General features: G+C 37.0%; 7 protein-coding genes and 2 long non-coding RNA genes across 13 annotated transcripts; 5 read left to right on the top strand and 4 right to left on the bottom strand.

The window, feature by feature from the left end:
* Positions 1-18,241: 18,241 nt before the first annotated feature.
* On the top strand, positions 18,242-18,670 carry LOC111903906 (uncharacterized). Its single transcript, XM_023899680.1, has one exon. It carries the CDS (start codon positions 18,242-18,244, stop codon positions 18,668-18,670), a length of 429 nt encoding a protein of 142 aa, XP_023755448.1.
* Positions 18,671-19,535: 865 nt separating this feature from the next.
* LOC111903887 (serine/threonine-protein phosphatase PP1 isozyme 3) lies at positions 19,536-22,537 on the top strand. The gene is made up of 4 exons (XM_023899661.3): positions 19,536-19,895; positions 20,875-21,434; positions 21,928-22,164; positions 22,237-22,537. The coding sequence occupies exons 1-4, from the start codon at positions 19,721-19,723 to the stop codon at positions 22,258-22,260; spliced, it is 996 nt and encodes a 331-aa protein (XP_023755429.1). The 5' UTR covers positions 19,536-19,720; the 3' UTR covers positions 22,261-22,537.
* On the bottom strand, positions 21,992-25,604 carry LOC111903886 (uncharacterized). Its single transcript, XR_002854340.3, has 3 exons — positions 25,450-25,604; positions 24,986-25,362; positions 21,992-24,887 (listed from the first exon to the last, which is right to left on the bottom strand). It is a non-coding gene; the product is annotated as an uncharacterized LOC111903886 (long non-coding RNA).
* Positions 25,605-34,145: 8,541 nt separating this feature from the next.
* On the bottom strand, positions 34,146-35,516 carry LOC111903885 (phosphoenolpyruvate carboxylase kinase 2). The gene is made up of 2 exons (XM_023899659.3): positions 34,596-35,516; positions 34,146-34,490 (listed from the first exon to the last, which is right to left on the bottom strand). Exons 1-2 carry the CDS (start codon positions 35,383-35,385, stop codon positions 34,444-34,446), a joined length of 837 nt encoding a protein of 278 aa, XP_023755427.1. The 5' UTR covers positions 35,386-35,516; the 3' UTR covers positions 34,146-34,443.
* A 43,646-nt stretch (positions 35,517-79,162) lies between these two features.
* Positions 79,163-81,556, top strand: LOC111903905 (cucurbitadienol 11-hydroxylase). The gene is made up of 9 exons (XM_023899679.2): positions 79,163-79,362; positions 79,441-79,750; positions 79,869-80,018; positions 80,116-80,361; positions 80,459-80,548; positions 80,627-80,705; positions 80,921-81,027; positions 81,256-81,383; positions 81,466-81,556. The coding sequence occupies exons 1-9, from the start codon at positions 79,163-79,165 to the stop codon at positions 81,554-81,556; spliced, it is 1,401 nt and encodes a 466-aa protein (XP_023755447.1).
* LOC111903884 (ABC transporter F family member 4) lies at positions 81,474-84,283 on the bottom strand. 2 transcript variants are annotated; one of them, XM_023899657.3, is made up of 2 exons: positions 84,087-84,283; positions 81,474-83,802 (listed from the first exon to the last, which is right to left on the bottom strand). In XM_023899657.3, exon 2 carries the CDS (start codon positions 83,788-83,790, stop codon positions 81,655-81,657), a length of 2,136 nt encoding a protein of 711 aa, XP_023755425.1. In that variant the 5' UTR covers positions 83,791-83,802; positions 84,087-84,283; the 3' UTR covers positions 81,474-81,654. The 2 variants fall into 2 exon arrangements, with proteins under 2 accessions (XP_023755425.1, XP_023755426.1); XM_023899658.3 differs by lacking the exon at positions 84,087-84,283 and adding an exon at positions 83,947-84,076.
* A 1,785-nt stretch (positions 84,284-86,068) lies between these two features.
* LOC111903882 (tubulin-folding cofactor B) lies at positions 86,069-87,991 on the top strand. Of its 2 annotated transcripts, none has more exons than XM_023899656.3 (9): positions 86,069-86,226; positions 86,495-86,619; positions 86,705-86,856; positions 86,931-87,049; positions 87,119-87,177; positions 87,305-87,346; positions 87,421-87,554; positions 87,663-87,732; positions 87,836-87,991. In XM_023899656.3, the coding sequence occupies exons 2-9, from the start codon at positions 86,518-86,520 to the stop codon at positions 87,884-87,886; spliced, it is 729 nt and encodes a 242-aa protein (XP_023755424.1). In that variant the 5' UTR covers positions 86,069-86,226; positions 86,495-86,517; the 3' UTR covers positions 87,887-87,991. The 2 variants fall into 2 exon arrangements, with proteins under 2 accessions (XP_023755424.1, XP_023755423.1); XM_023899655.3 differs by having other exon boundaries at positions 86,073-86,226; positions 86,484-86,619.
* A 9,909-nt stretch (positions 87,992-97,900) lies between these two features.
* LOC111903881 (uncharacterized) lies at positions 97,901-99,781 on the top strand. Its single transcript, XR_002854339.3, has 2 exons — positions 97,901-98,311; positions 99,549-99,781. It is a non-coding gene; the product is annotated as an uncharacterized LOC111903881 (long non-coding RNA).
* A 4,834-nt stretch (positions 99,782-104,615) lies between these two features.
* LOC111903880 (putative lysine-specific demethylase JMJ16) lies at positions 104,616-111,065 on the bottom strand. Of its 3 annotated transcripts, none has more exons than XM_023899648.3 (13): positions 110,662-111,065; positions 110,142-110,207; positions 109,303-109,624; positions 109,158-109,220; positions 109,006-109,083; positions 108,073-108,561; positions 107,232-107,453; positions 106,969-107,130; positions 106,522-106,890; positions 105,760-106,441; positions 105,581-105,684; positions 105,292-105,489; positions 104,616-105,152 (listed from the first exon to the last, which is right to left on the bottom strand). In XM_023899648.3, exons 3-13 carry the CDS (start codon positions 109,585-109,587, stop codon positions 104,862-104,864), a joined length of 2,943 nt encoding a protein of 980 aa, XP_023755416.1. In that variant the 5' UTR covers positions 109,588-109,624; positions 110,142-110,207; positions 110,662-111,065; the 3' UTR covers positions 104,616-104,861. The 3 variants fall into 3 exon arrangements, with proteins under 3 accessions (XP_023755416.1, XP_023755419.1, XP_023755418.1); XM_023899651.3 differs by having other exon boundaries at positions 109,303-109,567; XM_023899650.3 differs by lacking the exon at positions 110,662-111,065 and adding an exon at positions 110,562-110,615.
* Positions 111,066-144,179: the final 33,114 nt, after the last annotated feature.

The following is a 144,179-nucleotide window of genomic DNA, read 5'->3' as shown; positions in this document are numbered from 1 at the left end:
TTTTCTTTCAAACTCATAAAGACGTTTGGAAGCATATATAATGGAACGACATTTTTTATAGATTTTTTTACAACCTTTCTAGAACATGAATGTAAATTATCGTTTATCGCTCTTATTCCCATGGTCAATGATCTGTTTTTGCTTTTTGATTATCATCCCATTAATCTGATTAACATCTATAAAACAATATCTAATAGAATTAAACTGGTGATTAGGTTTGTGGTTGGTAATTTTCAATCTACGTTCATTGTGGGTATGAACATTCTTGATGGACCAGTAATTATTAATGAGATATGACATGGCTAGTACACTATATTGTCAAGGCATCCCTTGAATTTACATATTTGAGCCTTCTCCTTGGGCCAATATATGAAACATGCTTAAAAATGTGGTCCCAATTCAAAAACAAGTTTATTTGTAAAAAAAAATATAACGAAGTAGAGTTAATTAACATCATTACATAATCAAAGTAAACCCATACAATTCATGGCCTTTAAAAGGGGTTGGCTAAAAAGACACCCCTTTTTACCATATGGATACCCTAATCAATTTTTAAAATGTTTTTATTGGTTGAAATTGCATTGTTTTCCGAAAAAATTAATTATAACTAGTTGATTATAGGTTGACTTTTTATAAAAGTGATAATAGGGTGTCTAAGGGGTATCTTATTCACCCCCTTCAAAAATATTATCGCCATCTTCTAGTCAACTCACTTTAAAGTCTCTAATCTAAACACATGTCAAAGAACAACCCTCGGCTTATGTTCATTCTACAAATCTAGGCATAGTGAACCATCATAATAACCACATAAGGAGAAGCTAACCACACCTGTAGACCTTAGAGCTTTCTAAAATCCTGCCACGACCCCTTAGTTGTGTATCTATAAAATATAAGATCCTAAGTCATGTGGTCACTCATGTCACCCTAAATCCTAAAGTGTATGCACAAATAGAATACTCCAAAACTCTTTTCAAAACTATGCATAGACTTTTATCAAAATAATAAATATTCAAAAAGGATTTACATGAATGAAAACAAGTACCATTGGTACATATATAGCAATCAAGTCATATGATATTAATAATGGAGATTAGTACCCATAGTCATAATAAACTCATTGATATTACTATAAATAGCAGTGTCATTTTGGGTTACATGCAAAAACAAAATAAAGCATATCTAAAAAATACAATTATTTGAGAGACTTATTTTGTCAATTAATTAATTAATGGTATATAAAGGAATATAGAATATTCCAGAATGTTTTGAATTACATAGATAATTACAATTACTTTTGGTAATTATCTTTAGGGTTTCAAATCACCTCCATATAAATAAAGAGTTACAAATTCAGATTTAACACATGAGAAATATACCTTTCAGCCATTAAATCCTGGAAGCCTAAAATACGTTGAATCGCAGGAAACCAGTTTCCACGACGTGGACATTGATTTTCCACGACATGGTGAAACACATATTTGTGTTCTTCAAATCTATTTGTTGCTGGATTTCAAGGCTTTGTAAGATCTATTATAGTTTTACTTCTTGGGTGCGATTACATAAGATGAATTCTACATTGGGTTCTCTAGTCCAATTAACTGGCCTGTCAAAAGAACAAACCTAGAAATAATTCAAAGGTATGTTTTTCCTACTCGGTGTATCCTATCAAAGTTGCAAATATTAGTTGAGTTAGATTACATGGTTTTAAGTCTTCGATCAGAATTGTTTATTGTTTCTGCTGCCTAATTGCTAATCTTTGAGAGGTTCAAAAACTCATCAGTGGTATCAAAGCCAGGTTCACTCAAGTATATTGCACTTAGACTTTGTCTTGACAAGTATGTTAGGGTTTGTATGTGTAGGATTTCTGTTTTAAATTGTTTTAAAAGTGTAGAAATTTTCCTTGGTTAAAATTAAATTTGTTTATGCTTGAAAAACAATGTTTTTTTTCATTCTGCCTCTTTATCACACTGTGGCTACGTTGTGGTATCATTTTGCCCACGTCGTGGCAAGATACTAAGAATTAAAATAATAATTTAATTAACATCGCATGTTTTTTGTGTGCCACGACGTTTCTATTCGTTCCCCACGTCGTGGAACCTGAAGTTCTAGAATTTTATAATTTTTTTTTTATTTTGGTTGCTCGTCTTTTTCGATTTTAAACACATATTAACTAGTCTTTATACTAAAATATAAAAAATATTTGATTTAATTATAATATTAATTAAAAGACAAAAGATAAGGACACCTATAATTTAATTGTTAACTTTTATTCAATTGAATAAAAGATATAAATTTAAATGTGTGTGTGTGTATATATATATATATATATATATATATATATATATATATATATATTGTAAAAATTGTATTGATATGCATCACATTATCTACAACCATTGCGGCCTCACATGTTTCTTAAATGTGCATTGTTAGTCTACCTCGACTAGGCTCATCCACCTTGATTGCTTTAAATAAGGTTTAAGGTAAGTATCTTTGATTCCTAATGAGGATGGATTTTAAGTGCCATTTATTGCTCGCCACCCTCACCGCTATCTTGCTATTAAAGTGGAGTTGGCGAAAGGGTTTGATAGGACAATTGTGTTAAGTCAAAACTCAAAAGTATTAACTCCGTAAGTAATAAAATAAAATCTCATTTTATATTAACAATGTGAATCTTATGCTTCCCATGGAAATTACACCTTGTGGTATGTTCTTTTTTATCTAAGCATGTATGGTATACCGGCGCTTCAAAAGAATAACGTAGTCACATAAAGGTATATGCTGATCGCAATTCTCAAGCGTTACTTGAGCTGAATCTCATTATATCTTTTAATGGTTGATTCACCATTTGGATTCATGATCCTCGGCTAATCCAATCATGATTTTCAAATGAGAATTAAAAGAGATTAACATGCTATTGACATAGGTCAATAAATCTTGTCTTCTAGGAATCTCATAGAGATTGAGATCTACTATAGTTTGTCCACCTAAATAACTTCATTTTGTAATTTTCAACTAATCCAATTACATTATGAAGCCACGTATGGATCCTAGCCTTTTTTATTAATAACTTGTGTTGGGTAATTATAATAAAAGGATATTTCTTGATCAAAGTAATTGTGTTCTCTTTTCTTAAATGGATGGATAATGGTGCTACTCTTCCTCCTCTTCCACCTGCACTAACAACTTCATCAAACTTCTCTCTACTTTCTCTCCTCTCGTGGGATAAGCTCACTGTTGCTAACTACCTTGATTAGATTCGTAACATGATGATTATTGTGAGGTACAAAAAGATGGAGTATGTGTTGGACGAGTATCATGAAGATGAACTTCTTGATGATGTTACTGAAGAATAAGCAAACAAACACAAAAACATCACTATTACTCTATCGAGGTCTCATGTTTGATGTTGGCAACCATGTCTTCTGAACTCCAAAAGATTTGTAAGAACCTTGGGGCATACGACATGAATGAGCAGCTCAAGGACATGTTTTGAGATCAAGCTCAAACTGAGAGATTCAAGTTGATGCAATCAATTCTAGGTTGCAAGAAACCAGAGGGTAGTTTTGTGAGTATCCACGTTCTAAAGCTAAAGGGGTACTTTGATAGAATTCAATGTCTTAGCTTCCCATTCACTCAAGAGTTTGTTTTTGATGTCATTCTCAACTCTTTCACTAGTGCATACAAGCAGTTCACTATGAACAATTTATAGAAGAGTATCATGGAGCTACATGGGATGCTCAAGAAAACTAATGAAAACATTGTTCCACCTAGGAACACAAGTTCAGCCACTCATGTATTAACTATTAGGGAAGGTGGTATCAAGAAAATGAGATCCTCTCATCTTAATGTCAAGGGAAAAAGGAAATGAAAGATGGGTGCTCCCAATTCCATCACTAAAAAGGAAATTTCTGACATACCACCAGTAAATGACCCTAAGGAAGCCATTTGCTACTACTGCTAAGAGAAGGGCCATTAGAAATGTAGTTGCCCAAAATATCTGGAGGATCTTAAGAAGAACAAGGCCAAGGGAGTTGGCAATTTAGGTATATTTACAATTGAATTACATTCGACCTCTACTTCTAATAGTTGAATGCTTGACATAGGAAGCTAAGGCATGTAGAGCTTGACTTGATCATGGGGAACAAGAGCAGAGTAGTTGTTACCAAGATTGTGATGGGTTTTAGCCATAAGAACTTTCCTATGTGCGCATGCAAAACCCTAATGCTTGGATCTAGGCTTTCTAATTAAACATGCATTGAATCCAAGACTTCTAATGACTATTTAGGAATAAGAACAATGTTAAAACAGATCTAGAATCATACCTTTGAATTCCTTGATGATCTTGTTGTCTTGGAGCTTCTAGAGTCACAATTGTCACTCCTCTAATGGCTTACAAACACCAAATAGCAAGGAGGATGATTTGGGAGAAAGGAGAAGAGAGGAATTCGGCCAGGGCTTCTCTACTTTAGGTGAAGTGTCGAATTACTTATGCCATAGGGTCTATTTATACTTGTAGACTCCTTAAGGGTTACAACCTAAACCCTAATTGGATAATCTTCTCTTAAGGCTATCCAAATCCATTCCTTAGATAACTCTTTGGACGATTTGAAGCTATCCTAGCTTCTAGAATCCATCCAATCCATATCTATATGGATTTACAGTCTAAAGTTTAACTATCAAACAATTGACAGTTTATACCCACTTATTTAATTAATCTCTTTAAGTCACCAAATTAATTCCAATTAATTCTATGACTTATATTAATCAAATAACAATATTATTATTCTTTATATTATTCTCATAATATACTAATAATATTTACTCTATCTTAAATCATCCTATCAAGTTGCTATAGTGAAGGCAATCCAAAAGAACCATGCACAACCGGGTCAAATACTTGCCTAATATAGTTGTAGCCTTAGACACTATTCCAACAGTCTCCCACTTGGATAAGTCTAGTAACTATATGCACAAGTACAATTCGGTTTGCAATCGTAGCTCTCAAAGACGCTGTCAAACTCTAATCTAATCAATCTTGTCCTTTAGATAATGGATCGTACAGTCCTCTGTTAGATATCATGCTGACAATCCTATGGAATGGTTAGTCAAGCATTTAGGTTTCTCGATCTCTGATTTATTTGACATAGAACTTAATCGAACACATCAATTCAGTTCTGACCGGGCCCGGCACATAAGTCAAATCAAATCATCGAGCGGCCGAGATATCGCTTTTACCTTCTTAGATAAAAGTTACAGATAAACTTCGACTTATATGCATTTACTTATTCATTAACCAACTATACACAACAATGCGTTTTATAACACCGAGTTACTGATGCGTTTTCGCATTATCAATATACAATCAATTAACAAATAACAAACCATATATCTAGGTTTTAAGACTATATGATATTATCGTCTTGCGATCACCCTTTTATATCATATTCCATAAGGTGATTCCAGCAAGCGCGGGTATGTTCCAATGCTCAAAACTAGTTCATAAGAACTCATGAATGTTGCTGCAACCCTTTGCTATGTCTAACACCATTTAGACAATCTACACACCAATTCATGACAATCTTCATTCATATCTACTTCCAACATATGAACGATTGTGGACAATTTGAACAATTCGATTATTCCTAATAAACTCAATTATTCTGGAAGTCAAAACATGCAAAGTGAAACAATAGTTAAACAATTAACATAAGATAATAACATTACTCATAAATAAAACTCCTTTATTTAATCATCAAATGTTAATTACATTTATCTATTACACGTTTCTAATACTATCTAATCTATGCTAATATCATCCTTCAGCCCAATACTCCTAGCATGCTGCAAGTGCTTAACCCTACTCAGTCCCTTCGTAAGCGGATCTGCTGGGTTATCTTCTGATGATATCCTCTTTACTACGAGTTGTCCTTCTTCTACACGATGTCTAATGAAGTGATATTTTCTGTCGATATGTCTTGATCTACCATGATCCCTCGGTTCCTTGGTCAAGGCAACCGCTCCTTCGTTATCACAGAAAATTTCCATTGGCTCCTTTATGGCGGGTACAACTCCAAGATCACCGATGAAGTTTTTCAGCCATATTGCCTCCTTCGACGCTTCGCTCGCTGCAATGTACTCTGATTCGCACGTTGAATCAGCTACAGTTTCCTGCTTGGAACTCTTCCAAGTCACCGCTCCTCCATTTAGGGTAAAGACCCAGCCCGACTGTGAACGATAGTTGTCCCTGTCGGTCTGAAAACCGGCGTCACTATACCCTCGCACCTTCAAGTCATCACTCCCTCCGAGGACTAAGAACCATTCCTTCGTCCTCCAAAGGTACTTAAGGATATTCTTCACCGCAATCCAATGTGCTCTGCCAGGATTCCCTTGATATCTGCTAACCATGCTCAAAGCGAAGGCTACATCAGGGCGAGTACAAGTCATAGCGTACATGATTGAGCCAACTGCGGAAGCGTATGGTACTTGGCTCATTTCTGCTATCTCAGCTTCGGTACTCGGACTTTGAGTCTTACTCAACTTGGCATTACTTTGTATCGGTAATTCTCCTTTCTTCGAGTTTTTCATACTAAAACGTTTTAGTACCTTCTCTAAGTAAGTATTCTGACTAAGTCCAATTAGTCTCTTACTTCTTTCTCTTACTATCCTTATTCCCAAAATGTAAGAAGCCTCTCCGAGGTCCTTCATAGCGAAGCACTTCCCGAGCCAGGACTTAACCTCCTGCAGAGTCGGGATGTCGTTTCCTATGAATAATATGTCATCGACATATAGAACGAGGAAGCTTACTATACTCCCACTGGCTTTGACATATACACATGATTCGTCTTCACTTCGTACAAATCCAAACTCTTTGACTTTCTCATCGAAGCAAAGATTCCATCTGTGAGATGCTTGCTTAAGTCCATAAATGGACTTCTCAAGCTTACACACTTTATTCGGATGCTTCGGATCCATAAACCCCTCTGGCTGAGCCATGTAAACATCCTTAGCCAACTTTCTGTTAAGGAAAGCGGTCTTGACATCCATTTGCCAAATCTCATAATCATGAAATGCGACAATAGCTAGCATCACTCTAATAGATTTTATCTTCGCAACTGGTGAGAAGGTCTCATCATAGTCAACTCTGGGAGTTTGAGTAAAGCCCTTCGCAACCAATCGCGCTTTATATGTGTGTACGTTTCCATCCACGTCGGTCATCTTCTTGAAGATCCATTTGCACCCAACGGTCTTACGTCCGGGCACATAATCAACCAAATTCCAAACTTGGTTATCACACATGGATTGGATCTCGCTATCCATTGCCTCTTTCCATTTTGCAGACTCCGGGCCTGCCATGGCTTCCTTATAGCTATTAGGTTCATCAAGATTTACTAGTGTACCATCACTAATATATGTGTCCCCTTCGGTAGTAATATGAAAACCATAAAACTGGGGATGAACTCTAACTCTATCGGAACGTCTAAGAGGTAAGGACTCGTCAATCGGTTCAACCGTAGTTTCCTCCTCGGGTTGAGTGCCAGCGGTAGAGGTTCCTTCATCTATCGACTCTTGAATCTCTTCAAGCTCGATTTGACTCCCACTGTCTCCTTGGCTTATGAGTTCTCGCTCTCGGAAAACTCCTCTCCTCGCAACAAAGACAACATTGTCCTTCGGTCTATAGAAGAGATATCCAAAGGATGTTTGTTGGTAGCCGATGAAAATACATCGCTCACTTCGAGGTTCGAGCTTGTCGTGAGTATCTCGTCTTACGAAAGCCTCGCAACCCTAAACCTTGATATGTGCCAACGAGGGAGCTTTCCCTGTCCACATCTCGTGAGGTGTTTTAGCAACCTTCTTAGTAGGGACTCGGTTAAGGATATGGGCGGCAGTCTCTAAGGCATACCCCCAAAAAGAGATAAGTAGTGAAGCACGACTCATCATAGAGCGAACCATATCTAATAAGGTTCGATTACGCCTTTCTGCCACACCATTCAACTGCGGTGTCCTAGGAGGCGTCAATTGTGAAACTATTCCACACTCCTTGAGATAATCGTGGAATTCAAGACTTAGGTACTCTCCTCCTCGATCGGATCGAAGCATCTTGATTTTCCTGCCCAATTGATTCTCCACTTCATTCTTGAACTCTTTGAACTTTTCAAAGGTTTCTGAATTTTGCTTGATTAAATAGATATACCCATATCTACTATAATCATCGGTAAAAGTCACGTAGAAGCGGTTCCCATCCTTCGTGGTTGATCTAAACGGTCCACATACATTGGTATGTATTAGGTCCAATAGACTCTCACCCCTTTCACACGTACTCGTGAAGGGTGATTTAGTCATCTTTCCAAGTAAACAAGACTCGCATGTGTCATCTTCCCTAATGTCGAATGACTCCAACACTCCATCCTTTTGGAGTTGGGCTATGCGTTTCTTGTTGACATGTCCAAGACGGCAATGCCACAAGGATGCTTTATCCATACTAGTGGAAGAATCTATATTCAAAACATCATTTCCTAAGTTATCAACAATCATAACAATTTCATAAATTCCATTACATGGTATAGCTTCAAAGTAAAAGACACCATTTAGATAAGCCAAAATAGAGCCATTCTCATTATTAAAAGAAAATCTAAATCCTTGTCTATATAAACCATGAAATGAAATGATGTTTCTAGCCATTTCTGGCGAATAGCAACAATTGTTCAAATCTAAACATAAATTATTCCTAAGCATTAAAAAATACACTCCAATCTTGGTCACAGGCGACGATCTTCTGTTCCCCATGATTAGATTGATCCTTCCTTGCTCCACATCCCTACTTCTTCTTAGTCCCTACACATTAGAACAAATGTGATAACCACAACCGGTATCAAGAACCCAAGAAATAGCATGATTAGAATCATTAGATTTAATTGTGTATGTACCTGCGAAAGATGGCTTGATCTTTCCTTCCTTGATGGCTTGCAGGTACTCTGGGCAGCTTCTCTTCCAATGTCCTATCTTGTGGCAGTGGTGGCACTCTGCCTCCTTAGGGTTAGGGCAGGGCTTAGCGGGATCAACTTTGGTCCCACTAGAAGAGGCACCATCTCGGGCTTTAACCTTGCGATAGTTCTTAGACGAAGCCTTCCTCTTCTTTCCCTTTCCTTGACCAATAGCCAAGACAGGAGCAGCGAGTGGATTGGGAGTTGGTGCAACAGACTTGTCTTTGAAGTTGCTCTCAGCGACCCTCAAGAGACCTTGGAGTTTGCTTAGGGAGACATCCTCTTTGTTCATGTGGTAGGTCATCCTAAATTGATTGTACATCGGAGGCAAAAAGTGAAGCACCATGTCGATCGCCAAGTCTTCCCCAAAGTCAACATTTAACTTGTGAAGGCGGTCGACATACCTTTGCATCTTTTGCAGGTGCACGGCAAGAGATTCTCCATGACCCATCTTAGCGGAAATCATGTTAGTGAAAATCTCATAACGCTCTTGTCTCGCATTTTGGTGGTATCTCTCCAATAAGTCTTGATGCATCTCGTACAGGTACATGTCCTCGTAGGACTTTTGGAATTCGGAGTTCATGGTGGCTATCATGATGCAATGTACCTTCATTGCATCTCGCTCATGAGTTTCAAAAGCGGTAATTTCAGTCAGAGTAGCGATTTCAGGGTTGATCTTCTCGAGCTTCTCATCGAGGACATACTCCTTATCCTCATAGCGAGCAATGGTGCGAATGTATCTTATCCATTCGCTAAATTTCGTTCCATCGAAGGTGACCTTTTGGCAAAGGCTCATCAACGTGAAAGAACTAGCAGCAACGTTGTTTGCGTTCGACATCTACAAAAGGAAGAAAGGACAAAGATAGATTAGAATAAGAATCCCTAATTTTCACCCAATAAGAAAAATTAGGGCTAGGATCCAACAATAATATTTACATATTAGAAAAGGGATGCCGTAATCCAACATGCAAATAAATTGAAGGTAAGTGAATGACGATTCACTAATTCTCCATTTCAAAAACTTAACTATTAGTCGTAAATGTATTGAGAATTCCTAGGTTCGGATGAGATTCATTGAAACTATTCAATGGCATGTTTAAATCTCGATATGCCCCTCTTGTTTGTGACTGGGATACCGAGGATCACAAAGCGGGTGTGAATTACCATGCAAATTCACATGGTGCCTTCATTGTAACGATCACCTATTCGATGTGTTGGTAAACCACACACGCTCCATCGAACTATGATAAACAATGAATCACCATTTGCCACCTTTGCTTAGAACCAATTAGTGTGCCGGTAAACCACACACGCTCCACTAACTTCTTAGCAAGGGTGCAAAGTGTAATTTCATGGGATGGCATCAATTCACTTTTCCTAAAGTAACTAAGATTGGGAAATTTTAAAAAAATATGTAGTTACTTTGTATTACTTATTATACTTTTAATGAGAGGATGAGGTTGCCCTATCCTACCCGTTCGGCTAACGACCCTCCACCGATCAAACAAGCGGTGGGTGTGAGTGTACACCCATTAAGCGCCATTTTATAGGCCGCAACCTTATACCCACCTTATAGATCGGCTTCGTGAATGAGGCCTACTAACGGTAAGACTAGCATTTTAGTTATACATACATATATATATATATATATATATATATATATATATATATATATTATTCTTGTAATATTATATTAGTATAGGGTTGTATTTTAAACCTTTTAAAATCTAGGGTTTGAAATTTAAGTTGTCTAAATTAAAACTTTTAATCACAAAATATAAATTTCAAAACTTGAGGACAAGTTTTAAACATTTAAAACATGGAGGATCAAATAACAAATAATTTCAATTAACAATTAATTTCCTAATCATCTATATTTGATTTATTCAAGATTTCTTTCAAGATAATTACCAAAATAATCAAAATAATTAATTAATTATCATATAAGGAAATTAAATATTTTATTAGTTGATAAATATCTTTAATTAGATCAAGATTATAGTCATATATATCAAAAAATCAGATTAGGGTTGATCTAATATGATTAAGGTAAGTTTCCATAAGATAACCATGAAGAAATCCCGAATTTGGCCATTCCTGACGCTTGGACTCGCCGAGTGCACAAAGGGACTCGCCGAGTCAGGCCAACTCGCCGAGTCCACTTTGGAACTCGCCGAGTCCATGACTTAGAAACACAAAAATCGAATTTTGCAGTTTAGTTTCAGACAATTAAGCAACAATTTAATGAAAACCAAGCTAGGCTCTGATACCACTGATGGGTTTTAGCCATAAGAACTTTCCTATGTGCGCATGCAAAACCCTAATGCTTGGATCTAGGCTTTCTAATTAAACATGCATTGAATCCAAGACTTCTAATGACTATTTAGGAATAAGAACAATGTTAAAACAGATCTAGAATCATACCTTTGAATTCCTTGATGATCTTGTTGTCTTGGAGCTTCTAGAGTCACAATTGTCACTTCTCTAATGGCTTACAAACACCAAATAGCAAGGAGGATGATTTGGGAGAGAGGAGAGGGGAGGAATTCGGCCAAGGCTTCTCTACTTTAGGTGAAGTGTTGAATTCCTTATGCCATAGTGTCTATTTATACTTGTAGACTCCTTAAGGGTTACAACCTAAACCCTAATTGGATAATCTTCTCTTAAGGCTATCCAAATCCATTCCTTAGATAACTCTTTGGACGATTTGAAGCTATCCTAGCTTCTAGAATCCATCCAATCCATATCTATATGGATTTACAGTCTAAAGTTTAACTATCAAACAATTGACAGTTTATACCCTCTTATTTAATTAATCTCTTTAAGTCACCAAATTAATTCCAATTAATTCTATGACTTATATTAATCAAATAACAATATTATTATTCTTTATATTATTCTCATAATATACTAATAATATTTACTCTCTCTTAAATCATCCTATCAAGTTGCTATGGTGAAGGCAACCCAAAAGGACCATGCACAACCGGGTCAAATACTTGCCTAATATAGTTGTAGCCTTAGACACTATTCCAACAGATTGGAGATTACGATCTTTCTTTACCTTTTAGTTTTTTAGTTGTTTTAAAAGATTGTTAGTATTCAAATTAGATGGAAAGAAACATTATTTCTTTTTATGCATTGTGGTGTGATGGTTTTACATTTAAATTTGATAATAATAATGCTAGTATTTTGGTTTACAGAGATAATGCTCTTTATTTTAAAGCAAATCCTTAGAATGACATATATGAATCTGTGATTGGTGTAACTAAAAGTGATAACTTAATCTAAAATGTTGGTTCATCCATTTTGGATAAATCATGTCTATGACATTGTCTTCTTGGTCATACCAACAATAAGAGAATAGCCAAGATTCAATTAGATGGAATCTTGGAACCATTTAACATAGAGTTGAAGAGAGATTGTGAATCTTGTTTAGTTAGGAAGATGACTAAGTATCCTTTCATAGGCAACTTTAAGAGAGAAACAAATATATTGGACATCATTCACTCTGATGTATATGGTCTGTTAGACACATCACAAGACATGGTGAAAGATATTTTGTCACATTTACTGATGATTTCAGTAGATATGGATATGTTGATCTGATCAAACATAAGTTTGATATATTTGTTGTATTCAAGAAATTCCATAGTGAAGTAGAGAATCAACTAGGAAAGAAAATCAAGATACTTCGTCCTGATAAGGGTTGAGATTATCTTAGTGATGAATTATATGATCATCTTAGAAATTGTGGGATAGTCTAAAAATTAACTCCACCAAAAACACCATAACACAATGGTGTGTCTGAGAGAAGAAATCAAACCTTTCTTGACATGGTTCATTCTATGATGACTCGTGCTTAAAGGTGGCAAAAATTGACACGACACGAAACCCGACACGAAATAAACGGGTTTGGGTTAGATATTTCAACCCGTTTAAATAAATGGGTTGAGACGACACGACACAAAAGTTAAATGGGTAAGGTTAGGGTTGAGAATTTCAACTCGAATATGACTCGAAAATGACCCCTTTATTTATATACATGTTTTTTGAATTATTTAAATAATCTAGAAAGATACAAAACCAAAACCATAAGAAAAATAAAACCTTTGAATTGAATTGTTTTGTAATGTTGAAATGACTTAGCTGTCTAGATCAAGACATCATTTCAGTTTTTCTATTCTCTCCCGAACTACCCAGTCTCTTCCACCACTCTCACATCCTCATAACCTTATCATCCGCCTCCCCAACTCCCACTTTTTAATTTTGTTATCTGAACTTACTATGACTTCATCTATTTTGCCTCCAAAGTATTAGTTTTTCCTTTCCGCCTACCCAACTCCTACTTTTTCAACATGCAATCTTTTAACCTCACATAAAACGACATATTACAATGTATAGCCCTAACCCGAAACCCGACACGAAAATAAACGGGTTGACACGACACGACACGTTAATTAAATGGGTCGGGTTAGGGTCGAGCACTTTCAACCCGTTTAGTGTTTCGACACGACACGAACCCGACACGACACGACACGATTGCCACCTCCACTCGTGCTACACTTCCAAAAAGTTTTTAGGCTTATGGCCTAAAAACAGTCGCTTATATTCTAAACCTTGTACCAATTAAGAAGGTTGAGAAAAAACCATTCAAAATATGGAAAGGGACTCGCCCTCTATTGCACGAATCAAGGTTTGGGATTTTCAGGCTTTCGTTCATCGAGAAGCACTCAAAAAACCTAGACCCATATCAAAAAGTTGTTACTTCATTGGTTATCCCAAAGATTCCTTTGAATACTTGTTCTACAAGCCTACTGAGAACGAGATTTTTGTTGCTCGTAGGGTAGTATTTCATGAGAGAGCTGATATCTCAAGAAACTAGTAGGAGCTCAACCGATCTTAATAAGATTCGAAAGGGATATTTATGGTCACGAGTGACACTGAGAGTCTTGTTTGAGAAATTTAACACCATTATATAGTATTTGGGTTTTATTGTCGATAATTATGACTCCAGATTGTTCATTAAAACGACTTCCTCGAGTAATTTTTTCTTATCTTCTATGTGGATGACATGATTATGATTATTACAGGTAGTAGTGATCATCGTATTGTTGATCTAAAGCATTCACTTAATTCTTATTTTCATATAAAGGATATGGGTTTACTTCACTACTTTCTTGGTCTTGAAGTACTTCAGCTTGAACTTGTATCTATTTATCTCTATCTGCAAAATATGAATCTGATCTTCTTTCACGTGCTCACATTGCTGATTGTAGTTATTATTATACCGTTAAATTCTAGGGTTTTTCTCGCATTGGATGACGGTTCTCTCTATTTGTGAGCAAAAACTGACTGCAAACCAAAAAGAAACCAGAAACACCAAAATCTAACATATAACCGATGAGTGTAGTTCTTTATTTTGTAACAACCGAGTATTTGCAATGTGGTTTGGTTTTACATTATATACTCTACTGAAAAAATTGTGATGCACCATCTGTAAAAGCTAGATACCAAAAACCACAATATAAACTACGTCACATGATATATTAAATATTTAAATAATTTATATATTATCGATTCAATATTTATAAAATATATTACTATTTTATGTTTTTTTCAATTGTGTCTCACTAAAATAGGCAAAAAAGGGGATTTCATTTTCGGCCCTAAGAATTTGGTGTTGTTTGTATTTTCAAAGAGAAAATTATGAGGTCTGCACACCACCTCTACAACCCTCTGCAAAAGAAGATGTGAGACCAAACGGATGCAACCTAAGATAAGAAACTTGTTTGTTTTTTAATATTTGCACACCGATGTAATAAGGTGAAATTTAAATAAACTGATTTTACAAATTGAAAATACTTCACAACACCAAAATTTTAATAACTCTTGTTTTAAAACATTGAAAGAATACTAAAAAGAACATGTAAAAAACAAAAATATAAAATTTCTAGAAAATGAATCTAAAAAAATAAAAGAAGCTATCATTTTTTTTAGAAAAAACTAATTTTAAAGAACATAAAAAAATTAAGAAAACAATGTTTAGAAAATTCGTAAAAGAATCACACATGTTAAAAAAAATGCAATCCAAACTAAAAATATTATTAAAAGAAATGGTAAAAAAATCAAGATATGAAAAGTTGTTGAAACTATAAAAAAAATTGTACAAATCTATAAATCAAAGTTAAAAAAAAAATAAATAAATAAAATTATACCAAATTTCTAAAAATAATCACATGGAAAAAATGAAAGTTGAAAAGGCAAGTCAAGTGTTGTATCGCGCATAACTCGTGCAGATGTTTTGTAGTATGAAGTCTTCTAAAAAACAAACTATTACGAGAAGGTAAGTTTTGCATGTATGCTGTGTCGCGCAACAAAAAATGATAACAAACAACTTCTAAGTCGCCGTAAAGTAGCTTTACAGTTGTTTTGGTCTTGATTTTTTTATTATAAGTGGTCTCAATTTTGGCGACGGTTTCTAGGATTTTAGTTACTAACTCGCTACAAAACCATTTTATATTTGTGTTCGACTTATTATAAGCCCAAATAAATACTATTATAGTCAATCAGTTTTGTGGTTTTAAAATTATCCCAAAGGAAGAACCGCATCATATATATTGTGGATTTTTTTTTAACTAAAACGAACCACATAGAAACCGGACTGCAATTAAAATCACACCAAGCATAAAAAATGAACCGTGCCGTTCTAACAAGCTGAAAACTGATTTGTGTGATTTTCAGTGCGGTTTTAGCCAAAATCGCACCACACTCACCCATAATTTTCGTCTATCGATCATACCATTTAACAATAGCTCGTCAGTTCACTTTTCTACTTAATTGTTACTTGTCCCAATATTTCCTTTTTTTCGTTCATATCTTTAGCCACTTCATGGCTTCTCTCCGAACAACTATTATATTGAAATTTTGCATGTCTTACAATATAATAAAGGTATCATATTTTTTTGGTCTTTACTCACCTCGTCCCTAGATCTTTCGTGCCTTCCCCGGAATGGGATGGGGATATCACAGATCTTCGTTCTACCAAAAGTTTTTGTTTCTTCCTTGGGGATTTGCTAATTTTATGGCATATATATTAAGAAACAACTATTAACTACTAAACTACATGGTCTAGCACTGGAATTGAATATTGTGTTTTTTTACACCACTCATGAGCTTGTATGGCTGCACCGGCTTCTACAAGATATGAGTATTTCTATCCCTTCATCGACCATCATATGGTATGATAATAAAATTGTCATTCAAATTGCTCACATTGACATGTTCCATGAACACACCAAGCATATTAATATATGTAGTCATTTTGTTAGGCAATATTTCTCTCGTAACACTCTTACTTTAACTCCTATCTTATATACTAATCAATGTGTTTGTATCTTCGCTAAAGCTCATCTTCACTACTCTTCTTTCCAAACTCAATTTGGTCGCTCATCATTAAAGGACTTATTTTTCATTTATCTATAGTTTAATAAGAGTATTGATTCTTTGTAATTCCATCTTTCACTTTTACTAACTTTAAAAAAGAAATACAAAAATATTCTTTCACTTTTAGCTTTTTCTTGCGGTGACTAAAATCCATTGGTGTTGCATGTAGAATATTTCATCTTAAAGACTTGTGTGTTAGCCGACTATCACATTGTATTTTATATATTTGTATATTGTTTATATTTGGGATAATGATTTAAAAGAGTACTATATTTTTTGATTTGTATACATTTCTTATTTTTGTTTATATTTTACCATTTAACTTGTTTTTTGCACACATTTAGTCCTTATAACCGGCTACTACAGGTTATGCAAAAAAAAAAAAAAAAAAAGAGTTAATAGAGTAATATAATTTTCAGTTTGTACACACTTAGTCCTTAATGTTTTAGTATACATTTAGTCCTTATAACCGATATCTTCATATTTTGTTCATGACATCCTACGTGCGACAATCATTAATGAGGTATTCTCATACATGATTCGTCCTCCACTTATATAGCAACCTAATTCACGAATCGATCAAATAATTGTAGTGCCCTAGTTTTCTCCAAGCATAAGATGTCTTCGAATTTAGTTTCATCCACCTCCATAGGAGGCTACAAGATTCTTTGTCTTGGAAGTGCAAATTCGAGTTGGGAGGAAGCAATCACAAAGAATTTCGTTGTCTGCTATGGAGATAGATGATGAAACTTTATGATATAGTGTTTTTGTTTTGAAAGTGAAAATTCTTTTAGTGTCTTCCTTAATTTTTTGCCTTGAAAGTGCAAATTCGAGCTGGAAGGAAATAATTACAAAGAATCTCATTGTCTATGGAGGTAGATGAAATTGAAGCCGAAGACATCTTCTGGAGAAAACTAAGGCGCCAACACTATTTGACTAATTCGTGAATTAGGTTACTGATATAAGTGAAGGACGAGCTACATATGAGAACGCATCATTAATGATTGTCCCACATAGGATTTTGTGAGCAAAATATGAAGAAACCGTCATAAGGACATAATGTGTACAAAAACATTAAGAACTATATGTGTATAAATTGAAAAAATATATTACCATATTAAAATCATTTTTTGGCTTAACCTATAGTAGTTAGTTATAAGGATTGAATGTGGACAAAAAATAAGTTAAATGATCAAATATGGACAAAAAAATAAACTCAGTGATCAAATGTGTACAAATCAAAAAGCATATTACCATTTTAAGTCATTATCCATTTATATTTAGCCCATGTAGTCTTTGTATGTATCGGTTCATGGCTCATGGCTCATGCTTTGTCATTGTGTGTGTATATGTATGCGCGCGCGCGTGTGTGTGTGTGTGTATATATATATATATATATATATATATACTTTTATCTAATGTTATTTAAAGATTATGAGAAATATACATTGTCACATGGTATCAGAGAATTATTTTCAACCCTAAACAACCGCCTTAACCTCTCTCTTTTTTCTTCTATTGTTTACTTATTTCTTCATCAGTAAGCTTTTTTCCCTCCTCTTTTTCTTCAACATTCTTCCATGGTTTCTCCTATCAAATAACTATACGGTATTAATAATATTAAATCGGATGTTCCGATAACTATTGATCTCGACTAATTGAAATAATGCTTAACGTGAGTTATTCAACACTCGTTGCATTGGAACGGTCTATCCGGTCATCTTTTTATTGCTAATGACAAACGTACAGATGAAGAATAGACCAGACTCAACTCTTGGATGTATGCAACCCTATCTCAACCCCTCCTAAAAATGATTTTGAAGAGGAAACAAACTACAAGCTACATTTGGAAGACTCTTGAAGATCTTTTCTTGGACAAAAAGGATGCTAAAGTGATTGAATTTGACAATGAACTTCATAACATTGTCATGGATTATTCATTCGCCACTAAATATTGCTCTCATATCAAGACCATCATCGGCCTTCTCGACAACATTGAGACCACAGTTCCGGAGAAAAACATTGCCACTTATTTGATCAATGGACTCTCACCAAAATTCGACCTCGTGGCAATCATGATCCGCCACAAAACTCCACTTCCTTCATTCTTAAAGACTAAGTTGATTATATTATTTGAAGAACAACGTATGGAACACAACAATTGTCGCTCCGGTCTTTCTTCTCGTAATGATCATGCATCCTCTCCTACTATTTTAAATGTAAGTCGGTGGTCACATTAGGGGTCATCATGTCGCGACAGTTGCAATAAAGGTGGGGAAATACCGTCTGACAATCTCGAGAGGGAAGAAACGATGACAAAAAAACACAGTACAGGCAGGGGCGGAGCTTGAAGTTTCGATTAGGGGGGGGGGGGGGGGGCGAAAATAAAATATGTATAAAAATTGAAGAACAGGGGGGGGGGCAAAGTAAAATTTTAGAGATTTGGGCATAATATGTAACTTTTTTAATACATAAAGGCTATATATATATAAAAAAAAAAAAAAATCTTTATGTTCGGGACAAGGTCGTTATCAATCATGCGTGTGTTCTTCATGTTCCTTCATCATCATAGTATGCTGACATCTTTACTAAGGGTCTACCATCTACTTTGTTTCTTGATTTCAGATCCAATCTTTATGTATGGGTTGGCTTTGTCATTGTGTATATATACTTTTATCTAATGGTATTCCAAAATTATGGGAAATACACCTTGTGACATCATGGTTATACCAAAGTTATGGGAAATACACCTTGTGATATCATGGTTAGTTGCTATTTTGTCGGTTTACCTCATTGATCCTCTATGTTCGGTTGATGCATACTTGCCTAAATTTCTTGTATTGTAATGTTTGACGTCCGTTTCTATAATTTTGTTTCTTTGTATTCCTATCAGTTATCCATTGTCTAAGGGGTTTGTTTGCAATGTTAGTCAAAGTGTAGGGGGGGCTAAATTCTTTTTGTCAGCTTCCATCCTTCCATTGCTCTACAATATACAAGCGATGGCCCACTTTCACAACAGCCGTTAACAAGTCAGCTCTTCCCAGTCCCCACCTCATCCTCCAATAGATACCCATCCCCAGGGCACACGATTGACCTTTTTGCTCAATCTCTATCCGTCCAAAACGAATTCCCCTTTTCATCTCTTGTATATATCTGTTACCAATTGCCCAAAGTTAGGTTTTTTCATATTCTCTCTCAATCTTTATTCCAAGAACCCACAAACCCATCTTTCCTTTCAACAATTTTCTGATAATTCATACACGGGTTGATCGATTCATCGGCATAAAAAGATGGAGCAGTCTGTTCTTGATAGTATAGTTCGTAGGTTGCTTGAAGTTAAAGGGAGACCTGGTAAACAGGTGCAACTTGCCGAACCAGAAATCAAGCAACTTTGTGTTGTTTCTAGAGATATTTTCTTGCGACAGCCGAATTTGTTAGAACTCGAAGCTCCGATCAAGATTTGTGGTATCATTTCCGTTTTTAGTTTATGTATCTGTTTGAATTTCGATTTTACATGATTAATTTTGTTATTTTCTTATAATCCTTATGTGCATAGGGTTTGAGTTTTTGTTTACTCTGTAATGCTTAATTGCATCTTCTATCATCAATTTAAGCCTAGACCTTTAACAAACAGAACCCTTTTTTCATTATAGGAAATATTCGATTACTTTGCCTAATATTGCTAGGACAGTGTCAAATGGTTTCGAAAGTTGAAATAGTGCTTATAAAATATTTTCCAAACTTGGATGTTTTTGTAACAATTTCTAAAGTCCATTAACCAAATTAGAAATGACGCAAAGGTGCTTAGCTGTTATTGCAATTTGCTCTTTCATATACATATATATGGACATTTCATGCAATTAGTTTTCATTCTAATATGTTTGATTGTAACTTAATATTATATTATAGAAATACATTGGTGCTACATCCTTCACAAAATCTGTATCAAATTTTCTTCTAAAAAGTGCAAGCCATGACCTAAAAAGTCTTACTTTTTCTAAAAATGGCCTTAATTTTCTTTTTGAATCCTTTCGGTGTCGCCTTTTACTTTGAACTTCTTGTAATTTCTCTTATCCAAAGGTTAGAATTTCTATGGTGGAGTCACTAATAATCTTTCAAACTTTTACGTTGTTATGAAATGTTTGATGCTTAGTGAATAAGATTACTTGTTAATTGTTATAACCTTGGATTTTTCTAAGCTTCTAAGTACTAACATACATTGTTTTATAGCATATATGGATGTGTGTTTTATAACTTATTATCTAACTAGTACTTTTAATTAGGGTAGTTGTCTTTCATAAACTACTTACCTCCTTCCTTTGTCACTTGTCCCCCTACCCTTTTCTCTCTCTTGTGTTTAAGCTTTTTGCTTTATTGTCTTTATCTGCTTTCTGCTTTATTGTCTGTATTTGCTTTCTGCTTTCTGATTGTTTATAATTATCAGGCGACATCCATGGGCAATATTCGGATCTTTTACGCCTATTCGAATACGGTGGACTACCACCTCGATCCAATTACTTATTCCTAGGTGACTATGTTGACCGAGGGAAACAAAGCCTAGAGACCATATGCCTTCTTCTTGCCTACAAAATAAAATACCCAAACAACTTCTTTCTTTTACGTGGAAACCATGAATGTGCTTCTATAAACCGTATATACGGATTCTATGACGAATGTAAAAGGCGATACAATGTTAAGTTATGGAAGATCTTTTCAGACTGCTTCAATTGTTTACCCGTGGCTGCTCTTATTGATGAAAAGATTCTTTGCATGCATGGTGGACTTTCACCCGATCTTAATAATTTGGATCAAATTAGAAAGTTGAAAAGGCCAAGTGATGTTCCCGATGGTGGTTTGCTTTGTGATTTGTTATGGTCGGATCCTTGTAAAGATGTTAAGGGATGGGGGATGAATGATCGTGGAGTTTCGTATACTTTTGGTGCTGATATTGTCACCGATTTTCTTCAGAAACATGATCTTGATCTTGTTTGTCGTGCTCATCAGGTTTCAATATCTTCACTTTCTTTACGTAACAAATGATTCATCATTTGATGATAAATGTACATTGAGAAAAAGCTTGTTTGAGTTTAGGAATATTTCAAAGTAATTTGACATAGTTACTAAGGCTATATTTGGCGTACTAGCTGAAAAGGTAGTTGTTAGCTGGAAAACTAACTAATAAAAAATGATGTTTTGTAAGAACTAGCTGAAAGATATAAAATGACATAAAAGGACATTTAGAAGAATAGTTTTTTTTTTTTTTTTTTTTTAATTAATTACGGGTATATTTGGAAAATTTTAAAAAAGCTCTTGAAAAGCTAGTCTAAGTAGTTTTTTTTTAAAAGCTAAGCTTATAAGCTATTTTTTGGCTTGCCAAACATGACAGCTTAAAAAAGCTCAAAAAATAAATTGGCTTATCAGTTAGCTGATAAGCCAACTTATTTAGGCTGTGTTTGTGACGCGACAAACACAGCCTAAATCCTTATATGGATTGCAGGTAGTAGAAGATGGATACGAGTTCTTTGCAAATAGGCAACTTGTAACGGTTTTTTCAGCACCAAACTACTGTGGAGAATTTGATAATGCTGGAGCAATGATGAGTGTTGATGAGACTCTTATGTGTTCATTTCAAATCCTAAAACCCGCTGAAAAAAAGTCAAAATTCAACTCCGGAATCAGCCTCTTCAGTAGCACAACAACATCTAAACCCGGAAACACTCCACCTGGAATCAAGGTATATAATGTCCAAAACGCCCTCCATTATATGTATACGATTGTTGATTTTTTATTTGGTTACGTTTTGCAGTCTTTTATGGGAGCAAGAGTATGAGACATGAAGGACGCCGATATTGAAGGGTAAAATTGGAGATATATATTAAGAGGGAATTAATAAAGGTTTTACCTTTTGATTATCTAAAGATGGGGTTGAGATTAGGTGAAAGGTTTTTATTTGTTGTTGATGATTGTATTGTATGTAGTTATATATATATATTTATATACGTACCCCTGATCCCTAACCACATTTCTTGATAAATTACGGGGGCAAATAAAATGGTGAGTTGGTATAATTTGATTTGCTAATCTATACATACGTTTTAAGAATCTCATATTTGGTTTTCGGTAGTGAGTTAGAGGGAGAAATTATTGATAGAAAGATGATAACAATTTTTTTTATTGGTTGTCATTTGTTGAAGTGTGATTTGTAAGATTTATCGACTTTTTTTTGCACTGTGTTCAACGTAATCATTTTTACATACGTTTTATTATGAAAGTCACATCTGTCGTTCTTAATATACAAGGTTTTTGTTACTAATTTATAATAGTTTATCATTATGATATGTAATTTCGTTTGAGGACCCAGATAGTCGGGAAAAAAAAGGCCCTTCAAAATGATTTTTTTTTGCTTCTAAATATATATTTTTGGCAACATTTTTATTATATACAATAATGATTATAAAAACAAAAGCACCTAATCTGTTATTTTTTGTTTGTTTTTTCATGGCATTTTGAACTCCCTAAGAACAATATCAAACCTGTATTTTAAACTTCTATAGGTAATAAAGTAAAATCTTTTATGTCAAAGGTAATACAAAACAAGTCAAACGGAAACAACGAAATTATCAAAGATTAATATATTCACAATCACCAATAAATAATTGATAATCATTATCGTTATTCATTAATAATTAAACACTCGAAAGAAACAGATTTCTCACTTGCTTGGATTGTGCATACAGGCACTTTACTTACTGATGTTACAAATTAATTTTCTTCTCGTGACATTAAATCTTTTTTGAAGTTCTTAATTAACTCTTTACAACTAAATATAATCATAATGCATATTATTTCATGCCTACTGTAAATACACAATTTCCGCAGCATCACAGGAGGGTTCACCACTAGTTCATAACAAATGGTATACCACATGGACCAAATTTGTACTTTACTCAAAAAGTTTGTTTATAGTGTGATCGATATACCTCCATCATTCCTATTTGACTCTTGTTCAAATTCAACAAGAGGGATTGCTATTTACCTTCTGAGCTTTTTACAATGACGAGTCATGATGCAGGCATACTTCCAGTTCCACACAATATTTCGGTTTTTATAAAAGTACATAATGTAAGTTCAACTCCTTCGTCTATACCCCGAGCTCATGGTCGATCACCAAAGAGAAAAACTAACGTTGCAATAGTTCTCGGTTCCACAATTGGAAGTCTTATACTTGTTATTGTGGTCGTAGGTTTTTACTAAATTCATAGTTCAAAAGAAAGTATGGATAGTGAAAGTGAAGAAGAGTATCTAGATCAAGTTTCAGGAATGCCCACTTGGTTTTCCCATGAAGAACTAAAAACAGCCACAGAAAATTTCAGTAAAAAGCTTGGGGAGGGGGGATTTGGATCAGTTTTAGAAGGGACTCTCAAAGATGGCTCAAATATTGCAGTAAAATGTCTTTCAAGGTCTTGTGCATGTTGAGGTTGAGTCCATTGGCAGGATTCACCACGTGAATCTAGTTCAACTTAGAGGATTCTGTGCTCAGAGATCACAATGACTTCTCGTGTATGAATTCATGAGTAACGGATCATTAGACCAGTGGATCTACTATGGAGACCGGAAGCAGGTTCTTGAATGGAAATGTAGAAAGAAAATTATTCTTGATATAGTTAAAGGTTTAACATATCTTCATGAAGATTGTAGGCAAAAAATCATCCACCTCGATATTAAACCTCAAAACATACTCCCAGATGAAGATTTCAATGCCAAAGTATCGGATTTTGGATTGTCTAAGCTCAAGAGATCACAACCAATGTTGCCTACTATCCTATCAGCTCCAAGGTGAGTTAGATTGAGGTTCTTGTGTATCTTTCCGATGGATACTTTAAATGCTTGTCTTTTCATTCTTAGAAAGCAGTTAAAATGCATTGAGGTCGATGTCTAGGAGTATGTTTTGAGGTTAGCAGTAAGGGGGTGATTTTTGCCCACAATCTTCATATATACATGTTAAACCTTTGGCTATATAAAGAATGATTTTCTTTCTATATTCCCTTTCTCTATGATAGATACACCAATCTAATCATTTGTTACTTATGATTTCATACACAACAAACCGTGATTTCCAACCACAAAAACCTCTAAGCTTAACTAAATTTACATGGTGATTGGTGAATGTTTGAGCCATCCTCAAGAGTCCCTTAAAAAACTTATCTTGCTCATCCCTCCCAAAGTTTTTTTACTAAAATTTTCTATGTTAAATTTCAACTTTTCATACGAAAAACCGAGTGGACATTCCACATGCCTGATTTAAATATTATTCTAACTCTTTTGCTTGCGAACTAGGGATATAATAAAACCTACATTTACAAGCAACAAGTCCAAAACTTCCAATCACGGAACCTAGAATTGTTGTGACTTGATTAGTTGATTTTTTCCCCTTAGTAATGGACCAAACTTCCAATCCTGGAACGTGGAATTGTTTCAAGTTACAACTCGATTTTTTTCCTTGGAAATGGACTAGAAGTTTGTGATGCAGAAATAGGAGATGAACATGAACTTACATTATAAAAGCATAGCATTCTGATGAATTTGGATCAACAATCATCATTCCAGTAGCTCTGAAGTTATCTGACATTCCTCAGTTTGAAGAATTGGAACCATAGAGTTGCTTTGACATGCTTGTTTTCCAGTAGCTTTTGTGGCCGAAGTTGAGCTTTCCATGTAGATCTTGTAGAACCAATTATCCGATTGCAGTGAGATTCAACAGTGCAATGGAGTGAACAGGATAATCTTGGTTAGCTGATCAAATGACTTGAGGGAGCCCTATGGCAGGTGGCATGATATCAGATGCACTGTTGGTATGAGGTGCAGGTTCCATTACAGAAGAATCCACAGGCGAGTGATACGTTGCGAAATTTCAAAAGTATAGAAATACTGTCTGTTACCAAAGATACCATCTTCAGTCCAAAACTGCAAATACGCGAAACAAAAAAGTAAAGAAAAGGAACGAGAGAAAGAGACTCACAGTGGATTTCAATAAGCTTCTGATTCTTCTTATGTCATGAGATTCGATTAAGGAATCGCTTTTCAAAACCGAGCTTGAAGATGGTTAGGTTAAAAAGGGCTGCTATTTACTCCATTCCATTTTTGCTTTTTGTCCATCACTATTCGTATTCAACTATACCACTTTTGCTATTTTACAACACTCCATACTCCATTACACTTTTTGCTTTTTGACCATCACTATTCAGTATTTACCCATGCCCCTTTGGCTATTTTACAGACACTCCAACTCCATACTCCATTCCACTTTTCGCTTTTTGTCCATCACTATTCACTATGCCACTTTTGTTATTTACAGACACTCCATACTCCATTCCACACTCCATGCTCCATTCCACTATTCACTTTTTACTCCATTCCACACTCCATACTCCTATTCGCTTTTTGTCCATCACTATTTAGTATTCATCCATACACATGCCACTTTTGCTTTTTGTTTTTTGTCCATCACTATTTAGTATTCATCCATTCCATTTTCGCTTTGTTATCACTGATCACTATTCACTATTCACTATTCACTATTCAGTATTAAAAAGGGGGTTCGGGTTGGGCAACATTATTTTCCATTTTCATACTATGTTGTATTGTTTCAATTTTTAATAAAAATAATAATTTTAAATTTTAACTTTTTTTATTAACAAAATAACAATAAAAAAACAGAAATTAGTAATCTAACCATGTTATTTTAAAAACAATTATATATATATATATATATATATATATATATATATATATATATATATATATATATATATATATATATATATATATATATTTATTGAAGAATGACGACAAAGTCTGAAAATGGGTCATTCCAGATCCGTATGTTGAAAACGGTAATGGGTATACGATCTGACCTATATTATGAACCCCCTATAAATATTATAAATATCATTTTGGAGTTTATTTCGAATTTACTTATATCCTATTACATTCCAGACACCATTTCGAACTCAGTAATTTCGGACTACCAGTCCAACTGAAAATGTCTTCTTCTAGCGATGAAAAATATCATTTTTTAGATGTAAGTTTCCATTATCTTTATAATTATGTCTTTAATTTAGATTATATATTAAAACCTAGATAATTTATACCATTATATATGTATTATTTGTTTTTCATTGATTTTTAGTGGTTTAAAGACAAGTATAGGATTACATTTGGTATTTTGTGTGTGTGTATATATATATATATATATATATATATATATATATATATATATATATATATATATATATATATATATATATATATATGGTTAGGATCAAATATGAATTACAAGTATTGTGTGAACGTATTACTAAATTATGACCATTAGATTAAAACAAATGAATGATTTGTGATCTTAGGGTACATGGTATTAACATGGAATAACATTTACTCTATAACTACATTTAATAACAATAAAGGAAAATATGACATTTTATCAAAAAAGAAAAATGAAAAATACCTATATTTTAGGAAGTAAGTCAATCTAATTAATGGAGATCATACGTGGAAAATTAATCCTACATTTTTTAAACTAATAATATTCTATAAGATTGAAAAATAAGATACATATGATTTAAATGTATATAACGGACAAATCTTCCATATAGCATTAATTCTTAAAGAATTCGTATGTTTTGCATAACCTAAAAGACGTTAATTGATAACATGTATATACATATCATATTTAATATTTAATATTGTTCTTAAAGAATATTTAATATTGTTCTTAAAGAATATACATTCAATTACTCTTGTATTCTTCCATGTACCATGAATTCTCATAGAATATTTAATATTGTTCTTAAAGAATATATTTCATTTTTTAAGAAATTTTCAATTTCATGAAATTAATTTCTTTGCTTAAGAATTAGATGATTTCATTCACGATTATACAAAAATGCTAACAATATTTTTTATACAGTAATTACAAAACATGAAATTAAAGAATTAGATGATTTTTTTCTTTAAAAATCAAGCATTTATTGGAACTGATTTCATTCCTTAAGAATTATAGTTTATTCTATAAGAATAAATTGATTGATAAATGTTTTTAAATTACCGTCATACAAGTGAGATACAATGAAATAGATTTCATTCTTTCAGAATGGTCATCATGTTGACCCTATCTTCATTCTGAGTTATACAGTATAACTTATTCTCTAAGATTATGTGCGTTTTTTTTTTCACTTAACATCGGCACTTCCGACACAATTGAAAAAGAAAAATTATATTTTTCTATGTTCTTCCAAAATTTGCGAAATGTGATTATAGTTTATAACACACCAAAAATAATTCATTTTTTAGAGTAGCATTTTACAACTACTTCTTTACTTCTTTATCGGCTTAAAAGAAAACTTTGGATGGAAGAGAATTTTTTTATTTCCGATCAGAATTTAAACTCATTACCAAAATTATAGTGTTCAATTTAAATAAGTTGCCATAATTATAGAATAATAAGTTACAATTAATGTTTTAATTTATAATTTAATTATTATAATATTTTTAATAAATGATTGATCCAAAAGTGGTTATATATTTACACAATATATAGAGTTTATATATGAACCTATCTCTCTCTCTCTCTCTTTATATATATATATATATATATATATATATATATATATATATATATATATATATATATATATATATATATATATATATATATATATATATATATATATATATATATAATAGAAGGATAACCAAATTTCTATGAGGATGAGGAGATGGCAGAAATTGTAGTCAATACTGGATTACTAGTCTAATATTGTATTACTATAAATCATTGAGAAATAAAAGAAAATTTAAGCTGAGAGGCAAAATAATCATTTTACATTAAAAAATGAAACCGGGGGAATCAAAACAACAAACTCTTTTTTGGACCCAATTCCAAACAAATGGACCAGATTTGTAAATTACTCGAAAAGTTTAAATATAGAAAATGTGTAGTGACTTGGAAACAATGATGAATACGATATAGGACACGATTTTTCCACCATTTAATGAGAGGTAGACTTGGCCCGAAATGAGTCAATTGTAGCATGTACTTGAGCTTTTGGAACCTCCTCATATGTTTAGCTTAGATAATTGTTTCATATGTTAAATTTCATAGGTTGTTGTGGATTAATTAATTAGTGATGAGGGCAGCTTGGATCTGTAGCTTTTTCTTTGGCTTCTTTCTCATCTTCTCATCCATCCCTGCTCAACTTTATTACTTTTCTGTATATCTTTCGACCACATGGATCAACCATGAATCTTCTAACCCTTCCACCAATTCCTCAGATGGCACAAGGATCAGAGTCATTCTTCTTAACAGTTACAGATTCGCTTGTGGCTTCTTCTGTAATGGAACTTGCACATCTTACCTCTTTGCCATTCTTCTCAATCAATATGATCCAACGGTGATATGGTCAGCCAACCGAGACAATCCGGTCAGGGAAGGTGCAATGTCTCCAGAGTCTTGTGCATGTTAAAAAATCATTCATGGCTGTGGTTGAATCCATCGGTAGCATTCACCATGTGAATCTAGTTCGACTTAGAGGATTTTGTGCTTGGAAATCAGAGCGACTTCTCGTCTATGAATTCATGAGTAATGGATCGATGACTAGACCAGTGGATCTACTTTGGAGACCAAAATCACATACTCGGATGGGAATGCAGAAAGAAAATTATTCTTAATATAGCTAAGGGTTTAGCATATCTCCATGAAGATTGTAGCCAAAAAATCATCCACCACGACATTTAAACCTCAAAACATACTTCTGGATGAAGATTTCAATGGCCAAAATTTCTGACTTTGGGTTTTCTAAGTTCATTAATAGAAATCAAAGCCGCCAAGTGATGACTACAATGAGAGGAACCTTCGGTTATATGACTCCTGGTTGAGCTCAGTTATCACCGAAAAGGTGGATGTATATAGCTTCGGGATCGTTCTTTTGGAGATCTTATGCGGAAGGAAGAATCTCGATAGATCTCAGCCGGAAGAAAGTTGGCACTTATTGACGTCTCTTTCAGAATTGTTGGGGACAAGGGACATTGCTAAGTATTGTTGACAGGTGTAGTGAAGATATGCAATCACATGGTATAGAAGTTACAGAGATGATGAAAGTGGCTTCATGGTGTTTGCAGACTGATTTTACGAGAAGACCTTCAATGTCATCTGTGGTGAATGTGTTAGAGGGAGTAATGAATGTTGAATCGAACTTGGATTACAACTTCTTGGATCCTTATAACCCTTTTTTCTTTTCTTTCTTCAAGAACAATTAAAGTGATACTTATGAACGCATTTCCTTCCCCAATGAATAGAAGAGATATCCATCTCTTTATATTGTGTCTAGGGTTATTCATCAAACAGGTTGTAGGTCAGATTAAATTTTGATAATCATGATCGAGCTTGGGCTCGGGCTCGGGTCGTTTATCTAGTATTTGGCTCAAGCTCCATTAACTTTTAGTAGTCATGTTTGTGCATGAGGTCAAATATTAACTTGTTGTTCGAGCTCCAGTTCGATACTCGTTTAATAGTTTCAATAATTTGTATTCATCTACTATTTGAGCCATACCGGTAATTTTATAAGCTTTAGCTCGATAATGTCCTAAAAACACTTGCTTTTAAAGCTCGAACTGAAACTGGTAAAATTCTTTTTTCCATTAAACTGAAGAACATGAAAACATTGGTGATTAATTATTATTTGTATTATATTAGAATATTTATAATATTATATTGTTTTTAGATGTATAAAGTAATTTGTATTGTTAAAATAGTCTCTGAAGACCCTTTAATCTTTGCGCCACCATTAACAATATATAAGAAGAATCAAGATCCATAACTTTGACTAATGATTCTTTATAGGCTAGTTAAGAACAAGAGGGAGTTTATCCCTTATTCATTTCACTAGTCTCATTTATGTCGATGAACTTAGACAACGTGAAATACTTTGACATTGGTTGTCATTGTCTAGGATATGTTTTGAGGTTTAATATCAAGGTGGATGATTTTTTTGTGTATAATATGCAAGTATATATGCTAAACTTTTGGCTATATCAAGATAATGTTCTTTCTGTATACCCTTTCAAGTATGTGTTCTGGGTCGACATGGTAGATCCATAGAAGATCTGTTACTCATTAATTCATACACGACAAGTCGTGATTTCCTAGCACAAAATGCTCCATGTCTAGATAAATTCACATGGTGAATGTTTCCAATAGATTCAACTTCAGCTAAGAATGATTTCTTAACGAGTGCAAGACCCTAAAGACAGTTTATTGCAATCATTAAGCCATCCTCAAGAGTATCTTAGAAAACTTATCTTACTCCTTCCTCCCAAAGCTCCTTAGGACGGACGTAGTGGCAGCGGGTTGGTGGTTATGGGACGGCGGTACTGTCGCGGACATTACTTCAACTCGCAGCAGGTTGAGGTTTTTGGCTTACATGCGGATTGAGGAATGCATTCATGCCTCTCTCTCTCTCTCTCTCTCTCTCTCTCTCTCTCTCTCTCTCTCTCTCTCTCTCTCTCTCTCTCTCTCTCTCTCTCTCTCTCTCTCTCTCTCAAACAAAGGTGACTTATACATCATGCACAAACTCTTGTACTAAAGTATGTTTATATGTTTTGATTTGTTTGTGAATTAATTTTGTATATTTTTAATATTTTGTAAATTAGTTTGTATTTATTTAAAAATAAATAAAATTTGAGTGGATCAGAAAATGTATTATATAAATATGTTGTGGGTTGAAAAAGATAGAAAACACAACGTTGCTACATGGCACTAGATTGAGTGGGTTGAGAGTGGTGGTCCACTCTCTCCCTCCTTTACCAAAATTCTCTATGGTACTTTTCAACTTTTATAAAAAACCAGGCAAATGTACCGGTCTAAATATTATTCCTCCATCTCAACATTACTCTTTGGATTACAAACTATGGGCATAATTACACACACAGAAGCCAACACTTCAATCCGTGTAACCTAGAATTGTTGTAACTTATATTTTTTTCCCTCGTTAGTAATGGACCAAACTTCCAACTGTTGAACCTGGAATTGTTGGAAGTTGCAACTTGATTATTTTCTCCTTGGTAAAGGACGAAAAGTTTGGGAGGCAGACATTGGAGGTGAACTTACATTATAAAATCGGAAGCATTCTGGTGAATTTAGATATGCATTCATCATTCCAATAGCCTTGAAATTATGTGATATTTCACACTTGAGGAATTGGAACCATGAGGAAACAGAACTGCTTTGACATGCTTATTTGCAAGTCTCCGTATGTAAGATTTCCCAGTAGTGTTGAGGTCCAAATTGTGCTCTTATGCACATCCTGTAGAACCAATTCTCCGATCGCAATAAGATCCAGTATTGCACAGGTGCCAACATGATAGTCTGGGTTAGCACACCAAATGACTAGATGGAAACTATAGCAGGTGGAAACGATATCCGATGGTGGAGGGTCCATTGCAGAAGTATTTACAAGCAAATAATGCGGTGCCAAATTCCAAAATTATAAAAAGAAATTGTCGATTACCTAGAGGATATCATGTTCTTCTCAAAGCAAACATAAAAACTGCAATAAATTGACCAAAAATAAGAAAGAAAAGGGAAAAAAGAAAGAGACCTGCAGTGGAGTTCTGAGCATAGATAAAAACCTTGCCACTTATAAATTTTCACCTACTGATTATCCCTATTCATGAAAATCAATTGAGGGGATGGCTTTTGATCAACCGAATTTTAAATGGAAATCCAAATGCCCCATTCCTAAATACTATTATTATCTCTGTTCCAAATTAATTGTTTATACTTAACTTTTGAAGTATTTATTCTTCAATTTTGACTTTAAATATTTTTCTTTTTGATAGATAATATTTGATGCAAAATATAAATGAATTGTATTTTAAATGTTTTTTCATTATTATAAGTTTCATCAAGTAATATATAATATAAATAAAAATATTTAAGGTCAAAGTTGAAGAAAAAAAATTCAAAAATCAAAAGTTGACAATTAATTTTGGACAGAGAGAGTATAAGGTTTAAGTTTTGAAAATGGGTTGCAATCGGGTCAAACTATAACCGTCAGGTGATGAATGTCGTAGAAAAGTGTTCTTCAGTTTTGGATTGTCAAAGTTTACAAAAAAAACTTTAGGTTTGCTTAATGTCATGAAAGAAATATAAATAATTAAATATTGCAAAAATACTTTTGGAGATTAAATATCTTCCTATTCATTTGAAATGATGACAAATGTATTAAAATATTATTAATTTTATCTAAATATGAAACATATCATCATTTTATATGGATAGAAAGAAAATATAACATGATATTTAATTTATCTTTTTTTATATCAAAACCATAAAAAATGTCTTAGTTATTTTTGTAATTTTCTCAAATGTTAAATATATTTAAAACACAAAAGATTTTTTAAAAAAAAAAAAAAAAAAAAAAAAAGCAACTGAGTCATTCTATGTCTTATAGAAAAACATATAACTAAATTTGTAATTTACTCAAAAATAATTTACCTTGAGATGAGCTTGAATTAATGACAGTAACAAAAAGCAGTTCAACTTTCGATTGCAATAACGACAGAAGAATGATTCAAGCGACTGAACTTCAAGTCTTTGTAGGTATGTATAGATTATTCATACCCTAATGATTGTATATTGGTTTTTTTTTTCTTTAACTAACTAATGATTAGATTATAATTATACATTTTATATTTATTTACTTCATGATTATATAATAATGTTTATAATTTTTTTTTATCTATTAGGTTGTGGGGTGTGGTAATGATATTACAGCCGGTATGTATACGTGGAGCATATTACCGCTGATGAACACCACTCCTTATCCATTTGATTTGTCGCGAGTAGCTTTCATCGGTGAAAGTATATCGATTTCTCTTTCCTCTTTTACCATTCAAACTAGGGGCGGAGCTACTATGTAGCCCGGGGTAGCCCGGGACACCCCTCCAATTTTCCCGTCAAATGTAAATTTCGTGTTTTTTTTTCGGAAATCCGTCACAAATCCGTTGGAAATCCGTCACAATTCGTTACTAATCCGTCAGCAATCCATCACAAAGCCTGATAATTATAAGTTTAATGTAAATTCACTGGTTTAGTGACGATTTTATGACGGAAACTTCTTTTGGTAACAAAAAATTTCTAATAATGCAACGCCTAAAGAATTTGTGCAACCCCTGATTTTTCTTTCTGGATTCGCCACTGATTCAAACACTCTATTTCTTCCTCATTTATCGGTGATAATGTTAAAACATAAGACTCTAATCATTTTTGTCATTGGAAAAAATGACACTATCAGCTTATGTGTCTAATGGTAAAAATTGTGTGACACTACATAGTGATAGCGAGCGAAGATAATGATGCGGTTGTGTTGGAAAGTGTTGATTTGGATTCCATTCAATTCATAAATGCTAGAATGTATTACAACTTTTTTTTTTTTTTTAATATTTAAGTTTTATGGTATTTTGATATTAGATGAATTCAATTAAAATTTGAATATTTGGTATTTTTATTCATTGTTGAACACAATTAAACTTTGTATGTTTAGTATTAAATATTAATTCACTAGAGACTTGGGGTTTGAGGAAAAGTTGTTAGAAGTGAATAACAAGTTATAAGAGTGTATAAATTTTGATTCCATTGTTAACACATGTAGTCATCATCATCATGCAACAATTGAATTTTAGACAAAGATGGACGATTCCATATCTTTTCTACAAAAAGAAGGTCAAGTACATTCTCATCATCATAACTCATTGCAAAGTTCTATCCCTCCCTCCCTCCTAGTTGACTCGTTTCTCATCTCTTACCATATTTACAACGTTTACTTCTCTCGTCATTATTTATTCTCCAAACATTTACAAAACTCATTACCTTATTCACCTACAAGCTAGCTTTATCTTACTTCTTATGCTTTCTTTACAGCTTGAAAAAGAAAGGAGCATATTTCAGTTTAAATCAGCCACTTGATCGATTCGCACCTCCATTTATAACCCATGGATGCCCTTCAAGAATATTCAACAAAATCATTCAGTTATTACCCAACAAACACTCACAGATTTTCAAATTATGAAAATAAACCTTAGAAGAAAACGAGATATATGTCTTACTTGAAACTTGTTCGACTGAAAATCGCCTAGAAGCATCCTTGCAAAGCATTTTCCGCAACAGATCCTTCGCTTCCGGTGAAACTGACCTGAAAATTCTCGCCGGAAACCTTAAATTCCCTCGCAAAACAGCCTCAAATGTCTCCACCGACGTTTCACCATAAAACGGAGGAACTCCGCCTAATAAAATGTACAGAATTACACCGGCACTCCAAACGTCGACCTTCTCATTATACTCTTTCCCCAACAAAACCTCCGGTGCAACATAGTATGGCGTGCCAACTACTCCGGTCATCGTCCCACGCTCATTCATCCCGAACCACTCCGCCGATCCAAAGTCCGCCAGCTTCAATTTCCCGGTTGAATCAAACAACACATTATCCGGCTTAATATCCCGATGCGCAATGCCTAATCTATGACAATAACTAATCGCTTCAATCAACTGAGTGAAAATCGAAACCGCTTCAGACTCTGAAAACGCACCACCGCGTTTTGAAATGCGATAGTAGAGATCCGGACCATCACAAAGATCAACCACCATATGGATCCAATTCTCGTCTTCGTAGAGACGATGAATCTGAATCACATGAGCGTTTCCGGCGAGTACGCGGAGGACTTTCGGCTCTTTGGTGATGCATTCCCGATCCGTGGAGTCAGAGAGGAGACGCTTGTCAATCGATTTACATGCAAAAGCTTCACCAGAAGTTAGTGAAAAACAACGATATATGATCCCGAACTGACCTCGGCCGAGTTCTTCACAGAGCTTGTAATCGTTCTCCAAGCTCTCTGACATGGCTATGGTCGTCACATTAACTCCGACGGCTGTTACGGAAGAGAGATTTAGAGAGAAGATGGAGGAGAGCGGTGGAGTCCAGGTTGCGACAGTGTGAGGGAGAGAGTGGTTATAGAGAGAGAGAAAGTGAGGAAACAAATAGTATGCGAACGGTTAAATTCGGTACAGGTTTTAGGCGTGAGGTGTTTTCTCACGTGCACTGTTGGTTAATTGATATGACGAATTTGCCCTTTTGTGATGTACACGTGTCCTGGTGTCGCAGAGTACGTAGGCGACGAGAGATGATGTGTATCTCATCCTTGTAGTATGGGTAAATGCTACTTACAGCCGTTGTAGTTTAATACCTTTTTTCTATATAAAAAAATGCAACATATATGCATTGATGTGTCTATTTTTTTTTTATTATTCATTTGTAAAATATATCTTTATTGAAAGTATGTATACATATATAGATATCAAAATAATAGACACTATTTTTATTTGTTATCATATTCTCTTTATATTAGTTAGATATATAATAGGTGTAGAATCTACAATAAGAATCTAGTGATATATGACTCAAATTTCACATATGAGTTTTCATGATTCACATCTTGAAACACCAACACCTAAAATATTACTAGTGTTTTGTTATTGACCTCATATATTCGACTTGTAGCAAGCTAACGTTGGCCGCTCAGATGATAAAATTTACAGTTTATATAATAGGTTTAAAAAATCGAAATAAGCATAATAACATCTCATTTCACCTTGTTTTAATATCGATATATTATCATAAAATAACACGAAATAACTAAAAGATGAATAACAAAAAAGTATTTCTCAATAATAAATACGTATTGGGTGTGGATGATAAATTATTCATAATATGAAATATCCAACCATGTTTATGAACTTGAGGGACTATTACGCAATTAAAATTGTTCATGAAAAGCGTTGGGTTTTGATTTGTTGGATGTCACGTGTGTGATAAGTGGAAAATGACAAATTTGTCATTTCCCATCGTGGACTCCGTGTCAATATAGGCAAACAGGAGTTGTCGACCACCTTATAACAAGACGAGTAATATGTAAAGTGTAAACTAGCTTTTTAGACATTTTACTTGGTAGTTATTTTTAAGGTAATTTACGGGTTTCCTTCTTATTTTTTTAAAACTACGTAGTTTGTATATATGATGTTATTAGGCATAATGACATGATCAATTAAACATAAATTTGATAGATGTTAAATCAAGTGAAGAACAATTATTTGGAGAAGATACTTCTTGCTTTTAGAGTTCATTGATGATTCCAAGATTATTTTCACTTCTATAAAGGCGCTTTATTGATTTTGTAGTTGACAATCTCATGATTCTTTTCACTTCTATAAATATGCTTTACTAAGTTATTGATAAATAGATCTTGTTCACACATTATGATTATGTTTATAAAGAAACTATAGAGGTAAATGAACATGATGCTCAATTTCCATATATTACATCTTTTAAATGTGTTATAAATTCTCATAATTGTAACATATGATAAATTAAATGACCCCTAAAGTTTGACTTTAATCTTTTAATTTATAGATTTATTGTATATCTATCATACTACATAATTTAAAATGTAGAGACTTAATGTTTTACTATATATTAGCGGGGCTTATATAGGGCCAGAGGTTTGTGACCCCCCCCCCCCCCTTCTCTCCTTATTTTTTTATAATTACTCCGAAACTTTGACAAAAGTTGCATATTATGTCTAAAACTATAAATTTTGACTTTGTCTTTCCCTCCTTTTCTTCAATTTTTATACGTACTCTATTTTCGACCCCCAAATTAAAACATCAAGCTCCGCCACTGTTACTATAGAAAATGTTATCATACAAAATGTAATTGTACCTAACATATAAAGTAACATTACAAAATAGTCATAATACCACACTAATAAATTATTTTTTAACATTTTTCCACTTGAACTATTTGTATACATAATTTATTATCTTGGCAAGTTATTTTCATCTAGTTTCATATGATGATATTAACATCAAAACCGAAAAGTACAACATAACGTGTCATTTTTAGACGCGGGGCCCCGGTACCAATTATATTTTAGTCTGTAACATCCTAAAAATCACGATAAAATCTTCATTTTTCAATGAAAGTAAAATCATTTTTTCAATCAAAACCAAAATCATAAAAACCAAGTATCAGGTATAATTATCCCAAAATTAGAGTGTTATAAAATCTCCAAAACATATCGTTGAAGGATGTGTACGATCACGTCTTCGTCTTGCTCCTATCCTCCGAAGTACCTGAAACCATAAGATCAAACTGTAAGTCAAAACTCAGTGAGTTCCCCCAAAATACCATACACAACCAAACAGAAAACAACATGCATATATATGAGCCTTCAGCCTGACTGGATCGCCTGAGCCTCGCAGGGCCTACAACCTATTTGGACTGCTTTTCAGGCCTTCGACCTGATTAGACCACCTTGCAGGCCTTCAGTCTATTCGAACCGCCTCAATCCAACAAACCATAACATGTCTACTTATACAATAACAATCAATAACCAGCAAATACAGGTAATCATATGGATTTACTAGTCTAACACATATCCAGTAAACACATGTAATCATACAGATCTACTAATCAATCATATAACTAGCATAACATCATCCAATATAACAGGATACATAATACAATAGGTCAATATTGGTGCCTTCCACCCACGAGTATAGTGAGGAAACCCACCTCATAGTCTGAAAGATAACTGCAATGAATGTTGCTCCAAATATCGACTCTACAAGTCACCTATACAACAAATAGGGACCTAATCTCAAACTACAACTCAAATTACCCAAAATGTACCTAAGTCAAACTTGGTCAACTCCCTAGTCAAACGGTCAAAGGGTCAATACAGACTAAGTACACCCTACGTACTCAGTCACTACGCTTGGCGTAGCGAGGCCCTTCCTGGTTACGGGGTTCCAACCTAGTATATGCAGCATACCACCAGGTACGCCCATCGTACTATTATTGAACACAAAACTTCACGGTAAGTCCTTAATGCAGAAAGCCAAGTCATCAAACTTTAGATCTACGCGAAAGGGGACGTCTTAATGGATATAGTCTCTGACTTTATCCATTTGCATGCATATAAAAGGGTATAAATTCAAACTCTATGTCCAAAAGTCATCTAAGGCTCCAAAACTCATGTATGACTTAATGAGAGTGACCAAGCTCTCATTTTTATGAATCCATGAGCTTAATACTACAGAAAACTACACCTCACATGTAACATCCCGTTTATTAAATAAATAAGTAGATAAAGAGCCATAAATGAATAGTAGTCCATAAGTCAATAATATTTAGCAGGGTGTTGGTTTTGGGGAGCCAATTGATATGATTTTGGATCTTAGGGGTTAAAAGTGTAACTTCTGGATTTAATTTGAAAAGGGTTTCAGAAGTCGGTGTGTGTTTGGTAATTAATGGACTTAAATTCAATGGAGTTGAAGGCTTAGGGGCTGAATGGTAAATATTGGGGTTATATTCAGAAGTTTTGGTGGATTAGGGGCTAAACTTGTAAAAATAGAGATGTTTGATTGAGCACGGGTTTAGACCCGGACCACCTTTCCCTCCCGCTTCAAGTCTAAGAAATCGATAACCCTAACCCTAAATCATTGTTCCATCAGCCGCCGCCATCAGTTGTAGAACCTCCAGTCGCCGCCCCTATCGTGATCGAGCACCACTCTCCGCCAGCAACCGCTTCGCCACCAAGAACGCAACCCTTATGTCAGAGACGCCGTGGCAGTCGAAGGAACCATCGAGACCGAGTGTGAAGCTTTGATTCATCGATGTGTTGGGTGTGTGTGAAGGGGAAGCTGTCGGTAAGTCTAAACGCCATCCACCTCCTCCTATCTCTCTCTTTTGTTCTTGTTATGAATGCGACGCCGTGAACAGCGGCTGTGGTCGGCGGTGGCCTTAGGTCGTCGCTTCTATGCCTTTAATTGTCGTTTGCCGCCCATGAGGCTGAGTTGGATGTGTTTGTGTGTTCGGATCGCATCTGCGAGAGTGTTTGTGGGTTTGCACGGCTGGAAATCAAAAGAAACCGCCACCACCACCATTGTGAGATAGTGGCTGCCACCCATTATTGTTTTCTGCCACCCTCCGCGGCCACCAACCATCATGGGAGGTTGTTGTGCGTGTGTATATCGGTGTATGCTCTAGTGTTTTCACTGTTTTCGGTATTTTGGAGGTTGTATGCGTGTTTATGTAGCCGAGATCTCTTATTCAAGATATTCTTGAAAGGCGGATTGACAAGAGCGATGAGGAGATGGAGATTCCAGAAAAGCCTACGAATAAGTAAGTGAAGGTTTGGCCCTCCCTTTCGACTTCTAGACTAGTTCCTCCTCTTTTCGATAGTAGAAGGGAAGCTCATCCTCTTATTGTTTGTGTCAATACTCAACTTCATCATTCGGAAAACCCACCACCACCACCACCACCACCGTGAGGTGGTGGCCGCCGCAGTGAGCCGCCACTGACCACCACTACCTGAGGTGGTAGTGGGTGGTGCTTGGCATAGTCAACCCTAATCGGCCCAAATGCTTGATCTGGGCTAGTTGGATGGTTATTGGGCTAGAAACCCTATATAGGGTATAGAAAACCCTAATTTTGGGTTTGTTAGTTTGGATTTTACCGGGACCCATGGTTGGACTGTTAGATTGATATTGTGAATTATGTCCGACTTTATTGTGTGAATGGTCTAATGTAGTGATGGACTTAATGGGTTAAGTGAGAAACACTTAACCCTAATTGTCATTTTATGTGAAAACCCTAATTTTGCTTGGGGCTTAAGTTGGGCCTTTCTTTTGGGCTTTGGTGATTAGGCTATTGATGGGCCATCCAAGAACAATTATGTGGACTAGAATATTTAGATCAGCTCTGAGCATATATGAGGTTTTGGGCCGATTTTGGAAAAATGGGCCATAGTGGGCCCATTAGGGGACCTTTATGGACCCATTTGGTATTGGTCCTTGGTGGGCCCAATGGGCTTGACTTATTTATGGGCCGGATTGGTGGACCATATTTAGACCTAATATGTGAAGGTTTGGTCTTAGATCCTAATAAGATTAATTATGGGTTTGACTCGTTGTTAGAGGCCGGAGTACAGCAGTAGCAGTTATAGGATCTGCCCGCCATCTGAGGTGAGTCTTTTCATTATACTTACCCGTGTGGTAATTTATGTGTGACCGGAGGGTCTTATTCGTGTTATTGACCGAAGGGTCTTAATTACCTTATTGACCAGAGGGTCTTAGTACATTATTGACCGGAGGGTCTTTGTACATTGTAGACCGAAGGGTCTTAGTATATTATTGACCGGAGGGTCTTAGTACTTTGTAGACCGGGGAGTCTTAGTACATTATTGACCAAAGGGCCTTATTTGTTATAATGTGATATGTGTTATTGTGCATACTGCCTTTGTGACTTATGCTGCTATAATATTATGTGTATATGATGATCCTATATGCTTATATTGAGTTATGTGATATTGTGTATTTCTGTCTTGTGAGATATGCTATGTTATTCTATGTTTTACCGAGATCGGACCGGAGGGTCCAAACCGAGTTGTGAGATCGGAGGGTCCACACTAAGATACTGGAGGGTCCAACCCGAGCTGTGAGACTGGAGGGTCCTCACTGATATGCATGAGACCGAAGGGTCCACACCGAGTCGTGAGACGAGAGGGTCCTCATCGAGATGCATGAGACTGGAGGGTCCATGCCGAGTTATATCCATGAGAGGCTTATTATTGTGTATGTGGTATTTTGTGGAACTCACTAAGCTTTGTGCTTACCGTGTTATGTGATATGTGTTATAGATATTTCTCAGGATTGTGGGAAGGCGTCGGCTTGATTGTACACACTGATTCGAGACTATGTGGATGATTCTAGGATAGTGACATTATTATGTGGATTTGTGTTAACACTTGAAACAATTATGTTTTTTGAGAAATATACTATGAGTTTTTATGTGTTTTAAAAATAAAAAATTTGGTTTGAAAATTTACGTTGTAACAAGTTGGTATCAGTGTCTTGGTTTGAGGGATTCGGTTGTGCTCTCGGGTATGTCTGAACTCAAACTAAGGATTTGAGAAAATTTTCTAAAATGAAACGATTTTTCTAACACGAGTAAGAGTTTTAAAGAGAAAATGAGATGGAGCGGTGTGTACAATCAGCCAGAGCCCAAACGGTGATTTCCCAAAATACCATTATTTGTTATATTTATGAGATTTTAGAGATGCATGCTAGAGGATAGGCTAGGTATTTCATAAATTAGGGCTAGAGTTGCTTGATTCATGATGCCTTAGCCTAGGGGATACTATTGATTGATATTATTTGTAATTTCTCTGTATATACTGAGTAAAAGTACATAGCATAAATCTTTAGAGGGAGTTTTGAGTCGAGGAGTAATCTAGGAGAGATACCTAGACGAGCATTTGAGGAATCCACTGAGAGAGTAGCTAGAGATCCATGAGAGGAAAGATTGCCTAAGTTCAGTGATGCATTTTGAGTTATGAAAGGAGCGAGTGGAGTGGTACACTAGAGTGGTTTCATGTACTGCTTATTCGATGTCGGAATGCTGCTTGCTTTGTGCTTTGTGGAACTCTCGAATGATGGGAGTCAGCTACTAAGTGAATATGATGATATTCAAGAGGTAGATGGCTGGCATCACAAGGAGTTCTTCAATAGCTGATGGAAGAGAAGTGCGAGAACCTGGGGAGTAATTCTAGTCCGAGGAGTACATACATTTTTTAGATGTGAGTATTCACTAGAGAGCGAACATGTGTAATGGGAATGGTGATCGAGAAGGTTGAGCAGCTACTTAGAAAATCTGGGACGATCCGTGTGGAAAGTATGGGTAGATGTGGCAGGTAGTATGGGCCTGTACTACTGAAAAAAAAGGACCCATACTCAAAACAGGGAGAATTTTGGAGGTTCTAAGTAGCAAGATGAGGAGAAATAACATGGTTCGGGTACCATGATTCATAGCAGAGTGTATTTTCACCTTTATCAGTTATCCGATTGTGATTATTCAGACTGGGAGTGGATATGGGAGATTGTGGGGACAGAGGGACATATCGGTTGAGCTTAAATGGAGTATGCCCTGGGTGGGAAATTTTGAGTTTAGATCTCGAGGGTTTTGACTGGGGAGGTGCTAGTTGGAGTCACAAGACTCAAATAGGGGATGGAGATAGGATTGTAGTCTGAGTTGAGTGGTCGGGAAATGGCCTGTGATGTCAAGTTCTTTTTTTTGTTGAGGATTATATTGTCCCTACTTCCCATTTTGATAGGATGGGTGAGTGAGCTTCTGATATCAAAGATTAGAGGAAGACCCCGTAGGGGTCCAGGTAGTTGCGATATTGGCATCAAGAGTATTTTGTTGTATGAGAGCATTGGGTTACATTCTTATGTAGGGAAGGAGTCATCAGTAGGGTCTGTGACCAACAAGGGCTCGAGTATGCCTTGTTTGAGTTGCTAATTCATATGCCAACAACTCTTCCAGGAAAACGAGGGGAGTATATCAGGATGACGGCTTTCGTTGCTTACGTTGCGTATCGACTATGAGAGTGAAGTATATTGTTTCTATGATGATCCACGCGATGGAATGTTGGTTACAAGGTGTGTGATAGTGCATTATTTCTAGATTGAGAGATGTGACTAATTCGGGACAGTTGGGATATCTGATGGCGTATCGGTATGAGATTTCTAGATGACTAGAGGCAGTCACATTGGGAAGTTTCGAGGATTTCATCCAAGGTTCCGGATATATGGAGTTGCTTGATCTTTCTTTGGAAGATCATCATGTGTTACGCAGTATGTTCCAAGAGTCAAGTGTGGTATATCTGGTGAAACAATCTGTGGAGTAGACTGTTGATATGTCAATTAGCTTCAGAATTGGTATGAGTAGTTTCGCATGGGATTGATCAGTAGAGTATGAGATTTCATATTTGTTGTCGACGCATTCTCAGTCACCGAAAAATTCCTCCGTACTTCAAGTATGAATTGAAGTGTTTCAAGGGTTTCGGGTGGTGAAAGCTGAAGATCCGAGGTAGTGGCAAGCTAGCGTTAGATTCTATGATGGTGTATCGAGGTATCCGAGTATGGTGCCCTAAATTGTTGGATTGTTGATATTTGCATGATTATTCATATATTTAGCATACATTTTTATTCATTTTTTGCTAATTATGTGTATAATATGGACAAAAGGTACTTAATAATGCTTAAATTTTGTTTTCAATCCAAAAGGCATACTTGGAAGTGAAAAGGAACAAGGAGAAGCAATTAAAGACCAAAGAATGAAGATTGAGGGACAAAAGCATAGCTACTCGGCGAGTCTGTGAGCTTACTCGGCGAGTACACTAGAATATTCCAGAAGATAAGTCAAGACTCCTGGTACAAGACGGATATCAAGCATCTACTCGGCGAGTTGGGTCTGCTACTCGCCGAGTATACCCTGTTTTGTGATAATTATAAATACTAAATCATTATCCAAATGGAAGGGACTTTTTGCGATTTTGGAGAGCTGAACCTGCGAAAAGAACCCTTGGAGGAGCTAAGGAACCCTAATCTTCAATCCCTTGAAGAATCAAGGCAATTAGGTTAATCATTCCACTTAGCTTTAGGAATTAAGTATGTTTAGCTTAGTTAAATCTGCTTTTGAGTTTGTTTTTATCATGACTATGAACTAAATTCGTTTTGTTTCTGTTGGGGAAGACTAATTTACTCCTATGGTTTAGAATATACTTTTTGATTGATTGTTATTTGGTGATTTTATTAAATTATGTTTGTTAAAGAACCTTATGCATTAATGACAACTATTTTCTGTTAATTGGAAGGTAATTAAGCTGCATGAACATCTCTTAATTATTAACCTCATATGTTATGTAAACACTTTATCATATGCTTAAGAGTAATGAATATGAAATTAAGATTAATTAGAGAATGGGTAAATTAATGTGTGAGCTTGTTTGAGAAACCAACAAACAAGAGGTTAATTGAAACACCAACTTGATTAACCAATTACAAATCTTATTTAATCCAAACAATTGAACTAGGGAATTAATTAGTTTAAACAATTGGCCACTACTTGAATTGATTAATTGTCTAAGGGTTAGGAGTAATGAACATGAACCTAACCACTATAGTTGGTAACCAATAATAATTAATTTATCATTTAAATAACCATAAGAGTGAATTAGTTGAATCAAAACAGAAACCCTTTAATAAATTTGGTGAATTTGTCATTTGCTTTAATTGTTTAGTTAGTTAATTGTTTTAAATGCTATGTTTAAGTTTCTAGTCTTGTAAAACTAGAGAAAAAACCTTTTACTTTTATTACTTGTTTAGTTAAAATTAGTTATTAGATTAATTTCCGTTCCCTGAGTGCGACACCCTACTTATCCAACTGTACCACTAAAAGACAGGTTCACTGCCTTTGTGTGTTTAATTTATTAACTCAAAGTAGGATTAAAACTAGATCGTTTCACACACATCAATTATTTTGAGACTCGGGTTTGTGAGGCGGCAAGTGGAGTATCGAGTGATTATTGTTCCAGTGGGAACCCATCAGCTAATTGTCTTCGGATGGGGATTTTCCAAGAATGTGAATTGTATCAAGGGAAAGTGTTTTGTAGCGGCGATTGTTGTTAGGGGTAGTGATGCTTAATCTGGGTGGGTGTGTGCACCTGTCCATGATGGATCGTGGAGCATGAGTTTAGTGAACGCATTATAGTGATGGTTTAATGATGAGACTGAGGGGTGATTAGAAAGTGGAGGGATCCAGGTGGGAGTAATCACTTGGGATTATAGGGGAAAAGCCATGGGGTGAGCCCATGGCGGGCGAGTGAGTGATGTAAGATTGCGGGGAGCCGTAGCAATCACGAGTCAATGAGAGAGTAACGTAAGACTGTGGGGAGCCATAGAAACTGCGAGTCAACGAGGGAGTGTCTTAAGACTGCGGGAAGCCGTATCACGTATTAGTTAATAAGAAAGAATGTTGTAAACTGCGGGGAGCCGTAGTATTCGCTAGTCAGAGCGTGACATGAAGGAGTTCTTAGGCTTGGGTAGCCTTGACGACCGAGTCTTTGGGAACCTAGTGGTTGGGCCAGGGGTGAGACTGGGGTCTCCATGATGGTTGGGATCCGTTATATCCCGAATTGGGGAGAGGTTGTCACAAATCAGAAGGAATTGGAGAAGTAATGTACGCGTAGATTCATGAATCACGGGTTGTGAGATGAGTATTAGATTGGAGGTGAGTAATTCCAATTCTGTTGTTGAACCAGACTCTCGAGTTTAAATTTGGCCCTATCTGTGTAAAGGATACATGAGTTGAGAATTTGGATTTTCCTGCTGGATTTCAATTTGAGTGGTTAAGGTTTCCATTTGATGTTCTAGACCTGGGAGGGTCAGTTCGTGTGGCTTAAGAAGGACCACAACATGCATGGAATTAGCGAGTGTTTCACGACAAAGGTCGGTAGTGACATGTGACTACAGAGCGGTTGTAATATTTGCTTGGAGTAAAGCAAACTTTGTGGTTGCATGTACAATGTGGTTGATTAAGATAGCTCTTTTGGATAGAACGACTGGGGGTCATGTTCGGGCTTGTTGTAAGAATTGGTAAAAATAGGAAAGATCATACGATGCTATTTTTGATTATTAAGCAATATGAGTATTTATAAAGAATGGTTGAAGGAATTTAACCTCTTTTATTTAAATAAGTTCTTGTGAAATATAAAACAAGTAACTATTGATAAATTTCGTTATGATGTATAACTACGAACCATCACTGGTTTGTAAAAATTAGCATATAACATCATTTGAACGCAACAAACTTAATTTTTGTATCAACATGTCTCTAGTTGATAAGTAAGTTAGGTTCTATGTAAAACGTTTGCGTAATAGTTGTGGAGGATCTAAATTTGACAAATATACGAATCAAAGTGACAAAACGTGTTTAACGATATGGTTAACCGGTTAAATGTCACGAAATTATACCTTGGTCAATAAATTTTATATTTAAATAAATAAAAATATAAAATGAATTATTATAAGGTATAATTAGAATGTATTTAAGTGTTTTTGAATAAAAGGCATAAAACATAAACATTAATGTTCAAATACACACAAAAAAAAACCTACATTGTTATTTTATACTAAGTATACATGTACGTATTTGTACATATGTATTATTATCTAGTGAATGACTAGTTATGGGTCATGACTTAAAGTTATTTCATGTAAGGAATATGATGTCTAAATCAATTAAGATAATAGAATTGGTGGAGATAAGTGCCAACTTAACTAATAAGTGCTTAATCACTTTAGACGTTTTACTAAGAATGCTTCTTAATCCCTCTTCTAATTTTCGAGATTAAGACCTTCCCTCTCCTTAACTACAACTCCTAACTAACTAAATAACTAGTAGTTAGTTAGTTAACTAACCTTATCTCTAAGCAACTGTGACAACCCGAAATTTCCATTCTGTATAACATATCAAGTCAATAGAAGTTAGAACAGTTGCAGTAAATTTTCAGACTTTTGGTATAAGTTTGGGTATTTCAGGATTTACACTTTAAGGGATATCAAGAGAGAGGATGCATCAGGGTATTGTGCAACTCTATTATTCCAAAACTCTATGATATTAGAGTTCAATGTCTGAATAAAATATTTTCTGCCAAAAAGTATATATATGATTCTGAGCCATAATTATTCATTAGTTACATTTCTAACTAGAGAAAAGCCGAATTCTCTCTCAAGGATCTTCGGACTTTCGTCCCAGAAAGTGAGTACTTCTATCTAGTTGTATTATAGAGCTTCTTATGTGCTTAATACACTAGAAATCATAGGAAACCATCAAGATTAAAGAGTTTACGGCCCAAGAACATATTGGACCGTAAACCTTTCTTTAAGGGGCAAAGAGTGCCCTAGTCCCTTCCTCTTGCGATGAAACTAGTTTAGACTTGTACCCTAATGTGTTTAGGACTAGAAAACACCCCTAGAACACCAAGAGTAAGGTGTTCACGGCCCAAGAAGTTCCAGGGCCGTGAACTCCAAACAAAAGGGCCAAAGTGTGCTTTAAACTCTCCTAAAGCCTTGGACACTAGCCTAGATTAGTTCTTAGTTAAATTAGGGACTTGAAATCACCAAAAACACCCTTCCATGGGAGATTACGGCCGTAATCTCCAAGGGGTTTGGTCCCAGGGACGTGAACTCCTCAAAGGAGTTATAGGATGCCCTAAACTCTTCCAAAGACCTTGCCATTAAGTAGAAATGCTTCTTAGGGTCTTGTAGAGCCTCAAACATCAAATGGTCATGTAAGTATGAGCTTACGGCCGTAAACTCATGAGTTTATGACCGTAAACTCCTTTTTTGATGACATTAGGGCCGTGAACTCCATTAAGGAGTTTTCCTTGAACCCTACATACACTAGCTTTTCCATACAACACTTAGATGCAATCCTTGAGGCTTAAAACACTTGTTAAAGGTGTTTAACTTGTCCTAAGGTGTCTTGATTTTTTTTATTAGTTGTTTAAAGACTAATTTGATACATATATGTGATATTATATGTTAACTAGGATCATAGAGTGTGTTCAAGACTTCACTAGACACCTAGCAATCCTACGTCTTCAGTTCATTCGTACCACTCACAACAGGTGAGTTCATACCCCTTAATCAATGTTTTAAATGTTTTTAAATGCTTTATGGGGGGATACAAGTAGAATCATGCTAGTTATTATATCAATCACATGTGATTAATAAGCAACATTCAAATGATTTACTACTCATTAGCTGTTTTACCAAACAGTCTTCTTCAAATGATTTTCATAAACGTTTTATAGGTTTTAAAACTCCTTATTAAGCTGTTCTTTATACACAGTATGTTTCATTTCAAACCCATTTACAATTTTGTTTCAAACAAATGTTTCTTTATACTTAGACTGTTTTATCAAACAATTACTTTCAACCCGTTGTATAGATTGACATCAAGTCGATCTTTTCTTAGATAGTAATCATGTTCAAAGGTTTTACAAAACTTATTTATGCTTTTATATTATCAATTGCATGTCTATGTATGTATACTTATATAAGCAATGTTTAAAAGGCTTAGGAAGGCCTGCCCGCCCTATTTCCTTTTCGTCGTTGAGATGTGGTCTGGTGGGATATCGGGTACTCGTCTGAAGGTCGTTTAAATATTAGTTATATATATCATGTGTACATATATAGTCATAAAGGTTCTTCCAGTTCATTCAGTACCCTTGGGTAGCAAGGGTATACTTCCATGTTCATACGTACCAGTTACATTACTAGTAAGCTACCATATGGGTAGTTTAGGAAGATACTAGAACTATTACTAGAACGCGATATCATACAATGAGTCAATTCATTCACGAGTCAATACTTGCTAGATAGAGAGAGAACATACATTACAGCTAGTACACACAGTACATTACTATACATGCTAGATAGAGAGAACATACATTACAGCTAGCACACGCAGAACATTTCAGTACATACAGGCTAGACAGAGAAAGATTACACTTTCAGTTAGCACATTCATTACATATACATTCATGCAGTTATGTGAGCCATTGAGCGGGTCATGGCACTTCCTGCCATGACCGCTCTTGTATCCCGAATCTCCTTAATTGGGGAGCGTATGAGTTTGCGTATAGATCTATACTGGATTGACTATCCTACACCTTGCTGCTCGCTACAGTGGGACTTGCAAGTCTACGGGTGCCAAATGTCATTTCTTATGGCTTCTTACATCGTCGTTTTACTAGAGTCGGTAGCAGGATACAGTTCGATCACATGTTACTTTGAACACCTTTTGTTTTAAGGTAGTTAGTACCACGGTAGTCACTTATTACAAATACTACGGTACGATAATATTTTCCCCATACATCCACTTCGTGAACATTCACACGATACACGGTAATGTAGAAACTATATTTTTGGTTAATGATAGTCAGATTTGGGAAAATACTCACTCTTACAAGAGACACACACACACAGATACTAGATGCCTTGGTAGAAGGCTACCCTCAGTAGGAAGCATATGGCTTTCTAGGATGTCCAAAACGTTTTCATACTTACATTTCACATACATACAAATACATACATTTCATATACGTACAAATACTTACATTTCAAATACATACAAGTACTTACATACAAATTAAGACACTAAAATGCTTATGATCTCACCAGCTTTAAAGCTGATACTCTCTTTCAAAATAACTTGTATCCTCAGGTCAACAGTAGACAGGTACAGATGCGAGGTTTAGAGAAGATGGAGCTCGATCAAGACTCATCTTTCATTTCGATTTATACATTAGTTTCTTTTAGACATATCAGAACACTTGTATTAAAATTATATTATTAATGCAATGGATGATGTTGTTGCTTGTTTACTACTTTTCATTGTTGTGATACTGTACATGACATCCTCCGCCCCAGAACGTTTCCGCCGTTCATGGTTTTGGGGTGTGACAGCAACCACCCAAGCAAGTGGCTAGACAAGATCACATCACTTAAACTCACATCTCATCACAAGCTAGTCTAGGTTTTGTACCCTTATCCTCTTCCACCCTTTCCTCCTTCATAATCACGAATTTTCCTCTTCATTTTACCCTCAATTAACCAACCAATACTCCAGGGAAGTACTCTCAACCTTCATCTCATTTTTAGCAACAAGAACTTCCTTCCAAAGCCATCAAAACCGTGAACTAAAGGGTTGATGTCCCTTTTGTGTTTCAGCAAACCATTTCACCCATCTACACCTTCCTTTTAGCTTGATATTTTTACCACCAAATACCCCTGAAAGTTATTTGTTATGCTACTCAAAATTATAGATTCAAAACAATGAGTAGCTACCCTTTTTCTTACTTTTTTTGTTGTGAAGTTTTCGTGACAGCAACATAGCCAAAACAGTGGCTGTTTTGGAGCATCAAACCAACACACAAAAGTTCTTCATCTTCAACCTTCCGTTATTCAAGGATTCACATAAGGTGAGTTCATACCCCTACATTTTTATGTTTTCTTCAAGTTTTAGTGCGGGGGGGGGGGGGGGGGGAATACAAGTTAGAACACTAAACATAACTTAAATTTAAAACACAGCTTTCTATAGAAAAGTTATGTCCTGTTCCCGGACTGTTTTGACCATCTTAAACTTAATATCTTTCAAAATTGTACAATACGAAAATATTCAGGTTTATACCTTCCTAAGGACTACTCGCACGCATTCATACGATTTTTATACAATTTATGGCGATTTTTATAAAACTGCCTGTCATTTCAAAAGTGATTTCGGACCAGTCTGTGAAGATGACAATTTTCACACTAGTTTGAGATCACTAAGAATCATAATAAAAATTAGGAACGAAGTAGACTCATTTTCTAAACTCTCAGAGGTTACGGATTCAGTTTTCGACTTATGATGATTTTTCTATAAGTTTTCTAATAACAGGAACAGTAAAGGGTAAAACTGTCAAAAGTGGTTTATAGATTTATTAACACCTTGTAACATACATTAAGGAAGTTAAAACACAATCATTTAAATACGTTTAATTACTATTTTAACAAAAAGTGATAAGTACAAAAAGGTCTTTACTGTCAAACTTAAGGATTATTTCATGCAAAATTTCTAATAAAAAACGTAAGAATATGAACAACAATTACGAAACATACCAAATAATCTTTTAAAATTTATATATATATTTATATATAACCATTTGCATATATATGTTTTGTTTAAAAAATTGTCTTCTGCATCAAAAATATACAAATATAGTTTACAAAATTTTACCCCATTTGTATCCCGTTGAGCAAAGGGTAAAATATTATCAAATGCATATCTAAAGATTTAACGTCATTTTTTATAGCTATCCTAGTCTTAGGGGATGATCATTTATACAAACATTTTTAGCACAAAAGCACGTAAACTCGTCGATCAAATTTAGTGAGTTTTGTCTTCACGGTACCTTATAAAGTACACTCGAAAGTCCTGTTAAATATAACCAGAGTCTCTTGTAGGGAGAGCGTGATAGTTGTGTAGAGATCTATACTGGAACTGACAATCTCGCATCTTAGCTGCTTGCAACAGCTGGACTGGCAGGTCTAGGGGTGACAAATGCCATAACGAAATCGACACCTGAAGAACGTTGCGAACAAGGCAGTACGGGTCAATCAAGCATGGTTATAAGATAAAAATGAAAACTCACATAAAACAAAAACGACACTTTTAGTTTACGCAAAGACAGTCTTCAAACAGTTTTATATACAAACAAAACTGCATAACATCATTTTAAGTAGGAAAACTAATTATACGCTTCGGTCTTGGTTCATTTAAGGCCACATCTCATTTTAGGGAAAATATAGGATTTTCAGGAAAACAAACGTTACTACATTTCATAGAAAAGGTTTACAAATATACATACATATGCTTATGAACTCACCAACTTAAATGTTGATACTCTCTTTTCAAATAACTTGTATTCTTATGAAATCAGTAAATCAGGTAACGAGACACTTAGGCATCTAAACAAATCTTTTGACAACATATTATAATTGATATTTTGAAACATGTAATACGTACAAATGATGTAACTTTTTCAATTATATATATGTTGGTTGTGTTTTCTTTGAACATTTATACTCAACTGTTATGATACACTACATGATAGTCACCCACCCATGGACGTTTCCACCATCCTGGTTTGGGGGTGTGACACTTGTGGCCATGTTGTTCAAGTTGTCGAGTGTAAGGGATGGTAAGGAATGATTTTGAGGACGATATCTAATTTAAGTGGGGGGGGGATTGTAACACCTCGTTTATTAAATAAATAAGTAGATAAAGAGTTATAAATGAATAGTAGTCCATAAGTCAATAATATTTAGCGGGGTGTTGGTTTTGGGGAGCCAATTGATATAATTTTGGATCTTGGGGGTTAAAAGTCTAAGTTCTGGATTTAATTTGAAAAGGGTTTCAGAATTTGGGGTGTGAATGGTAATTAATGGACTTAAATTGAAAGGATTTGAAGGCTTAGGGGCTGAATGGTAAATATTAGGGTTATATTGAGAAGTTTTGGTGGATTAGGGGCCAAACATGTAAAAATGGATGGATGTTTGATCGAGCACGGGTTAGACCCGGACAACCTTTCCTACCCGCTTCAAGTCTAAGAAATCGGTAACCCTAACCCTAAATAATTGTTCCATCGGCTGCCACCATCAGTTGTAGAACCTCCAGTCGCCGCCCCTGTCGTGATCGAGCACCACTCTACGTTAGCAACCGCTTCCTCACCAAGAACGCAACCCTTATGCCGCAGACGTCGTGGCATTCGAAGGAACCACTGAGACCGAGTGTGAAGCTCTGATTCGTCGTTGTGTTGGATTTTACTAGGACCCGCGGTTGGACTGTTAGATTGATATTGTGAATTATGTCTGACTTCATTGTGTGAATGGTCTAATGGAGTGATGGACTTAATCGGTTAAGTGAGAAACACTTAACCCTAATCGTCATTTTATGTGAAAACCCTAATTTTGCTTGGGCCTTGGGTTGGGCCTTTCTTTTAGGCTTTGGTGATTGGGCTATTGATGGGCCATCCAAGAACATTTATGTGGACTAAAATATTTAGATGGGCTATGGGGTAAGGCCCATATGAGGGTTTGGGCCGAATTTGGAAAATTGGGCCATATTGGGCCCATTAGTGGACCTTTATGGACCCATTTGGTATTGGGCCTTGGTGGGCCCAATGTGTGACATCCCCAAAATCATGGCCAGAAAAACCGGTTTCATTTATGTTTTTAAAATAATTTCAGAGTAAATCCATTGATTTAAAAGAGTTGCGGAATTTGTCCCCAAAACATTACATGATAAAATAAGATTTATCAAAGCATTTCTTAAAGAAATGTATTTTCATTAGATATCAGAACTTGGGATGTCATGTTCAGATACAGATACAAAAGCATAAACAATAAAAGATAGAACTTACACAGTTATATACAACTACTGGTCTCTAAACAAAAACATCTTCACAAGTTCTCCAACTTATGCTCTCGCACCACTACCTGTAATACAAAGAAACTGAGTGGGTCAGGCTTGGGAGCCTGGTAAGCATAAAGGGTTTTCAACCCACAATAAATAGTTATATTTAATTTCACCAACCAACAATAACCCGATTACCCATTCCCCTTATCCTCACTTTACGTCCCTATGACAACAACTATTACAAGGGACCTAATCTAGGATTTTCATCGGGACGGACACTACTACAAAGGGGTTTCCTCAGTAATAAATGTCCTAAGGCAACCATGAAGGGGATAGAATACAACAAATGAACACCTAAGTTCACTACACCTACAGGTTATGAGCCTGCCAGCGTTCCACTGAACTGTCTAGAAAAGTCTGTGGTCGTCATCCATATTTTGCTAGACGACTAGATCACAATCACATCGAGGCATCTCATCATTTTTATTTCATCACACATCACTATCTACCCATGTTCTACCCAACATATTTGTAGATAAAATATACTTGTTTATACACAACTTAAAACCTGTATAACATATTCATTCAATACTCATACCACATAACAAATAGTATATAATCACATAGCACATATTTCATAGAGTATAATTCGTATATGTGTATTATCAGAAAGCAACTACACACTTACTCATATAATATATCTAATACATTTATCAATACTTGTATTAAATTCGTGTATATGAAAGGGACTATGCACTCACTTGATAAGACGATGCTCGAACAACACTACGGCTCTTTAAAACAGTATTCTTCGGTGCAACCGCGATGCTTCACAAAAACCAGACTTCTCGCGGGCAGAGCTTCGACTCGAAACTCTTTTCTTCTCGGGATCTTCGAAGCTTCGGGACTCGCTTTGGGTGTCGGGACGATATCGAGGCTTCGGGGGTATAACTTGCACGTAAATTGAGGTAATACAGAGTGACAGGAGAGAAATTGAGCAACCAATTCGGTTGGACTCGATTTCGATTTACAGGGGCTGAAAAACCATGCTCACGTCGTGAGCCACTTATGCTCACATCATGAGCTTGAATATGTCACTACGTTCATCATGGCCACTTGCTCTAGAAGATGTCCATCACCTACTCACGTCGTGAACATTGTGCTCACGGGGTGAGTTCTGACACAGGTGGAAGTTCGTGCCCCGAACTTCGGAAATTCGGATCTTTCGCATACGAGCTAAGTTTTCGACATTCTTTATATCCACGCGTAGGTGAGATTATGCTCTACAACTCTCGTTTAGACTCCATCAGCTAATTTTGACTTTAACTTTTATTCTATTATTTTTAGTAGGCCGGGACAGGAAAACTCTGCTAGAAATTCATAACTTCTTCATCTGACGTCCATTTCATCTGTCTTTTTACCATTGCATTACTATCAATGAGATCTTCGATTCTCGTTTAGATTATTTTGGCTAAAAGTCACTTGATCTCATATTCGAACTTTGGGTTACATACCACTAAGTCGAAACTTCGAAAAATCATAACTTCCTCATACGAATTCAGATTTAGACGTTCTATTTATGTATGCTCTCAGTTTAACTTATTCTACGACTTTCGTTTAGATCACTAAGGCCAAATATCGCTATATCGTAAGCTCACTATTTACGTCATGAAGTGTCGTACCGATTCTGTCACGAAACTTCGACAGGTCATAACTTCTTCGTTATAACTCGGATTTCGGCATTCTTTATATTTTCGGAATCCTCATAACGACCACTACAACCTCGTGTATAGATATTGGGCTTATCTAATATTTTATTGTTACGCTTAATTTCATTCTTAATTCATTTAAGCCACACAATTAAGCATAAAACACATAATACTAAAATAATATATTTCTATTATCTCAAAATGAGTTACAAGGGTTAACCTAGACTATTACATCAATATTAATGTCTAGCCTAGAAACACGGGCGTTACACAATGGGCTTGAGTTATCTATGGGCCGGATTGGTGGACCATATTTAGACCTAATATGTGAAGGTTTGGTCTTAGATCCTAATGAGATTTATTGTTAGTTTGACTCAGTGTTAGAGGTCGGAGTACAGCAGCAACAGTTATAGGATCTATCCACCATCCGAGGTGAGTCTTCTCATTATACTTACCTGTTTGGTAATTTATATGTGACCGGAGGGTCTTATTCGTGTTATTGACCGAAGGGTCTTAATTACCTTATTGACCGGAGGGTCTTAGTACATTATTAACCGGAAGGTCTTAGTACATTGTAGACCAGAGGGTCTTAGTACATTATTGACCGGAGGGTCTTAGTACTTCGTAGACCGGAGGGTCTTAGTACATTATTAACTAGAGGGTCTTATTTGTTATAATGTGATATGTGTTATTGTGCATACTGTCTTTGTGACTTATGCTGCTATAGTATTCTGTGTATATGATGATCCTATGTGCTTATATTGAGTTATGTGATATTGTGTATTTCTGTCTTGTGATATATGCTATTTTATTCTGTGTTTTACTGAGATCGGACCGGAGGATCCAAACCGAGTTGTGAGACCGGAGGGTCCTCACTGAGATACATGACTGGAGGGTCCAACCTGAGCTGTGAGACCGGAGGGTCCTTACTGAGACGCATGAGACCGGAGGGTCCACACCGAGTCGTGAGACAGGAGGGTCCTCACCGAGACGCATGAGATCGGAGGGTTCATGCCAAGTTATAGCCATGAGAGGCTTATTATTGTGTATGTGGTATTCTGGGGAACTCACTAAGATTTGTGCTTACTGTGTTGTGTGATATGTATTTCAGGTACTTCTCAGGATTACGGGAAGGCGCCGGCTTGATTGTACACACCGATTCGAGACTATGTGGATGATTATGGGATAGTAACATTATTATGTGGATTTGTGTTAACACTTGAAACAATTAAGTTTTTTGAGAAATATACTATGAGTTTTTATGTGTTTTAAAAATGAAAATTTTGGGTTGAAAATTTACATTGTAACATCACAGACCTAGAGTAGCTCATACTCCAATAGACCAAGACTATGGGACCAAAAATGTACATAAACTCTCGAACTAGAAATATCTTAGCAAATAACTCATCAAGTTCCAAGCCTTATACCTTACGGGGATGCTTAAGGGTGAGATACTTCTAGATCTAAGCTGCCTTGAACTTCCAATCTAGTCTACAACCTTATTACTCCTTCACAAGTACAAGAACACGCATTTTCTAGCTCAAAAACACATGCCAATAGAGTAGGGTTTGCAAGGGACGTTCTTGGGAGTTGGAGTCTGATGGAGAAAAAGGTCTCAAAGGAGTTCATGACATTATATAGGGCTCAAACCCTAATAATTTAGGGTTGAGCATAGCGGTAGTACACCCCGCATACTTAAGGTATGCTCGACGTACCAACACATGTCCTTGCGTCCTGATTAAATGACTTACGCCAAGCGTAATCCTACCTTATGCCCGACGTAAGGACCAAATTGCCAATAATTAAACTTTTGTGGAAATAGAAAGAGAATACCTAAACAATAAGTGTTACATAGTGCTTCTATGAAACAAACAATTAATTTAAGCTAAATGAAGTTAGAGTTAAGTGGTAAATTAATACATGTGTATTTTATAAATTAAGTGTCCATAAGTTATCAATATAAATTGTAACATCTAAATTCCCGATACATATTTTATTATGATTTAAAACTGCTTATTCGCTGAAAATTTGTAAACTGAAAAACTGGAAATTTATGTTGGGGCGCCTAGGCCCAAGGGTTGAATGACTTTTAGGGTTTGTGGGACTATTTAAAGCACCATAACTCATATGAGTTGTTATTTCTCAGCTTCTATTAGCTCTAGAACATCCCTTGATGTGACATCCCCATTTTTACGGCCAGAAAAGACCGATTTCGTTTATGTTTTTTAATAAAAATCAGAGTAACTTCTTAAGAAAAGTATTACGAAATTTGTTCCCAAAACAAAATATGATATAAATTTATCAAAGCATTTCTTAAAGAAATGTATTTTCATTACATTAAAAAAAACTCGGGATGTCAATCATCGATACAAACCATAAGCATAAACCAAAAAGAATTAAACATCTTAGGCCACAAAACACAATCAGGCCTCAAATCCATAATCTCTCGTCAAGTCATCCAACTATGTTCTTGCCACTACCTGTAATACAAGAAAACTAAGTGGGTCAGGCTGGGGAGCCTAGTGAGCATATAGGGTTTTCAATCCACAATAATAAGTTCATTATTTACTTTCATCAAATCATTAACCCGATTACCCATTCACATTATCCTAACTTTACGTCCCTAAAGCATCTATTATAAGGGACCTATCCTAAGGATTTTTCTTCAAGGTGACAACACTGCTTAGGGGATTCCTCAGCAATACATGTCAAATAATGCAACCATGGGGGGCATGGAGTACATCTTGAAAAACACCTACAGGTTGTGAGCCTGCCAGCGTTCCACTGGACTGCCTAGAAAAGTCTGTGGTCATTATCTATACTCCGCTAGATGACTGGATCATCTTAAACATTGTAACATCGAGGCCTCTCATCATTTTATCACACATCATCTATTTCATCTACCCATGACCTACCCAACATATTTCTAGATATAATATACATACGCAATCCAGATCTGAAAAACAAAGTTTACATCTGTCATCCAGCATAACTTTCAAAGCATAAAATACATATACAGCCTAGATCTGAAAAACAATGTTTACATCTTTCATCCAGTATAACTTTCAAAGCATAAAATATACAGACAGTCTAGATCTGATAAAAATTTTAGATCTGAGATGAGAAAGTGTAGATCGGAAGGAAAAAGTTTCAGATCTGAAAGAAAAGTCTTAGATCTGAAAGATAAAGTGTAGATCTGAAGGAAAAAGTTTCAGATCTGAAAGAAAGAAGCATATATCTTTCACTCGGCAACATCTCAAGTAATCAGCTAACATAAATATATATATACACATAGCACATAAAATACTTCATATTTATGTGTAAGATGAAAGTGACTATACACTCACTTGATACGGAGTGATTCGGACAACACTTCGCTTTTAAAAATAATCTTCTTTGACGAAACCGGGAAGTTTGCTTGAAAATTGGGCTCCGTGCGGGCAGAGTTTCAAACCAAAAAACTCTTTTTCTCGGAGACTCCAGTCTCTCCGAGGCTTTCTTCTACTGTTAGAAGGTTTTCCTAGGCTTTTTGGGGGGTTTGAGGGTGTTAGAGAGTGTTTAGAGAGAGAAAGAAATGGGTTGAAAGTGTGAGAAACGAGCTGCCTCCGCACCTCTATTTATAGGATGGCTGGCAGCCCAACTCATCGAGTTATCCTCCAACTCATTGATTCCATGGCCAGGTGTCACCATTCTGGTGGCAGGACGTAGGTGGCCCACATTGTGCCACGTCACCCCTTTTGCAGCAGCACCCTGCCGACTTCTAAACCCCGTAACGTTTGCATACGAGCTCCGTTTTCAACGTTATTTATATCCACGCGTAGGTAAAAACAAGATCTACAACTTTCCTTTTGACTCCGTCAGCTAATTCTGGACCAATCTAAAATTTAACAGTAGGAGGAGATTATACTGTTAAATGACCGCGTAAAATTCATAACTTCTACATACGGGCTCCGTTTCCGTCTATCTTTTTATTGTTGAGCTCCTATTAATGAGATCTTCAATTCTCATTTAGGTAACGTCGTCCAAAAATTGCTCGATCTAAAATTCGAGTTTCGGGTTGTGCACTACTAATCCGAAACTTCGAAAAATCATAACTTCCTCATATGAAGTCAGATTTGGGCATTCTTTTTATGCACACTCTCGGTTTAACATATACTACAACTTTTGTTTAGATTGCTAAGGCTAAAAATTCTTCTATCGCAAATTCATTATTTACGTTTTCCGGTGTCGTGTTGTTTTGCCGTAAAACTTCGACAGGTCATAACTTCTTCATTATACCTCGGATATCGGCGCTCTTTATATACCCGGAATCCTTGTTTTGACCACTACAACTTTATGTATGGATATTGGGTTTATCTCACACTTTCATTTGGACGCTTATTTTTATCCGTTATTTATTATACTTTTATAATTAAGTATAAAGCACATAAATTCACATAATACTCAAATAATTCATCTTTATTATTTCAAAATGAGTTACATTGGTTGACCTAGACTATTACATCATCTACTAATGCTTAGCCCAGAAACACGAGCGTTATACTTGAGACAAAACCTAGCCTCATTTGGGTCTTATGAGCTTATCATATCTCCTTGAACCACTTTTAGTGCTAATTTTGGTGTTTTTAGTTAAGCTTGAAGATCAAGTAGGTTTCCTTTGTGGCAAGGAAAGTTGTTCCATGTGTAGATCCAGTAAATTGACTTCATTTCTAGACCTTTATAAGTATAAAGTTCTCATCTAGCTCTTTAATTCATTAGATCTTGTTATATGTAGTTTTTGACACTTTTTGGTCCATTTTGCTTGTATTATTGGAGTTGAGAGAACTCCAGTACCTTTTTGTCACCTTGGATTATTCTTTAAACTTCTGGACTTGGAAAAATAGGATCTTGTGCATTCCCATTAAGTCATGCAAGAGTTAAGGTTCATTTAGTTATTTTAGAGACTTAAAGTTTAGATCTTGAATGTCTAGAACATCCTAATAGATAAAGTTAGAAAATTTATCTATTAATATGCTATTAAGAATTAGATCTGATAAGTTCAAGCATTGACTTAACAGAATAAGTCAAAAACCCTTTTGATAATGGCTTAAACACAATGCATCTTTTAAAGGGCATCAGGGCGCTTCTGATTATTTCTGAGATGCGTCTGAATTGAGTTGCAACTAGTCTGATTTATCCTGTAGTGGACGTAGGGTGCCCAAAATGGGGCACAGAAGCCTTTTAACCAAGATGTTGATTTTTGACCTTTTAACTATAACACCCATTTTCCAAAATAGATCAGTTGAGAACTTAGAGGGATCAAAAGTAAAGTTGTTGGAAGAACCTCATAGCATGATGTGGAGAATGGAGTATCACGTCATGGCATACCAATTTCAAGAACACACGTTTGGATGGTCGCCACAGCATGACAAGAGAAAGGCCATGACGTGTTAGCTGATGCATCCCATGCCCACGATTTTTAGGGCTTTCTCCATATTTAATTAGATAATATCAAGGATTAGGGCATCCTCTTTAGCCTCCAACCCTTCCATACGAAACCCTAGCCTTCATGCATGATTGAAGACTTAATTTCTTAATTTAGAGCTTAATCTTTAGACTTTGGTGAAGCTTGAGGAAAGTAGAGGTTCATCTTGGTGCAAGGAAGCAAGGAATCAGTTTAGATCCATCATCTCCTGCATATTTTTGAGTTGTTTGAAGTATAAAGCTTTCACCTTGACCTTTGTTCTTCTTAATGCAAGTTTAAGTTCATTTTATATGATTTTGGTCCCTTCCTTGGATGCTCTTGGAGTCTGAAGAACTCCAGGGATTATGATGGCTCTCTAATGTCCATATGGTATTGTTGAACAAGAAAAAGCGGCGTGTTTGGAATACCTTGTGTCCATGCTCAATATATGGCATCATTAAGGACTTATTGGATTAGGAATCATATATCTTTCCTTGTGGTTGAGTCCTAATAGATAATGTTTGAAACTTTGTCCATTAAGTCGTTGAAATAGACCGGATCCAAAGTTATGGGTTTAGATCTGTCAGGATTAAGCACTTAATGGAGATTTTGACAATCTATCAGTTGTAATGACGTGGCAATGGGCTTGCCACGACGTGGTGGTTCTCTGATTTATGACTATTTTGTCCTGGTATTCCCACAACACGGCCAAGAGGCCTCCACATTGTGATGAGAGTTGACTAGGTTGACTGTTGACTTTTGACTAGTTTAACTTTGGGTCAAACTTGAAGGAATTAGGTTATTAATTAAGGATTTATCCATTCTTTGTGTCAGTCAGTTCAAAGGAGTGTTCGGTGCTGGGAGTGAAGGTGTTGTTGTGTTTCCTTGAGTCTTTGATTTAAGTGAATTCTCTCACTATACTATGTGTTACAGTATACATCCTTGTATGTCAGGATATAGGAACAGTGGTATTTTGGTTAGAGTACCAGGGGTCAATGATCTTCTAGTTGAATTCCCTAGGGGTTATATGCAGTTATGTAGGATAACCTAAGAACTCTTGATCTAGGATTTCTTGCCTATTCCTTGTTTGGTTGTGGCTCTAGAGTGGGATCACATGTTCGATGGTCTATCTCACCTTTGATTACATATAGTTATGCATTCATTAGTGATCTAACAATAGTGACGTAGAGTGATTTATAAGGCTCGATATGCTATAGCGAGTTGTTAGACAGGTAGACTAGTGTAGATAGTTGCATGTGTTTATGTGTTAATTATGTGTTTACTTGATTGCTTGTTTGTTACATATTGGGTGCTAGGTTGAGGCAGTCCTACTGTGTGCAGTAAGCCAAGATACTCGAGCGGGCCAGTGGTGTGATGTAGGGCAGGTGTGGATCAACTATATGTTGAGAGAGAGAGAGAGAGAGCGGTCCAGGTCTACTGTAGGCCTTGCGGGGTGGTCCAGTCAAACTGTAGGATCATGGGAGCGGTCCATGCATGTTGTAGGCCTTGCAAGGCGGGCCAGACAGACTGAAGACACATATGTGCATGCATTGTATGTATATTGTGACGTGTGGTATTTTGGGGGAACTTACTAAGCTTTAGCTTATAGTTGTGGATTAAATGTTTTTAGTTACCATTGGCTAGAAGGCGAAGGCCTGACTATACACACTCATCAGTATGTAACGTCAATCATGGTAAAATTTTTCATTTTTCATAAACCACAAGTCATATAAAACAATGTTCCCAAAAAGCCATATTTATAAATCAGAGTATCCCAAAATCATCTATTAATAACATATCCAAGGATGATTTGCACAATCATGCATTTGCCTTGACCTGATCATCTGATGTATCTGAAACCACTAAATCAAACTGTAATCCAAATCTTAGTAAGTTCCCCTAAAATACCCCTCACAGAAAAATACATAGAATGAACATAAATAAGGCCTACAACACAGGGCTGGACCACCACCGAGCCTACAACATAAAGTTGGACCACTCGCTAGTCTACATCATAAGTTGGACCGCTCCCTTGGGCCTACAGTATAATTGCACCGCCCCCTTGGGTTTACAATATCTACTAGACCGCCCAGGTATCTTAACCTTCAGTACAAAGCAGGACCGCTTCAACCAAACTACAATATGTCGACATATGCACATAAATAAACAACCAACTAGCACAGGTAACCATATAATTCTACCAATCCAACATATCACTATAGCATAGCAACATCCTTTACACAAGGATACATAACACAATCTAGTGGGTCGACATTGGTGCCTTCTACCCACAAGTACAATGAGGAAAAGTCACCTCAAAGCCTAAAGATAGTGAAACTGATCACTACTCCACATACTGGGTCTACAGGTCACATATACATCAATCTGGGACCAAGTCTCAATCCATTACTCAAATTACCCTAAAAGACCTAAAGTCAAACTTGGTCAAACTCAACATTCAACGATCATATTCTAGCCAGATTACGCCATGCATAACTATCTTATGCACTGAGTAGCATGTTGTTGTCCAATTTTTCTCATTAAGTGATTAATATAGAAAGTTAACCATCCAAATCTCAGATCTGGTTCCTATTCGTACATGAAAGTGCCCCTTAGATAATCAAAGATGTCCAACCATTCTGAGATAGTCATGGTTCTGAGATGATATAGAGATTCAGAGATAGTCTTTTGTCCGAGATGAAATGTTTAGAAGTCAAGACTCCAAGATGAAGTGTAGAGACTCCGAGATCGTTCCTGCTTCGAGATGAAAAGTCTGAGATCATCTTTATTCTGAGATGGAATATTGTTTCAAAGATAGAGTAAAGATTCAGATATGAAATGAAGACTCCGAGATGACTAGTTCCGAGATGCCTCAAATCCGGAACTAAGTCAACTTATTCTGACAAGAAGAAATTTCTTTTGGTTGTATTCTATTTTTAGCCTATCGTCAATTCAGGTGAAATCCACTTTATCAGGATTTTATTTACTGTTGCACGTACTCTTTCTTCTATGTATCTGTTTTGTTGTGCATCCTTTGGCTATAAAAAGGATTGTCAACCTTGTATCCAAACACCCACAAATCAAGTATCAAATATAATCCTTCCATTCTCTCTTTTTTGTTAATTTTCTCTCATACATTCTTCTTGTTCTTAATTGCTTTACTTTGCCCATACTTTGTTTTACTTTAATGTTCTTGAATGCTTTGTTGATTTATTTACTTCAACTCTTGACTGGTTTAACCAGACTTGATTGGATCTTTAGTTACTAGCAACCATTGACATTAAAGGTTAATTTAAGGTTTGTGTTTGCAAACCTTGCCCGTGCATTTAATAGAGTTTAAGTACTCATAATTGGTATCAGATCCTAAGTGGTTGTCCTTTGAATCCATAAGATCAGATTATCAATGATTTAAGATTACCTTGGTATTTTAATCATTTATGTGTTCAAGATAAAAGTTCTTCTATATACCACTTCAACTCTAATATCTTTTAATATCAATGGCTGCTTCTAATCAATCTCAGCAAATGTATTCAATGTAAATTGAAAATAGCATAGGTTACCTACCGTGTGCCCCATTGCTAGTTGTTAAAGAGTATGATCATTGGGAAGTTATAATGGAGAGATTTTTGCTTAAAAGAGAAAAAGGTGAAGATATATGTAGGTCAATGAAAGAAGGCCCTCATGTTCTTGTAAGACAAGTTGTTAGAGATGATGTTTCCAATATCATGGGTCAAGAGGAAACATGACAAGAACCTCTCACTGGGAATGGCATCAACAAGCTCCATGCAAATCAGATCGCTTTCTCTGAAATGGTGTTTGGTGTTCCACCATCCTCTCTTTGAGCACATTAAGTTGTGCAAATTTGTGAAAGAGATATGGGACACACTTCAAGATTTGTTAAAGGTTCAGAGAATATGAAGGACAATCAATTGAAATCCATGGTGAACGACTTCGAAACTTTCACTACCACTCCTGGTGAATTGATTGCCTATACATCAAATTGGTACATAATCATTGTGAACAACATGACTGTTCATGGTGTTGTTCGCGCTCCGTTTGAGTACAACCTGAATTTTATCAACAGTCTAGGTAGAGGATATGGAAACGTCAAATCATGTCTTCAGAGTAATGGATCTCTGAAGAAGCTGAATGTCTATTAGTTGGTCGACGAACTGCAAGGCCATGAATCTAATGTTGCTCAAATATTGAGAAAACTCTCTAGAGGTCCTCTCGCACTAGTCAGTTCCGTCAACCCACTTCTTCCAAACCCAATTTTTTCGATCCCTTTAGATCTAACCTATATGTTCCACTTGTTCAACCTACTCAACCTGTTCCAAACTTTCCATATGAAGAAAACCTTGATCTAGAAGCCTCTGATTCTGAACTTCGTTTCCAACAAGGGTTCTCACTTCTCTCAGTGAAATACAAACAACCATGGAATCCTATCAAAATCTTCAACAAAGCGATCCTCAACCTTATACTAAACCAACTGAAAATCCACCTGCTTATCGATCAAACATTTTGAATCGCACCGCGGAACCTCAAGAAGTTCTGAAATCAGCCAAACCAAAGATTGTATGTCACAAATGTGGTCTTGGTAACCACTATGCAAAGGATTTATTGGTTGATTATCCTCCAAGACCAAAGGTGGAAGTCTTTTCTTATTATGCTCGATGTTCTCAAGAGTTAGCAGAGAGCAAAAAGGCTTTTGTAACCAATGATTTGTGAAATGTTGATGAGTACTGGTCATATGGTGATGAGGATGAAGGAAATTCGAGTAGAAACTTGTGTATAGTGGCTAGAAAGATAATTGCATGTGATGAAGGTTACTGGTCTTTCAGTTCGGAAGCTGATGATGAAGATGTTAAACCACATTACTGCTACATGGCAACCAACAATCCACCTGGCCGAAGCATCATCCAACACGTAAAATATATGATTACTGATAATAAATTTTATTTATATGTATGTGAACCTTATCTAACTTAAATGCAATTAGATATGACAATTATTTATAAAGCATATGATTCTGCCTTAGAAGTTGGTGAGAAGTTGGATAATGAGTTAACCCGACTTAGATTATGATTTGAAGACCGCAAGCTTAAGATTGAATCTTTAGAGTGAGAACTTTTAATGGCCAAAGATAAATGTATTATTTTGAATGACAAACGTGAAATTTCAATTAGTGAAAGAAATATTTTGTTTTGTGATAATAAACGTCTTAATGCTAAAATCTGTAGTCTGCATAATTCTATTGATGTTCTTGAAGCTAATGAAAAAAGTGACTCATAATTTTTGTCATCCTTGGTCCAAAGCACCTAGTCTTGGAAGCGAGCTTCCGAAACCTATTTCTCGTCCCTTGAAGGAACTTCAAATTTTAATGTTTATGTGAGACCTTACGAACCACACTTATTCATAGACACCTATCTCACCATTGTCGTTCCTTCATGAGACCTCAGAAAAATTTGAATCTTTGACTCCTGAGTTCAAACCAATCACTATTACATATCCTGATTCCATGCAATTTTCACCTCTGATATCGCATGACCTGAATCAATCTTCGAAACTTCCGCATAACACAGGTGGCACTGGAGTTTATCTTACAAACTCTGGTCCTCCAAACAATTGTGTTTTTGAGGAAATCATTCCTGAGACATGTGAACATGACTCGGACCAAACTAACTCATTTTGGGCATCCCTTGATAGTGATGTAGATGAAGAACTTAAGTGTGATGATGACTCATCGTCTTATTCTTTTATGTCAAGCTCAAAAGTTGTTGCTAAGAGTACTTTAGTTCCTATTAAGCCCTGTTTCACCAATCCATCTGTAGGAAAATCTTCTAAGTCAACATTTGACTCCAAGAAGAAACCTTGGTTGAAAAAGAAGGACATTGTTCATCCAAAGACAGAGGCTAGGAAAGCTCTTGAGAAAGAAACTAGGACTAGACAAAACTCTAGGTTCCTTGAGAAATCTGATAAGAAAGTACCTCAGACAGTTGCCAATCCAACAATTAAGAATGACAACACGTTTATGCCAACTAAAATTCTTAAGAGACCATCTATTCATGTTAGCTCGGAAACTCGTTCCGTAAAACCTATTACTATTGTAATTCTCAAATGAAAAATAATTCAATTTAGAAAGTGTCTTCTTCAATGTTCATTGCTACCTTAGATGGCACATTTTTCAAACCAAAACAATTTAAAAATGCAATGTGCCAGAGAAAGAAATGAACAAAGGAAAAGATACTCGAAAACTCATTAATAAGAAACCTTCCAAAGGCTCAACTCCGAAATTTGAATGGACTGTCAAAGGAAAAACGGATGTTCCAAAGCATGAACCTTGGAATTTGGTTCATTTTAAACCACCTCGGAATTTGGTTCATTCTGAACAACCTCGGTAAACTGTTCCACCAAGAAAAGAAGCTGTCAGGAAACCAAGTGTTTAGTATGACTTTTTGATTAACGAAAATACAATGTCATTTTATATCTTTCCAAAAGAGTCTCGAAAAGAGCACTCTGAGACACGAGCTGTTTAGAGATCTTTCTAAGTCCAAAGCCCATGCCAAAGTCCTTTTGCCTAACTCGAAGCCTAATATATTGAAAATTCTTGATCCATGCATATGATTAGGCATTTAGACTTTTTATGTGATTTGAAGCTTAGTCTAAATGCTGGTTATGTTACATATAACAATAATTCAAACTCCCAGATTTAAGGTTATGCCATCCTAACCAACATATGTTTATATGTCTCTAATGTGGCTTGCGTTGCTGATCTCAAGCACAGTCTGATTAGTGTGGCCTAACTTACTAATATGAATTGGCAGGTTGAGTTTTGTAAGAAGCATAGCTATGTTATAACGGCCGATAGAAAATAATGTCTCATAAAGTCAGATCTCAACAAGAATATGTATCCTATGGATATCAATATGATCATCGGAAATCCTCAATTGTGTCTCCTTTTAAAAGTTGTTCCTAACATAAGTTGGCAATGGCATCAGAGGATTGCACATCTAAAATTCTGATACATTAATGATCTGGTTTTTGGTGAAATGGTATCTGGTTTGCCACTTCTCAATTTCATTAAGGGGATTGGAAACTGCTTCCGAGCTCATCAATTTCATTAGGGGAATTGATGTTCTCACAAACCTGCCCCGTTTGAAGAATTCGTAATGACAATGGTTATGAATTCAATAATGTCACGATTGAAAAGTTTCTTACTGATAAAAGCATTGAACATAACTTTTCTGCTCCTTACACTCCACAATAAAATGGAGTTGTTGAAAGAAGAAATTGCACCATAGTTGAATCCGCTTAGTCAATGTTGAATTTCGAAAATCTTGCTCTTTATCTTTGGGCTGAAGAAGTCTCAACAACTTGCTTTATTCAAAATTGATGTATCATCAACCGTCATCTCAACAAGACTCTATATGAAGCAATGAATGGACGCAAGGCGAGTATCTCATTCTTACATATCTTTGGATGCAGATGTTTCATGAAAAAAATCGTGATCAACTCACCAAGTTTCAACCAAAGTCTGATGAAGCTATCTTTCTGGGATACTCAACCAAATTGAAGCTTACCAGGTTCTTAAGCATCATACCCAAATAATTAAAGAAAGCTTTGATATCACTTTTGATTATAACTTTGTTCGCAACTCAAAACCAACTCATGTTACCACACACATCCTGGAGTCTGATGCTCCACCTCCTGGTTCTTCGAATCCTCAAGTTATCTATGAAGTCAATTTCGAAAGCTTGTTCGGACCAATAGAAACAACTCTTGATTCAGAATCTCAATCAAGACTGTCTTCAAATCCTGCTCCTGTTTCTCAAAACATATTTGGTCCTAACCCTACACTTCCTCCATTTAATTATGATGTAGTCCCATCTCAGGTTGAGGGGAAAATACCTCTGCTTCCATGCCTCAAGGGCAAGAAAACAATCCAACCATTGAATCAAATGTCAATGGATTCCAAGATACAACAGATCAAATTGTTGAAATTGATCCCATTCCAAACAACATTGAAGACGATACCCACTTCTTTGAATTTCTGAACGAAGACAATGCCGATATATCAGGTTCAGAAGTTCAACAGGATCATCATCCTCAAATCCAAACAGTTCAGGGGGCAACACAACCCCATTGTTGATGTCAACTCATTTGCTGGCCAATAACTTTGTAGATTGTATATTTGGACTAAGGATCATCCTCCAAATCAAGTTATTAGAAATCTCAATGCTGGTGTTCAAACTCACCCTGTTACTAACATTCAAAATGAGTGTCACCTATCGGAATTCATATCAATGGTTGAACCCAAATCCATCAAAGAAGCTCTAAAACATTCAGATTGGATTACAACTATGAAAGAAGAATTAGCAAAATTTGATCGAAATTAAGTGTTGACTCTCGTCCTTCCTCCTTAGTTACACCATATAGTTAGAACTCAATGGGTTTTCCAAAATAAAATCGACGATGTAGGAGTTATCATTTGTAACAAAGCGAGATTGGTAGCTAAAGGATTTACTCAGATTGAGGATCTTGATTACGACAAGACCTTTACTCATGTTGCCCGTCTTGAAGCTATCTGAATCTATCTCTCTTATGCTTCTCACAAGGCCTTCAAAGTTACCAAATGGACGTCAAGAGTGCATTTCTCAATGGTGAACTTGATAGTGAAGCTTATCTCCAATAGCCTCCTAGGTTTGTAAATCTGGCCTATCAAAATTACTATTAAAACTTCATGAAGTTGTGTATGGCCTCAAGTGAGCTCCACATGCATGGTACAACACTCTCACTTTATGAGAACAAGATTCAATGAGTGAACAAGGTTTGAAAACTTAAACCTTGAATTAACCTTTAAGGTCAATGTCTGCTTCTAATATGTTAGTCCAGTCAAGTCTAATAAACCAGTCGAGACTTGAATATTATATTCAACAAAGTATTCAAGTAAGTCAAAATGAAGTAAGATCAGTAAAATCAAAGTAAAGATGATTTTAGAACAAGTAGAATATAAGTGAAATAAATTTGACTTGCAATAGAGTTAGAAATTGATGTGAAGAGAATATTTTGATTACTTTCTATTCTCTATCATAAATACATGAAACATTAACTCATTATATAGAAAAGGAGAGACATAGTACAAACCAGGAAAACATTCTAAGGACTAGATAATGCTAAGTGTTTGACAATTCTGACACTTAAAAGATTTACTCAATTGGTCCTAAGAACTGTTCCATTAACAAATGACAAAAAGCATTAAATGCCTGTACAGACTCAATCACATAAAAACTAATCTCAAAAACTACTTCACTTCGGAACTGGATAAACTTTGGAACATCTTCACATCTCGGACTAAAGTTGACTTCAGATTGGATTTGTTTCGGATTGCTAGAGGTTCACTTTGTATGTATTAACAATCTGCTCCTAAATGAACTTAGAAATCAATCAACTCAGTTGGCCTCTTCTTATATAAAAATATAAGCACTATGTAGCTAGCTTCAGACTTCTAGATACCATTTGACGTGTTCAATGAACTTCTTCTTCACATGCTTATGAGCTTCACTTTTAGCAGCATTTCCGATGAACTTTTGAAGGATGTTTGAAGGAATGAGATGGTTATCAAGAACTCGGAAGAATTCTTTTCGGTTGATCTTCTTTTTGAGATAGATGTATCCGAGTTCAGGTTCTTCAATGGGACCTTCTGCCAAGATTTGAGCTTTAGGCAGTGCATAAGTTATTTTCGCCAACACATTTTCTATTTTTGAACAAGTGTGCAAACTCAATGTCGAACCTACAAAATTCAGCAACATAGTCCTTCAATAAGTTCAGGGCAACACTATAAGCTTCGATGCTTGAATGATTGGATTGGCGATTTCGGAGGTGAGCAACGATTATGAGAATGTCATTGGGATTGATAGATGGAAAGTCAGCATCCATGATAGTGAGAGTTGCTTTTTTATTCCAAGAGATGTAGTATTTGTACAAAATGCAGTTGAGATCGAATTTACTTTGAACCTTGTTTCTGAAACCAACGATCTTGGTGATTCGCTTCTGAGACCACACTTCTTTTTAAGGACATATGTTAACGAAGTAGAAAGTTCTCAATCTCTCTCGCTTTGTTCTGATGATAGTTTGTGGATCATCACTCGGTTGAAGAGGAGTAAATTTGATGTAGAATTTTCCGTGTGGAGTGATTGGAAGATCAATTTGGTCGGAGTCATGTGTTGGAAGCTTGAAGTACATGAAAGGGACAATATCGATGTCGTGAATAATCCCTTCTCGGAAGAGGGGAGATATGCCCAACATCGGATTTGAATTGTCTTTTAAGGATTGAATCATGATGCTTTCTTCCGGTGCTTGATCTATCTATTCTTGGGACTAGCCCTCGGACTTTCTGAACATCCTCACTGGGCTGTTAGGTTCAGAAGCAATTTTCTTCTCTTTGTCTTGTGGTGGCTTGTTTAAGTCAACAATGACTTGTTGTACTGTTTCAGAGATGATGTAGTCTGGAGGAGGAGTGATCAGGGGTTCTTCGGGGAGATCATCCGGTTTCCGGGTTGGAGTACCCTCATCGATCGAAACTATTCTCGGAGCTGGAATTGGTGGCAACATGGATTGTGTATCTCGGAAGGCGTCAACGGTCAACTTTGTTTTTATCTTCACCATTTCTTGCCTTCTTTTGAGTAAATCTGCTAAGGATGATGGCCAAGAGACAACGTACCATATCCTTTTTACTTCTTTAGAGAGAACCTTGATTGGTTGTTCCCTGGTAGCTTGAAGTCCAAGAATAACATTCTCAATTATGTCTTCATCTCCTTCATCATATTTTTCAAGTGGTTCCATGGATTCAACCTCGATTACGTCTTCTTCATCAAATACATCTCGGAGAGTAAATTCCAAGGCATGCTTCCACTGGATTGTTCTACCTATGTGACTTGGTCCTTCTCCCCCTCTTGCATTGGAAGGCCCAACATCCGACCAAGTCTAACATTGGAGTCGAGTTGATCTATAGTCTTGTCAAGTGAATCGAATTTGGAGATAGCACTAGCCACATTGTCTCAGAGTTCTAACAGGGCAAACGGGTATGTGATGTTTTTTTCCAAAGAGTCGGTGAACTCTCAGACATGTTATCATGATGATCAACATCAAGTGGTTCGGAAGGAAAGGGATTTCCAGTAGGATTGGTCTTGGTTTTGTTTCCTTGATTGCTTGGATTGGTTTCAGCTCCATTTCCTTGAATTCCTTAAGCATTGGGATCAACTTTTATTTCTTCTTCTTGTTCCGATGAGAATGGGTAAAGGTCGAAATCATAAATCGGCTTGGAGGAAGAGGGTTTCTAGAAAGACTTGAATCTTGTAAGAATTGGAAGAGCACCAAACGATGTGCTATCTTCATCAAACATTGTAACAGTCGTGTTTCTAGCCTAGGCATTTATATTGAGTTGATATTCTAGGTTAACCTTTGTAACTCATTTTGAAGAAATGAAAAGGAATTATGTGAATTATGTGTTTTATGCTTAATTATTATGGCTTAATTAATTAAGAATAAAAATAAGTGTCAAAATTAAAGTGTGACATAAGCCCGATATCTTTACATAAAGTTGTAGTGGTCGAAACAAGGATTTCGGGGATATAAAGAATACCAAAATCCGAGTTATAACGAAGAAGTTATGACCTGTCGAAGTTTCGCGACAAAACCGGCACGGTGCTGAATGTCGTAAAAAGTGAGTTTTCGATATACTACTTTTTAGCCTTAGTAATCTAAACAAAAGTCATAGTATTCGTTAAACCGAGAAGTTCGATAAAAAGAACGCCCAAATCTGACTTCGTATGATGAAGTTATAATTTTTCGAAGTTCCAGCTTAGCAGTAGACAGCTAAAAACTCGAATTTTAGATCGAGCGATTTTTAGCCGACACAACCTAAACGAGAATTAAAGGTCTCGTCATTAGGAGCACAATGGTAAAAAGTCTGACGAAAACGGACGTCGGATTAAGAAGTTATGAATTTTTAACGGATTTCCTGTCCCGGTCTGTTAAAAATAATAATATAAAATTTAAAGTCAAAATTAGCCAACGAAGTCTAAACAGAAGTTGTAGAGCGTAATTTTAGCTACGCGTGCATATAAAGAATGTCAAAAACGGAGCTCGTATGCAAAAGTTATGGATTTTAGAAGTTTTGGCGCAAAAATCGAGAAAATTCGCATAGTCACGAGTTGCCACGTCACCCTCGCTGAAAAAGTGCCACGTGTCCTGCTGAGTCACCAAGCTGCTGAGTCACCAAAGCTGCTGAGTCATGCAAAGCCATGTGTCGGATCCTGATTCGACCGAGGAGGAGGCCCAATCCGAAGCAGCCAGCTCTCCGGCCGAAGCTTCGCCCTGCTGCCGCGTGTTCCGAGCCTCGCACAGCCTAGCTCCTAGCCTCGCATAGCCTAGCTCCGAACCTCGCATGTGCACCAGTAGGCCGTAGTCCAATCAGAAGCCGCCACCGAGCCCCTCGCACGCGCAACCCTCGTGCGAGCCACCCCCCCCCCCCCCTGCGAAGCCTCTCAGCCGTTGGATCAGAAGACTCTCAGCCCTTGGATCAGAAGCTTCACCCTATAAATAGAAGGCTGCGAGCCTTCTCGGATATTTTTAAGAAATTGCCATATTTAGCCCCTTTCTTCGTATTTTCTTCATCTTAACATCCAGCAAATCCCCGGTATCGATTATACAGCCCGGAATACTCCACGAAGTGCCCGAGAAGCCCGAAAAATTTATCTTTTCGGTTTCGAAGCCCGACTTTTGCAGAGCCCGGTTTCTCAATAAAACTCCCGGTTTTATTAGAAACGATCGTTTTAGGAAACGAATTGCTGCCCGATTTTCATCAAAATATGTGAGGGTTTAGTTACTTTCAATTTACACATAGATATGAAGTATTTACCTTGAAATACGTGTTATGTGTAAATATATTAATTGTTAAATTGAGGTGACTGTTGAATTGATGTTTTATACAAGTTTTAAATTGTATATGCTTTTTATCTACAAAATATGTTGGGTAGAACATGGGTAGATGAAATAGTTGATGTGTGTTAAAAAGGTGAGAGGCCTCGATGTTGTTGTTGTTGTTGTTGTAGTCATCTAGCGGAGTATAGATGACGACCACGGACTTTCTAGACAGTCCAGTGGAACACTAGCAGGTTCGCAACTTGTAGGTGTTAATGAATTAAATGTTCATTGTCGTACTCCATCCCCCTCATGGTTGCCTTAAGAACATGTATGACTAAGGAAACCCCTTAGTAGTACTGTCCATCCCGATGATAATTCTTAAGCTAGGTCCCTTGTGATAGGTGTTTAGGGACGTAAAGTGAGGACAACGGGAATAGGTAATCAGGGTTATTGTTGATTGGTAAACTTAATAAGTATATTATTATTGTGGGTTGAAAACCCTATATGCTCACTAGGCTCCCAAGCCTGACCCACTCAGTTTTTATGATTACAAGTAGTGGACCCCGAGCATAGTCGGAGGACGACGAGAGATTTTTGGATTATAGGCCAGTAGTTGTAAATAACTGTTGAAAGGCTTATAATGTCTTGTTTATGCTTTTGATCTGTATCGGAACATGACATCCCAAGGTTTTGATATATATGGAAAATATATACCTTCTTAATGAAGGATTTTGATAAACTTTTATCATATGTTGTTTGGGGACCAATTCCGCAACATCTTTTAAAAAGATTTCTCTGATTTTATTTTAAAAAGCATAAATTAAATCGGTCTTTTCTGGCCGAGAAATTAGGGGATGTCACAAACATGAACTCAGTAGAATGTTCTTCGTCGGAGGGAGGCTGGGAATTAGCTTCTTCACATGGAGACTTCGGAGGAGGATCATCCGAAACAAATGTTGAATCGGGAACTTCTCCTGTAGGAATTTGTTGAGCTTGTTTAGAAGGAGTAAACTCTTGATCTTTTTCTTCATCAGTAGGAATAAAGAATGGCAGATTGCTTTGAATGGCCTTATGATGCATGGAGATAAGCGTGTACTCAACTTGAGCTATTATGAGTTCCGAACGGCGTGTGTGAGCCCTGTCGACAAAATCCAACCATTGTTCATCAGAAGTACCTGGTCGTCCTTTACATGAACCCTGACCAATTGGGGCTCTGGAAGTAGGAGGGACAACTCCAACTTCCGAAAGCTTAGAATCCGAGGCAGAGACCCCATATTGTGCGTGTGTAGAAAAAAGTGGGATATCCAAGAAGACTCGTGGGTGTGCTCCAGGGGGCTTCAAGGAACTGTATTAAACACTTGCATCATCATTTTAGGAAGATGGGGTGGATTGTATGAAGACTCCCCGTGTGTGTGCGCTTGTGATATTGAAACTCCGAAGGGTACTTTGGAAGAGTGGACAGGGTTAACTAAGGTCCAGAGTCAGACCGAATATCAACATGTCGTTCCTTTTGAGAGAAACCACTAACTTTGGTTATCTTTTTGGCTATAGCTTTTGAAGGTAAGCCTTTTCATTTGGCTAATTTCTTCTTTCGGCCACCAGTAGAAACTGGTTTGTTCACATCCAAGGGTTGTTCATCCTAGACTAGGGCAGATTGTGTGGGGTCATACACAATCGAAGTCTCTAGATGATGTTTAAGATAAATAGATTCGGATGGAACCGCTGCCAACATGTGTACTGGCAAGCGACGAATAGGTCAGACGGCGGATTGGTTTAGAGCCTATAAGTTCTAATAGCCTTAAAAGAAAGATATACCTTTATGATTTCATAATTGAAAGGAATTGCTTCTTGTCTTTCTTCATACAGTTGTTGAAGCGTCAGAGCCCAGAATCTCAGACTCAATATCTCGTTTGGCTTCCATTTTATGGCAAACTTCCGAACGTCTTACCATAACACTTCTGTCAAATCAACATCATTGCTTTGTCCGGAGTAGATGTTATACACAACATACAGCCAGTCCTTGCTCATGGTGTCAGTACCACCATGTTTCCCTGATAATCCTCGAAGGATTATATGCATCAATATAGTCTATACACCAGGAACGGCTGATTTCTTGAACTTCTTAGCCTTGAATTCATAATTGTACCCAATTTCATTCAAAAAGGACTAAAACTCTTTAGATGTAGGTTCTTGAACTTGAAAACCCTTGGGGTTTTCTAGGATACCTATGGCCTTGAGGAAGGTTTTCTTGTTCACAAGGACAATCTTGTCATTAGTGATATTGGTTTCAAGAACATCATCCTCAATCTTGATTTTCTCAAATGTGCTGCGAAGGATGTGTAATGGAAGTTTAGGGTTTGGGGTTTTGTTGAGTGGAAGTGAGATGGAGTGATGGGAGATGAACTCGGTCATCACTCAAATGGATTCATCGTAATCCATGGGATCTAGAGAAAATAGTTGAGTTGTTTCTCTAAGAATCGGTTAAGTTGATGACGAAGAGGCAGAATCATTGGATGATTTCTTCTTAGTTGTAGGTTTAGGGATTCAGAAACATTTTGTGAAGTCGCAATTGTTGAGTTGCTTCAATTCTTGAAGAACTGTATATAGAGAAGGCTCTAAGGAAGAAGATAGATAAAGCGTAAAGAGGGAACAATTAGGATTCAAAATCCTTTTATAGGTTGGATATTTTGGGTTGGGTCGAATGGAAGGTGATGATGACACCCGAATACGGAATGGGCCATATTTAATGTGTTTCCGAAAATGGTATCCTTAAAAAAACTATAAATATGAAAGATATGACATCGTTTGTGACTTTGTGCCAAAGAAGAAAACCGTCGTTTCGGTTTTTGAGTTGACATGCACTTTATAAGAATGTGTGCCAAAGAACATTTATTGAGAATTAAAGGATAGTCATCAAGAAAAAAATTACCGTTAATATGAATAAGAAAATGTTTCAGAATAAAAAACTTTAATGAAAACCTTTGAAATTCTTTTCACGACTGAGGATCTCGGAATAATTGGATTCCGAGACGAGACGTCATAAGATACTTTGGAAAGAATATGAGAAAATCATTAGTACATAGTATAAAGTTCAAGATGGCACAATCTTATACTAAATATCAAAGGTAAAAATACATGAAGATCTTAGAGGACCATTTTAAAAGATTTGGATTCCGAGACATGAAGGATTGGAGCTCGGACAAGGGTAAGAAATGAACGCACATTACCGTTTCGGATTTGAATTTCTAAGTTAACTTCATAACACTTGATTTTAAGGTAGATTTCGAGATGAGATTAAGACAAAAACACCAATGTAACTATATTGGTCAGGAGCTTCAAAGGATGAGGAAAGTTATACAACTTAAAAACTAGAAGAGGTTAGACAAAAAGACACATAAAATGATCCTAAATTTTCCGAGAGGAAAAGATTTCGAAGTGAAATGATTTTGACTTCGGAATTATCTCACTTTCTGATGTTTTGCGTGCAAACGCCTGACATTTGAATGCCTGGTGTTTTATTCCAAACACCTGGCGTTTGGACCAAAGTGCCAAAAATTAACAAAACAAGGTTAAAAGTGTAAATACCTGGAAACCATGGTGTTACAAACTTGATGTTGGTTTTGAATTATTAATGACTGGTTTGATAGATTTTTAAATGAAATTTTTTATTACCATTTTCGAGACGTTACAATACAAAACTATCAACATGTATATGCTCACCTCTCCTCTATGTCATGACTAATGCTTCATATATCTGGATAAGATAACCTGAATCCTCCTTCCTTGTGGAAATCTCAGTCCACGCCATAATTAAACTGGCTCTCTACTTGCCTGAGGTATAAAATTCTTTATTGTTTCGCGTCTGGATTTATTCCCAATAATCCCAACGGTTCACCCCCACTTGAATTCAACTGCACTCTGCCAATCCCATAATTGTTGGATTTCCAAACCATCTCACAACCCTATCTGATGACAAGCACAACTAAACTCCTGATCGAAACGGACGGATCACCCATTCAACAACTCATTTGCTGAAAGATCGATGTATTCAAAATTCGCTAATAGATACCATTCGATTTCTGCTAGCAATCCCAATTGCTGAAACAACCCATGCGAACTTTGAAACATACGCATGATATTAGTGGCGACAAAGTTTTAATGACAACGTAAGAAGTATTAGCGGCGACATTCCTTTAGTTGCGATGGAGAGCAATAGTGGCGACCTTTGAAACATTAACGCTGAACCAACATATTTTTTAGCGGCGACATTAACGTCGACAACCTGGAACGCCACTAAAAATCGCTATTCTTGAAGTACATAATATGAAATGAAGTTAGCATCCTCCCAATTTGATTAGTTTTGTGAATAAACTTTCAGAATTAATGTTAGTTTTGTGAATAGCCTTCTAACTTTTGGTAAGATATTATTTGGATAAAATAAAAAAAAAGAACAAACTTGTAATAAGTAAATAACAATGTATATATATATATATATATATATATATATATATATATATATATATATATATATATATATATATATATATATATATATATATATATATATATATATATATAGTCCATGTAACTAGGGATGAGCATCAGAACCGGGTACCCGCTTTCGGAACCGGAACCGCCTTGGAACTGCCGGTTCCGAAACTGGAACCGCCTTAAGCGGTTCCGGTTCCGGTTCCTAAAGTTACGGAACCGCCTTAAGCGGTTCCGGTTCCGGTTCTCATTTTTTAGGAACCGCTACCCGCTGGGTACCCGCCGGAACCGGTTTATATATATATATATATATATATATATATATATATATATATATATATATATATATATATATATATATATATATATATATATATATATATATATATATATATATATATATATATATATATATATATATATATAGTATGAATATATGCGTGCGCTATTTTGACCGATTTAGAAAATATTGGTCCGATTTTGTCCGTTTTTGTTCCGAATTTATTTGATTCCGACCGAAATAAATTGTGGTTTTATTGAAAATTTTTAATAAAGTTGATGTAACCGGGTTACCCGTTCCCGGAACCGGAACCGCCGGTTCCGGGACTGGTTCCAAAAATTGAAGAACTGCCTAGACCAGTTCCGGTTCCGGTTCTAACTTTCTAGGAACCGTCGGTTCCGGTTCCGATTCCGGTTCCGGTTCTCGCCAAATGAGGCGGGTACCCGCCTACGCTCATCCCTACATGTAACATCATTTTTTTTTGTAGTACTTGTTGCTTTAACAACACAATTATTGGAGTTCTGAAGATACAACAATAATTTGAACTTTTGAATTTCTTATATTTTTTTATTAACAGTTCACATATGATGGTTGATTTACCAAGCAGCATGTCGTACAAAACTAAGAATGTGTTGACGGAATATTGTTTAAGAGTCTTGAATGCACAAATATTCTCTTTCTTGTCTCCTAAATAATAATAAAAAAAGTCTTCTAAAAATATAACTTCTATTCCTTCAACTGTCGTATACGCACCCATAACACCCCAAAAATGGTGGCTTTGATCATTTTCTTTATTTCCTTGACATAATCAAACCACAACCATGTCCTCAAACCCGGTTGACATCCTTCAATCAATAGAACCACAAATGTCTACCTCCTACTTGGACTTCCTTTCGGTGGTCAACATGTCGACAATAGTACTCTGCATGGGCGGTTTGCTGGCGGTGTTGGCAGCCCGATGGCTTAAAAGATGGCAGAACCCTAAATGCAACGGTGTGCTTCCTCCTGGCTCGATGGGTCTCCCGTTCATAGGTGAAACCCTAGGGTTGATCATACCTAGTGCTTCTCTTGACCTCCCTCCATTCATCAAAACCCGAATCAAAAAGTAACATACATTAATTGTTTTAATCTTTATCATGGTTGACTACAAATTGATATTCAAATTAATATCATTATATTTCAGATATGGGCCTATCTTTCGTACAAATTTGGCTGGTAGGCCGGTGATAGTGACTGCGGATCGTGAGTTCAACCACTTCCTCCTCCGGCAAGATGGTAAGTTGGTTGACACATGGTCGCTTGACACATTTGCGGAAGTGTTTGACCAAACAACACAATCTTCAAGAAAATACACGAGGAATTTGACTTTGAACCACTTTGGGATCGAGGCGTTAAGGGAGAAGCTACTTCCTAAAATGGAGAACGCCATAAATGATACACTTCGTGCTTGGTCGAGCCAAGATTCTACCGAAGTGAAAAGCGCAACTATCACTGTAAACCCTTTGGCATACTAGTGCAAGATTTCTTTCTAGCTAGTGCAACATTTTTGGCTTTTCCATGTGGTTTATACAGCTTATGACATTAAATATATATAACCATTGTTTGTTGCAGCTAACCATTGATTTCGCTGCAAAGCAATTGTTTAGTGGTGATCTCGATGATGCACCTCTGAAGTTAAGCGATATGTTCAATAACCTCGTTGATGGCCTTATGTCTTTCCCTTTAAACATCCCGGGAACTGCTCATCACAGGTGCTTAAAGGTATATACATATACATATATGAACAGCTGAACATGATTATTAAACTACAATCTATATATGATGGTTTATTTCTAATGGAATTTGGGAATACACGTAGAGTCACAAGCAAGTGCGTGAACTGATGAGTGAGGTGTTAAGAAAGAGGCGTTGTTCAAACGAGAAACGTGAAGATTTGCTCCATCATCTAATCAACGACATGGACACTGAAGATTTCTTATCAGAAGGGTTCATCATACAGTTGATGTTCGGGCTTCTCTTTGTGAGCTCTGATTCTATCTCAACAACATGTGCCTTAGCTTTCAAGTTTCTCGCTGAACACCCTTCAGTTCTAGATGAATTAACTGTACGTATCTATATCTATATACATATATAAAAGAAGACTTATTTATTGGTATATTCTTGTAAATTTGAAAAAAGGTAATTAAGTCGATGTATTTCAGGCCGAGCATGAAGCTATACTCGAAAAGAAAGAAAACATGGATTCCCCACTTACATGGAGTGACTATAAATCCATGACCTTCACTCTTCAAGTAAAGTAATCTCAATATACCAGTATATGTATATGATGCACATATTTAATTTGTTATTTAATTACTACAAAATTACAGGTTATAAATGAGGTACTCAGGCTAGGAAACATATCTCCGGGACTGCTTCGACGGGCCCTAAGAGACATTTCAATCAATGGTATGCACAACTGGGCCCACAAAGTCTGGTCCAAATCTGGTCCGGTCTTGGCCCAGAGAACCGGGCCGATCAGACCCAGTCCAAGTTTGTTAAGTTGTTCCGACTTATTTTCTGAAAAAAATAGTGGGTCCAAAATTCAACGGTCCCAGCCCAAGTTTGTTAAGTTGTTCTTGATGAAATGTTAACATTTATAAGAATCGAATGTTGAATTTCAGGATATACAATACCTGAAGGATGGGTTATTTTGTTAGCCTCGGCTGCATTACATTTAAACTCAAGTGAATTCGAGGATCCACTCACATTCAACCCAGGACGATGGAAGGTATAAAGATATAAAAGTTATTATACAATAAAAGTTCATAGCTGAAGCTACTAGTTAGTTTCGCTAAACATATCCGGTATCTATCAATTTTATATCTACACAATATATCTAACATAAAATGTAAAATGACAAGAATAGTCCCTAAACTATATATAAATACAAAAATAGCTATACTAATTATTAGTCCCTTGAATCTTATGGTTTCTTTTGCATTTTTAATTATTGTAGGATTTGAACCCAAGTGTGGTCGCAAAAAGTTTCATGCCCTTTGGTTCGGGGATGAAGCAATGTGCCGGTGCCGAATACAGTCGGGTCTTCTTAGCCACCTTCTTACATGTTCTTGTTACAAAATACAGGTATGGATCTCAACATTTTAGGCTTGGTTCAGAACTAGTCTGGTTTGTTTCATGATTATTAACAACTAACTGTTTTGTATAGATGGGAACTAGTCAATGGTGGAAAAATTGTTAGAGCTCCAATTATAAGGTTTCCAAACGGGTTCCATTACAAGATCACACCCAAAACATAACTAAAGGCTTTAGGTTCTTTTCTATTGTACAAAATGTTTTTTTTTAATACAATTTTGATGTATAAATATTGTAATAACTAATAATATGAAAAATAAAATCAATCGTCAACCTCGGCTTTAATCTCCCTTTGAAGTTCCTCTTTATATTCCTCAAAACTACCTCCAAACGCCTTCACATGTCCATCATCAACCACCCAAATTTCACTCTTTTCTTCATCATCACAAACCCTAGATATCAATCTAGAATCATGACTAACAAGAACAACACCACCTGTAAACTCATCCAACGCATCAGCAAGTGCATCAATACTCTGCATATCTAAATGATTCGTAGGCTCATCAAGAAGCAAAATATGTGGTCTAGACATCGAAATCGATGTAAAAACAACTCGGGCCTTTTGCCCACCCGATAATTTGGCAATTGGGCTCAAATGGTTATAACTCACAAGCCCAAATTTCCCAAGTTTGGCCCGAACCGCTTCCTGTTTACTAAACCCGTCTTGATCCGGGTGAAGCCGAAGAAGATATTGAACCGGTGTTTCTCCCATACTCAACAGGTCAACAAAATGCTGCGAGTAACGTCCGATTCTTAACTTTTGACTCCTCCTTACTTCTCCGGTCACCGGAGTTATATCTCCGGCGAGGAGGTTTAGTAAAGTCGATTTTCCGGCCCCGTTTGGGCCCACTATCGCGACACGTGTACCCATATCGATCCCGACGTCAACATTCGAAAGCTTGAAGTCGTCTCTTTCAGGGTAACTAAAGCTTACTTCGATAAGCTGTAACAATGGTGGTGTTAATTCAGTTGGTTCAGGGAAATGAAACTGAACTGTGTAATCTCTCCATTTTTTTGGAGCTTCAAGAATGTCGTCTTCGTCATCAACTTTCCCTTTCCCTTTCCCTTTCCCTCTCCCTTTCTTTCTGGCTTCAAATTTAGCTCGATCTTTCACCTTTTCTTGTTGTTTCTGATTCCCGGATCTTTTAGCAGCTTTCACTTGCTTTTCAAAAGTTTCGAACTTTTTATTCATTTCTTTACGCCGCTGTTCGTATCCATTTTCAAAATCGTCAAAATTTCCGCGGTAGTGATGGAGTTGTAGATCGTGAAGATGGATGATTTCGTTGCAGACGGTGTTTAAAAAGTCGCGATCGTGTGAAACGACAACTAGGGTTTTCTTCCATCGACATAAATACTCTTCTAACCAAAGAACAGCTCGAAGATCAAGATGATTTGTGGGTTCATCTAATAACAACAGTGTCGGTTGCATAAAAAGCGCTTGGGCTAACGAGATTCTCATCCGCCATCCGCCGCTAAACGACTGCGTTGTCCGGTGTTGCATCGCTGTTGTAAACCCTAAACCCGCTAAGATCTTTGAAGCTCTAGCTTCTGCTGAATCCGAACCCATGATTTGCAACTTATCGTATAATCCAGAAAGTTCTTCATCGCTATCGACTTGATTTGATTCGATCAGAGCAACCTTTTCACGGAGCTCATTAAGCTCTTTGTTTGCTGAAACAACAGCTTCAATGGCGGTTTTCTCATTTCCGACTATTTCTTGATCTACCAATAGGACGTCTATGTTTTTAGGTCGGGGAATCTTCTCCCATTTCAAAAGCTTTAAAAGCGTCGATTTCCCCTTTCCATTAGGCCCGATTAATCCATACCTTTTTCCATGAGAGATTTTCACAGTTGTATTCTTCAACAACTCTTTCCCACGAACAAAAACAGATAAATCATCGACTGTTATGTCTTTTACGTTCGCATTAGCTTCATCTTCACCATCAAGAACAGAAGTTCGAGCACCAATCACCACTGTAAATGCATCAGGATCGTCCTTTAGAGCTTCTTCTTTCGCCTGTTCTAACAATTGAGCAACAAGCATTTCTCTCTTTTTTCGTTTCTGCAACTCTTTCTCCGTTGTGGATAAATCAAGACTCGTATCGCTAGCCCTCTGTTTTCTACTGGATTTTTTGGTTTCGTCGTTTTGATATTCATCTTCGGTAGATAGATAGTCTACCGCATCATCTTCGTCATCATCTGAAGATGGAAGATCAATGTCTGGATATGATTGTAACTTTGGACGATGTTTTGGCTTCGATTTACAGGTAGTAGAGCTAGAGGACGATCCTTTCTTTGCTTTATCGAGTTTCTGATCCATGCTGGCTAGCAATGCTGAAACCGGAATCTTCTCTTTTGTTCCTTGTTTATCATTTGTCTTCGTCTTCTTCTTTCCCATTTGATCAGTTGACTGTAAAAATCACCAAAAAAAAACCTCCATGAAAAAGATGTTGAATCTTTTCGACTATACACAATTTAAGTATCAATGCGTTCATGTGAACAATAGTATATCATTAACTGATAAAAACAAGAAATAAATCAAAACCCTGATCACCTATATTCAACGCTTAGAATCAACAATTCTCCAACCTTGAACGTCAAATACTAGGCTATAGTTTTATTAATTAACCCCAAATTCCACAAATTCATAAATCTTGATTAATGAATTACACATATGTTCCGGCACTTAATTACCTGAATTGATTACCCCTTTATCCTGAATAGCTCCGGCGCTTGCGTGAATTGATTGATGAAGTATTAGGATTTTTGTTTCTTGACGCAACGCAACTTGTTATGGGAATCGATTCGATTTGTGTATACCACAAGGTGATGGACTTTGAGACGGGTTGGGTGAGTTGCCTTTTAAAAAAAAAAATTAAATTAAATATTCCATTCAAAAAAATATATAAGTATTAGGCTCATCCCCTTCTTTTGCACATAAAATAAAAGAATATGTAAAAATATTGATATGCGAATTTTGCATGAAAATATTGATATGTGAATGATGTTGAAATGTAAGCAGGTGAATGTAATATGCATTTAAATATCTATTGGCTTAAAAAGTTTATATTACTTTAATTACGTTAATGCAATTTTGCAATACTCTCTACCCGCAACTTTAATAACCAAGTCAGTGTAATATGAATGGTGGAAATTTATATTATGAGGTTGGGATATCCATATACTGATACTAAATAGAAATATTATCCTCATAGGCTTGTCTTCTTTTGGTTTCTCACCTCCATATAAATTGATAATGATTGTTTTTAATTTGTTTTAGTTTTAAAAGTGACATACAATTATAACAACTCAAAGTACATATGTAATGATAGATTTCAATTTGATATAAATGATTTAACATTGATTTTATCTTGAAGCACATTTTTTGATATGACCTACATGTATTATAGATTTTAAAATTAGAGATATTAACAAAAATTACCACTTTTTCTTATATATGGAAAATAACCATTTTTTCATATTTGAAAATTAATCATTTTATCTAGAACACGTCATTCCAGAGTAGTAATGATTGTTCTAGAGTTAATTGGTGACTGGTTTGTAAGATTTGATATAAAGGTTTTCTGAAATCTAATAGCGGATACATTCCGGACGAACAACATACATTTTCACCTGACATACATACATACACTTCAGACAATACAAAATTCTAAATTAACATACATTTTCGGAGTGGAAAAACAGGTTTTATACATGATTGAAAATGAATTTAAGTAATCATTGTACTTGTTTGTAGTTGTGGACAATGAGAGCGAATAGATAATTAAATACATTATATTGCTTCAGATTATACATATTATGGTGTTGATTTAATCAATAATATCAACTTTTGAAAAATCTATCTAATATAACAATATCATGCAAATACAAAGTCATATTGTGTCCTCGTGCAAGATTGACCAAAGCGCAAAGGTCAAGCCCAAAGCAAACATGATGAAAAACAATTTTTTTGTTCTTAACTTAACTTCTACCCTAATAAATAAACATAATTTTGTCAAATGTCAACTTCTTATTTAATTTGACACATGTCATTTTCTTCGAATTTTTAAATTATTTTTTTTCCACTTGTCATTTTTGTATCTTTTTTTTTTCATTTTTGTATTTTTTTTTTAATTTTTATTCAACTTCCACCTATTAAATGTCACCTCATAGCAATTAATGTGAATTAATATATATATATATATATATATATATATATATATATATATATATATATATATATATATATATATATATATAGTAAACCTTCTATTTGTGAATTATTATTTCTATTTAATGAATTCAATTTGTGAATTTATATTAATTTGTATTAGTATAGAATAATTAAGACAATTTACATAAATGGTCATTGTGGTTTATTCTATTTATTGTATTTATTTGGAAAGTTTACTTTAAAAACTACTTAATTTTTACACATTCATATTCAGTATGATTTTTTAACCATGATAATATTTTTTTATTAGTATAGATTGAATTACCTATTCATCATTTCATTTATATTTATTTCAAAATTGTACTTTAGAAAATACGTAATGTCTACACTTTATATTTAACTTTTTTAATCAACCCATATAATTAACCGGTTTCACGCCTAGTTTGATCAACAAATAAGGAGCCTGTGAACTGAAGTGCAAGTTTGGAAACATATGGTCGATAGATGTATTCAAACTATAATGAAAGGATACAAAGTGAAATTTTAGAAGCACGCCTTTAGAAACTAAAAATTGAAGCGCAGGGAGAGTTAGCAGGTCACAGACAGAGGCCTGCCATTGTTTCTTCAGATCAGGAATCTATCAATCCGCTATAACTCTCGGTTAGTTTTTACTCCGTTCCTCCATATCTCATTTGATGCTAAATTGATTCAAATTTTAGGGTTTTAAATCATACTGTTTCCAACTGAGCTTTTTCTCTTCGTGCGCACCAACTGTTTGATGAAACGACTCGATCTTTCAAAGCCAAATTACTCTTTAATTCTTTATTGTTTGTGGGAAAACCCCCCATTTTTATAACTTTCCGATCATGGATTTCTTACAAGAACATAGATCATTCAAACTCATTAAAGAAGGGCAGTTTGTGTATAGATTTGTTGCAGATAAGAGAAGCAATGGCATCCCGCTTACAACTTCCAGCCGATGACTCTGTATTGTTACGTATAACTCATTCTAATCTCAAGACATTCTCTACAGATGCTAGATTCTCACTTGAGGTATCCTACTTTCTGCATTCATCATAGCACCAATCTTAGTCCTTAAAAAAATATTTATCAAATTACTTTTAATTGCTGCTTTTAGAGCACAGTAGAAGCTGTCAAAGACAAAATATGGAAAAAATGTGGCACTTCTGTTGCTTCAATGCGCCTTGAACTATATGATGACACTGGTGTTAAACTATCAGACATAACTGATAATACAAGACCTCTTGGCTTCTACTCTCCACTAGATGGGTGAGTGTGTGTGTGTGTGTGTGTGTGTGTTCTCTTGTGAGTTTTCCTTCTTAATTTATTTTACATTATTGTAGATTCCGGCTACATGTTATAGATCTTGACCCTTCATCTGTAACATCTGGTGGGTGGCTGGAGGATACTTCATTGGTGGAAAAATACAAGATTTCTGATGAAGCATATGATAAACTTGATGGTAATTCTTTTATAAAAAAATCTCATTTTAGCATAAGATAAACATAAATTGTTATATATATGTTTGTAGGCACATACAGAAAGTTTAAAGAAAAGCTTGGACCTCGCAGTAGTTCTGTCCAAGAAAAGGTATTAATTTTATAAAAAAAAAAAAACTAAAAGGGAAGTTGTATTAGATAATTGAAATACTTGTGTAAGTGTGTGTTATATTGTGTTGGTTTGATTGTTGACTTTTTTTTTTTTAAATATTTGACAGATGGGTGATAATTATATGGAAGATATTTCTGCAAATATCAAGGTTATTTGTAACCAAGTCGATTTTGCTGATCAATAATCCCAAGTTGAAATTTACTTATTTGCCCTTTATCATAGGTGGGAGATAGATGTGAAGTTGATCCAGGGGCAAAAAGGGGAATTGTGAAATTTGTGGGTAGGGCAGATACACTTGCACCTGGTTTTTGGGTTGGAATCCAATATGATGAACCATTGGGAAAACACAATGGCATGTAAGTGAAATTATACATAAAACTTTGACTTGTTTTCAGTAATAGAATTGTGGGTATTTAATTTTCTTTTTTTTTTTTAATTCAAAATATTTTTGGTAATGTTGACAGAGTGAAAGGGACACGTTTTTTTGACTGTCCACCACTCCATGGAGCCATGGTTAGACCAGACAAAGTGAAGGTTAGCATGATTTCTTTCAATTTTGTAACTATAGTTCAATATTAACTCCATAAAATGGTATTTTAGTTTTTTACAATTATCTCCTAAATGGTGTTTTATGCAGGTTGGTGATTATCCTGAAAGGGATCCCTTTGAAGAAGAAGATGAAATATGAGAGTTTTTAGTATGTATTTGCTTGTGAAAACATTAGTTTATGTAATGCATTTATGAAATCTTGCATCTTGTGATTGAATTTTATGAAATATTCTTTTTGTTAGAATCCTAAGAATGTCCTTCGACTAGTACTTATGCAAAGCCTAAAAATCTCATTCATTACTCGTGTAAGTGTAAGTTTCAGGTACTAAAAATACGTAATGACACTAAAATCAGCAACACAATTGACGTCTCTTCAAATGTTGTGTAAAATATATTTTGTAAAAAGACTTAATTTAGACAATTAAGATTTAGTAACAGTATAATTTAACCGATAAAAATGGATAAACTTCATCTCTCCTCTTTACTCGAATGAATCATGGTAACATATATTTGTTATTTGTGCTTTTGTGTACTTTATATCTTTGATTTTGGTTAACAATTTTCCTTTGTGTTGCCGTAAGTTGAAACTTTTTATTAAATTATCCGTGTCAAATATAGTGTTGTTTTTGTTTCATGAACAAAGGTGCATAAAACTAAGTTGCATATTCTCCAAGTGGTTTGCCAATTTAAAGAAAAAAAAAGTAATAAAGGGACGTAGTCTTTAAAAGAATTGGTTTTATCATATAAAAAAATTTAACGATACAGCTTGTTGTCTGTTTGTCATCTCACTTATTATATGATGATAACTAAGTGGAAATTTTATAAAGATTCAATTTATGTCTAAAACATAAAAATAAATAACTATTTAGTAAAAACATAATTGGTGAATTCTAGACTTATTTGTCATTAATTTCAGACAAATAGTAGCTTCTACCACCCTGCCTTGTATACGCCTCAATTGGGGGCACCGAGGCTTTGTGGCACTTTTCCACAACCTCTCATTGACGTGAATGCCTCACACGCTGTTTTGAGTTGTCCCCCATTCCATCTTGCATATTCTTCAAATAAATATACCAAACACTTCCAATTTAGAGATTTATCAATTAACAAGCTAGAAAGGATTCCCCGGCATTGCCGGGGTCGGAAGGTATTGCTTTGTAAAGTAAAGTAGCATGTTGAATTGCATTGAGATAATCTAGTAAAGAAAGACAAATAATGTCATCTAATTACATAAGTAAGGAAAATCTAAATCATTATTTGTTGCAATAAATGAGGAAAATAAATAATTGGTCTCACAAATTGAACTTTATTACCATGTATGATAGCGGCCAGAAAACTAATTTGGAAAATATAGACCGTTGGTTTTTGTCCGTTAATGTGAGGGTAATTTGGTCTTTTCAGGTAGTAGGGACTCAATTTGTGATCACCGGTAAACCATATGAACCATTTATGTAATTTTGGCAGTGGTGGTGGTGGTGATGGCAGATGGTGGGTGGTTTTATGGTATTTGGTGGGCATTTTCTAATAAATAAAACATTAATTTAAAACCAAAAAGAGAAATATAAATTAATAAAAAAAATCGGATTATGAGTAAAAGAGTAATTTCGTTTTCCATCGTTGTCCTCAATTTGTTAAATCTGGTAAACCACGCCAATCATGTCATTTTTTCTAACAACAACAACAACAATAATAATACCAACTAATAAAGTAACAATTAAACGAAAACATAGGAACCTACAATGCCACAAATAACCAACGGAAGTAGAGGGACCAAAAAAGACAAAAAGGAAGCAACTTTAAAATGACCAAAATATAGTTGAGGGACAATTTCTGCCAAAAAAATATTAATATGGCTAAATACTAATAATATGTAATAAAAGGTGAAGGTTATGAAAAAATCAAATGAAAGTGAAATGGTTGTTTGTAAACAAAAGCATAAAGGTGAATGGTCAATGTTGTAACATTAATTCAAACAATGGAGGACCAAAATTGCCAAAAAAAAGGATAGTTTAATGTTAAAATTTTTCATAACTTTAATATATATATATATATATATATATATATATATATATATATATATATATATATATATATATATATATATATATATATATAATAAGATATAATCAAAACTGTATACTAAAAAACTGATAAGCAGCATCATCTGAATGGCCCACGTCAACCCACCCTAAGGTTGATCGCAGAACACCAGTAATAATAATAATTTAGGTGTGTCAGGGTTTGAATAATAATTTGGGTGTGTCAGGGTTTAAACCCTGGACTTCATAAATGGAATTTCAAATTTCAACCACTAGGCTGGTAGCGCCCAAAATTGTATACTTAACTAACGTCGATGTTGTCAACCATTACAGTCCCTATCGATGCTATCAAAGATGTATTTGTTGATCCAAGAGCTTATTCATAAGTCGAATCGCAAGCTGATTCAAAAGCCGCCACCTGAAATATGACATTTGAAATCAATCAATAAGAAGAGTTTTGAGATAAGTTCACTGAAACAACAATATCTGACTCGAAACGAAAAGTTATAGTCTTATAAAGCAAATTAGAAGATAAAATAATAATTAAAAAATATGAGACATACTATTTTCCGAGCCTCTATGAGACCCTCGGAAACAAATTTCACTTGACGAAGATTGAGTGCAGAGTTGTATAATATGCGATGTCACACCCTCAGTCGTCGGTGGAATTTTCGGGCGAGTGACTTAAATCGAATATCATACACATAACATATATTAAACATTACAACTTCCACTTAAAGTTTTTCACCACATATCTCGTACTTATATATTACATTATTACATGTTTCACTACGAATCTTTGTTGACGCGAAAAGAGAACATAACACATAATTTATAATAGAAACATAAGTTGGTGATCCCATACTCCTTGCGTGAAATTTATGCCTTAATTTTCTGAGAATACATGTTAAAATACGTCAACAAATTTGTTAGTGAATTCTACAGGTTTTGACTCCATATATATATATATATATATATATATATATATATATATATATATATATATATATATATATATATATATATATATATATATATATATATATATATATATATATATATATATTGAAAGAGTTGTGTATATAAAACGACAATCTTTATTCATTTTTCGAGACAACAAAATAACCGTTTTCCCCCTTTTTGAGCTTTATTTAACTGTCACATAATTCATATAAGAATTAATAATTAAATATATTTTTGGATCCCCAATTTATCATTTGTTAATTATTACTTACGGTTTGTATATCAGTTAGTTTGAAATCTACGGGATATCAGTAAGGTAAACTCCTCTTACTTTCCTTAATCCTTAACTGAATCATACTAATAGTTAATTTGAAAACCAACGGGGTATTTGGTCCCTGAATAGAATTTGTTCCGATTTCCGTACAATATTGGGGTTTCTAGGTTTATACAATGATTTATAACCAAACTAATGACACCACACTCTTGCACCGACACCTTAATAGGGCATTCTCAAGCCATTCACCTTAGGATAACACAAGGTAATGTTCAAATGGTACTAACGTCAATGCCAAAATCCGTCTCGTTAGACGTAATTGTAGCTAGCAACTCCCAGGCGGACGGTCGAACCATATATGATCATTAATATGACACTTATACTTGTCGTTAGTCGTTATCTGCGGATTAACAGTTATAATCGAGAGGGTTTTTACCAAGGAACTTTGCGGTTTTGGATTTACCCTGTAAAATGGTTCATATTTGAAAACCCGGATATGGTAGGTTGTAACGGTGAACGTAGGTGTATACAATTTATAGGTTACAAAAATCATGTACTTATTGAAAAGCTCTTTAATATTAAAGGTACATGCAATGGATTTTATCACCAAATTACCGAGGATCACGCGGGGTGTCGACGCAATATGGGTGATTGTGGACCGGTTGACGAAGAGTTCTCACTTTCTTGCTATCGGTGAGAGCTCTTCCTCCAGAACCAAATAAACTTTTTCTTTATGCTTTGAAAAACCATAACATCTTTGTTTGTGAAAAATCCCAGTATAATAAAACATTTTTCGGAACATGACACCTTTTTTTATCTATACACCAAATAAGGCGAATTTAGATCCTCATTCATGATAGATATTTAAATCATCCTTATCACTCCGAAACGTTTACATGCTAGTTCTAATGTCGTCATCATACTCCCCCTCAAACTTATATGTATTTCGATCATGCTCCCCCTCAATAGTTGAATCATGAATATGATATGGTGACTGTGAACTCAAGTGCTACCCCTCCACTTGACCATCCTGCGAAACAGGTGTGCTTTCGACATTCATTGGTTTTGGGGCCCATTTAGAAAGTTGGGTCGTATTAGGCCTTGGGATGCCTTTTAGGAAATTAGGATTTTTGAGCAAATGGGTTGGGCCATGATTTTTTGGGCCAAGTAAGAAAATGGTAAAATGGTCATTGAAGTTAGTCAAATAGATCATCGATTCGTGGAAGTGGATACCGGTTTTTGATGGTGAGTTTATTTAATTCCCTATAGTCGATGCACATCCTGAAGGATCCGTCTTTCTTTTTAACGAAAAGAACCGGAGCTCCCCACGGCGGGAAAGGTCCTACTATGTAAATCCCCCATTGGTGAAAGGTCAGGGTTTGATGATGTTGGTCAACGGTGTGGCCGGTTGATTTTGGAAAGGAGCGAATGTCTAGCATTCATTGCATTTCTTGGTTAGGGCTGCGACATCGTTGAATTGTAGTCTGTTTTCAGTCGTCATAAATCGGAAATCGGGAAACAACGCATAGACAGAGAGAATGATTAAAATCCATGTCTCGGTCTATACGATATCTAGAATGGAGAAATATATGATCCCTACTTGTTGAATCGTACACAAAGGCAAGGTTTCCCAGCCCAAAATACCACTATCACACATTTGACAGTTTAAGTCCCCTTTGTTCAATTAATCTCTTTTAGTCACCAAATTAATTCCTAATTAATTTATGACTAATATTAATTAAATAATATGATTTCTCTTTTAATATATATATATATATATATATATATATATATATATATATATATATATATATACACGCCATTCATTTTAATTCACATATACTCAAAATGTATTCCAATAAACCCAAATCTTCCAACCAAAATGCTCCGGTAGCAAGAGCCAAGTTTGCATCATTTTTCTTGAGAACAGGAGCTGAAACATGTTTTTTTGAAGAGAATGCAGCTTGATACTGAAACATTGACGATTGAACACTTTGCATGGGTGGAGTGACATAAGAGAGGGATTAAGGTAGTAAGAATGATATCATCAACATACAAGAGAAGATAAATATGGTCGTTACTTGAATGATAAGTGAAAAGAGAGCAATCAAAGCGACTGCTAGGGAAACCTAAAGAGGAGATGAAGACAACAAACCATTGTTACCAGGAACGATTGGTGTAATTCTTGAGGTTGTCCCATCGTCTGGAATTTTCATCACCAACCGAGTTGAAGTAGAATTGATGAGTGAAGATACGCATGGAAGAAGTCCTAGTAAAGTCTAGGAAAATTTGTCCTTTGATCAATTAAGGTTCATTGGGCCCATTAGGGTTTCACTAGGCCCATTAGTCACATGTTTGGGCTTTTAGGTCAATTAGGGCTTTATTCGGCCCATTAGGGTTTTATTGGGATCATTAGGGTTTCAAGCATCCCGAACGAATCAAACACATTACCTGGTCTCAACTGCTGAACGCATCTTCGATATAGAGACTATTCAATCTCATTCAGACAAGATGAGAATTGAATGTGCAGAGTCGAATGCCCAGGTAGCAAAGATGGAAGCTGACAAGTGCAGTTCGGAGGCCCAACAACATGGGGTCTATCAGGCCAGGGGTCCGACTCGTGTTAGTTCATGCTTGTTATCATGTTGTTTTGTTTGAATACGGATCTGAAGTTTGGGACCTTAAATCCCACTGGAAAGGACCGAATACGTGGAAACTCGTCGAGTCGTTCTTGTGACTCGGCGAGTTGGGACCTCCAGAAGCTTTTATTAGATATTGTTAGGTTATTATCCTACTAGGCGCACATAAGTGTGAAATTTTTGTTTTGTTCATAGTTATTTAGTCCCATTAAGTTTAAAATGAAAATTTTGTATGAAAATTAACGGTGTTACAAGTTGGTATCAGAGTCTTGGTTCGAGGGATTCAGATGTGCTCTCGGGTATGTCTAAACTCAAACTGAGGATTAGAAAATTTTCTAAAAAGAAAGGTATTTGCCTACAAAGCGAATCTAATGATCCTCATAGCTTTAACGTTGCTAATAAGTTTCTCTTTCTCGTCCTGAGGCACATCCTTCACGTCAAGAAGCAGGTGGTTGTAATCCTAGCTCTGACATTCATTGTTAGTAATTTACTAAAATATTATAATTGTTTGTCGTATAGGGAAACGACATTCGGTAATGCCAATAACTTATGGAATTTATATATTAGTTGCATTTTAATGTCGCATTACTAAAATATCATGTTTTTTTCTCCTTTTCTTTCTAGTTCTATTCCCTTCTCTCCTTAAAATGGAATTGGGAATACAAGTTTATACACAAACCATACCAAATGTGTACTTTGAAAGAGAATCATTACAAGAAGTGTTTTGCGGATTTAGTTACCAAGAAGAACAACATGACGTACCAACTAGACCCATCTTTGACATTCCAGAAGCCTTATGCTAAAATCAAAGTGAGGCCCCATAATTTTCATTTTGTAAAATATCATTAAGTTGTTTTGCTACCGTTAAATTCAAAACTTACAAATGTTAACAAAAATCTCGTAAATTCACTACCACAACATAATGTCTTCACTCGTTAGTTATAAGTTGTAATTGTTACAAGCAATTATTCAAATAAAAAGATAAAAATTTAAAGGATTATTATTTTCTAAACACCAATCTTCTAGTATTTTTATAAGAAAATTCATCTATTACATTCATAAACAATATTATCAAGAAATTCATTCTCAACTGAAATTAAGCCAGACCGTTTAATCTCTCTTGAGAGATGGTCGAGCACATATAAGATTTTAAAAGCTTTAATTTTGAAAAACTTTTTTTCGGTTGATGCAATTATAATAAGAACGGTCAACAATGTTTGTATGATAGACAAGAAAATAGATAAGTGTTTATCCTTTACAAGAAATTTAGTATTTCGTTAATTGTATTATTATTATGTTCAAATGATAAATGTTTTTGTAACAATTTGAATTTGCTGAACAAATCATTAGCATTGATGTCTATGGCCATTTTGCAAACTTTTTTCAAGATTTTTACAACTTTCTTTTAATTCACTAGTATTTTGTGATTTCAACTTTTTTATTGTGAATAAGAAACCAAAAAGATATTCGTATTGTTTGTATTGTTCAAACTTTTCCTCCAATGAACCAATAGCTTGATCAACTATGTACACAAAATATTAAATCATTATTGACTCATGAGTTGAAAAGTTAATGTATTTGTTTTGATGACCCAACATCACTCTCGTCGTATTTGTTTTTAAATTGTTCTTTTTTTTTTCAACAAACACCGGATCAATTCCTAAATAAGAAGTTATAGCTCTCGCATAATCCCAAGGCTTGTCAAACTCATTCTCTCAATAGTCATTAAAAAAACTAAAAAATTGCTCTAACGCTACTCTTTGTCTCATCAATACGCACAGTCTCAAATTAAATTTGTTTGTTTGGGTTGTTTACTTTAACCAATATATGATACCATATAACCATAACAATTATAAAGACAAATTTGTCAAGTTCTTATTCTGTTAGACAAGTAGTTTCACTTTTGATCTTTAATTATATATGTGTCTTCATTAACAAGTTTATAATCAATAAACATATGTTAATTGGATCCTAATTACATAATCTACACAATCAAAAACCTTGAAACAGTGATCAATTAGCAATAAATAATCAATAAAGTAACCAAAACCATCACCTTCACAGTCGATAGGAGAAGAAAGCATCAACTAATCGATCCAAGACCTATCAAAACGGGTTAATCCGGTTTTAACCGGTTCGACCGCGGTTTAGGGGAAACCCGGCCGGTTCGATTCGTTCCGTATTTTTACAAAAAAACGTTCTCAATTGACCTGCCTTCTACCCCTGGTCATGGTCCAACTGGTTGAACCGGCCCGGTCGACCCGGGTTTTAAAACATTGCTTGAGTCCCTGCCTCCCTGGAAGCTACAACCTACACTTTCACTTTTTCATTAACATATTTTATAAATAACGTTTTATACCGTCTTCCATTTATTCATACACTTGTAGAATAATTTTCATTTAGAGGGCTTTTTGTGAAAGCAATACTCTTTATTTTCTAATTAACATACTATGTAAACAACGTTTTAAGTACTCAAATATTCAGATTATATTCTAAAGATAATATACTAATCTAAAATTATGAATCAAATTGAAGCGCTTTGGGCGTGTTCGGCACGGAGCGTTTTAGAGCTTTTAGCTTCTAGCGTTTGACAATACGCTCTGATTTGAACAGAAAGCTCTGTTTGGAACTACAAGCTTCTAGATTTAGTTTAAACAAAACGCTCCAAATCCAAATGTTACTTCATGTAGCGTTTAACAAAACGCTACAAGCTACAAGTTACCCGCTACCTGTCACAAACTATCCGCTACCAACTACTTTTATTGAACATGTCCTTTGTATGTGATTTATGATGATAATAAATAAATAATTATGGCAAGTAATCAAACATTCATGTTATATTCTAACGAAGGAAAATAGGACAATGAGTTGGTTCCAACTTGAAAATGATGACGAGTAAAATGACATTTTCTCGTGGAAATTAAGAGAATTATGAACAATTTGTATCACACTAATGTTTAGGGAGTGGCCTGAGAAACACAACACCTATAATTGTAAGTAATCAATACACCCAAACAATCTCACAAGTAGTCACAAATACTGCATGGTACTCAAACTATAGAAGAATGAGAAATGTCGTGTTTCTTACTCTTATACGATAGCAAAATCTCAAAAAAACAAAAAACAAAAAAAAAACAAACAGTAGTAGCTTGTGATCATTGGGATCATCATCCAAATCAACATCACTATAAGTTTGCAATTCTATAGAGGATGTTGAAAGAAACAAGACTCTGAAACTCAGTGTCTCAAAGTCTCAAAATGAAAATAATAGCTCTCCAATGAATAGTAGTATGAGTAGTACGTTACAAACTAATTAACCATATAAATAGTATTGTACAAACTCGGATCTAGTAGAGGAACACCATAGGTTAGAGAATAACGTGTGTTGGTTTCAAGGGGCATGTCAACAATCATGTTCTTAAAGAGACATACACACCAAACATATTAGAAATATACTTCGATAGAAACAAAAGATAAACCTTTTGGGATTGGGTGACCTTAATCCATAAATATTAATGTAGCATTCTCATCTCTATATAACAACACGCTATGCCAAATCACGTTTTAGAGACTCAGTGTCATCATAGTCATAATTGGTGATGATCATATCATCTACATATGAGGATAATAGAATCTGATATGCATTTATGTATTTGAAAAACAATGTCGAGTCATGATAAGAAAACCAAGAAAAATAATCATCTACAACTTCTCAAACAAAGCACATATGACTTGTTTAATACCTTATATGGATTTATGAATCAGACAAACTTCATCGGGATCATAAGCAATACATGAGGAGGTGTTATATTGGTCATATACATGTGAATAACCCACAAGCTATATTATCATGTAAGGGTTTATTTCGAAAACAATTTGGTTTGTGTAAGGATGTGCAAGTGTATGTCTAAGAAGGGTTTTTCATCCAACCATTTTGACTATCCACACTTGACAATGCTTATTAGAAAACATTTCAACCACAATACCGTCTGGTAAATTAATTTACCGTGAGACAAGATGATATAAAATGAAGGATTTAGCAAAGTCCAATATACAATAAGTATTTTCAACTTAGAAAAAAGGGGTTCGTTAATCTTTGACATTTGGTCCAATCCAAAAAATTGACTAGAATTCTATATTTATGTAACAACCCATTCAATAAATCTAACTAATTGGCGAATGATGAAACATTGTATGTCTTTTCAAAATGTTCACTTTACAAGACTCACGGGTCACTTTATATAATACATTACAAAAAAATAATTAATACTTATCATTTAAAAAATAAATTCTTTGTGTATCATTAAACACTTGTCTAATCATGCGTATGTGATAAGAAAACTAATTTGACTTATAAACCTATGATAAGGCTAGGGAGTAGCCTCGAGCTCGACAGCCGCTAAGCTAGCTCGGCAAACACCATTCTCTCCCCTTATAGATAAGATGTTGTTGACTCTCTCTCTCCTTACTATCTTCTTCTTCTTCCCCACTCCCCGGAAAGAAAATTTATCCATCCTTGGTAGCTCAGTTCTTCTTCTTCTTCTTTTTCTTCTCTTCTTCCCCACTCCCTAGCCATGGAAAAAGTTTTCTCCATCCTTGGTAGCTCGGTGAGATCAACACCAAACCCCCCTCCCCCTCCAACCTAAGAGGTGAATTTTTCAATACTCACTGTATTACTAACAATTTAAATGTATTGGTGTAAGCCAAACTTGGATAATGAATGATACTATTACAAAATTATGGATCTATAAAAGTTATTTTTGCAAAAATCTGTCGGGTATTTGAAGTTTTGTTGGGATGTCAATGCTCAAGCCTAGTCAAAATTTTGAAGTTCCTACTAAGTGAAATCAGACTATTTTTTATGCTTGAAAGTTTGTTAAAGGCAAAAAATACATTTAAGCATTTATTGTTGGTAATTTTAGAGTCACCGAGCATTTTATGTAATTAGAACTGAAATGTGAGCTAAGGGGCTTATCATTTGTACTTTATATTATATGTTATGTAAATGAGGAGTGGAGGCATATATATGATCGAATTATAAGCGGGTATGGCAGAATGGCTGGGGCAATGGGGCAGCGCCCTTAGCGGAGTCCAAGGAGTAGAGACCCTGGTGGTGGCAGGTGGGGTCGAGGGGCAGTGCCCTCGTGGGGTTTGGGGTAGCGCCCCAAAAGGTCTTCGGAAATTTAAATTAGTTACTTTATGGAAAATCCAAATTCTAGTGGGTGATTATGGTAAAACTGATAAATCTTATCAATTTTGGAAACCATTGATCGTGCCATTAATTATGTGATTCTCCTAACTAATTTAGAAGACAAGAAACCGTATATGTCTAATATAAATACGACTCTTTAATTGAGCCGTAAAAGAACCCTTCTCAACTCTTCTTATTCTATACAAACTCAAAACCCTTTGGCGATTTAACTTGTGTTTCTGTGCCTAGATACACAAGTGTCGTTTTGGATTATCCTAGACATGATTTCTAGTAACTCAGGCATAGGATAGAAATATCAGTTCGAAAAGTGAACTTACACGATCCAAGAGAAATTTGGTTCTCCGTCATCACCCTACATACCCCCAACATTTACGAGCTAGTAGGGAGGCAGTGAAGGGGTAAATTGAGTGATTATGAAGGGAGAATGCTTGAGGACTGAATTTATGTATGATATGTTAGAAGTTTGTGAACATACATCAATACATTTATCTTATGCTTATTATAGTACTAGTAGTTTAATACTTACTCATATTTATTTAAGGATTAATAAATTTAAATGATATGAAATTGTTGGTTAATTTCTAGAAATTAGTTATGTCTCATTCATTTTAATATCAATTCAAACACAGAAAATTTAGATGTATTTGGATAATCAATCTTGATGTTTGGTGTAGGAGATAAAGACATGAATCTCGTTATGATGTCCCAATTTGATGGAGATTTACACAGAAGATTTATATTGGTGTTGTTGGGGATTTATTTATTTTATAGCCCAGCGGTATCCGGTGTTGCCCTGTCTTCTTGAGGTTAAGGGTTCCAGTCTCGCAATGGACATAGGTGAAATAATTTAGGTGTATTTTGTTTATTTGTCGTTTCAAAAAAAATATATGGGGTACCAATTATATCATATTGGCATAGATAGATACATCATATATCACTAAAAATATATAGAGTACCGACTACGTAATTTACATAAATGGTCCTAAGGCCATACATATATATGGAGGAAATATTACAAGAGAAATATCAAAGAAAATATATGAACCAATTTGACATAACTAATGAAAATTAGATTTGCAAAATATTTTAGGAACTTGCCTAATGTATTTATGAGAAACTAAATTTTTTTTTAACGACAAACTAACTAATCTACTCCTAAATAACCACTTATGTCTCAACTAAATATCCTCCATTTTTTTCCTATAAATCCTTATATCCAATTAAATACTGACATATGTAATATTTAATGTTCATTTAATAAAATTTAATGATATTTTAATATATCAATATGACATATATCATCATTTAATTTGGTAAGATGATTTGTAGTAATAAAAGTAAAGGATATTTAATTTCTTGTATTTATGTTGTCGCCTCAAATCCAACTATAAATGTTTGTGGAAATAATATAGTTAATGTCGTAGCCCAAAATTACAAAGAATCCTCATTTGCGTCGACCAGAATAAATTTTGTTAATATGTTATTTGAAGTTTATCTTGAAAAATATAGAACTCTATATGTTTATAATATAAGCTTATTTGACGCTTAGCATGACAAATATAGAGCCACTTTGTGAGTACACAACCTTATGGGGAAGGATAAAGAAGCATTAACTATTTGTACATCGTCAAATATTTCACTACAAATTTATAATAACCTCATAAAAAAGCTTGTAAATAGGCACAAACAAATACCACATTCGTGAATTAGGAAATGTGCATTTGATCAAATTTTATACAGTTTATGACTATTGAATAATGCAAATATTTATATATTTTGGCACGATAAAAAGAAGCTTAAAAACAATTTATGATTTTGGATGTAATGGATCGTGATCTACTACCTGTCCAAGCTTGTATGTTAGCTTCATAATCCATTTTTTGGCTATTGTAACAAGAATTACAATACAATTGATGGAGGTGTGCATTTTATTTAGAAGATTACTTAAATGGGGTGAAACAGATACACCACGTTGTATCATTTGAGCGTGAAATTGAGAAGTTCGAAGATGAGATATTAAAGAAAGATGAAGACAATATCCCGAAGAATGCCAATGACAAAAGTTTTCCAAAATGAAGACAAATTTTAATATCCATGACCAAGACTATGCTAATATTCATCATCTAAGACAGAGATGATGACAATATTCATGATGAAGATGATGTCTAACACAAACGAAGATGATGACAATATATTTGCAAATAATGTATTCTTATAGAAATTTAAGTTTCATTTTTTTTTAATATGTATGTGATCGGAGTAGAGAGATTGTTAAAACTTTTTACGGGATAATGACTTAAAAAGTAATATATTTTTCGATTTGTACATATTTAGTCACTGAATTTTTTTTTCGTCCACATTTACCTCCTTAAACTTGTTAAATTGTACACATTTAGTCATTATGACCGGCTACTCCAGGTTATCCGGTAAAAATAACTTAATAGGGTAATATATTTATCACTTTGTACACATTTAGTCCTTAATATTTTTGTACATATTTAATCCTTAATATTTTTTTATTGTAAAATAAGTCATTTTTGTTTTTTTATTCATTCAATACTTATAAATGATTTCTTTAGGTTTTTCTCGCGACATCTTATGTAGGATAGCCATATGGTGGTGGGATAGTTTCAGTTGGTCCTGCTATATGTTATAGACCAAGATACCTGGTGCGGGACAGCTATAAGCTGTAGGTACGAAGACTCGAGAAGAGCGATTGGATTAAGGCATCATGCCAACAAACCCTCGGTATTCCAGTCCGATGACTGATTGGACCTGTTGCATGTTGGCATTCCAGTCCGATGACTGTTTGGGCCAAGGTATAACAATCTAATGAGTGTGGGTATGTTATGCATGATAATATGTTTGTTGTGTTGGGTATTCTGGGGGAAACTCACTAAACTTTGTGTTTACCCAGTTGTTTATGTTTTCAGGTTCTATCGTTGGTCGTGGGAAGGCAAATACATCAATGTACACACTGATCAACATTATTGAGGATTACGCATTTCTTATATTACTCTAATTTTCGATAAATGTATTTTGGAATAAACGTTTTTTCTTAATAATGGATTTATAATTTGGGAGTTTTGCCTTATTTAAAAATGAAATTTTTTGGTTGTGAAAATGAGACATTACACATAAACATCAACAGCCCCACACACTTCATCAATGATTGTCCCACATAAGATGTCGTGAGAAAAACCTAAAGAAAACATTCATAAGTACTGAATGTGTACAAAAACAAAAATGACTTATTTTGAAACAAAAAATATTAAGGACTAAATGTGTACAAAAATATTAAGGACTAAATGTATACAAAATAAAAAAATATATTACTCTATTAAATCATTTTTCCCGGCTAACCTGAAGTAGTTGTTCATAATGACTGAATGTGTATAGTTCAACAAGTTGAATGGGTAAATATGGACGAAAAAAAAGCTCAGTGATCAAATGTGTATAAATCGAAAAATATATTACCCTTTTAAGTCATTATCCCACTTTTTTATTTTTAGTAGTTTTAGAAAAACAAAGGGTTATTATCACTGTAGCCCAACAATGTTTAGTATATTGGTTTAAATGGTCCCTCGTGATTTTATTTTTTTTTGGCTTTAAAGGTACGGACTTGTGTTTTACCTGTTAATTTGGTACCTTTACCCATTTTCGAAAGTTACAATGCCTTGTCAATTGCCAACTAGGCAGGTGAGTCAACAATGACTCAGTGGTGACTTGACTCATCGTTGCCACGTAAGCCAAAACCTAATTGCCACGAAGATAGAACTAATCCATTAGTTTACATCAGGACGTGAGGGCTTACGAACAGTAACAATGGAGCTTCTTCTTCGTCGCTAACGCGATCTACTTCTCCTATGTTGTAATTCCAAAACCAAAATCTTGGAAAGTGTAGGTGAGATTTCATGATGTGGTGGTGGGTGTAAACAGAGAGAAGGGGGTGGCAGTGGTGACTGGATTTTCCCGTGTGATGGTGGTATGAAAGATGATGAAGTTGGTGGTGTGTGTTTGTGTGGGTTACCAGGTGTGTTTGTATGTTTGTGTGAGTTCTGATAGCAGCAAAACCACCACTGATTCACAACCTCCAAAAATCACAACACCACTACCTCTTATTTGGGTACACATAAATCGATGGGTTTTTGGTGATCATCTTCAACTTCACGAGATATGGGTTTTGACGATGATTACGACGGAGATGCAGATAAAACAGATTTAGACGATAAAAAGATTAGAGATGTTAATCAGGTGTACCTTGGTCATCTTCACTGCCTTCACCGACATCCGGTTCCTCTGGAAGAAAATAGGAGTTTAGGATTTTAGAAACCGATTTCAAGAAAACAATTTGATTTTCAAATTGATTTCAAGCAAAAATCTTAGAAAAACGATTTCAGAAACTGATTTCAAGCAAACATTTTGATTTAGAAAATCGATTTCATATGCCGATTTCAAACAAACATGTTGATTCTAGAAATCGATTTTAAGAAACATTTCGACTTAAAAAATCGATTTTAGATACTGATTTCAAGCAAACATTTCGATTTTATAAACGAGTTCAGTCCTAACAGATAAAATTACTCATTACGATGGTTGATAAACCCTTGAAGACGAAGATAGCAATGATTAGCGAAGGAAAGGGGCGACGAAATCGATCGGAGTTTGATTTCATCAAGGTAACATCAGTTTCTTCATCTTCACCGGTCTTCATCTTCATTAGTTTCTCTCTCTAGATCTATTTAACAACTATTAAACAGGGATGAACTTGGTTTTAACCAAAAGATCGATATGAGTTTTTGTTTGAACAAAAAACAATGATGGGATTTCCTAACCCTGAAAAAATAAGGAATGCATCCTATCCACACTAAGCCTTCAATCGATCTTGACCATACAAGACTCTATGCTTGGTGTTCGACTCTACCAGAGTCAACATATCACCGGAGCCGAAGAAGACAGCGGCAGAGCCGAAGAAGACGGCATCGGAGCCAAGAGCAGGTGAAGACGAAAGACGGTAAGGGATTTGATCGAATTTGGGTTCTAAAGAAAGCATTACATTAGGTGTTACACGTGGCAATTGAGTTGGCATCTAAACTTGTTGATTAGGATGGGTGTCACCGGGTGATCCCTTCAAATTTTCCAAAATGACCTTTTAAAACCTAAAAATACAAGTTCATGTCCTTAAAATGCAAAAAAAATAGTCACGAATGACCATTTAAACCATAATATACTAAAGTTTGTTGGACAATAACCCAAAAACAAAAGATCCGGTTAAGGGAGTGGAGTCTTGCTCAGGACCGGTTAAGCAAGGACTTGTTGTGGTTAGAGGCTTTTGGGACCGGGCTCGGCTAAGTCTCCATATTAAATAACCTTTAGTGTACCTCGATCCAAGGCTCAAGCCTAACTACAATCACTTAGCAAAAGATAGTAAAAAATTAATCCAATCACCAAAATAGCCATAAATTTTGATGGATCTCAGAACATCTGAGAAATGATAGAACATCTGAGAAATGATGATGTAGCAACAATAATGATGTTTCTGAAAAAAAAAATTGTAGATGTCCTCACAGAAAAACCAGGTTTTATCTGAGAAAAAAAAATGAAGCTTTTTTGTGTTATAACTATTAAAAAACAATTTCGACGACAGAAGAAAGGTTGATATTAATTATAGTTTGGTGCTATATGGTTGTATCAAGTCAAATATTGAAGCTTGTCCTCTTAAGTCAAAGAAACCAACACCATAGTCTCAAAAAAACGAGGACTTGACGAAGAATTCAAATTTCTCAAAGTTAACCCAACACCCAACAAAAATATGATATCTACCATTGTCACTAACAGCAAAACCCTATTCTAACCACTAACTAACTACACAAGATTGAAACATTTCACAAAACAAGAAAACGTTAGTCAGATCATGTCAGTTGTTTAACTATCTCTTCATTACCCTATTTTGATAAGATGTTGAATCACCTCATTGCTCCAAACACTCATGAGCCTTTTTTTATTCGTCTCAGTCGTTTCACAATCTCTTCATTGAGAAGTCTCATAACCCTATTTTGATTTGAATCATCCTTAGTCAAAACACTCATGAACACGTTTAATTCCTCTAAATTTGCTTTCTTGAACAAACCCGAAACAATGGTATCATCTCCTGAGTTACTTTGATCTTCAATATTTACAGATGAATTCCCAGATATATCATCATGGGATTGAGTGTGAAAAGGCCTTGATTCCCAGTATTCTTTACACATCCGATGCCTATCCTTTGACTGGATCCCCTGTTAAACAACATTATAACAAATCATCAATTCAATGTTTTCTCAAAATCTTGTGTTTGTGAACATTAAAGGGTACTTCTGACATTTGATTAGTAGTGAAAGACAATTATAATACCCGAAACTGAACATTCAAGATTACCTGTAAGATGAAAGGGGAGGAGAAACCGAACATTTCCATGCCATCAAGACTTCCGGAAGGTTGTAAAGGTGGAAGCTTTAATCTTCCCAACTTATGAAGCTTCAAGATTTCTTGATTAATTCTCTCCCTCACCATATCCCAACATTTCACAGCTGATAAATGGATAAACACTTCACTTACACAATTCTCCAAAGAAACCTTTAAAGAAACAATCTTTATATCAGTTTCCATTAAGGGTTTGAGTGAAAAAAGCAAGATTTATTTATTAATAAAAAACGATTCTTGATACCATAAATATAGGTCTATCCCATCCTGCATCCAAGATTTCTGAAATGTAGTAGCATGTATTTGTTGGATCAAGAATATTTATATGCTTAACCCTACTCCGGAATCCTGCACATGATTAAACATTTAATATTCCATTTTTATTGCAGGATATAATAATCTTTTTAAAGTGAAAAAACTTACCTTTAGGATAAATGGCACAATTATCACACCATAACTTTCCCGATTGCACAATTCCAAATTCAAGAAGCTCAACATTGCAATTTAACCTTCTAACAACCTTAGCAATACAAGGACCTTTACGTCTATTGCATCTCTCAAGATTGTTTTGAGAGGAAACTGTTTCTTGGTGGGACCCACGAGTGATGTCACCCACACTTTGTAGTGTATCACTTTTGCAAGATTCGTCTTTTTTGATGGAATTTTCACCCTCATCATCACTAAGAATAATAACATCATCACTATTTTTCACAACCAAAGGCTCTTTGGATGGTGACTTTATCATACCCAAATCTTTAGGGACATGGTTTGTTAATATGAGTCCAAGATCAAGTTTTGCCCATCTATAAATTGCACTTAATTTGCCTTCTAAAGCTTCAACAAGAATCCCTAAATCACTCATGTCATAACGGAAAAGGAAAAACTTTGAGTTCAATGAACACCCACAAAATTCTTTTGCATGATTCAAGCAAGAATACTTGTTAGGTGAACAATGGTGACACCCTGCAGCTGAAAGATGCAAATCAAAATAACAAACACTGCATTCTCTCTCATTTGTGGCATCAAAAGTGGCTTCCATTTTTAACGCTTTTTGACCAGTTTTGCAAAGATAATCTCTCATCACACGTTCCATTTCCAAACGTTCCTACACACAACAAAAATCTTGTAAGACAAAAACTCTATAACATAATATAGATAACAAACATATGACAAAAAAGATTGTACCTTGAGTGCTTTCAATAGGATCCCATCTTTCCCACAAACATCTTTCCATTTTAGGTTATCAGGTGTATTATTTCGAAGCAAATTCATTTCCCATTGAGCTTTTACAGCATCTCTTGCAGCTCCAAGCAAGAGTTTATCATGAGAAATTGACGTTTTTCTCCCCTGTTCACGATAAAGTTCAATTGCATTATGCCCATGAAGCAACCAATCAAAAGGAGCCACATTCACAGCCTCAGCACAATTAAAACCACAGTTGAATCCCGAATGATATGATCGAGGAAAAGTCAACACAAATTCTCCAGGATTTTGAATGCATCGATACACAGGCACCCCCTCAGATTTTAGTATTGATGGAGAAAGTTGAGTCACCTGAAATAATTCTTGAACTTTTAAAATTCTGAAAAGTTTTCTTTAAAAAATGTAGATTCATTCAATCCTATGACTTACAAGTTTATGAAGCAAATCTGGTTGTTGTGCAAAAAGATCGGGTAAATGCTTTCTCATAGCTTCCTCTAATTTAATGGCATCTTGTCCTGGAACACCATACCATATTTTTGGATCCCCCCAATGCATGTAATTTATTGAATATAAATGATGATCTTCAACATGCTGAAATATGATGAAAATATGAAATGAAAGTAAAGATGCTAATATGCTATTATAAGTTAGAATAAACTAATGAAAGTTTGTTGCTATATGTTTTAACTCACCCAACAAAAAGATGAGAAGCACATTCCTATATACAACCATGGAACCAAAACACCCGATATATCACTAGTTTCATATGAGAGCACTGAACCTGGAAGCTTTGGGAAGTTATTCAAGTTCCAACCGGATTTTAAATACTTTTCATCCACACCTTCAACTTGTGAGGGCATATTGGGAAAACCACTACCAAATGTTCCCGTTTCTAAATCAGCTCCATAAAGCACCTACATTGAAAAATATATATATATATATATATATATATATATATATATATATATATATATATATATATATATATATATATATATATATATATATATATATATATATATATATATTACAACTTACAAGTAACATAGACCTCCGATAGGAGGGTGTGGAGGCTTAAAATCAGGGTAGCAGAGTAGTTTAGGTCCTAGTGTCTTTTCTTCTTTTACTTTTTGTACAATATTGACCTTTTACTTTTGTCACCTTTTTACTTTCAGCTTTATTGCTTGTATCTGCTATTTCTTTTCTGTTATTGCTTTTCGTACAATATTAACTTTTTACTTTTGTCCCCTTTTTACTTTCGGCTTTATTGCTAGTATTTGCTATTTCTTTTCTTTTATTACTTTTCGTACAATATTAAGTTTTTACTTTTCTCCCCTTTTTACTTTCAGCTTTATGGCTAGTATCTGCTACTTTTTTCTTTTATTACTTTTCATAAGATATTAACTTTTTACTTTTGTCCCCTTTTTACTTTCAGCTTTATTGCTAGTATCTGCTATCTCTCTCACCTCATTCTTATGGGATTTGGGTATTGATGATGATAAAAGTGAATGAATAGTAAAAATTACAAATTACCTCGACATCTTCGGTAGGCTTCTCTACCACACGCCAATATTCACCCTCAATGTTTTCAATAGAGGGTTCACATGATCTTTTAGTATGGGATTCATCCACATTTTTTCTAAAATATTGTGTTTTGAAATCATCCGCATATTTCTTGAATCCATCAAGAGTGAAACTTGGACCAGGTTCGAACCCAAAATCATAAGCCATTGGACTCAAAGAACCACGTGTCTCATGATCTTGATCAACCCCAACTTTCGTGCTTCTTCGCCTTCTTTTCTTTTTGTGATGATTTGGTTTGAAAGATTTTTTCAAGGAATCCCGATTTTGAAGTTTGTCAACCCTTTGAATACGAGTGGAAAACATGGAAGTTTCCCACACGGTTTTTTCCTTGAGAGGGCATGGAGGTTTCCATGATGAAGGTGGTACTATTCGACATATGCCATATACTTCTGCTTTATCACGGATGCTTGCAATGTATTCTAAAGTATTCTCAAACTCCTGAAAACAAAATGAAATCCCTTTACTTCATTAAGTCATGTATGGGTAAAGCAATTGAAGGTGTTTTTTCTTTTCTTTTCTAGACCGAATAAACTATCTGAATGAGACTAAATGACCATTGTACCCTTACATTTTTAAGTTCTAACAAACAATTTTCACAATACTTATCAATTTTAACATGAGAGAAGTCGGGAGGATAAAAAGCAAAAAAGGGTACATGGTGTCTTAACTCTTAATACATTAAGCCAGGTTTTTATGGCTTAACCCATTAAGTCATTCTTTCTAGATTAAGTGAAAAGAAACATCCATGTATAGTTGTCCAGATTAAGTGCTTAACCCATTAAGCTCATTAAGTCAATAAGAAACAACCACTTAATATGGTAAGCTATATATGTTGTTTCCTTTTGACTTACTACACAAAGAACATCTCCATTAAATCCTAACCTTTTCATTCGGATAAAAAACAGGAGCCTCTGAAAGATTAGGCACCCGAGCTTCTTCCGGATGCCATTTTGCAGTGACCTAAACACAAAAAGTTTCAAACTTTAGCACATGAATAAACAAAAAGATTTACAATCTACAATAAAAGATCAAACCTTTTGGCAATTGCTACCCTTTTCACACCCACGTGTAACCCCACGAGATCTTGAAGTTTGATCCTGCATCATCAATAATGTGTCAAATATATGGACAGATGGAAAAATGGAAAAAGAAACATAAGAATTAAGTTTACGGGATTACAATGTGAATGTGATTGAATGTCTTGGAATTAGACTCGTCTCCTGAAGAGCAATCAAAATTAGCATAGTTTATCCCTGGTTTACGCCTAAGAGACCTTTTTACTTTTTTATCCTCATGGTGCACGATTTCTTGTTCTTTTTTTGCTGTTTGTAATGCAGAACCAATTGTGGATGCGGGGGTATTATCGTCTATTCTAAAAGGTGTAAAAGACTCGAAACCAGGTGGAATTGATGGAATGTTGAGGCTCTCTTCTTTGAGGGGATGCCTAATGAGTTGTGTCCCCATCCCAATAGGCTTTGTTAGAACATGTATTCAAGATTTTCTGGTAATCAGATAAGGGATTCAATATTAAATGTGAAATCTGTATATTCTTGAATTTTCTTTAAGAAATACAACACAAAATGTCAAATCTTGATTTTTTTTTTTGAATTCCTGAATTCTTTTGAGAAATACATCATTAAATGTCAATTCTTGATACTCCCGAGTTCCTTTAAGAAATATTTCAACACAAAATGTGAAATCTTGATATTCGTGAATTGGTTTAAGAAATACATGACAGAATGTGAGATCTTGATATTCTTGAATTCCTTTTTAGGAAATACAAGACAAAATGTCAAATCTTGAGACTATTGAATTCTTTGGAACAACACTTTAATTTGGTAATGCTTTATGGTGAATCTTTTGTTATCAAGTTAAATTTATGTTTTCTTTGTGAGGTCTGATAATGCAATTATTCATATATTGATGGATTTAGACTGTAAATATTGATCATCATAGGATATAAGCATCTTCAATTCAAGAACGTTCAATTTGCAAAATAGAAAGTTCAAAGAACTTACATATCCTTTGCCCCAAAATGCAGCTCACACCCTGATGTTGAATATGGCTACAAAAATCAATCAACCCTAAAAATCAAAGAAACAATAAACCAGTAAATTTGACATGCAAAACCGCTAATCAAACTGAGATTAAAATCAAAATCAAAACAAAAATAAACAGCCTAGCCTAACCCGACCCGACCCAGATTCCTAACAGAACCAAACAAGCATCAAACACTCAAATCTAGGTTACAAAACCATAATTGGTTAATAATGGCAAAAAGGCGACTTATAATCTTGAAACTTGTCAGATCCCCAAAATTGGTATGAAACAGAAACCAAAAATTACATCATTGTAGGGGACAAGAAAACACTAGATTGAAAAACAAATTGCAAGAGCATCTTAATATCCATGATGAAAACATAAAAATAGCATAATACCTTAAACCTAATTAACACGCAACACAACACATGTATACTTTGGATAAAGAGGAATAAGCATGTGGTTAAATTGTTTAAAAAAGAAGATTTATATTTATACCTGTTTGTGAATTTATTTTGAATCCCCAACCAATTTTCTTGGATGGATATGAAGAAAATCAAAGTGGGAAAGGGGAAATTGAAGTGGGTTTGGTCAAGATTTTAGTTTTTGGGGGAAAAAGTTAATGCTTTTACAGGTAGACTGTCCAACCAAGACATATTAACACAAAGTTTACCAGGGAAGCATGAATTAGATAAAGATCTTGATTCTTGATTTACATATTTTTGTGTTTGTTTATCAAAGATAACTATGGGAGTTGCTCATTGTTTCAAGGGAGTAATGGAGTTTGACGATAAATTGGGGAGAAATTGGAAAAGTGGCCCAATTAGACGTGTGATTGAAAGGGTTTAGGGTTGCGTGAAGGGAATTCAGACTTTATTCCGACTATTTCTTCTCTTGAGTTTGGAAGAATATTAATTTAATCAACAATATTATTGTCTAGTTGGATTTGATGAACGGTCAAGATGGAGACATTCTTGCATATCTTCTTTCAATATCTAAAATATCGCGTTACATACAATACAATGGGCTCCCATTTGCCGGTTTCATTGATTAATGATACGAAGAGGAAAGTAAAAGATAAGGCATTGTAGGTTGCAGTTGCCCTATCTTTGAGTACATCAATGACCAAAAAAAAAAAAAGAGAAAAAAAAAAAAGAAAAAAGAATAGGTAATCACATAAATGACACACAAAATGTCATTATACTCAAATTTATCAGCTTCCGAATCATTTGTCAAAGTGATGATGATGTCCTAAATTTGACATTTCGAACACAATGTTTCTGATTTCGGATTTTAGATAACATTTTGTTTAAACATTCATTTTGGATTGTAGGCCTATGTGTACATTTCCCATGAGTGACCGCCAAGGTGGACTATTTATTCAGAAGAATAATAATGATGCACTCTGGTTCAAGTGGCGCAAACTCCCAAACTTACGTATGTAAACAAAGAAATCAACCATTTGTTAGATGTTATTGGTGTATTAAAGCTAAGTTTTAGTTTGGTGGATTGATTAAAATTTATAACACATGTCAATGTTCCTTTGGTTTCCCATATAAATGTATATTGGGAGCTTTGTAGTCTTTCTTGTTGTGTATGGTGATGAGAAACTCTAACATCCAGATTTTCAGGTATAATTTTCTAAGAAAATTATGAGTTTTGGATGGCCATGACGTGGGTGAGATATCACCACAACGTGGTGTGACCCGTAGAAACTAGAAAGCACACATTTCATTTAGTCACCACAACGTGACAATATATTGGCCACAACGTGGTGACTGTTTTTGGACAAAACCCTAAATTTCGAACTTAAGGCCATATTTAAAGGAAATGATGGCTAGGGTTTCATCCACCATCAGCCTTCATCACCTCCAAGAGTCTTGAAGCAAACCCTAATCCCCCCTCCCCCTATTTGAGCTTATCTTTGGTGTTTTTGGGAAGAATAAGAAGATTTGGTGCAAGGATCAAGCAAACAACACCTCCCCATCTTTGAGATCACCTTCTGGACCATTTGTAAGGTTTTAGGATCTAATCTTTTTGATTCCTTCTTAGTAGATTTATGATTATTGTGCATGCTTGGGTCCTTTGATGTGTTTTGAATGATCCAGTGAAATAAAGTTTGCAACTTTATGGCTCACCAAGGTCCCTTGAGCTTGTTACCTACTGAATCTAGAAGATGGTTGGGTTTTTGGAGTCATGCATGTGTTGGAGGTCACTTCTCTCATATTTTGACATGGTTAGGTTGAGGACATGCATGGGTCATACATGTCCATAAAGTTTGGATTTTTAAGGACCATTAGGGTTCCTAAAAGCCTTCTAGGCAACTTGAGAAAAAGGCTTAACAAATTAAGAGCTTATGCAAGAAATCTATTTTTAGCGAGTAGCCACGACGTAGCATGAAGGGTGCCACGACGTGGCAATGAGGGACTCATCGACTATTTTGGAGGGACTCTCCCACGATGTGGTGGCGTGTTTATCATAGTGTGGCAATGAAATTATATGCAACTAAGTTCAACCGTGACCGAGTTTTGGATTAGGAATGAGTTCATTAGCCACAACATGGCCATAGGTTAACCACGATGTGGCCATGGGTTGACCACAACGTGGAGGTAAATTGTCGTTGACTTTAACCGTTAACTTTTTGACTTGGTTGATTTTTGGTCAGTTTGATAGTCTTAGGGTATGGACTAAGGTTTGAATTTGGGTGCTTTGATAGGTGGTTTGTAGTACCAGTGTCAAGACTTTGTGAGTAGTGTTTTTCTGGCTACGACTGTGAGGTGAGTCTTCTCACTATACTAAATAGTATGTTGGTTATCTTTGTGATGCTTGCAAGAAAGACCATTGGGTAGCCCATGGAAATTGTATGTAAGACCAGGAATTGGCCCTCGACATTGCAAGGAAAGACCATGGGAGTAGCCCATGACACTTGGACGTAAGACCATGAGGGTAGCCCATGGCATTTCAGGGAAAGACCATGGGGGTATCTCATGGCACTTGGATGTAAGACAATGAGGGTAGCTCATAACATTTCAGGGAAATAGCATGAGGGTAGCCCATAGAAAATGTATGCATGGTATGTGGTATTTTGGGGAAATCACTAAACTTTATGCTTACGATTTATGTTTTAAATGTTTTCAGGTACTTCTGGTTCCAAAGGGAAGGGTCCGGCTTGATTGCACTGCATCTCCTGGAGAGTATTTTTGCATTATCTATGTTGATTTACTATGATGTTTGAGAGATACATTTTACTATGATTGGCTTTTGAACAAATGATTAATGTGGTTTAGGTGTTCTAAAAACAAAATTTTTACTTGTATTTTTGGGATATTACACTTACTCCTAATGGAAATGATGTCCCTACTTTGCAAAGGTTAAAAGAACTTGGCTATGGAATTGTTTTTCTATAAAAGGCATGGGAGAGGCAACAAAAATATTGAGCATCAAAATTTGTAAAGGTAAATCTAGAAATCTCATTGGGTTAATCAAAAGTATGTACATAGAAAAGATATTCAAGATGCATGACTCCAACAGGGGTAAAACCTATGAAACATGGTTTAGGATTAAGTTGGCTCAATATCCTAGACCTATTGACATGCTATATAGGATTAGTAGACTCTCGTGTGCTTCAATTGTGGGATCAATCACAAATTTTATATTATAAACGAGTCATGATACATCATATGCCTTTAGCATGACAAGTTAATATCATATCAATAATGTAGAAGCTCGTTCGATGGTGGTGAAGAGCACTCTCAAATATGTAAAAGGAATACTAGACATGTTCTTGATATTTGGAGCTTAGAATAGCTTAGAGTAAAGGGTTACACTGATGCTAGCTCCCAAGTTGATAGAGAAGATTCATGTTCACAGTCAATTTGTGATATTATTGAATATAAGAGTGTTGACTTGTAGAAGCTTTAAGAAAGATTGTAACATCTTGTTTTGAGGTACTTTCATATTTGACCCTTATATTGAGAGTTATTGCATTTTGGTCCTTGTAATGTAAGACTTGTTGATGGGAGGGGCTGTTTGTGCCACTTTTGGATTTTTGGAGCGGAGCCCAGTACGCTGGGCGTACGCGGTGAAGTCCCAAACCCTAATCTTTAGAGTTTGGACCCTATTTATTCATCATTAACTCCCAACCTTGGCTCCTTCCATCAGCCTACGCCCTTTCAAACGACCTTGCAACCCTAATCCACCTTGTGGAGCATTTCTAAGATTGTGTGTGTGTGTGTGTGTTTTGTGCCTTTGAAGAAGAAGGAAGGAAGTAGAGACCATCTTGAAGGAGTGAAGCACTTTAGATCCAGAAACACACCCTCATTTGGCATCATTTGGAGGTATAAAGTTCAGAACTTGGTGAAGTTTCATTTAGATCTCATTTTGGGCTTGGTTTTGGGTTCTTTTTTTCCCAAACGTGGTGTTTCATGAGCATACCATGTTCTTTACCCAATAAGTCGTCCTTTCAGACCTTTGGAAGGGTCTTAAGTCATAAAAATAGGGTCTTAATGGTTTGTTTTGCTCCATTCATTCTTTAGAAGGCCTTGATATTTTAAGATGGTGAGTTAAGCACTTAATGGGCATGTAAAGTCATAAAGTTGGAAACTTTATGACTCTTGAGGATGATTTCGCCTTAGATCTGAAAATTTGATGTAAGAGCTTAAGGCATTAAGCTCTTAATGAGTTTTGGGAAGATTGGGTGTACGACTTGCGTAATCTGAGTACGCAGCACGTACATGGTCAACCACGCCGATGGTGGTCAATGCTTGAGTATGCCCGGCGTACATTTGGAGCATGCCTCGCGTACGCACTCTGTGTTGACTCGGTTGGGTTGACTTAGTTGACTTTGACTTTGAACAAGTTTAACCAAGGGGTATTTTTGGTATTTTGAATGGTGTTTGAGAATTGGTCATTTGGATGAATAAGTGTCAGTTAGAGCTGAGATTCGGAGTCAGGACCTCATCAGCTATTGTTCAGACTATGAGGTGAGTCTTCCTCACTGTACTTACGAGTCGGAGGCACCAAAGCTGACCTAATGGATTATATATCCTGTTGCGTGATAATATATTAATATGTTGTAGAGATCTTTTAGATCGGTATCCTGGTATATAGGATGTTAGCATGCGGTAGTGATTTGTAAATCTACTTGTTTGTTTGATGCATGGTTATATGTTTGTCTGATATGTGTATGTCGACATGTTATGGTTGGTTGGGTTGAGGCGGTCCTGCTTTGTGTTGAAGGCCAAGATACCCAGTGCGGTCCGGATAGACTGTGGGCCCTGAGAGGCGGTCCAATCAGGCCGAAGCCTCGACGAGCAGTCTGGATAGGTTGTAGGCCCTGCGAGGCGGTCCAGTCATTCCAAAGGCTCGGAAGCGGTCTAGATAGGCTGTAAGCCCTGCGAGGTGGTCCAGTCAGGATGAAGGCTTAGTTATGCATGTTAACTAGGATGGGATTTTGGTCGATCCGGCCAAGATCAATGTTGTGATGCAGTGGCAAGTTTTGAAATCTCCCTCAGAGATCAATAGTTTCTTGGGTTTAGTGAGATACTATCAGAGATTTATTCAGGATTTCTCCAATATTATGGTACCCTCACTCATCTGACGAGGAAGAGAGTGGATTTTTGATGGGGCCCTGAGCAGCAGTCGGCTTTTAAGGCTCTTCGACGGAGGTTATGTGAGGCCCCGGTATTGACCCTTCCGGAGGGAGTCGAGGATTTTGTGGTATTCTGTGATGCATCCATCACCAGTTTGGGGCGGTACTTATGCAAAGAGTACGAGTGACTGCTTATGCTTCGTGGCAGCTGAAGCCGCATGAGCACAGGACCTGGAGTTGGGGGCAGTGGTATTTGCCCTCAAGATTTGGAGACATTATCTTTATGAGGTCCGTTATACTGTTTACACATATCTCAAGAGTTTGAGATATCTTGTGGACCAGACGAACCCGAACATGAGGCAACGCAGGTGGCTGGACGTAGTCAAGGATTATGTCTGCGAGATCCTTTACCATCCGGGTAAAGCGAATGTGATAGCGGATACATTGAGCCGCAAGCCAGCTAGATCTTCAGTTGGGGAGACATGTATGAGGATATCCGTTGATTCTCCACTTTTGAGATTGATCATGGAGGCTCAGGCACAGGGATTTCGGAAAGAGAACTGGAAACAGGAGAGGATGAGGGGCGAGATCGACAAGTTTGTCACCGACAGCCGGGGGTTGTTGACCCGGTGCGATCGGGTTTGGGTTCTAGTTTCAGGTGGGATCAAACGGATAGTGTTGGAGGAGGCTCATAAGTCTCATTTTTCTATACACCCAGGAGCCACCAAGATGTATCAGGATTTGAGATTGATCTAATGGTGAGGGTCGTGTATGAAGAGGTAGATAGCATGGTATGTCGAGAGGTGCTTGACATATAGGATGGTCAAGGTCGAGCATCAGAGGCTGCATGGCAAGTTGCAATATTTGGAGGTTCCCATGTGGAAGTGGGAACAGATCGCCATGGATTTTATCACTAAGTTGTCGAAGACGGCCAAGGGTTTTGATGCTATGTGGGTCATCGTGGATCGATTGACCAAGAGTGCCAACTTTTTGGCCACCCAGGAGATCTCTTCGGCCGAAAAGTTGGTCGATGTGTATATCCGGGAGACTGTTGCTCGTCATGGGTTTCAGTCTCAATTGTTTCATACCAAGATGTTTAGTTCACTTCCTGGTTATGGCAGAAGTTCCATGAGGAACTGGGAACGAGACTACACTTCAGCACGATTTATCATCCGCAGACCGACGGTTAGAGTGAGCGGACCATCCAGAACCTTGAGGATATATTGTGGACCTGTGTCATTGATCTCGTTGGGAGTTGGGGTTCCTACATAACTCTTGCGAAGTTCTCCTACAACAACAATTATCACTCAAGCATTGGTGCCTCGTCTTTTGAGCTCTTGTATGGTCGGAGATGTCGTACCCCGATATGTTGGGGAGAGGTTGGTCATAGGGTCATGGGAAGGACCGAAGTAGTCCTTCAGACCACAGAGCTTATTCAGCAGATTAGGCAGAGACTAAAAACTGCTCAGAGTCGGCAGAAGAGCTATGCCGACTGACGCCGATCAGAGTTGGAGTTTCAGGTCTGTGATATGGTGCTCCTGAAGGTTGCATTGGAAGGGTGTGATACGCTTCAGGAAGAGGGGGAAATTGGGTCCCCGGTATAATGGACCTTTCTATATGATCACCAGGGTGGGCGAGGTGGCTTACCTGTAACGTCCCAAAAATAAGACCCAAAATTTCATTTTTCACTTAATAAAACAATATCCCAAAACATCATCATAAATCCCAAATGGAACAAATGTATCAAAACATCATAAAATATCAGAGTTATCATGAAAATGTGGAACAATATCGTGTATGCACTGCAATCACCCCGAGCTCTTCCCTTTTGCACCAGAAGCACCTGAAACATAAACTGAAAACCGTAAGCACGAAGCTTAGTGAGTTTCCCCCAAATACCACATACCACATATATCAAACATATAATGGGCCCCGCTCGATGGGTGTAACGGGCCCCACCTAACTCACATAATGGGCCCCACCCACCGAGTATAACGCGCCTCACCCTAACTCGTATAATTGACCCCGCCCACTAAGTATAGTGGGCCTCGCCCTAACACTCACAATGGGTCCCGCCCAACATACAAACATACAAGTATAACAAGTAATAGCATACAGATTACCCATTGAGCCCCGCCCACTAAGAATATAAACACGTTCACATGCAAGAGTCACGCAAACATCTAACACCCTAACATAATAAACCATGGGTCGGCATTGTTCCCGCTATTGAGGAAGACTCACCTCATACTGCTGAATCTTACAGGTAAATCTCTGGTTACTGGCCCGAAAATCTCCACGCTATTATCATAAAATAACATATAATTAATAATTGGATCCTGACTCATACTAAGAGTCTAAAATAGGGCAAAAGACCATTTTACCCTTTACCAACTACGCAAAAAGGCCTAATTAATGGTCACCCAATTCCAAATATGGCTCAATCTTCCAATATAGGCCCAAACCCCTTCGTCGGCCTTCAACCAAAAGAATCCAATATAATTAAATCAGCCCAAAATAGAAATCAGATGGCCCAACGAGGCCCTAATCTCCTAATGTCCAAATATGGGCCCAAAACTAAGAAGCCCAAAATCTAAAACCCACATGCTGAGTACTCAAGGCGTACTCAGCTCGTATGCTTAACGTACTCCCTTTGGGGCTAGTACATGCATTGTACTAGCTTGGTACACGTATCGTACAACCCAGCTGACCACCCCACTTCATTAAGCACTTAATCCATTGAGACTTCAAGCCAAACTCTCATATCTAATTCTATAAGACCACTAATCACGTAAAGTTGGCAACTTTACACACATGCATGGCTTAATGGGGCTCAATAGCTTAAAAAGAGCTTAACAAAGGTCTTAACACATGCATGGTTCAAGATACACCATAAAGCTTGCATTTTTATGAATAAGGGGACCAAAATAAGCCTAGATTTAACACCAAAACTTCTAGAGTGAGTCAAGAAGCACCTTCATCACTCCAAGGGCTCAAAAAGCATAAACTAACAAGATAACTAGATCTAGCATCATGGATAATCAAGATGTGAGCATTTTACCTCAAAATGCTTGCGAATGATGAGTTATCCCCGAATCTTCAAGCTCAATACCCTTCTCCAAATGGTCACTTCTTCTTCTTGTAACATCCCGAGTTCAGGAGTGCAAGTTCAGGGTTCAAAGTGAAAATATGGATGGTCAACGCGGCAAGTCCATGGGTATACTCGACGAGTAGGGTCGCGATTATGGTCGCGTGTTAAGTGGCTAACTCGGCGAGTCGGCGGCTGGACTCGGCGAGTTGGTGTTGTGTGGAGAAAACCCTGATTCTGGGGATTGAGCCCTATATAAAGGACATAATACCCTCTCCCAGCCTCTTTACTCTCCCTTGAAGTCCAGAAACCCTAATATTCATTTGTGAGAGAATTAGAGAGCATTTAGATCTTGAAGGAGTGTTTGTTGAAGAGATCTTTGAAGATTAAGAGGCTTGGAGTAAGGGGCTTTACAAGGTTTTGGCTTATTCTTCTGTTGGAGTCTTCTCTTTAGGTAATGATTCGTTGTTTGAGCTGTTATCCATCTAGATCTATCATTTGTGGGATTTTTGGGAGTATATCTAGTTCTATCTTGAGTTTGGAGGTTGGATCTGAGGTTGCTACCTCAGATCTAGTGCAATGATGATCCAAAAGAGCATAAAGTCCCTATTCAAGAGTTGTTGATGAAGCCTTTTTGTCCCAAACCCTAGCCCTAGAGTGTATTATGCTTAGATCTCCTTGGATTTACATAAAGTTTGCCACTTTACATGATGGATGGCTTGTATAAGAGTAGATCTATGGATTGGAGACCCTGCATGGCTTGGAAAGCATCTGTATGGGTTAAGAGCTAGTGGTACTCGGTGAGTCACATGGGTGTACTCGGCGAGTTGCATGAAGATAGGCAGCAACTCTACAAGTTGGAAGAACAACTAGGCGAGTTCGTTGAAGATAGCCTTGGACTCGGCGAGTCTGGTCGTGAGGTCCTAACCTTTCCTGGTTGAGCTGTGAATCGGTGAGTCAAGGGATGACTCACTGAGTTGAGTGTGATTAGACTCAGAGTTGAGGGACTCGACGAGTCTTGGGGCGACTCGGCGAGTGGAGTCGTGTTATGGGAGTTTCAGAGCATAGGGACTCGACGAGGCAGCAGGGTGACTCGGCGAGTAGAGATAGTCTTGTGTTGTCCAGTTGTCTTCCAGGGGTATTTTGGTGTTTATTGAGTTCAGTGTTTTAGTGATTGATCAGTGGTGAAGTTCGTGTAAGAGGTTGGAGCAGCGTGATCTTATCTCTTCAGTCGGCAGTTGCGAGATGAGTTATCCTCACTATATCGACAGGGTCTACGGCACCAAGGCCGGTCCTTTATCGGATTGTAATCCGGGTATCATTGTTATGTTATTGCTTGTTATGTTTGCATCCTAGTAGTTAGGATGGTATATGTTAGAGACATGGTTAAGGTTGGTATCCTGGTATATAGGATGATGATATGTTAGTGACAAGTTAGGTCGGTATCCTGGTTAGGATGATGTTATGTTGTGTGATCTGCTAGATCGGTTTGATTGGATGTGAATTGTTATATGATTGAATGTTTATGTGCACATGGTTGTTGGACTGGGGTTGGGTTGAGGCGGGTCCTGCTTTGTGCTGTAGGCCAACATACCCAGGGCGGACCGGTTATCCCGAAGGCCCAACGAGCGGTCCAGATAGGCTGTAGGCCCCAAGAGGGCGGACCAGACGTGTCGAGGCTCGGAGAGTGGACCAGGCCGACTGAAGTCCTGGTGCGGGTGGACCAGTCATACTGTAGACTCAGAGAGTGGACCAGGTGGATTGAAGGCCCGGTGCGGGCGGACCAATCACATTGTAGACTCGATGTATACGGTAGACTCGGAGAGTGGACCAGGTGGATTGAAGGCCCGGTGCGGGCAGACCAATCACACTGTAGACTCGATGTATATGGCTAGACTCGGAGGGTGGACCAGGTGGCCTGAAGGCCCGGTACGGCGGACCAGTCACACAGTAGACCCGAAGTGCATGGCTGTTCTGCGTTCTGTTGCGATATGATATGTTATCTGTATGGTATATGTGGTTGGTATTTTGGGGGTATCTCACTAAGCTTTCGGGCTTACAGTTGTGGTTTAAATGTTTCAGGTACTTCAGGAGACCGTGGCAAGGCAAAGGCGTGATCGTACCACTCCTCATGATTATGTTTTATGATATGGTTCTGGGAAGACTCTGATAATAATTGTACTGAAAACCTTTTTGTAATAACTTTATGAAACTGGATTGTTTTTGAAAAGTTTAAATTGGTTGGAATTTTTAGAGCGTTACAAGTTGATATCAGAGCCTTGGTTTGAGTGAATTGGAGGAACATTCGTGTGAATCCAGTCTCAAATCAAGGAGAGTTTTCAAAAGAGAATTTAAAATGGTTTTCAAAATGAGTAAAAGAGGACGCGGAGGTACGATCAGCCGGAGCCAGTAAGTAACCCCAAAATACCATACGAGATAATTGTTTTTGAGATATGATAGAACAACATGCTAGTACTAGGCTAGGGATCTTCAGGAATTTCATGATAGAGTTGCCTGATTTGTGATGCCTGCTAGCCTAGGGTTTCTTTCTGTATTAGATTTCCAGTGTTCCTTTAGGAGTGAGGGTTGAGTGCTTGTTATCACTAGGGTGTTGTGGTGATACTTAATATAAATATGGGTAGGTGTGGAAGGTAGTATGGGCCCGTATTACTGAAAGCACAGGACCTATACGCGTATCAAGGAAGCCACAACCTCTAAGGTGTGGTTGGGAGTTGGTTCCCGGGGTTCTGGGAGAGCGTCTGATGTTTTGCGGTATTTTCTGTATGGTGGTTACGAGGCATGCTGGGAGCGGATACGGATCAGGATCGGAAGCAGAAGAGGGCGGTCAGGGTGGGTCAGTACCGCCCGAGGTTATTGGTCAGATGAGCACAGACGAGTTGGATGCTAGGATTTGTGAGATCCTGCATGATGAGGTTGCTGCGATGTTCCGGGCTGAGTTGCCGGAACTGTTTGGGTCGATCAAGACCGCTATGGTTGAGTAGTTTGATGAGCGTTATGCAACTCTTGTAGAGACAGCGGCCTCGGCAGCCGCAGCGGCTGTGGCAGAGGCAGGGGAAGGAGCTGGTCGAGGCTTTCAGTATCGGGATTTCGATAATACGAAGCCCCTACTTTTGATGGAGTTTAGGATCCGTTAGTGGCTATGAGATGGTTGTCAGATGTGGAGGGCTGTTTCTTCACATGTTCGTGTCCTATGGATCAGAGAATGAGGTGCGCTCTGAACCTGTTAAGGCTCGGGGCGAAGGATTGGTGGAGATTGACCATGGGGTCATATTCGGATGCACAGAGGGCTGCGGTTTCATGGGATCAGTTCCGGGAGATCTTTAGCACTCGTTATGTTCCGCGGGTTGAGAGAGAGAAAGAGAGGTTGGCTCAGGAGTTCCTGGAGCTGAAGCAGGATTCGGAGTCGATGACGGAGATCACCAGGATGTTCACTAAGAGGGCAATGTTTTGTCCTGAGTTTGCTTCGGAGAAGACTCAGATGTCCCGATATTTGAGTATGCTCAAGAGGGATATCAGGCAGTTTGTGTCTACGCAGAGGTGCGAGACCTTGTTAGAGTTGCAGGAGGCCGCCAGGCGGCGTGAGTTGGAGATTGAGTTGCAGTTGCGAGAGAAAAGGCGGGCTCCGGTGCAGTCGCAACCGGCGCCGAAACGGTCCAAGACCGTTGATTCTAGATTGGGAGATCAGAGCAGCCGCACGTGTGGGAAGTGTGGGAAGGGTCACACCGGAGTTTGTAGGTCTGGCGGTGCATGCCGCAAGTTCGGAAAGGAGGGGCATTATACGAGGGATTGTCGGTAGACAGCCCCGGTTCAGGATTTGAGGATTTGTTATCACTGCCATCAGGTTGGACACTTGAGGGTCAACAGCTTGCTGCAGGACCGGTGCAGGCTCCAACACCAGCCACTTTGAGGATTATGGGTGGAGGTCAGGGTGGAGCGGAGCCCCCGAGGGCTCAGGGTCGTGCTTTTCAGCTTACAGCAGAGGAGGTCAGGGCAGTGCCGGATGCAGCTGCGGGTATGTTTCCTTCTTGGTATTTTGTTATCTTGTGATTATTAAGGAGTATTGTATAACCGCTAGTCTCGTTGTGTGATTTTTGGTATTGTATTCGTTTGTTCCTTGAGGGTTATGGTATGGTTAAGGGTTTTTGTATTGGGAGTTTCGTTGGTTATCATCCATGGGGATCATCAATGGGAAATCAAGCTTTTGGTCTGAATGTCGGGTAGCATCTGCAATCTGAGGAGTGGTTATCTGAAGGTCGGGCTTCTTTCGAGTCTGAGATGATCAGTGTTGATATGTGATTTTGTAAAGGTTGTTCATTCTAGTCGGAAGCAGTTCGCGTGTAAAGGAATGTGTTGTGTAGGGTTGTTAAGGGAGGTCGGTTATGGCGACCGGTGGTTGATAGTCAGTGCTCTAATTGGGGAGAATTGGAAAATTCTCTGGAAGATCGACAAGCATGAGAGGTTGATTAGCTGTTGGGATTCAGCAGCGGTTCTGTCAGCCAAGAGCATAGGCTGGTATGAGTAAGTGACAGGCAAGCGGGGCGGGATACCGACCAAGGGTTTCAGAAAAAGGGCGATTGATTGTGGAAGGCCTAGGATCAGGCCGGGATTGAGTATGTAGGATGGAGTTAGAGTTCGGAGCCCTTAGAAGGCTAGAACAGTATGCATGGGAGAGTTTTCCAGGAGGGATAATTCGGGATGATGAATGCTAGTTAAGCAGTCCGGATAGACTGAAGGCCGGTGGGCGTACCAGTCAGGCCGAAGGCTCGGAGGACGGTCCAGACAGGCTGAAGGCCCTGGAGGGTGGTCCAAACATGCTAAAGGTTCTGAGAGTGGTCCAGATTGGCTGAAGGCATGGTAAGGTGGTCCAGTCATGTTGAAGACTTTGCATGTGTTGATAGATCTGTATGAGGAGATGGAATGAGTATGTTGCGATGTGATAACATCAGAAGGTCTGGCCCCGGGTATCGATCATGATTAGTGGAAGGTAGTGCATGGACTCGAGAGTCCTTGCGAGAAGATTCAGAGCATGTATGGTGCATGGGATAGCGGTTATGCTATAAGGGAATGGTGTAGCGTTGGCGAGCACCGTGGCACTTGTTGTAGTGACAAGGCGGCCAAGTAGATTTCCTTGGATAAGGAAAGGGAAAGGTATGTAGCTCCGAGAGGGAGTGTGAGTTCACGGAAGTGAAAGCAGTAGCGCGGAGGTATGATTGAGGTGTTCCAATTATGGTTATTAAGCAGTGTGTTTGCGCCGGTGGTATGGAATCACATCTGGGTTGGATGTTTGCTAAGGTCTTGGAAGGAGTTCCGGGGGAGTAGAGCCAAAGAGGCTCGGAAGGGATGCAAGGATGGAGCCTTGGATTCCCAGTTTGGTGGGAACAAGAAATTATGCATGTAGTGGTAATTCATCCTAGGGGATGTATGGAGGTGTCGTCAGTGTGTCAGCTTTTCCCAACCCGAGGATGCTAGAGCCAGTTCAGCATGTGTATGTGATTGCGGAGGAGAACTCATGGGAGGTGCTCTAAAGCTGAAGGATGTGTCATCATGTCAGCATGGAAGGGATAGAGTTGGACTCAAAAAGGGAGCAGGTTAAGTCTCAGCAGTGAATTCATTGAAAGATATGTCTGTCGAGGAAAGTGATGGCAGTGTGGTACCGGGTCGGGATCCCGGTGGTTCAGGGTTATATTTAGCTCGTAAGAGTCAAGTGATTGTTGTGATCTGGAGCGATTGAAGTATCATGGAGTGGTACTCGGTTGATAAGTGTGGTTATCAGAAGATGAGGCCGGTGGCCGGCTTGAGGTGGTGGTCAGAACACCGTAGGGGAAGAGTTGGGTTTTGGTGGTAGATTTTTGAGGAACCTAGTTTGGTTAATGCCAGGTGGTGCATTGTGAGAGTAGTTTCTGGAGTTGTGTTGCCGCAGGCTTTGAGGGCGAAGCCTAATTTAAGTGGGGGAGAATTGTAACATCCCGAGCTCAGGAGTGCAAGTTCAGGGTTCAAAGTGAAAATGTGGATGGTCGACTCGGCGAGTCCATGGGTAGACTCGGCGAGTAGGGTCGCGATTCTGGTCGCGTGTTAAGTGTCCAACTCGGCGAGTCGACGGCTGGACTCGGCGAGTTGGTGTTGTGTGGAGAAAACCCTAATTCCGGGGGTTGAGCCCTATATAAAGGACATAATACCCTCTCCCCAGCCCCTTTACTCTCCCTTGAAGTCCAGAAACCCTAATATTCGTTTGTGAGAGAATTAGAGAGCATTTGGATCTTGAATGAGTGTTTGTTGAAGAGATCTTTGAAGATTAAGAGGCTTGGAGCAAGGGGCTTTACAAGGTTTTGACTTATTCTTCTGTTGGAGTCTTCTCTTGAGGCGATGATTCGTTGTTTGAGCTGTTATCCATCTAGATCTATCATTTGTGGGAATTTTGGGAGTATATCTAGTGCTATATTGAGTTTGGAGGTTGGATATGAGGTTGCTACCTCAGATCTAGTGTAATGATGATCCAAAAGAGCATAAAGTCCCTGTTCAAGAGTTGTTGATGAAGCCTTTTTGTCCCAAACCCTATCCCTAGAGTGTATTATGCTTAGATCTCCTTGGATTCACATAAAGTTTGCCACTTTACATGATAGATGGCTTGTATAAGAGTAGATCTATGGATTGGAGAGCCTGCATGGCTTGGAAAGCATCTGTATGGGTTAAGAGCTAGTGGTACTCGGCGAGTCACATGGGTGTACTCGGCGAGTTGCATGAAGATAGGCAGCAACTCTACGAATTGGAAGAACATCTCGGCGAGTTCGTTGAAGATAGCCTTGGAATCGACGAGTCTGGTCGTGAGGTCCTAACCTTTCCAGGTTGAGCTGTGAATCGGTGAGTCAAGGGATGACTCACTGAGTTGAGTGTGATTAGACTCAGAGTTGTGGGACTCGACGAGTCTTGGGGCGACTCAGCGAGTGGAGTCGTGTTATGGGAGTTTCAGAGCATAGGGACTCGACGAGGCAGCGGGGGGACTCGGCGAGTAGAGATAGTCTTGTGTTGTCCAGTTGTCTTCCAGGGGTATTTTGGTGTTTATTGAGTTCAGTGTTTTGGTGATTGATCAGTGGTGAAGTTCGTGTCAGAGGTTGGAGCAGCGTGATCTTATCTCTTCAGTCGGCAGTTGCGAGGTGAGTTATCCTCACTATATCGACAGGGTCTACGACACCAAGGCCGACCCTTTATCGGATTGTAATCCGGGTATCATTGCTATGTTATTACTTGTTATGTTTGCATCCTGGTAGTTAGGATAGTATATGTTAGAGACATGGTTAAGGTCGGTATCCTGGTATATAGGATGATGATATGTTAGTGACAGGTTAGGTCGGTATCCTGGTTAGGATGATGTTATGTTGTGTGATCTGCTAGATCGGTTTGATTGGATGTGAATTGTTATATGATTGAATGTTTATGTGCACATGGTTGTTGGACTGGGGTTGGGTTGAGGCGGGTCCTGCTTTGTGCTGTAGGCCAACATACCCAGGGCGGACCGGTTATCCCGAAGGCCCAGCAAGCGGTCCGGATAGGCTGTAGGCCCCAAGAGGGCGGACCAGACGTGTCGAGGCTCGGAGAGGGGACCAGGCCGACTGAAGGCCTGGTGTGGGCGGACCAGTCATACTGTAGACTCAGAGAGTGGACCAGGTGGATTGAAGGCCCAGTGCGGGTGGACCAATCAAACTGTAGACTCGATGTATACGGTAGACTCGGAGAGTGGACCAGGTGGATTGAAGGCCCGGTGCGGGCGGACCAATCACACTGTAGACTCGATGTATATAGCTAGACTCGGAGGGTGGACCAAGTGGACTGAAGGCCCGGTACGGCGGACCAGTCACACAGTAGACCCGAAGTGCATGGTTGTTCTGCGTTCTGTTGCGATATGGCATGTTATGTGTATGGTATATGTGGTTGGTATTTTGGGGGTATCTCACTAAGCTTTCGGGCTTACAGTTGTGGTTTAAATGTTTCAGGTACTTCAGGAGACCGTGGTAAGGCAAAGGCGTGATCGTACCGCTCCTCATGATTATGTTTTATGATATGGTTCTAGGAAGACTCTAATAATAATTGTACTGAAAACCTTTTTGTAATAACTTTATGAAACTGGATTGTTTTTGAAAAGTTTAATTTGGTTGGAATTTTTAGAGCGTTACACTTCTCCTTCACAATCACCAACAAACACTCTTTAAGGCTCAAAACTCACAAACACACACTAGGGTATCGATTTCTAGATAAAGGAGGGTGGAGGCTGACTAAACATGACCAAATAAGGCTATCACAAGGATTAAATAGGTTTCAAACCCTAAAAAATTTAGGGTTTCACTCATGACCATGTACGCCATGCTTACTCCACGTACCCCCCGCATACGTGGTTAAGACTCGCGATCCTGATTTGCACTAGTACGCCCAACATACAAGGAGTACACACATCGTACTCCAACTTTCCTAAAGTTGGAAATTCTGCCCCCTTAGGACCAATTATGCAAAACATTAACACACCAAAGGTCCAAACTGAAAAATACTTCGAATCGGGTGTTACACTACCGGTTAGACTTGCCTAGCGAGAGCAGTCAGATCCACAACACTTTTCTTGTCTCTCGGTTGCGAAAGTGTGTGTCGGATAATGAGACAATGATTACTTTGGATGATATTCATGTCGATGAGTGCCTGAATTATATTGAGAGACCGGTGGCTATTTTGGAAAGAAAGATTAAGGTCCTGTGCAACGAGGAGATACATTTGGTAAAGGTTCAATGGCAGCTTCGGAGAAGCTTTGAATGGAACTGGGAGCTAGAGACTGATATGGGGGAGCATTACCCCGAGTTATTCGTTGCAATAGACTTTAAGGACGAAGTCTAAGTCGAGTGGGGGAGAATCGTAACATCGTGTTTTCAGGTACTTTCATCTTTGACCCTTTATATTGAGAATTATTGCATTTTGGTCCTTATAATGTAAGACTTGTGGATGGGAGAGGCTGTTTGTGCCAATTTTGGATTTTTGGGGTGGAGCCCCGTATGCTGGGTATATGTTGTGTGTACTCATGATGTATGCGGTGAATTCTCAAACCCTAATCTTCAGGGTAAGGATCCTATTTATTTATCATTAACTCCCAACCTTGGTTCCTTTCATCAACATCCACCCTTTCAAACGACCTTGCAACCGTAATCCACCTTGTAGAGCATTTCTAAGCTTTTGTGTGTGTGTGTTTTGTGCCTTTGAAGAAGAAGGAAGGAGGTAGAGACCATCTTGAAGGAGTGAAGCACTTTAGATCCAAAAACACACCCTCATTTAGCATCACTTGGAGGTATAAAGTTCTGAACGAGGTGAAGTTTCATTTAGATCTTGTTTTGGGCTTGGTTTTAGGTTCTTTTTTCCTAAATGTGGTGTTTCATGAGCATAGCATGTTCTTGACCCAATAAGTCGTCCTTTCAGACATCTGGAAGGGTCTTGAGTCATAAAAATAGGGTCTTAATGGTTGGGTTTGCTCCATGAATTCTTTAGAAGGATTTAATGTATTAAGATGTTGAGTTAAGCACTTAATGGACATGCAGAGTCATAAAGTTGGAAACTTTATGACTCTTGAGGATGATTTGGCCTTGGATCTGAAAATTTGACGTAATAGATTAAGGCATTAAGCTCTTAATGAGTTTTTGGAAGACTGGGAGTACATCCTGCATAATCTGAGTACGCAGCGTATACATGGTCAACCACCCCAATGATGGCCAATGCCCGAGTACACCCCACGTACATTTGGAGTATGCTCCGCATACGCACTCTGTGCTGACTCGGTTGAGTTAACTTGGCTGGGTTGACTCAATTAACTTTGACCAACTTGACTTTGAATTTGAACAAGTTTGACCAAGGGTATTTTGGGTATTTTAATGGTGTTTGAGAATTAGTCATTTGGATAAATAAGTGTTAGTTAGAGCCGAGATTTGGAGTTGGGACCTCATCAGCTATTATTCAGATTGTGAGGTGTCTTCTTCTGTATTTTTGGATCGAATACACGAAGGCCGACCCAGTGGATTATATATCATGTTACATGATAGTGTGTTGTTATGCTGTAGAGATCTATTAGATAGGTGTCCTGGTATATAAGATTTTAGCGTGCGGTAGTGATCTGTAAATTTGCCTGTTTGTTTGATGCCTTGTTATATGTTTATCTGATATGTGTATGTTGATATGTTGTAATTGGTTAGGTTGAGGCAGTCTTGCTTTATGTTGAAGGCCAAGATACCTAGGGCGGTCTGGATAGCCTGTGGGCCCTGCAAGGCGGTCAAGTCAGGTTGAAGGCCCGAAAAGCGGTCCAGATAGGTTGCAGGCCCAAAGCGGCAGTCCAGTCATGCCGAAGGCTCGGGAGCGGTCCAGATAGGATGTAGGCCCTACAAAGCGGTCTAGTCAGGTTGAAGGCTCGGTTATGCATGATGTTGTTTGATTTGTTGTATGTGGTGGTACTTTGGTGGGGGACTCACTAAGCTTTGTCATAGGGTTTTTTGTTGTTGTTTCATGTACTTCTGGTGATCGCGAGAAGGCGAAGGCGTGACCGTTCACATCCTCTGTTTATGGTGTTATGGCTTTATCATTTTGGGATACTCTAATATGGATAAATAATTTGGAAACAATGATTTTCTAAACATTTTATGGCTATGGGTTGTTTTTAAAAGTTTTAATTTGTTGTGATTTTTAGGATGTTACAAAGATATCATACTCAATTCAAAAACACATGATGAGTATATTTCAGCTAATGTTGCAAAAGAAGGCTATATAGATGAAGATGTCCATCAAATGTATCAGTGTGGCCATACAAGCGCACATAACATACCTGTAACACCCCATTTCTTTTGAAAGCATTTATAAACCATTTGTTGTAAACATTTCATGACTTATAGTCAAACTCATGAATGATAAAACAAATTTAACAAAACATCAAAGTACTATCATACTTTACAAATTATTGGTGTTTTGAAAGAAATATTGTAACGTCCCAAAATTTGCAATAAATTATAAATTTTTGAAACTACATATGTTTAAACAAATTATAACTTTTATTAAAGAAAAGTTTCAAAACCAACCCACAAGATCAAAGTAATTCAAATGCCCATTGTACGCTATAAATTCTAAAATCAAAAGGAAACACTATCCAGTTGATGTTTATTAATACATTAATTTTAAATTTATAAAGTCCTATCGAATTTCAACTAGTTTTAAAACACTAATAGGCAGCGCACCTAGTCATGAAACAATATAGTATAAGGTAAGAAAGGGTGTCGAGCTCTCGGGGAACGGGTATGATTTTGATTCAAATAAATATAGCAAATAATTAAACTAAAGACATAAAAGTAAAGAACGGGGTTTTGTTTAAAATAATTAAACTTGTTTAAACACTCAAATAAAGAAAACAAAAACAAAGAACTAGTTTCTATATCGGTAGATTTGAAGTACTTCCACCATAATACAAATCCCACTAGTTTCTATGTTTCGACTCGTTAGCATGCAAAGATTAATGAGTTGGTTACTGAATTTTATGACTAGTTATCTTGTGTAACATCTTGTTTCGAGAAGTTCTTATTTCAGGATTTTAGATAATAAATGGATCTAATGGAGGCCTTGGGCTTTAATGGAATGAAGTTTAGACTCTGTTGGAGGTGTATGATGTTGGAAAAATGATTTAAGCCTTCGAGTGTTAGATGGAAGCTGAAGGGTAAAATGGGAAATGTTATGTTTTTGGTTTCTTGCATAAATTAAAGATTTTAGTTTGAGATGTTTTTAGTCATAAGTATCAAGATAGAATTATAGAGCTCATTGTTACCTTTTTGTGGATATAAACATCATTGAAAACGGAGTAGAAACGAAGAAATTATGACTGTTTGAAGTTAAGCGGGAAAAAGGAGTCTGGTATGTTGGGCGTACACTAGTTAGTACGTTGGGCGTACTAGGCTAAAGGAAATCACATTTTTAGGGTGTTACAGTTGGCATAACTTTAGGTATGTTGGGCACACCACCGCAGTGCAAAAACCCTATTTTCGTGGTTTTAAGCCATATTTAAGGACTCTAACCCCTTGGGGTCCTTCCTAACACCAGCCTCCAACTCGAAACCCTAGTCCCCTAGATCAAATCTTGAGCCTTTCTATGTGTTTTGAGTGCATTTTGGCTAAAAGAGAAGTTCAAGCTTGTTGATTGTTGAAGCTTAAGCTTGTGGATCGAAAGCCTAAATTGCTTTTCTCAACTCTAGAAGGTATAAAGCGGTAATCTAGATGATGTATTTGTTAGATCTAGATAGTTTTAGGTTTCATGAGCTCTTTGGTCTCTTTAGTACATAAAGTTTAGATATTGAAAGTTTGTGACATTGTCATGGATATAGTTGGAAACTTTATCCATCTAAACATCATATTGATTCAGATATGAAGGTTGGAGACTTGGACTTAATGGATTAAGTTGAGAAAGACACATTTTCGGTCCCTTTGAGACTTAAAAAATAAATCTTGGTTGTTTGGACCATCCTAATAGATAAAGTTGGAAACTTTATCCACTATGGATCTATTAGGAGTCATAAAAATGTGATCTTGGTCCCTTTATTCCCTCCACGCAAGAGTCATGATGCTTTAGTTTGTGTATTAAGTTAGGATTTTGGTGTATGGACTCCTTCTAGCCATGGAAAGTCATAAAGTTGGAAACTTTATGACTTAGAATGTTATTTGGGACTAGATTTGAGCTTTGGACGTGAGATATTAATGAAATAAGCACTTAATGAAGGTAAATGAAATTAGTTGAGTACGTTGGGTGTACCTGGTAGTATGATGAGCATACCAGGATGGAGCCCTGTAATCTGGAAGGGATTTACTACGTTGACTAAGTACATTGGGCATACTTAGTTTGTGTTGACCTCCTTTGACTTTTTGACTTTAACCAAGAATTTGACAAAGTTTGACCTAAGGGCATTTTGGGTAATATGAAATATAGTTTAAAATTTGGGTCCCTGTTAATTGTATAGGTGATCCGTAGAGATAACTTTTGGAACAGTGATCGGTAAAACAATTATTTCAAACTGTGAGGTGAGTCTCCTTAGTGTACTTGTGGGTCGAAAGCACCAATGTCAGCCCACTAGATTAAGTTGTAGGATAGTAGTGGTCTTTGTGAGACTTACTGATATTGTTGTACGTTCTTGTTGTCTTTGTGACTATTACCAATATGATTGTTTGTTATATGCATAGAGCCAATCTGGGCTCGAAGTCATTATGGACTTGGGGTTAATACGAACCCGACACAACAACATGTTGTTACATGGAGACATTATGGACTTGGGGTTGATACGGACCCGAGAATTGGAACGGACCCGATACAACCACATGTTGTAATATTTAATTATTTATATATGTGTGTTGTATGTGGTACTTTGGGAAACTCAGTAAGTTTTGTGCTTATAATTTATGTTTATGGTTTCAGGTACTTCCATTTTCAAAAGGAAGGGTCCAACTTGATCGCACTGCATCCACTGGAGTTAAATTCCGCATTGAATGATGTTTTGAGAATACTTTGACTCTGACCGTCTTTTGGAACAATGAATGAATGGCCTTAACTTATTTAAAATAAAATTTTACTCGGGATTTTTGGGACGTTACATCTTGGTTGGAATTCCCAGTACTAATGATTAATGAAAATCTAATCCCAATGATCATGCAATTAGTGAATACAAACTCAATTAAATAAATTCAAACTATGACCGATATGATCCAACGATTTTGTGACAACGTGAATTTTCAAAACAATTTTTCATTTTAAAAACCAAACATATCTCAGATAAACAACCCAAATTTCAAAATGTGTCAAGTGTTATCTCAATAATACATATCCCAGAATCTCAAATACATAATTCCCCATCAGTGTGTACGGATCATGCCGGCGCCTTCCCGTGATCCTCGCTGGTACCTGAAACACATATCACATAACACGGTAAGCATAAATGCTTAGTGAGTTCCCCAAAATACCACATACAGCACATAAGCCACTCGAGGCTATAACTCGGTATGAACCTCTGGTCAATGTGTCTCAGCGGGACCTCCAGTCCCGTAGCTCGTTGGACCCCGGTCCGGTCTGATCGAGGATCCTCTGGCCTCACGAGTCGTTGGACCCTCTGACCCGGTCTATAAAACACATAGCATACATATAACACAATGCACATAAATCTCATACATACACATACACATAACACACAAGACCCTTCGGTCTGCACCTAGATACCACTCTAAGTAATGTATAGTGAGAAGACTCACCTCAGGTAAATCGGATAATCTCGGACTCGAAAACTGATCTAGCCTCCGCCTAAGCACATAAACAATTCCAGCTAATTAACAACGGCTCTCAAAGGCTAGATTAATTCCCCTTTATAAATCCTCAGAAGGGTAAAAGACCATTTTAACCTCCCCCAAGACCCAAATTCCAATTGTTGACCTAACCCTAAAAGTCAATGAAAGTCAACTCAGTCAATGGTCCAACTTTAACCAGACTCGGCGAGTTCACGCGCATCCTCTGAATCCTTCTAAAGCCTCAATCAGTCTCATCGAGTTAACCTTTCACTCGACGGGTTACCACTGATCACGAATCTCGGGGCAACCCGACTCGACTCGTCGAGTCCTCTCATGGACTCGACGAGTTTCCTCCATGGCAACTCCCAAATGACCTCCTGAGGTCAGATATGTTTCTCTATCTTATAGATCTGACCTTTAAACACTCAAAAGTCAAGTAAAGGTCCAACCTTTATGCTCATGCAACACTCATATGGCTCTTTTTGGTGAAATAGCTCTTACAATGACAACCTAGGTTCAAAACTCCATTGGAGTTGCATAAAGCTGGATGCTTGGGACTCCCTGGAACTAAAAGGGTCTAGATATCTAACACAACTTGCAAGAGGGGGTTTTGAGGCATCCAAAACCCCAAATAGGAAAGATTCAAGCCCTAACCCCAAATAATGAAATCCATATAATAGAGAGAAGGAGGGGTCCGATTTGATACCTCAATGTGAAACTCCTTTCTTGGCTAACTCAGAATAGCAACCTCCTTTGATACTTCTTGTTGGAGCTCTTCTCCTTTCTTGCAAAATCACACCAATAAGCTCAAATGGCCTTCTCTCTTACTCTACACACTCAAGCTCAATGGGGGTTCTCTCTCTAGGATGGTAGCCGCTAATGAAGGCCATAAGTGCCTTTAAATAGGGCTTAGGCCCGGAGATTTAGGGTTTCTGCCAACAGCACGAACTCTTCGAGTCCACTCACCGACTCGTCGAGTCCACTCATTAATCCGAGTCACCAGTTACGGTCAGACTCGACAAGTTTAGGAGCCAACTCGTCGAGTCTCCCCCAATAACTCAAAATAAATACTTCAATTATGATACATGGAAATTCGGATGTTACAAATCTTCCCCACTAGAATCAGAATTCACCCTCGAAGTCTCACTCTGCAAACAACTCTGGGTGCTGCTCCCGCATCTCTGCCTCCGGCTCCCAAGTCCACTCAGACCCTCTCCGATGTTTCCACGGAACCTGAACTAGGGGCACCTCCTTGTTCCTTAGAACCTTGATCTTTCGATCCAAGATCGTGATTGGCCTCTCAATGTAGTTCAAGCCCGCATCCACCTTAACATCCTCCAGCGCCACTACCGCCGTCTCATCGGCTATACACTTCCTCAACCGGGACACGTGGAAGGTATCATGAATCTGACCCAACTCCTCGGGTAGCTCTAAACGGTATGCTACCTTGCCCACCCTGGTAATCACCCTGAAAGGACCAATGTATCAGGGCCCCAACTTGCCCCTTTTCCAGAATCGGATCACTCCTTTCCAAGGAGATACCTTCAGGAGTACAAAATCTGCAACCCAGAAAATCGAGCTCGGATCGCCGCCTATCCGCATAACTCTTCTGGCGGCACTGGGCTGTCAGCAATCTCTGTCTGACCTGTTGTATCTACTTAGTCGTCTTAAGCACTATCTCAGTGCTACCCATCACTTGCTGCCCCACCTCGCCCCAACATATAGGGGTCCTACACCTCCTTCCATACAACAGCTCAAAGGGAGGCATACCAATACTCAAATGGTGGTTGTTGTTGTAAGAAAACTCGGCCAAAGGTAGGTATGTATGCCAACTTCCACCGAAATCCATAACACATGCTCGGAGCATGTCCTCAAGCATCTGAATCGTCCGTTCACTTTGACCATCCGTCTGTGGGTGGTAAGCAGTACTGAAGTGCAATCTCGTACCCAACTCCTCATGGAACTTCTTCCAAAACCTAGAAGTGAAACGTGATGGGTTTTAGGTAAAACAAATAAACTTGAAAAACAATTCCTAAGTTCACATGCAACCTACTTTGGATCTATGTTTTATCTATTGAACATACAACTTTGAATTGCAAAACAAGAACCCTAGAGGAGAGAGGCTAATTTGGAAATTAACAAGCTAGGGTTTAGTAATTACATACCTTTCAATTGTTATAGTAAAAAATTGATAATTCCCTTGATCTTGATCTTGATCTTCTTGGAAGCTTAGCACCACAAGTGTAATGCCTCTAATGGAATCACACCCAAACTAGCAAGAAGGAAAGTAGAGGAGAGAGGGGAGAGGGAGTATGCAAAATTTCGGCCCTTAGGGTTTCTTCAAAAGAAAAGAGTGACCAAAACATGAACCAGGAGGCTCCTTATATAGCTGAGGGATCTAGGGTTTAGGGGAAACCCTAGTTATCCTTTGCTTAGGGCCTAAGCAAACCCAAGGGCCTTATCCAAGCCCCTATGGACGAAATTATTAGGGTTTCCCCTAAAGATTTCGTCCACCCTTATCCAAGGGGGTTCTAGAGCCTTCCACTCAACTATTAGATAATTGCAAACTAGTCTCTGCACCTTATAATCAATTCTTTTAACCCCAAAATTAATTTTAATTAATTTCTGGCTAACAATTAATTAAACAAAATGATTTCTCATTAATATATTAATCTTTTAACATATTAATAAATTCATTTATATTAATTTATTGATCTTATAATAAATTAATATCTCTCCTTTCATAATTTCCTTGTCTGGTTGCTAGGTTTGAGGGCAACCCAAAAGGATTGTGCTGCTATCAATTCAAGTACATACCAATTATAGTTATGGGTTTAGACACCTAATCCAACAGTCTCCCACTTGGATAAGTCTGTAACTATAATTGCTAGTATGCCTTCTAAATTTGACCAGCAAATTGTAGCTTCCAAAAAAAACTGCTGCCGAACTCTGACCCAGTCAGTTACGTGTCCTAAGATAAGTGATCATATAATCCTTCGTTCTGCTAGATATCCCTAGACAAAAGACATGGAATGCAATCAACCTCTTTGTCCAAAATCTATGTTTCCTGATTCCTGATTTGTGATGATGTAGGACTTCTAATTGAACACATCAATTTAGTCCTGGCTGGGCCCAACACACAAGTCAACACCAAATCATCGAGGGGCCCACAGATATCGCTTTTCCCGTTAGGGCAAAAGGAACGAATAAACATTGACTCATATGCTTGTATCTTTTACTCATCAAACCATACATGATAATACGTTTTATAACACCAAGTTACTGATGTGTTTTCGTATCACCAATGCATAGCCGACTTGCAAATCACAACTCATATATCTCTGTTTCAAGATTATAAGATATTATCGTCTCAGTATTACTCGTGATGAATTCCATGAAGTAATACTCTGAGCGAGGGTTTATCCAATACTCAAATCTCAATTTCTGAGTACTCATGAACGTTGCAGCAAATACATTGCCATGTCTATCCTTAGACAATCTACAATCCAGTTCATGACAGTCTTGATTCACTACTTACTTCCAAAAGTACGAGCGACTGTGGAGTTTGAATAATCTTATTATTCGGGAAGTAAAACATGCAAAAATGAAACACAATATTAAACAATTGACAAAAGGTAGAACCCAAACTTATAAATAATACTTTATTATTTAATCACCAAAAGTCAATTACATTTACTTTGTTACAAGTTTCAGAAAACTAATCTAACTACTAAAACTAATATCATCTTTCAGTCCTATGCTCCGAGCATGCTGAATATGCTTAGCCCTACTCAGACCCTTTGTGAGGGGATCTGCTGGGTTATCTTCAGATGACACCCTCTTCACTATAAGGTGGCCTTCTTCTACTCTATGTCTGATGAAATGGTACTTTCTATCGATATGTCTGGTTTTACCATGATCTCTCGGTTCCTTTGTCAAGGCAACCGCTCCTTCATTATCGCAGAACAGTTCCATAGGCTCTTGGATGGTTAGAACAACTCCGAGATCCCCGATGAAGTTCCTCAACCAAGCTGCTTCTTTCGACGCTTCACTTGCTGCTATGTACTCTGATTCACAAGTAGAATCAGCCACCGTATCTTGCTTGGAACTCTTCCAAGTAACTGCTCCTCCATTTAATAAGAATACCCAGCCTGACTGAGAACGGAAGTTATCTCTATCCGTCTGAAAGCTGGCATCACTATAACCATCTACTCTCAAAGTATCATTGCCACCAAGTACAAGGACCCAGTCCTTTGTTCTTCGCAAATACTTGAGTATATTCTTCACGGCCATCCAATGAGCTCTACCTGGGTTTCCCTGATAGCGACTGACCATGCTCAAAGCAAATGCCACGTCAGGGAGAGTACATGTCATAGCGTACATGATCGATCCGACAGCGGAAGCATAAGGTACACGACTCATGTCATCTATTTCCTCATCTGTACTCGGGCATTGAGTCTTACTAAATTTGGTATTGCTCTGGATAGGTAGCTCTCCCTTCTTGGAATTTTCCATACTAAACCTCTTTAGTACTTTATCCAAGTATGTGCTTTGACTAAGTCCAATTAGTCTCTTCTTTCTATCTCTCAATATTCTAATCCCAAGAATATAGGCGGCTTCTCCTAGGTCTTTCATGGCAAAACACTTTCCAAGCCAAGACTTAACTTCATTCAAGGTTGGAACATCATTACCAATGAGTAATATGTCATCGACATATAACACCAGAAAAGTTACTATACTCCCACTAGCCTTGATATACACACAAAACTCATCTTCACTTCTAGAGAAACCAAACTCTTTGACTTTCTCATGGAAGCAAAGATTCCAGCTGCGCGATGCTTGTTTCAATCCATAAATGGATTTCTCAAGCTTGCATACTCTATTGGGAAACTTTGCATCAACAAAACCCTCTAGCTGACTCATGTAAACATCCTCAGCCAACTTCCCGTTAAGGAAGGCAGTCTTGACATCCATCTGCCAGATTTCATAGTCATGAAAGGCAGCTATGGCGAGCAATATCCAAATAGATTTAATCTTAGCCACCGGCGAAAAAGTCTCATCATAGTCAACCCCTGGGGTTTGAGTGAAACCTTTTGCAACCAGTCGAGCCTTGAACGTATGCACATTCCCATCCATGTCTGTCTTCTTCTTGAATATCCATTTGCACCCAACTGTCTTCCGACCTGGTGCACTATCAACCAAATTCCAAACTTGGTTGTCATGCATGGACTTAATCTCGCTGTCCATTGCCTCTTTCCACTTGGAAGACTCTGGGCCTGCCATTGCTTCCTTATAAGTGACTGGTTCATCTAAGTTTACCAGTGTTCTGTCACTTATGAATGTGTCACCATCTGAAGTAATATGAAAACCATACAACTCAGGTGGCACACTCACCCTAGTGGATCTTCGAAGAGGTAATGATTTATCAACCGGTTCAACAGGAACTGCTTCCTCTGGTTGAGTGCTAGTTTCATATAAGGTTCCTTCATTGGTTGACTCTTGAATCTCTTCAAGGTCAATGGTACTCCCACTGTCCTCTTTGAATATGAGCTCTCTTTCTAGAAAGACTCCTCTTCGAGCTACAAACACCACGTTTTCACTAGGTCTGTAGAAAAAATATCCAAAAGACTGCTTTGGGTAACCAATGAAAACACATTTCTCACTTCTAGCTGCTAGCTTGTCGTGAGTCTCTCATCTTACGAAAACTTCACAACCCCAGACTTTAATATGTGCTAACGAGGGAACTTTCCCTGTCCACATTTCGTGAGGTGTTTTGGCAACCTTCTTTGTAGGGACAAGATTGAGGATGTGGGCGGCTGTCTCTAAAGCATACCCCCAGAAGTGAATAGGAAGCGAGGCACGACTCATCATAGAACGAACCATGTCTAACAAGGTTCGATTACGCCTCTCAGCTACACCATTTAACTGTGGTGTCCTAGGAGGAGTCAATTGTGAGACTATCCCACATTCTTTCAGATAGTCGTTGAACTCGGTACTAAGATACTCCCCGCCTCTATCGGATCTAAGTATCTTGATCTTTCTGCCCAATTGATTTTCGACTTCATGCTTAAACTCTTTGAACTTTTCAAAGGTTTCTGACTTATGTTTGATCAAGTAGATGTAACCATATCTGCTATAATCGTCAGTGAAAGTCACATAGAATCGATTAGCATCCCTTGTGGTTGATCTGAAGGGCCCACACACATCTGTGTGTATGAGATCTAACAGACCTTCACCTCTTTCACAAGACCCTGTGAATGGTGATTTTGTCATCTTTCCCAAAAGACAAGATTCACACATATCATCTGATTTTAGGTCAAATGATTCCAACACTCCATCCTTTTGGAGTTGGGCTATGCGTTTCTTGTTAATGTGTCCAAGACGACAATGTCACAAGCATGCCTTGTCTACACTATTAGACAAGTCAATATTAAGTACACTATTTCCTAAGCTATCAACACAAGTCACTGTTTCATACACACCATCACAAGGTAAAGCTTCAAACACAAAAAACACCATTCTTATAAATAGAAATTGAACCATTCAAATCATTAAAAGAATATTTAAAACCTTGTCTGAACAATGCATGAAATGAAATAATGTTTCTCGTCATCTCAGACGAATAGCAACAATTTATTAAATCTAATCTAACATCATTACTGAGCAAAAGTTGATAAACTCCGATCTTGGTAACTGGTGAAGACTTTCTGTTCCCCATGATCAAGTTTATTCTCCCATGCTCTATCTCCTCACTTTCCCTTAGCCCCTGCAAATCAGAACAGATATGAAATCCACATCCTGTATCAAGGACCCATGAACGAGAAGATAATGAGTTATTAGTAGAAATAGTGTAAATACCTGCCGAGGATGGCTTCACTTTGCCATCCTTGATATCTTGCAGATATTGTGGGCAAGATCTCTTCCAATGCCCCTTTTGATTGCAGTAAAAGCAAATGGCCTCTTTTGGATCAAAAACATGGGGAGTGGAACCATTGGGCTTAGCCTTCGGGCCATTACTAGATGACACAGCTTGAGCCTTGCTCTTCCAGTTTTGCTTGGGAGGACCTTTCCTCTTCTTCCCCTTTCCCTGTCCAATGGCCAAGATAGGGGCACTTGCAGGTGTGGAGGGTATACTTTTACCCTTCATCCCTGCCTCAGCTGTCTGCAACAAGTTGTGCAATTGGGCCAAAGTCTGCTCAGTGTTGTTCAAATGGTAAGTTAAGATAAACTGACCATAACAATCAGGCAACGAGTTCAAGACCATGTCAATGGCCAACTCCTCATCGAAGTGAATGTTGAGCTTGACCAAACGCTCTATGTAGCGTTGCATTCTTTGCACATGAGATACAACCGATTCCCCTTCTTTCATCTTGCAAGCCATGAGTGACTTGACTACCTCAAACTTTTCTTGACGAGCTCGCTTATGGTACTTTTCCATAAGGTCCTTGTTCATCTCAAAAGGCCAGTAGTCCTCATAGCACCTCTGTAATTCTGGGGACATGGTTGCAACCATTATGCATGCCACTTTGGTAGCATCATCATAGTGTTTCTTGTAGGCAGCATACTCTTCGGGAGTGGCTTTTGACTCATCAAGTTCTTTGAGCTCCTTTTCAAGGACATACTCTTTGTCCTCGAATCTAAGCGCCATCTTGATGTTACGCATCCAATCGTTATAGTTGGAGCCATCCATAACGACTTTGGAGCAGATGTTTAGTAGAGAGAAGTTGTGGCTGGAGGATGATGAAGCAGAAGTGTTTCCAGGAGTAGACATCTGAAAAGAAAGATAGTTTTAGTTAGATTCCAAGACACCTCAATATAATAACCCAAAGATATCATATCAAGGTTAGGACCCAACTATGATGATTTACAACTTAGAAATGGGATGTCGAGATCCAAGTTCAAATCTCATAAAGGTAGGTGAATGACGATTCACCAATTCCACCATTAGACAAAATAAACGAAGTGAAATTCCTAATTCTTTTGAGATACATTAAAACTATTTAATGGCATGTTTTAATCTCGGATTATGCTCTACTATTTGTGACTGGGATACCGAGGATCACAAACTAGATGTGAATAACCATGCAAATATGCTTGGTAACCTTATTGTCTTTATCATTAACTATTGATGTGCCGGTAAACCACACACGCTCCATCAAAATGATAATTATAAGATACCCATTACTACTCTTTATTAGTGCCTTTAGTGTGCCGGTTAACCACACACGCTCCACTAACGACCAATAAAGCATAATGTGCGATTTCATGGATTAGCATACTTTTCACATTTTTCCTAAAGTAACTAGAGTTGGGATTTTGAAAAATAGTGTTCTAGTACTTTCTTTAATAGCATTATACTTTTAATGGGAAGTAGTTGTCCTATCAAATCCGTTCTGCTAACGACCCTCCACTAATCAAGGAAGCGGTGGATGAGAGTGGACACCCATTCAACTACCATTTTATACGCAGTTTCCTTATACCCCTCTTATAGACTAGCTTCGTGAATGAGGCATACAAGCGATTTGACTAACCATATTCTTATACATATATAATATTTAACTTTTAATTATAATATATATAAGGTGTGTTTTAATAACATTTTAAAACTTCAAGGGTTTATATAAATTTTTTTCGAAATTTAAACTATTAAATTTTAAATTTAAATAAACCAATTAATTAGATTTAATATTTTTCTATTAATTAACTTTTAATTAATTTATTAAATCTTGTAAGGATTATCTAATTAAATTAAACAATTAATTTAATCCTAATCCATATCCCTTCTATATTTCGAAAATATGGGGATAGGATAATTTCCTTATTTTTCTCAATTATCCAATAAGGCAACTATTATCCAAAACAAAGAAACCCTAATCTTTATAGAATATTTCGAAAATTTCAAGGGAGGAGGCTAGGGTTTTCAAAACCCTAACCCTAATTTCGATTAGGGTTCTTTGGAGGCTAGGGTTTTCAAAAACCCTTTGATCCACAACCCTAAAAATCGAAAAAAATGGCCTTTAGGGTTTAATAGCTATAAACCCTAATTTGCAATTCAACAATTATAACAATTCAATTTAAAACAAACAATGGCTCTGATACCACTGATGGGTTTTAGGTAAAACAAATAAACTTGAAAAACAATTCCTAAGTTCACATGCAACCTACTTTGGATCTATGTTTTATCTATTGAACATACAACTTTGAATTGCAAAACAAGAACCCTAGAGGAGAGAGGCTAATTTCGAAATTAACAAGCTAGGGTTTAGTAATTACATACCTTTCAATTGTTATAGTAAACAATTGATAATTCCCTTGATCTTGATCTTGATCTTCTTGGAAGCTTAGCACCACAAGTGTAATGCCTCTAATGGAATCACACCCAAACTAGCAAGAAGGAAAGTAGAGGAGAGAGGGGAGAGGGAGTATGCAAAATTTCGGCCCTTAGGGTTTCTTCAAAAGAAAAGAGTGACCAAAACATGAACCAGGAGGCTCCTTATATAGCTGAGGGATCTAGGGTTTAGGGGAAACCCTAGTTATCCTTTGCTTAGGGCCTAAGCAAACCCAAGGGCCTTATCCAAGCCCCTATGGACGAAATTATTAGGGTTTCCCCTAAAGATTTCGTCCACCCTTATCCAAGGGGGTTCTAGAGCCTTCCACTCAACTATTAGATAATTGCAAACTAGTCCCTGCACCTTATAATCAATTCTTTTAACCCCAAAATTAATTTTAATTAATTTCTGGCTAATAATTAATTAAACAAAATGATTTCTCATTAATATATTAATCTTTTAACATATTAATAAGTTCATTTATATTAATTTATTAATCTTATAATAAATTAATATCTCTCCTTTCATAATTTCCTTGTCTGGTTGCTAGGTTTGAGGGCAACCCAAAAGGATTGTGCTGCTATCAATTCAAGTACATACCAATTATAGTTATGGGCTTAGACACCTAATCCAACAAAACGTACATCTCGGTCTTACACAATCGAGATTGGCACTCCATGCCGCGACACCACCTCTCTCACATATATCTCTGTCAGCCTCTCTGCAGAAGAGCTCTCACTGATAATAAGGAAGTGAGCACTCTTTGTCAACCGATCCACAATCACCCAAATTGCATCAACACCCCTTGCGGTCCTCGACAATTTGGTGATGAAGTCCATAGAAATCTGTTCCCAGTTCCACTGGGGAACCTCAAGTGGCTGCAACTTGCCATGCGGACGCTGGTGCTCGGCCTTAACCTGACGATAGGTCAGGCACCTCTCTAATACCCACACAACATCCCTCTTCATACAAGGCCACTAGTAGTCTCTCTTCAGGTCCAAATACATCTTAGTGGCCCTGGGATGGATCGAGAATCTCGAATTGTGCGCCTCCTCCACCAGTATGCTACGTGCCCCGCCCATAAACGGCACCCAAATCTGACCATGAAAAGTCATAAGCCCTCGGCTATCGGTAATAAACTCATATACCTACCCAATAACCCGCTCTCTCTTTCAGTTCTCTAGTCTCACCGCCTCTGTCTGGGCCTCACGAATTGTATCCAATACCGGAGTCATCACTGTCATCCTCATGCACATATCTCGAATCGGGGCGCTCTCCGCCCTGCGGCTCAAAGCATCGGCTACCACGTTAGCCTTGCCCAGGTGGTACAGGATCTCACAATCATAATCCATCACCACATCCAACCATCTCCTCTGGCGCATGTTCAGATTGGGCTGATCCATCAGATACTTCAAGTTCTTGTAGTCCATGTATATGGTACACCGAACCCCATACAAATAATGATGCCAGATCTTGAGGGCGAACACTACTACCCCCAACTCCAAATCATGGTTGGGGTACCTCGTCTCATGAGGTTTCAGCTGCCTCGATGCGTATGCTATCACATGCCCTCTCTGCATGAGCACCGCTCCTAACCCTGATATAGACGTGTCACAGTACATCACAACGAATCACCCCCTTGTGATCTCGCAGAAGCAACGACTGTGGTT

Source organism: Lactuca sativa, chromosome 9, assembly GCF_002870075.4.
Source record: "Lactuca sativa cultivar Salinas chromosome 9, Lsat_Salinas_v11, whole genome shotgun sequence".
NCBI lineage: Eukaryota > Viridiplantae > Streptophyta > Magnoliopsida > Asterales > Asteraceae > Lactuca > Lactuca sativa.
This window is presented reverse-complemented; position numbering and strand designations above follow the sequence as displayed.

Bases quoted from the DNA above. Each gene is read 5' to 3' on its own strand.
- LOC111903906 (XM_023899680.1), top strand. From the start codon at position 18,242: ATGATTTTGAAGAGGAAACAAACTACAAGCTACATTTGGAAGACTCTT.
- LOC111903887 (XM_023899661.3), top strand. From the start codon at position 19,721: ATGGAGCAGTCTGTTCTTGATAGTATAGTTCGTAGGTTGCTTGAAGTT. The intron at 19,896-20,874 runs GTATCATTTCCG...TATAATTATCAG, and splicing joins AGCTCCGATCAAGATTTGTG to GCGACATCCATGGGCAATAT. The intron at 22,165-22,236 runs GTATATAATGTC...TACGTTTTGCAG, and splicing joins ACACTCCACCTGGAATCAAG to TCTTTTATGGGAGCAAGAGT.
- LOC111903884 (XM_023899657.3), bottom strand. From the start codon at position 83,790: ATGGGAAAGAAGAAGACGAAGACAAATGATAAACAAGGAACAAAAGAG.
- LOC111903880 (XM_023899648.3), bottom strand. From the start codon at position 109,587: ATGGGGACACAACTCATTAGGCATCCCCTCAAAGAAGAGAGCCTCAAC. The intron at 109,221-109,302 runs GTAATCCCGTAA...TTGATGATGCAG, and splicing joins CATTCAATCACATTCACATT to GATCAAACTTCAAGATCTCG. The intron at 107,131-107,231 runs GTGAGTTAAAAC...ATCATATTTCAG, and splicing joins GCTTCTCATCTTTTTGTTGG to CATGTTGAAGATCATCATTT.
- LOC111903905 (XM_023899679.2), top strand. From the start codon at position 79,163: ATGTCGACAATAGTACTCTGCATGGGCGGTTTGCTGGCGGTGTTGGCA. The intron at 79,363-79,440 runs GTAACATACATT...ATTATATTTCAG, and splicing joins ATCAAAACCCGAATCAAAAA to ATATGGGCCTATCTTTCGTA. The intron at 81,028-81,255 runs GTATAAAGATAT...TAATTATTGTAG, and splicing joins TCAACCCAGGACGATGGAAG to GATTTGAACCCAAGTGTGGT.
- LOC111903885 (XM_023899659.3), bottom strand. From the start codon at position 35,385: ATGTCAGAGAGCTTGGAGAACGATTACAAGCTCTGTGAAGAACTCGGC. The intron at 34,491-34,595 runs GTAAGACATATA...ATATTCTTGAAG, and splicing joins TTCAGTCGAACAAGTTTCAA to GGCATCCATGGGTTATAAAT.
- LOC111903882 (XM_023899656.3), top strand. From the start codon at position 86,518: ATGGCATCCCGCTTACAACTTCCAGCCGATGACTCTGTATTGTTACGT. The intron at 87,347-87,420 runs GTTATTTGTAAC...CCTTTATCATAG, and splicing joins ATATTTCTGCAAATATCAAG to GTGGGAGATAGATGTGAAGT. The intron at 87,555-87,662 runs GTAAGTGAAATT...TAATGTTGACAG, and splicing joins TTGGGAAAACACAATGGCAT to AGTGAAAGGGACACGTTTTT.